The 144,179-nt window shown below is 36.3% G+C and overlaps 3 protein-coding genes across 5 annotated transcripts in view; 1 reads left to right on the forward strand and 2 right to left on the reverse strand.

The window, feature by feature from the left end:
* Window positions 1-28,798: 28,798 nt before the first annotated feature.
* On the forward strand, window positions 28,799-91,808 carry Metap1 (methionyl aminopeptidase 1). 3 transcript variants are annotated; one of them, XM_026402005.2, is made up of 11 exons: window positions 28,799-28,990; window positions 58,344-58,395; window positions 64,886-64,995; window positions 66,224-66,284; window positions 70,191-70,282; window positions 71,122-71,205; window positions 73,610-73,748; window positions 82,305-82,436; window positions 85,472-85,615; window positions 89,209-89,274; window positions 91,486-91,808. In XM_026402005.2, exons 1-11 carry the CDS (start codon window positions 28,877-28,879, stop codon window positions 91,647-91,649), a joined length of 1,158 nt encoding a protein of 385 aa, XP_026257790.1. In that variant the 5' UTR covers window positions 28,799-28,876; the 3' UTR covers window positions 91,650-91,808. The 3 variants fall into 3 exon arrangements, with proteins under 3 accessions (XP_026257790.1, XP_026257789.1, XP_077659715.1); XM_026402004.2 differs by having other exon boundaries at window positions 28,800-28,990; window positions 64,883-64,995; XM_077803589.1 differs by having other exon boundaries at window positions 28,800-28,990; window positions 64,883-64,995; window positions 73,667-73,748.
* A 650-nt stretch (window positions 91,809-92,458) lies between these two features.
* Window positions 92,459-113,332, reverse strand: Adh5 (alcohol dehydrogenase 5 (class III), chi polypeptide). The gene is made up of 9 exons (XM_026402014.2): window positions 113,290-113,332; window positions 110,239-110,340; window positions 108,395-108,536; window positions 107,737-107,824; window positions 103,225-103,444; window positions 102,824-103,084; window positions 100,757-100,892; window positions 98,596-98,734; window positions 92,459-98,467 (listed from the first exon to the last, which is right to left on the reverse strand). Exons 1-9 carry the CDS (start codon window positions 113,299-113,301, stop codon window positions 98,443-98,445), a joined length of 1,125 nt encoding a protein of 374 aa, XP_026257799.2. The 5' UTR covers window positions 113,302-113,332; the 3' UTR covers window positions 92,459-98,442.
* Window positions 113,333-133,584: 20,252 nt separating this feature from the next.
* LOC144257243 (all-trans-retinol dehydrogenase [NAD(+)] ADH4-like) overlaps window positions 133,585-144,179 on the reverse strand; it is a gene marked incomplete at its 5' end in the record, with an annotated part of 13,888 nt that continues 3,293 nt past the window's right edge. The window contains 5 exons of the mRNA XM_077803369.1: window positions 133,585-133,891; window positions 136,033-136,171; window positions 136,673-136,808; window positions 139,271-139,531; window positions 143,713-143,944. Of these exons, the coding sequence (XP_077659495.1) occupies window positions 133,867-133,891; window positions 136,033-136,171; window positions 136,673-136,808; window positions 139,271-139,531; window positions 143,713-143,944 (793 nt within the window). The remainder of the gene's footprint in view (window positions 133,892-136,032; window positions 136,172-136,672; window positions 136,809-139,270; window positions 139,532-143,712; window positions 143,945-144,179) is intronic.

Genomic DNA, 144,179 nt, shown 5'->3' on the forward strand with positions numbered 1-144,179 from the left:
GTTGAAGGAACCCCCATTTATAGCCTGTTGGTCAGAAGCACAGGTCAAACAGCCTGAGGCTTGTGGTTGGTATCCGAAGATGCCAAATAGAAATGGGTATTTTCTCATCTTTGCCATGTTTTTTTTGTCACCATATTATCACTTACTAATGTCCATAGGGATGCTTTGTTTCTGTTTTAGTGATGGAAAGAGCACATGTTTTGTGTATCATTTCTTTCTAATTTTTATGTTTACTTTTATTAACGCAACATTTTTTATAGTTCTCCTAATCTGCCAGATAGAACTAGGAAAGAACCATATGCCAAATAATATCTAAGCATGGCAGGGAATCCCAATTTAAGCCAGCTGAATTTGAGATGTGAGCAGGAATGCCTGGCAAACTACTCGGGTGAGCATCAGGAACCATTTGTCTGAGGACTAAATTGCCACTTGGAAGAAATCACCTTTAAAAGAAACCAAGTCAGAAACAATGAACTTGAATTGGTAAGAGAGTCTATGTAAGTGGAGAATAGACTTTATAAGCAACCTGGTGGCTACCCTTCAGCTCATCTCATTTACAAGTCCCCTGAGTGGGTGTCTGAGACCTAGGAGGGAGTAGACTATAAGTTAAAATTAAAACTGTTTTGTTTCATTGAAGGTGTTTGGATTCCTCCCGTCTAAACTGAATCCAAGAAGGAGAGAAGCATCCTCATCAGGACCTTTGAACTGATGCTTAGATGGTGGGGAAGGCACTGCTGAAAGAAAAACCAGACAAAGCAGCAACTGAGGTTACCAGCATCTGTCATGTCTGGTGGAGCAGAAGCAGAAGCTGATGCCCAGTCCCTGCAACAGCTGTAGGGAGCTTTGTATCTGCAATGCCTGTCAGTAATCCAGAGGCCTCCCTCAACATCAGTGAAATCCAGCATATATTGCCATGTAAACAAAGCAGGACCAGATACTCTAGGGAAGCATGGTGCTGGTGAAAGAGCTATATATATTTCTAGAGAATGAGGTGGTACCTAATAAGTGGTTGAGAAATGAGAGAGTGGGAACATATGTAAAATACCCACTGAAATGCCTAAAACACTCAAGAAACTATGAAGTTGCCAAAGGGTTCTAGAGTCCTATATTATGTGAGTGAAGCCATCAGCTGATGACTAATGAATTATTCCACTTAATGAGACCTTATTTGTATCCATGAGCTACAAGAAGCTGGGGAAATAGATATATAAAATAATCTGGAGAACATCTTCAAAATAGTTGGGAGAATTTAGGGGGGCACTTGGGAACTTGTGTCATAATAATTTAGATATAAATAGAAAGTATGATTTCATTTTGTAGTCATAGTTTACAATGCTGTATAAATTCTTATGTAAGACTAAATCAACTGGATTTTAATAATGTACCAATTTAGACTTCAAGACTTGTCTCATAGAGGTCATAGGACCAAACCATGTCTTTATTAGTCTGGGTGGAATTTTGTTTCTAAAGGGAAAAGATATATTAACATTCTAAGATAAATATTTACCCTATTTATCTTACTTTAAAAAGCAATACTGAGCCTGGTATGGTGGAGCATAGCTGTAATCCCAGCTGCTCAGGAGGCTGAGGCAGGAGGATTGCAAGTCCAAGGTCAGGCTGGGCAACTTAGTGAGATCCTGTTTCAAAATAAAATTTAAAAAGAGGCTGGGAATGTAGCTCAATGGTAGAGCAGTATCACATATATGAACAAACAAACAAAAGATAGCTGAACAAGCTGAGCCTTACGATATCTGTCTGCTCACAGACCTTTCTAACAACAGTTCATCCCCCATGGTCCTCTTCTAGAGCGTTACTTTGTATAATTTTCTTCTTGCATAAAGTGACCCAATCATCTTAACTAAAATTGACATGAACAAGAACAGTTATCTGATCCAACCCATTGCTTAATCAGTAACCTTCAAAGCTATCATGAAACTCTATGGGGATAATTGAACCTAATTAGATCAAGGTAACTTCTTTGGAAGGTGTTTGCTGGTAGCACAGATGAAAATGGAAAGATGAAGATAGAAAAGAGAGAAGTTAAAATAGCAGATGCCAGTATGTTGAGTGAAAAAAGAGTCAGTTTTTCAGTGGCATCTAGAGCAGAATAATCAGAGAATAGTCAAGTCTCCATTAAGGTAGAGCATACAATAGAGTCAGGGGAAGCTTATTCAACTGCAAGAACTGTTGGACATTATGAAACTTCCAGTTCTCTAGTCATGATCTATTCCCTTGATTTCTGACAGTATGTGTAATCTCCAGTTTTGTAGCATATAGATTCCCTCCATACTGTTGCAATGAGTTGCTACACCTCCAGCCCTACTTTATCTTTATTTGTCTCTTTCCTTTCCTCTGATATGAGTAGGTAAGTGTTTGCTTTCTTCTTCAAGGTGAAGTCTGTAGTAAGGATGGATATTGAAGTTGTCTGGAGAACTTCCTGGCTTTTATTCCAAAAGATATGCCTCAACAAATATGAGAGTATGCAGGTAGTGACAAATGCCAAACAGAAAGTTGAAGTGAAAGGAGTTCACTCAGTTTAGGGGGAAAAAAAAAGAAGATTCTATAGGCTCAATGAAGGCCAGAGGAACTTGGGTTTGGACATGGGGAATTGAATCATGCTTTCTCACAGTTAACAAGACTGACCCCAGGGGCTGAGGGTGGTGAAGCTCAGTGGTAAAGTGCTTGCCTAGCATGTGTAAGGTCCCTGGTTTGATCCCTGGCACTGGGAAAAAAAAATAGAAAAGAAGGAAAGAAAGGCTGATCACAGAAATGAATGGCTACAGGTTACATGAGATTCTAAGCACAGAATTCTCAGCCTTGACAATATCTGTGCAGAAAATCTCATAAAGAAACAACTAAAAGCCACTGAAAGGATAATGCAAACAGAGCATGTTCCAGGCTCTGAAGAGATGACCAAGGACCAGTAGGGCTGCCTCTTCTCTGTATCCTTGATGCCCTGGTAGCCCATAGGATTTCAGAACCATGAAGAACCCTTGTTGAAGCTCCAAGAATAAACAAGTTCTGACTTCCATATACCTGGTAGAATTGCTGGATGGTACCAAGAATCAGGATATAGAACATTTTTTTCTGCATCTATATGAGATTCACATCCATTATTATATTTGCATTATCAGAAAAGAGAAAAGAATCAACCTTGCTTCTGAGTTTCAAATGAATCACAGTGGCTGCAATGACAGGCTCTTTTAAGTCACAAACAAAAATGATATGTTAGGACAATCTTACCCAATGGAGTCTAAAGTAAAGAAAAGTAGACAAATATGTGGATTATAGCCTGTCCCACTCTCCACTAAAATGAATCTGGAAGACCATTTGGGAAATTAACAGTTCTTACCATTGTCATCTCTTGCTGCTGTGGATCCCTATTGCCATCCTATACCTTTCTGGTGACTCAGCCACTCTCTACTCTCTGCAGCTGTTGTTCCTGCTACTGAGCAATGAACTGACTTCTCTCCATTGTCTTCCTTAGCTTTTGCCATTCATAGTTTCTGACTACTCTTGACTTTTATTGTCTCATAGCTTCTGATCATTCCCTATTCTCTGGGTATTGGATGGCTTTGTTCTTTTCATTTTTAGAATTCTACCCCCACAACAAACTGCTGACTTAATCTGTGTGTGATACACTCAGCTTTGCAAGAGGGAATATTGGTCTATTCATTCAATTATGGCCACCTCTATAGTACAGAGCTGTCACCCCAGATCATTCACTTATCCCTGGACCAAGCTACATCCAGGGCCAGGGGCTCCCCTACCTTTCTTAGCCTACCTTACAAGAAGATGAGGTTGTGCAGATTCAGGGGGATGATAATGATAATAATAGTAACCACAGCAGCTAACACTTATAGGATGTTAACCCGGACAGACATTTTTCCAGGTGCTTTATCATCAGTCTCTTCAAATTTCCAAATAATATTCCTATTTTATAGATGACAAAACTAAGGTAGTTAGTGAGGAGCAATATTTCTAGGGTAACACAGCCAGTTGTTAGCAGCACTAGAATTCTAGCCAGGCAGTATGGCTTTTAATCACTGCCTTTCCAATGGGACTGAACTTCAAAAAACTGCTGTTGGAGTTTTTGTGTGTAGCAGAATTCTGTGGGCTAACTAACCACCAAAGACTTCAATTCTTTGTTCACCATTTGAAGGTGTTACTAGGAAGAATCTACCCGAGCAAGGACTTAGAATGTAAGTAGGAACATATGACTGGGCCTAGCCCCCATGAGCAGCAGAGCTGATATGTTCACCTCCAAATCAAGGCTGTGCCTTCCTCATGGTCCATTCCCTTTCCATGGAAAATTTAGAACCCACCTATTTAATGGCAGTTTTTTGAAGTGGAAAGTACTTGTTTTTTTGTTAATAAATTGAAGTCCTAATCTTCAGAGCCTAGGATGGGGATGTATTTGGAGGGCCTTAATGAGGTAAGTAAGGTATAACAAAGTAATTTGAATGGACCTAATCCAATATGACTGATGTCCTTATGAGAACAGATTAAGACTCAGCACATATGGATGCATGATTGTGAAAGGATACAGCAAGAAAGTGACCATCCACAAGCCAAGGAGAGAGGCTCAGGAGAAACCAAACCTGCCAACACCTCAATCTTAGACTTTTAGCTTCCAGAATTGTAAGAAAATAAACTTCTATTGTTTAAGCCACACAGCCTCTGGCATTTTGTTATGGCAAACATAGCAAACTAATAAACCTTAAAAGGCCCTTTGTCCCTCAGAATATCCTGAATCTTTAAATCTTCTAACTCACCACAGATCTAATCTCGTAGAGCATTGGCAGGATTCTTTATATCTTAGCCAACATCTAAATGTCTGAACACAAACTTTTTGTTTTGTTTTGTTTTACTAATTCCATGAGCAAGAGCACTCTGCTTGTATCCTATGAAATACCTTTATATTAGGAGCTGTTCCTTTATTTTCTGAGATAGATAATCCAACTCTTCAATTAAGTCAGGAATATCCCTACTAAGCTGTTGATGACATTTCAGTCTTTGCAAATCACTAACAGTGTTAGAAAGGAAGATTCTTGTAATCCCACAAATTCATCAAATGCTTTCTTTCTAAGTAGAATGGAAAAGGATGGTTTTAATATTTTCTTGTAAAAGTGTTCAGTATTCCAAACTATAAAGAGCATAACAAGGTCTGTTTGGAATGGTAGCCTTAGAAGGGCAGTCTCACTAATATCAAACCTTTCAGAGTCCTCCAAAAGTATGTCATCATCACATCCTATTCAGCTTTTAGAAATTATAGGATTAAGGGGCACTCGACTAGCACGTGTGAGACACTGGGTTTGATCCTCAGCACCACATAAAAGTAAATAAAATAAAGGTATTGTGCCCGACTACAACTAAAAATACTTTAAAAAAAAAGAAATTATAGGATTAAGTATTTATAGATACACTGATGCTTCAAATAAGATGAAATGATGTTAACACTTGGAAGACCACCCTGTTCATCTTTATAAAACCTGCCAGAATACATGGAATAAACAGTAATGCACATGAAATTATTTGAGAATCCCTAGAGATACATTGCTAATATTCTTGTAGTACGGAGTATTATTGAAAAAAATTGCCTAACCGTAGCAAGTGCTTCGAGAAGAGATATAATTTCACTCTAAAGTAAGAGGCTAAATTGCATTATTCAGTTGCATTTTTCATTTTGATGTTCATGAGACTGGAATAAAGCAAAGTAGATGGCTTATGTAATCCCCTTTGCACATTTCCACATTTTGAGTTACCAAGATGCTAGATTAAAGAGCATCACAGTTGTGGTGGCCATGTTCACAACAGCAGCAGCACTCATAACTGCAGGGAGCAGAATTCTCACAAAGGCATTTTGACCTTAGTAGTGTGTCTGACCTCTCCTTTGAGCCTTCTCTGCCAGCCTCTATTGATCTTACCTCTTGTACCACCTTCAAACATGCCCAGAGTAGAGCTGAAATGGAGTCTTGCCATAAATCAATGGCTATGAATGGATACTATAAAATTCCTAATTTATATGCTACATGGTGTGTGTTCCTTTAAGAGATATAAAGCTATGCAAATAGAATAACCAGAAAGCACTGACATAAAAGGACTTTTTTTTTTTTTTTTGCTAAGAAAGAAAGCAAGAGAAATCAGTAAGCTCACTTCATGTGAGTGCACCACCATGCAGTGTAAAGAGGATGCTGGAGAGAGGTTCTTAGGAAGGTGATCAATTTATAGAGCCAATGGATGCTTGTTTCTGAACTGATTGGTATAATGTAGTTATCTATTCTGCTATCCACTTGGAAGAACATGAAAAATCATTTTGTGTAATTTGAGCCCAAACTGGAAGCTATGAAAAAATTAAACTTCCCCTTACATCTTTCCTGGACCTCTCTTTGCTGAAAGGGTTGCTGTGAACATAAGCAGAATATAAACTGCTATTTCCTCACATATAAATGTTATGTTCTCAGATAATCAAGTATGCATCTTGTATTTCCTGCTAGCCTGGACATGGTGCAGTACTTTCACAGTTCAAATGAGAAAGTTCAAAATTTGTAATAAGGCTGTGGTGTTAAGGCATATTATTTATGCCTTAACATTTATGAATATCCATAAATTGTCAAGTATTCCACAATTTATGGATATCATCTAACTCTAATTACTTAAGTTTCCACTTCTTTTAAATTTATCAGAAGCACTCAAGACAAAAATCCTAAACAATGCTTATTTTATACCACATTTTCAAACCCACTTTTTACAAAATTACTTTTAGTCCAATTTGCCTGTGCAAGAACAGTTTTGTAATACATTGTGGGATATGTCAGCACAAATAAATTCAAGCAGCTCTTTGGTATCTCTTGCTAACCTCACAGGGATAGCAGATGATGCTACTTGCCATTTTAATTTGTTAAATGGTAATCAGAAAAACCAGATGTGGAACACATATTTCCAATTAAATTTTGTAATGCTTGGTTGATATTTATCGGAAGCATTGCATTTTAGACGACAGAGTGCATTAACACAAAATTTGAGTCAATTAATTTTGAGGCTGAATTGTAGAATGAAACATGTTTTCTATGAAAAAGATGAGAAGATGGTCCCAGGAGTTTTTAGGATTGTGAATCTAGAACTCTTCTTTAGGAAAAAAATAAATAAATAAATAAATTTTAAAAATATATATTATTCAATGTAAAATCCCCTATCTTTATAATTGAACTGAAACCTGTATTGTAATAAATTGAAAGGAAATAGAAACTTTTGGACAAATAATGTGGATTTTAGATTGTTATAAATAATGTATTCTTTTTTGTGAAATAATGTTTCTCCTTCTATGAAGAGCTTTCTCCCTTCATTTTAAGAAAACACATATTCTTTAAAAGATACTGGAAAATAGAGAAAAATATAAAGAAAAAATTTTGTCATCATCCCCCAAATATAGATATTACCTATAGGGGGGTATATTTCCTCTATACTTTTTACATGCTTCTATTTTGAGTTATTTTTGTTTTAATAAAAGTTACTTATTCTTATCTTTTCAGTTAACAGTATATAAAAATATTTTCTCTATGCTAATATTTACCTTTACACAAAACTTTAAAGGATAGCAATATTTTTCTTTACACATAGACTCATAGTTCACTTGTTTAGTCCTAGATAATTAGAAATTTAGGCTGATCTAAATTTACTTTCTCATAAAGGATGTTACTGTATCTTTTATGCATGGAAAATATTCCTAATTGAATTTAGGAATGATTTATTTAGGCTTTTTTTTTTCTCAGAAGGAAATCAGGTTTAAAGGCCTTTTTATATTTATTTTTTAGTTTCAGGTGAACATAATATCTTTATTTTACATTTATGTGGTGCTGAGGATCAATCCCAGTGCTCAAGCATGCTAGGCGAGTATTCTGCCACTGAGCCAAACCCCAACCTCAGATTTAAAGACTTTTAAAGTAGTATACTACTGTCAGGGTTGGGAGCATAGCTCAGGGTAGAGCACTTGCCTGGCAACACAAGGCCCCGAGTTCCATGGGCAGCATGGGGTGGGGGAAGACTATTGTCAGAAACCTGTAACAGTGTTTTGTGGCACTCCTCTTAGTATTGGACAGTATCATATATGTCTATATGTGATTTCCTATTTCTCTTATTCTCAAAGCTTTACCAAAGAGGCAGAAAAAGAATAAAACATATGTACAGACTCATTAAGTCAAAGAAAATGGGAATGACCCTCATCATTATACCAAATACATGTATGAAGATGTAAATTTGGTGTCAACATACCTTGTATACAAACAGAGATATGATAAATTGTGGCATAAAGGTGTGTTAAGAATTGTAATGCAATAATAATAATAATAATAATAATAATGCTCATGTATCATGGCATAATTTGGTGTGAACATACTTTATATACAGAGTTACACAAATTGTGCTGTGAATGGATAATTATGATTGTAATGCATTCCACTATTGTCACGTATTTAAGAAATAAAAATAAAAATTAAAAAATTAAATAAAAGAAAAGAAAATGGGAATGAAACCATAAGATATGGTGCAGAGAAAGCTGTGAAACTAGGAGCTTATTAGGAGAATTCAGTGAAAATAAAAAAGACTCCTGCCAGGACTCCCAACCCTCCTTTATAAGAATACAAGTCATCAGACATATTCCTTCTTGACAGGAGTCAGCAGAATTATTTTCTTGAATTATAATATTAGAAGAAAGGACCACCACATAATAATATTTCAGCATTCCAACAAAAGAACTGGCTTTTTGTCTGAAATATTCAAATGGAAACTTTGAAGAGATGATAAAAAAATATGGAAAAGGACATAGAGAACCATATGGGGCCTAGAGAAAATTGAATATAGGTATAATAGGAATTTATTCATTTAAAGTTTGTATTTTATTGTAAATTGACAATTTACAATTGCAGATATATGTATGGAGTGCAAAGTGATATTTGTTTTATTTATTTATTTATTTTGTTTGTTTTTAAATTTTATTTTATTGGTTGTTCAAAACATTACAAAGATTGCAGAATCACATTGGCTACACATCCACATTTTTACATAATGCCATATTAGTGACTGTTGTATTCTGCTACCTTTCCTATCCTCTGCTATCCCCCCTCCCCTCCCCTCCCATCTTCTCTCTCTACCCATCTACTGTAATTCATTTCTCTCCTTGTTTTTTTTCCCATTCCCCTCACAACCTCTTATATGTAATTCTATATAACATTGAGGATCTCCTTCCATTTCCATGCAATTTCCCTTTTCTCTCCCTTTCCCTCCCACCTCATGTCTCTGTTTAATGTTAATCTCTTCCTCCTGCTCTTCCTCCCTGCTCTGTTCTTAGTTGCTCTCATTATATCAAAGAAGACATTTGGCATTTGTTTTTTAGGGATTGGCTAGCTTCACTTAGCATAATCTGCTCTAGTGCCATCCATTTCCCTGCAAATTCCATGATTTTGTCATTTTTTAGTGCTGCATAGTACTCCATTGTGTATAAATGCCACATTTTTTTTTATCCATTCATATATTGAAGGGCATCTGGGTTGCTTCCACAGTCTAGCTATTGTGAATTGTGCTGCTATGAACATCGATGTGGCAGTATCCCTATAGTGTGCTCTTTTAAGGTCCTCAGGGAATAGTCCGAGAAGGGCAATAGCTGGGTCAAATGGTGGTTCCATTCCCAGCTTTCCCAGGAATCTCCATACTGCTTTCCAAATTGGCCGCACCAGTTTTGCAGTCCCACCAGCAATGTACAAGAGTACCCTTTTCCCCACATCCTCTCCAGCACTTGTTGTTGTTTGACTTCAGAATGGCTGCCAATCTTACTGGAGTGAGATGGTATCTTAGGGTGGTTTTGATTGGAATTTCTCTGACTGCTAGAGATGGTGAGCATTTTTTCATGTACTTGTTGATTGATTGTATGTCCTCCTCTGAGAAGTGTCTGTTCAGATCTTTGGCCCATTTGTTGATTGGGTTATTTGTTTTCTTATTGTTTAGTTTTTTGAGTTCTTTGTATACTCTGGATATTAGGGCTCTATCTGAAGTGTGAGGAGTAAAAATTTGTTCCCAGGATGTAGGCTCCCTATTTACCTCTCTTATTGTTTCTCTTGCTGATAAAAAACTTTTTAGTATAAGTAAGTCCCATTTGTTGATTCTTATTATTAACTCTTGTGCTATGGGTGTCCTATTAAGGAATTTGGAGCCCGACCCCACAATATGTAGATTGGAGCCAACTTTTTCTTCTATCAGACGCATAGTCTCTGATTTGATATCAAGGTCCTTGATCCATTTTGAGTTAACTTTCATGCATGGCGAGAGAAGGGGATTCAGATTCATTTTGTTGCATATGGATTTACAGTTTTCCCAGCACCATTTGTTGAAGATGCTATCCTTCCTCCATTGCATGCTTTTAGTCCCTTTATCGAATATAAGATAGTTGTAATTTTGTGGATTGGTTTCTGTGTCCTCTATTCTATACCATTGGTCCACCCGCCTGTTTTGGTACCAGTACCATGCTGTTTTTGTTACTATTGCTCTGTAGTATACTTTGAAATCTGGTGTCACTACACCTCCTGATTCACACTTCCTGCTTAGAATTGCTTTTGCTAGCTATTCTGGGTCTTTTATTTTTCCATTTGAATTTCATGATTGCTTTATCTATTTCTATAAGAAATGCCGTTGGGATTTTGATTGGCATTGCATTGAACCTATAGAGAACTTTTGGTAATATCGCCATTTTGATGATGTTAGTTCTGCCTATCCATGAACAGGGTATATTTTTCCATCTTCTAAGATCTTCTTCTATTTCTCTCTTTAGGATTCTGTAGTTTTCATTGTATAAATCTTTCACCTCTTTTGTTAGGTTGATTCCCAAGTATTTTATTTTTGGGGGGGATATTGTGAACGGAGTAGTTTTCCTCATTTCCGCTTCAGAGGATTTGTCGCTGATATACAGGAATGCCTTTGATTTATGCGTGTTGATCTTATATCCGGCCACTTTGCTGAATTCATTTATTAGCTCTAGTAGTTTCTTTGTAGACCCTTTTTTTTTTTTTTTAATGTATTTTCTTTTTCTTTTTTTTTGAGAGAGAGAGAGAGAGAGAAAGAAAGAATTTTAATATTTATTTTTCAGTTTTCGGCAAACACAACATCTTTGTTTGTATGTGGTGCTGAGGATCGAACCCGGGCCGCACGCATGCCAGGCGAGCGCGCTACAGCTTGAGCCACATCCCCAGCCCCTCTTTGTAGACCCTTTTGTGTCTTCTAGGTATAGGATCATGTCATCCACAAGAGTGATAATTTAAGTTCTTCTTTTCCTATCTTAATGCCTTTAATATCTTTTGTCTGTCTAATTGCTCTGGCCAGTATTTCGAGAACTATATTGAATAGAAGTGGTGAGAGAGGGCATCCCTGTCTTGTTCCATGATATTTGTTTTATGAGTACAACATGAAATAATTAAATCAAGCTAATTGACTTACCACCTCAAATACTTATTTTTTTTGTGGTAAGAACATTTGAAATTTTCACTTAGCAATTTTAAAATGTACAATACAATATTATTAACTATATTCACCATGCTGTGCAATAGATCTAAAAAGAAATTCCTCCTAAGAGTTTATACACTTTGACCATTATCTTCCTATTTGCCCCCAATGCCCAGGTCTCTGTAACCACTATTTTCTTCTCTGTGTCTAAGAGTATGATTGATTGTTTAAGATTCTACTTATATAAGTGAGAGCAGATGGGTTTCTCTTTCTGTGCCTGATATATTCACTTATATTCTCCAGTTCCATCCATGTTGTTGCAAATGACAATAATTTTTTTATAAGGCTGAGTAGTATTCCACTGAGTATATGTACATTGTTTTTATTCATCTGTTGATGGTCATTTATGTTGATTCTATAATCAGGTTATTGTGAATAGTGCTGCAATGAGCACTGCAATGCAGACATTTCTTTCTTTCTTTCTTTCTTTTTGAGAGAGAGAGAGAGAGAGAGAGAGAGAGAGAGAGAGAATTTTTTTAATATTTATTTTTTAGTTTTCAGTGGACACAACATCTTTGTATGTGGTGCTGAGGATGGAACCCAGGCCACACCCATGCCAGGCGAGCGCGCTACTGCTTGAGCCACATCCCCAGCCCCAGACATTTCTTTAACACACTGATTCCAAATCTCTTGGATAAAGATGCACTAATGGACTATTTGAGCATATGATGATTCAATATTTAGATTTTTTGAAGTTTTCCTTAATGGCTGTACTAATTCACACTACAACCCAACAGTGTAAAGGGTTCCCTTTTCTCTACATCCTTACCAACAGTTGTTACTTGTATCTTTTTGATGAAATAACAGCATTCTGACAGGTTTGAGATGAGATATCATTGTGATTTTAATTTGCATTTCCTTAAAGATTAGTGATGTTGATCATTTTGTCATATATATTGTGGGTCATTTGTATGCCTTTTGAGAAATGTGTTTCAGATCCTTTGCCGCCTACTACTACAACACTACAACTATTATTATTATTATTATTACTATTGATACCAGTGTCTTTCTTTCTCTTTCTTCCTTTCTCTCTCTTTCCTTCTCAAAGTAAATTTTTAAAAAATTGAGATATAACTAATCTAGTATAAAATCCAGCATTTAAAAATGTACAGTTCAGTGGTTTTTAGTATATTTACAAGGCTGTACAACCATCACTACTGTCTAATTGTAGAACTTTTCGATTTTATTTTATTTTTTAGCATCCCAAAATTTTTTAAAGACAGGAAATGATCTCGTGTTAGTTTTTGTAGCTGAGGTTGGCCCTGAAACTTCCTGCCTTTGGTGCAGACACAGGGTTTGGTCTGGCTGTGTGGGTCTCCCAAGGGCCTTGCTGAAATGCCTGGTAAACCTCTGTGTCCTTTTGCGGACCATAGGGCAGTATCGTGCCACAGCCCTTGGGGGGGTCCAGAGGCAGCTGCTCTAAGGTAAATATCTTGTCCTCTGCATTGATGATGTGGCTGCCGCTGGGTTACTCACTTGCAGAGTACACACTTTTGTTTGGACACTTCCTGAACCCACACATCATTCCTGCATTCCCCACAATCACAGCCATTTTTGTCTGTTTGTTTGTTTTTCCCCAACCAGGAAGCTTCATTTTATGGATCAATGTGGGAAAGGGACAGAGATGCCTTGTTGATGTATCTCATAGGCAATCTCTTCCACACAGCTTGGTTAAAAATGAAATTGTTTTGCCTGGTGAGAAACCTGTGCACTTTATCAGCAGCTTAGGTAGATGTCTTGGCTTTTGGGCTCCTTGCACTTCAACATTTGGTCCTTGTTATGGTAGATGTCAACTTCCATGGTGGCAAGATTCAGAAAGAGAGAATCCAATTCTAGGACATTTTATCCTAGAATTTATTACCCAAAAAGAAACCCTTAGCAAGTCCCCACTTTCTCCTGGAAACCACTATTTTACTTTTTGTATCTATGGATTTGCCTATTCTGGACATTTTATATAAATGGAATCATATCATATGTAGCTTTTTATATTTTACTTCTCTCACTAAGTATAATGTTTTTGAGGACCATCCATATTTTAGCATGTACTTGTTCCTTTTTATAGCTGAATTATGAGTTATTGGGATTTTTAATCCTTTTTTTAATTTTTAAATTTGTTGTGCTGGGGATCAAATCCAGGGCTTTGCTCATACTAAGCATACATTCTACCACTGAACAATACCCCCAGCTCAATATATTTTCAAATATATGCACTTGACAGTTGATGGACATTTAGGTTGTGTTTTACTCTTTTTGGACTGCTCTAACAAAATACTTTACACTAGTAATTTATAAATACAAATTTATTGCTCACAGCTGGGAAGCCCATGATGGAAAGTCCATGATCAAGGTGCCAACAGAGTTGATGTCTGGGAAGGGCCTCTTCTTCATATGTGGTGCTTTTATGTGTCCTCAGATGGTAGAAGTTGTGAATAAGCTCCCTCCCACCTCTAAGGGCACCCATGAGATCTAAGCCTTTGAGACTTAATCACTTCCTACAGGAATATTAAGAGTATTCTTAATACTCTTGCATTGAAGATTAAGTTTCAACATTTGAATTTTGTGAAGACACAAACACTTATTTCATAGATACTCATTTCCATCTTTTTGGAAAGTAAATGTTTAGGTCTATTTCCCGATTCTAGATTCTATTACATTGATTTATATCTACCCGTCTATAAGTCAGTATAATTTTTTTCCTTTTTATTGATAATGTTATCTACACCTTTATATTTGTTAATTGTCAGATCTCTCCAGACTACAAAGTCTATTTTGTTTTTTTTGGTTCACCTATGTATCCTGAGAACCTAACAGTGCTTTAGAACATGGTAGGTGTTTACAAATATATATAAGGTTGAATTTTGGACATATAAAACATATTGTTTTTAATAATTTTTAAAAATAGAATTTTAGAAAAACCTCTAAAAGTTTTCTAAATATCCAATTTTATTTCATTGGATCGTAATTTCTCTATCTTTATGTCCTTTAGTTCTTTAGTTTGCATTTTAGTTTATTATTAAAAAAAAATTTCCCCCAAATTGCTACTGAATTTTCCTAAGGATATTTATTTAATCATTCTTCTGTTTTGCATTAATTTGTAATATTTTAAAGATCTTAATTCTCTTTATTTTTCATTCTAGGTTGGACAATATTTCATTCCATAAAATAGAATATGTGTCGCCTGAAAATGTTTTCAATATATCTATTTTTTAGTTGTAGGTGGACAGAACCTTTATTTCATTTATTTATTTTTATGTGGTGCTGAGGATTGAACCCAGTGTCTCACATGTGCTAGGCAAGTGCTCTACCACTGAGCTATGACTTCAGCCTTGCCTGTAATATTTTTATCATACATAATTGCCACGATTTGAATATGGTTTGTCCCCTCAATTGTATTTAATAACATTGTGAAGTCCTGAAAAGGTGGAAACTTAATCCAGCTGTCGTGTTTAGAGGTGGGGTCTTTGGGAGATGTCAGGATTAGAAGAGGTCATCAGGCTGGATCACCAACGCTTAATATTGGTGGCTTAATAAGGAGGAAGGGAGAGATAAAATATGGTTTTCCTGTCTCTTGCATCTATTGCCTCAGGATTCTGCAGTGAAGAAGACCATCACCAGGGCTGGGGATGTGGCTCGGGGCTGTTCTAGCATGCACAAAGCTATGTGTTCAGTCTCCAGCATTGGAAAAAAAATCTTTTTTAAAAGATCATAACCAGATGTAGCCCCTTGACCTTGGACCAAACTGTGAGCCAAATAAACCTCTTTACAACTTCCTTTTTGATATTGTGTTATTAGTAACAGAAATTGAATTAAGACAAGAGTATATGAGTAAATTCTCATATATGGGAAAGGGATGAGGAGAAACTAGGTGCAAAGGAGATGAATCAGAATTTGAACTCAGATATACCCACTTTTTTTTTTCCACTTTATTATTCTGCTTTCTAGATTATGTTGTCCCATGGTACTATATTATTATTATGGTGGCATCTATATTTTTACACATGACAGAATTAGGCTTTTGTTTTGTTTTATTATTTCTCTTCCATAATTTTGTGGTTATCTTTGCCTGAAATTTTTATTTATTTATTTTTGCAGTGCCAGGGATTGAACCCCAAACCTCACGTATACTAGACAAGTGCTCTGCCACTAAGTTATACCACTACCCTTTCATTGCTTGTTTAAAAAAAATAAATAAAATTTAAAATTAGATACATAACAGTCAACAAAACAATAATAATGGCTGGGCGTCATGGCACATGCCTCTTATCCCAGTGGCTCAGGAGGCTGAGGTAGGAGGATCGAGAGTTCAAAACCAGCCTCAGCAACTTGGCAAGGCCCACAGTAACTTCATAAGACCCTGTCTCTAATAAAATATTTTTAAAAAGGGATGGGGATGTGATTCAGTGGTTAAGCACCTCTGGGTTCAATCCCCAGTACCAAGGAAAAAAAAGAAAGAAAAAAGAAAACCCCCCCAAACAATAATAATGTATCTCACTAACATTTTAATTATAACTATATATTAACTTGGAACAAACTAACATTTTTTAATTCTCCTTTTATATATAAATATGTGTCTTTCTCCTTATTTAAGTCTCTCAAATTTTTCTAAATTTCTTCATTAACACAGTTCTTGTTGCTTTTTTAAAACTTATTATTACAAATATTTTTGTTATATTTTTTAGGTCATTATATGTAGTAGATATTATTGGTAAAATAATCCTCTTAAGAGTGCTAAAAGGTGTTGCTATGATTTGGATATGATGTGTCCCCTGCAAAGCTCATGTTAGGCAATGCAGAAATGTTCATAGGTAAAATAGATAATGAGAACTATAACCTCATCGTTTTATTGGTAAAATAATCCTCTTAAGAGTGCTAAAAGGTGTTGCTATGATTTGGATATGATGTGTCCCCTGCAAAGCTCATGTTAGGCAATGCAGAAATGTTCATAGGTAAAATAGATTATGAGAACTATAACCTCATCGTTTGTGGGCACCTTGATCTTGAACTTCCTCATCTCCAGAACTGTGAGAAATAAATATTTCTTATTCAAGCTGCCTCGTGTGAACTAAGACAAGACTGGAGGATACTAAAGAGACATGCCAACTAAAATAACCCATGATTCTGAAATGGATTCTTTTGCTGCAAAAAGGGCATTCATTATTCAAACATTTGGCCAAACCTGAGTGGGGTCAATATATTGGAATTATACTATATGGCAGTACAATAAAAGAAATACTCTAAGAGTATTTTAGCAAAATATGCTAATTCTATTGCATTGCATGGGTGAAAACCATTATTGAGAATATGATTTACCATATCCATTGTCTTATGAACCCATAGATATTGAATCTAGATACACAGGGGGTATTTTTCATGTAGTTCATGGTTAAAGTGTGCATTTACATGATTCCATTGTTGTGTTTTTTGTTAATCAGTACACATATAATATTAATTGTAATTAATAATTTTGAATGGATGCCTGGGTGGTAACTCTAAGCAGATAGGACAGGACTGGAAGAAGTAGGTCACTGGGATGTGCTCTTGGGGATTACATCTTGTCCCTGGTTCCTTGTGCTCTATCTCTCTCTCTTCTTCCTGGTTGCCAAGAATTGAGCAGCTTTCCTCCACCATGACCCTCTGCCATGATGTCTCACCTCAGGCCCAGAGCAATGGAGCTGGCTGACTATGGACTGAAACTTCCAAAATCATGAGCCAAAATAAACTTTTCTTCCTCTAAGTTTTTATTGTCAGGTATTTTGGTCACAGTGATGAAAAGCTGACTAACATAGATGCATATCAGCTAATATTTACTGAGTATCCACTTTGGATATGATTTTAAATAAAAATGCCATTATTTACTTACTTATTCATTTATTTTTGCAGTGCTGGGAATCAAACTCAAGGCTTCACATATGCTAGGCAAGTGCTCTACCACTGATCTATACAGCCCTTTGGAATTAGTTTATTGTTTTCAAATGCCATCTTTTAAATATTTTACAAGCATTTGGGAATTTTTACCCCTGTGATGTTTCCTTATAAACAGTGGTAAATTGAGACCAACAGAAATTTTGTTATTCATAGAATTTGATCAAAGTTGCTATTACAATGGATTCAGTTCTTTACAATGTAATAAAAAGAACAAAATGTCATTGCTCAGAATTGTAAATAGTCTATGATAAACTGTTTTTTTAAGAAAATTTAAAGTATATTGCAATTGTATTTTATGGAAATACAGTAAAGGAAATAACTGCCTTTTGGTAAGGTTTTAGCAAACATGCTGATTCTTTTGAATTGCATGGGTAAAAATCATTATTGGAGATACAATTGACCATATCCATTGTCTAATAAATCCATGGATATTGGATGTACATACATAAAGGTATGTTTTATGTAGTTCATAGCTAAAATATCCAGTCATGTGAATTCATTTTTGAATTTTTTGTTACTCTGTACACATATAATATTAATGTTAAAAAAACATATTTGCCTGGAAATATGGCTCAGTGATAGAGTATTTACCTAGTATGTGTGAGGCCCTATGTTTGATCGCCAGCACTGCAAAAGAGCACACCAACAATAAAAAGAATCCCAACAAATCAGTAAACCAACAAACATTTTCTGGTAGAATGAAAATATGTGCAAAATAAAAGAAAGGTATTTCAATCAAGCTCAAGAAATCTCTTCAAAGTAGGTCATGCAATTTTCACACTGTGTGTGAGTCAAGCACTAGCTTGGCCCATAATTTTAAAAATATTTATTGTACTATGCACTAAAAAAATGCATTAATGATGCTTGGGAGGCTAAGGCAAGAGGGTAGCAAGTTCGAAGCCAGCCTTAGCAACTTAGGGAGACCCTCAGCAACTTAGTGAGAGCCTGTCTCAAAATAAAAAGGGCTGAGGTGGTTAAATACCCTGCAGTACCAAGGGGAAAAAGAAAGAAAGAAAGAAAGAAAGAAAGAAAGAAAGAAAGAAAGAAAGAAAGAAAGAAAGAAAGAAAGAAAGAGAGAAAGAAAGAAAGAAAATAATACATGAGTACATTAACTAATATACTAATATACATAAAATATTATTTTATAAATTTCTTGTATAGTTGTATGGGATGAGGCTGATTCTTGAAACAATCTCAAACTTATAGAAACGTTGTACATATGGTACAAAAATTATTTTCTTAAACTATCTGAGAGCAAATTGTCAACCTTGTCCCATTACCCACTAAAATTTGAGAATGTACTTTCTACAACTGGAATATTCTCCTACATAACCCGTGCACTATCATAAAAGTCCAGAAATTACCATTTGATACATTTCTACCATTGAATCTTCAGATCCCATTCAAATTTGGCTAAATGTTAGTATAAAGTCCTTTTGAGCAAAAAGACCCATTTTGGAATCATGAGTTAACTTTTAGTTGCCACGTCTCTTTGTTTCCTTCAGTCTTAGTTCAGACTAAGCTGCTTGAACAATAAACATTTATTTCTCATAGTTCTAGAGACATGGTGGGAAAAGAGACAGATGGGAAGCAAGTCTTGTCTCTTAGGAAGGCACTAATACCACTTTGCAAACCCTCCCCCAGTATGATCACATTGAAAGTTAGGATTTCTACATACAAATTTTGGACACAATATTTGGTTCATAACGAGTCCAAAACATTTCCTTGTCTTTCCTTTATTTTCATGACATTAGTTGTTGACAATTACAGGGCAGTTATTTATATAATGTTCCTCAATTTTAGTTTTTCTGATGTGTTTTCATAATTCGGGTTATGCATTTGGAAGGGACACTACAGAAGTGATGTCACAGTCATGTCACTGCGTCCTGTCAGGTGGAGAGCACAGTTTACATTTGGCCCCTTGCTGATGTTGTTTACTTTGATTACTTGGTGAAGGTGATATCTGCTTTACTTGTCAACTCTGAAGTTAATTTTCCCTTTTATAATCAATAAACATTTTGTGGGGAAATACTTTGAAATCATGTAAACAATCTGTTTCTCATTAAATTGTCAATTTATTCACTTATTTTATATCAGTATGACTCACCATTTTCCATCAGTATGAAATCATAGCCTATTTTGATGGGCTAAAATTTATTGTTGTCATTATTTATTTTGATGTTAATATTATCTCTGATTTGGCCAGTCAGTCAGAACCTCTTCAAGCAGACTTTTCTGTTTCGTTTTTGTTTGTTTCTTTATTGTACACATCTCCACCATTCTTTGAGAGCTCCCTTGATTTCTGGCATAAGATATTTTCAGATTTTGTATTTTCCTCATCCCAGCTACCCCTACTTCATCCCAGTCATTTCTTCAATGCATCCTGGATCCTTTAAGCAGAGCCTGATATTAAGAAGGTCAGATTTGGGCCCTAGGATATTCCTCACTATTGGGATATCAGACTTGCTCAGTGGACAGAGCTAGGGAACATATATATATATGTTCATGTACACACTATACTTACACATTCATATCTATATTTATCTCTATCCATTTATATATTGAAAACTATTGCTTGCAATTCCAGTTCATCATTACAGGGGTTGTTTTCATTTTCTTCCTTTCCATATTTGCAACTCCCTTCTCTGAATAAAACAAAATAGACTTCAATAATCCTTGACATTTATTTGTCAATCCTCCTGTACAAAACCATTCTCCATGCTGCTGCTGCCCTCTCTGTGCACATTTTCTTTTTACCATCCTTGGGCTCCAACACTACACTTTGGTATCCCCTTTCTATATGATGACTTCTTCACCTGGCTAGACTCCAACATCTCACAGCATTCAGGTTCTGACTCCCCATGCCGGTTCACCCCTGGGAGACATCCTGCTGACCCCCATTAGGATTTGCTTTTCCATGCTGAGCTGCCTTCCCTTGTACACACTGTCCTCCTCACATTCAGGGGCTAACTCCTCTCACCAGGCTGCCTCTCTGTGGGGATGCCTTTCTCACCCTGTTCATCCTATGATACCTCAGCCTGGGCCGTCACTCTGCAGAGGTATCCTCATGACTGTGCTAGGGCTCTGACATTGTACTCTAGGCTATTTCCTTTAGGGACATCCTTTTCACACTAAATGTTAAAGCCTGACCATGATGGAAAGGGACTCCCCAAAAGAAGGCAGGGTAGTGTGGGTGTCAGAGACTGAGTGGGATGTGTGTGTCAGGCTCTGATGTTTGGCTTCAGTGCTGAACTGCCTCCTTGCATGGACCCCCTCCACAACTTGTGTAGGATTTGATGCTCTATTCTGACCTCATGGATGCCACCCCTGAATGAGCCTTTTCCTCCTGACTCTTGTGCTCTTATATCTTCAGCCTGCTTGGCATTAAGGACTGAGACTCTCTTGAAAAAAAAAAAAACAAAACTAAATGGGAAGACTTGCTCTTTTTTAAAAATATTTTTATTTTTTTTAGTTGTAGTTGGACACAAAACCTTCATTTTACTTATTTATTTTTATGTGGTGCTGAGAATTGAACCCAGAGTCTCGCCCGTGCTAGGCAAGCGCTCTACTGCTGAGCCACGACCCCAGGCCCAAGACTTGCTCTTTTAGATATCAAAACTTATTATAAAGCCACAGTAAAGGATGTACAGGGGACTGGGGATATAGCTCAGTTGGTAAAGTGCTCACCTTGCATGCACAAGACCCTGGGTTCAATCCCCAGCAGCAGCACCACCGGAAAAAAAAAAAAAAAAGGATATACAGTATCAAGGCATTTGATACAAGACTAAGATGGCATGCAGAGCAAAGGGATAGAGTAGATTGCAATAAATGAAAAATTTCTGTTCTCTTTAAGAAGTCATTGTCTTCCACAAGGTCATAAAGGTATTTTACAATGTTACCATCCAGGAGCCACATTTTGCCTTTAATATTTAGAGCCACTATCCCTCCAAAATCAATTTTTATGTAATTCCCCACATAGGAAAAGAAAGAAAGAAAGAAATGTGTCTCCTATGAAAGTCTCAAAATAGCTAATAATATGGTAATTGGGGCAAATGGAAGATAATCCAGAATAATGTGGCATCCCCATCCAGTTTAAGAAATGCAATATGGCCAATACAGTTGACATCGCCAGTGTACTCTTCCCAATTGCACCCCCTTCTTCCTCTACAGAAAAAGGAGCCATTATCCTAAGTGTATTAGTCAGGGTTCTCTAGAGGAACAGAACCAACAGGAAGTATAATTATAAAAAGGGCATTTATTAGTTTGCCTTATGCGACCAGAAGCTCAATACTCCACAATGGCCATCTGCAGGCTGGAGAGCTGGGAGAACCGGTAGATGGGCAGTCCAAGAGGTTGAAGCTCCAGAACAAGAGGGATCCACTGTGTTGCCCTTGTCTGAAACGGAAGAATCATTGGCAGAGTCCAGCTTTGGAAGAATGAAGTGATAATCTAATAGCCTTAGAAGATCGCAGCAGCAATCAAGAACCCTTTCAAAAAGAATGGAGCTTGCATCTGCTGAGGCTTTTTTTTCCTTCCAAGTTTTATTCCATCCAAGCCATCAGCCTATTGGCTGATGCTGCCCACATTTAGGGAGGATTTCCATTTTAGTTGGCTATCCTACACGCCAATCATTCCTAGATGCACCCTCATGGACACACCCATAAATTTCTTAATCCTTAGTTTCTCTTAATCAAATCAAGTCCACTATTCAATTAGCCATTACACTAAGTTTGGTGTTTATCATTCCTATAAATATCTTAGAACTTTATGGCGCTGAAAGGAGTGTTCAAAAAGTTGAAGCTACAGTTCCATCAAGGATTGACTGCAGCAGTGTTGACTTTCACCTGATGCAGGGGCACCCATCTGAGAAGACCGAGATGGAGAAGAAACAAATCTTCAACTATAGCCATGTTTGCTCTGGAATGGAATAGAAACTTAGTTAGTTTCTTGGTTAGCAGGTCCATATTACAAATCATTCAAGTGAGATTTTGGAAACAAGATTTCAGGGAAAAGGGCTTTTGGCTCTGTTTTGTAAAGAAGGCAGATGTTACCACAATGGTATTAAATGTTATTATGGGTCTAATAATGGGACAACAACAGCATTTTGTGGTTAATCTCTCCAAACCTTTCATGAAAATGGAACTCTTGAGAAATTATGAGGTTCTCAAGGGGCCTTTACAGGAAGCACAATGAAATTATTTAGACATTTTAATTGACATTATTAATTAAACATTTTAATTGACATAAATTCAACCTTAAGGTATTATTGAGAAGTTAAAATGATAAATGGGAATTAAGATGCATTTGGATATGTACATTTCATTCATTTATTGATATATTTATACATTTTTTTTTTATTGCTATAGCAAAGACTGTCTAGGTGAGTATCAAACGAATTTTTTTCATTCTTGTTTTTTGGGGGGGCAGGTACCAGGGATTGATCTCATGGGCATTCAACCACTAAGTCACATCCCCAGTCCTATTTTGTATTTTATTTAGAGATAGGGTCTCACAGACTTGCTTAGCGACTTGCTTTTGCTGAGGCTGCCTTTGAACTCATCATCCTCCCGCCTCAGCCTCACAAGCTTCTGGGATTTAAGTTGTGCACCACTGCGCCTGGCCAATTTTCTTTCATTCTTTATATATATAGTTGTAGATGGACACAATACCTTTATTTTGTTTGTTTATTTTTAGGTAGTGTTGAAAATCGAACCCAGTGCCTCACACGTGCAAGACAAGTGCTCTACTGCTGAGCCATAGGCCCAGCCCCCTCTTTCATTCTTGAGACCACAGATGAACCAATTTGTTTAGCATCCCTTGGCATAAGATGTGAACAATGAATGAGCTCTGGCCAATGAGACTGAGTGGAATACCCCATTCCCAAATCTGACCTATTAAATCTCATGTATGATCTTCCACTCTCATGTGCCAGGCTATCAAATGAGGATTCCAAGAACTTTGGAGGTGAAGGGGCTTAAGGATGGAGCTCAGATCTTTGATAGACTGATACAGCAGGGCTTTCCTGGCTGGCCTCAGCTTGACTCTGCCATAAGAGAATCAAACTTTCATTTGCTTAAGCTCCCTTTTTGCAGTTTATTATTTAATAAAACAAAACAAAACAGCAGTTAGTCTTTCCTGATCAATACAAATGCAATGCCTGTTCTGTGCCAACTCCCATTTTGAATACTAGGGATACAATAGCAAACAAGAAAGACTTGTATAGGAGTTCTATTCCAGGAGGTCATACTTTATACCAGGCGAGGGTGATGATAAGTAGTAAGAACTTATATTTTTATGGTGTTTTACAGTTTATAAAGTACTCTCATAGGCCCAATTCATTTGGCTTTTATAACAATATTTCACAGATGAGGAAACAAAAGTTCAAAGAGCCTAAGCATCTTTCATGAAATAGGAAAGAGACACATGACTCCGTTTTCTTCACTCACAACCCATTGTTCATACCCCTGAACCAGGATGATTCTCAAATATGAAGACAAGACAAGAGCAATGAAAACTATAGAACTTGTCAGAAGATTTCATTAATTTTTTTTTTAATTTTTATGATACTGGGGATTGAACCCAGGAGTGCTCTGCCACAGGGCCATATCCCCAGTCCTTTTTCTTTTTTGAGATAGGGACTCACTAAATTTCCCAGGCTGATCTTGAATTCAATATCTTCCAGGCTCAGCCTCCACAGTTGCTGTGATTACAGGTGTGCACCACTTCAATTATGCCCAGTTCAATTTTATTTTTTAAAATAACATATTATGCAGAGGTATGAGGATCCCTGTGGCAACACTAACTGTAAGAGCAAAATATGAAACCCAAAGTAGATGTCCATCAACAGGAGAATGGGAATATATACATTGTGGTATATTCAGAGAATACAATGTTATATGGTAGGGAAAATAAAAACAATTAGAGCTATAAGTGTCAGTAAGGATGAATCCTCTGGACCAGAGTTGTGACTCAGTGTCTGGCACGAAGCACTGAGTTCGATCCTCAGTACCACACAAAAATAAATAAATAAAATAAAAGTATTTAGTGTCCATGTACAACTAAAAAAATTAAAAAAAAGGTGAATCTTCTGATCATGATCAAGAATGATGAAGGCAAGACTGCATAGAGTTATAATGTCACTTGTGAAGTTTAAGATATTTATGGGAATGTTAAATACAAAATTTAGGAAAATAACTTCCATTTCTGGGGAAGGAAAGAGGGTACAATTGGGGTGAGTATGCTGGGGACTTCAACTCTTATTGCCCATATTGCATTTCTTAAACTGGATGGGGGTGCCACATTATTCTGGATTTTCTGGCATTTGCCTGTCTGAATTCATTTCCCGCCCTTCTGAATTCTGCTTTATGCCCAGGGAGGCTATCTTGTGTGGTCTACTATAGATGAATGGGCTCCTTGTTCTAGTTTTCAGAAGACTGGAAATAGGGGGAAGAATGAGGTCCTAACATTATGGCGGCCTTGGACTGGTAAGGTTTTTTAACCAAAGGTCATAACTCCTGTTAGGAGGCCTCTACCTAGCTCTCTGAAGATCTTGGTAATTGCCCAGTTCCCTCATTCTTTCAGATCTAAGAATGGAGATGTTACCCTATTGTTAACGTTCATTTATTGGATCATTCCCTATGTTTTGTGTGTGTGTATGTGTGTTGCTGGGGATTGAATCCAGGGCCTTGTGCATGCAAGGCAAGCACTCTACCAACTGAGCTATATCCCCAGCCCTTCTTATGGGGGATATATATCTAATGCTTTTTTAAAAATATATTTTTAGTTGTAGATGGACATAATATCTTTATTTATTTATGTGGTGCTGAAGATCGAACCTAGTACCTCACATGTGTGAGGGAAGTGCTCTGCCACTGAGCTACAACCCCAGCCCTCCTTATGCTTTTTAAAGACTCTGCCCATGCCTTAATTTATTGTCGCTTTATTAAACTCTTTACTCCCTAAGTAATCGAGCTCAATAGTTCATCTCTTTCTTTCTGGGTTCTGATTAATAGAATAAATACTCTCTCCCTTTCTCTTTTTCTCTCTAAAAACAAATCTTTTTTCTCTTCACATTTTGAAATAATTCATAATTTGAAAATCAAGAGGGAAAACTTAATAAAAGTTTGAGTACCTATTTTATTTCAAGCACCATAGTTTGGTTAAAGGTTAGGGATAGAGTGGAAAACAAATTAAGTCTGTCATTACATGAAGTTACAGTATTGTAGGATAGAAAGGTTAAAAAGAAATAAAAAGGAATGAACTACAGTGGTTAAGAACACGGGGTGTGAGCAGGGCACGGTGATGTGCACCTACATTCTCAGCTACTGGGGAGGTTGAGGGAGGAGGGCCCAGCCTGGGCAACTTAGTGGGACTCCATGTCATAATAAAAAAGAAACCAAACCCATGGAATTTTTAGCCAGACAGAGCTGAGCTCAAGTTCAGCCTGTCCCGTCCTAGCTAATTGACCCTGAGTTACAAAAGTTAAAAATGGGATTAATACTGCTACCTTTCTCATAGTGTAGTTGTAAGGGTTAAAAATAAAACCACTGCCAGGTGTGGTGGCTATGCCTGTAATACTTGTAATCCTAGCGGCTGGGGAGGCTGAGGCAGGAGGATTGTGAGTCCAAAGTCAACCTAACAACTTAGTGAGACTCTGTCCCGTCTCAAAATAAAACATAATAGTTTTTCATCTTACTATATCCTGGGATATCCTTTTTTTTTTTTTTTTTGAGAGAGAGAGAGACAGAAGTTTTTAAATATTTATTTTCTAGTTTTTGGTGGACACAACATCTATATTTTATTTTTTATGTGGTGCTGAGGATTGAACCCAGCACCCCGCGCATGGCAGGCAAGCGTGCTACCACTTGAGCCACATCCCCAGCCCAATCCTGCGATATCTTAAATCCTTAATAAATTAACAAATGTTAGCAAAAATTGTTGTTAATTAGCACTTTGTACTGAGTTTAGAGGTAGCACAGAGGCGACACTGATTAACTAGAGTTGAGGTCAGCAAAAGTTTAATGGGTAAAGTGGTGTTGGAGCTGGATTGTAAAGGAACAGTAATTTTATCCAAAGATCAAATGGGAAAAGGCAGTCCAGGTAAAGGGAATAGCATGTGCAAGTACATGAAAGAATGAAACAGCACTATGAGTTCTGTTAGGAAACCAGGAGCAGTTAGCTATTGCTAGGGGGTTAGACATAAGGCCTAGATGTAAAGAATAGCGAGAGCAGAGGCTGCCAGGGTTAGACACAATTTGGTTTGGATTTACAGGTGATGAACATCTAGGAAGTACCCCATCTCTATCACATTCATTTTATTCATTTTCTCTCTCCCATTATAAGCACACACAATGTATACTTAACTACACCATAATGTACAAGTCAGAAGATGATAAGGATACACTACAAACTAATTTTCTTTCTAGCAGAAACAGTTATTTTTTCCTCCTGGTATAAATTCCAACCCATGATCACAGGTTGCATCTAGTCATGTCTCTTTAGTCTCCTTGGATCTGGAACAGCTTTTAGAATACTAGCATTTTGAAGAGCCCAGGTCAATTATACTGTAGACTCTTCAGTTTGGTCTTTCAGATATATCCTCATGATTAGAATCCATTATGCATTTTTGGTAGAAATGCCACAAAAGACATACTGCATTCTTCTGTGATTTATATAAACAGGGGGTATGAAATAAATTTGCTCTTCATTGGTGATTTTCACTTTGATAACATTGTTACAAGAGTACCTGGTAGGTTTCTCCACCGTAAACTTATCTTTCCTTATTAATTGATAAATGTTCTTTAGGGAATTACAATGAGTTATGGAAAAAAAAGGCAAACCATATAAAGAACAATAGACAGTAAAAATCCTTTGATGCGGCAATTCCACTTTTTAAGAATGTATCTTAAATAAGGATGTATGCAGAGATCTAGCTAAAATGATATTCATTGAAGCCTTATGGTAAATAATTATTAAAAATAATGCCAAGTTTCTATTATTAGTGGATTTGGTTCAGTAATATCCAATATTATGCAGCCATTAAAATTATGTGATAAAAGAGTATTTAGGGGGCTGGGATTGTGGCTCAGTGGTGAAGTGCTTGCCTCACATGCGTGAGGCCCTGGGATCGATCCTCAGCACCACATAAAACTAAAATATATTGTGTACACCTATAATAAAATTTAAATATTAAAAAAAGAGTATTTGGGAATAATACTCATTCATGGCATGGTTCAATTTTTAAGAAAAAATATTTTATATGTACATATGTTATTTACCTACATGTGTATACACAGTTATTGAGTTTTTGCTTATGTGTATATGAATATTTTTATTGTTTGATTTTATTCTTATATATAATGCTTATAGAGCAAAACAAAGTTATTAAAAAGTAATATGAGCTTTTCTGGTGTATTAAAAAAATAACAAAGTTCACGGCATTAGTTGGTGATCAATAAATACCAGTTTATCTTCCCGAGTGACAGAGATATTCAAGCACAACTTAGAAAATGGCAGATCTGGAATGTAGTTGACGTTTTAAGGCAACAGGTTTGCAGCTTATAACCCTTAAAACTTTTTTCATAATTAACACAATTTTTCCCTCTTACTTCTTACGAGTCAACTAAGATAATATAAGAATTGAGTGTATTAATATGTGGTATTTGTGCTACCAGCATTATACATTTTGAACGGCGTGCGGTGGTGTAAAAGTAAAAAAAAAAAAAAAAAAATAGGGAGGACAGATGCAAACCCCAGCTCGCCGCCCCATTGACAGCTCAGTGATCCTCCTTTCTGTGGCAAGCGGTGGTCCTTAGGCCTCAGAACAAACACTACCGGTGAGAAACAGAAAAGGAAATTACTTTCCACGGAGCGGCGGCCGGTGGAACCAAAGCAGAAGAGCGGAGCGCCCTTTTCATCTGCCTCTGGGTTTGGAGACGTGCAGGGCTCTAGAGCCTTGGTGTGGAAGGACGTCCGAGTATGGGTCTCCAGGGCACGGAGAAAGGGCGCGGCGCGACCGCCTCTCTTCGCGGACCCCACATGGCCTACACCGCCCCGAGCCGCGAGGGTGGGATAGCTGCGTGCAACGCAGAACTGCGCAGACCCGGCGAAAACCGAGGCTGGACTCTCCTGCCTCCCCCACGTGCGCACAGCCCCGGAGGCGGGGGAAGGCGGGGGAGGGGTGGGGAGGAGAGGGCGGGGCGCCAGCTGCGCGCGCGGGGCGAGGGCGGGGCGCGCAGCGTGATCCGGGCCGGGCCTGCGCTCCTCCCCCTTCCGCGCCCAGGCCCGCAGCGGGCCGAGCTCCTCCCCCGGCTCGGTCGCTCTCTCCTCCCCTTTGCCCTGCAGTTCCTCCCTCCCTCCCTCCCTCCTCTTCCTCGGTGAGGCGCTCCTCCGGCAGGCAGGCAGCATGGCGGCCGTGGAGACGCGGGTGTGCGAGACGGACGGCTGCAGCAGCGAGGCCAAGCTCCAGTGTCCCACCTGCATCAAGCTGGGCATCCAGGGCTCGTACTTCTGCTCGCAGGTAGACCCCGCTCCCCCAGAGCGCTGCCGGCTCTGCGGACCCCTTTCCTCCTCTGCCTTCGTTTCCCCTCGCGCCCTCGCGGTGGTTCGGGTCGCGCTCCTCCTCTTCCCGCGGCTGCGTTTCCTCTTACCCCACCCCCCGCCCCGCCGCCGCCGCCGCCGCCCCCTCCTCTGGGTTCTCAGGGTCCGGGGCCCTGGGGACTCGGGACGCAGGCGGGGGCGGGGACGCGGTCAGCCGCGGCCATGCGAGCTGAGGGCGGAAGCCGACTTGCCCCGGGTGGCCCGGCAGCCCCAGGGCGACGCGTTTAGGGGCCGGTTCCGGCCGCGCATCCTCCGCGGGGGCGGGGACGCCAGGTGTGGGCAGCTCGGCCGCCCCGCGCAGGTAGGGGGAAAAGGGGCAGCCCGAAGTGGGTAAGCCGCATTCCCGCTGGGCTCGGGTCAGGGGCGTGGGGGCTTCGGGCCGGCAGTGTCGGGTGTCGTCCGGGTGAAGGGGCGGGAGCGACCCGCTGGGCTTGGGGGAGTGGGTTGCTCAGGACAGCTGGAGCCGTGGAGAGGGGCCGAGCTAGACCCAGCCCCACTTCTTTGTGTGTTACTACCGCGTTTTGACACTCAAGCAACTTCGGGGTGGGGGTAGAAAGGGGTTTGTGTAATTCATTCTCTAGGCACCCAAAATTATTAATTTAGAAAACCTTAACGGGATGAGTCACTTCTCTCCATGACAATTTCCCACAGAGTGAGGGGGATAGCTCAGGTGAGGGTTTTGCTTTCAGGCCGTAGTGTATTTTACTAAGTTTTGTGCAGCGGAGCACACCCAGCATCGCATGGGGGTACCGACTGAAGCGTGTGTTCCAGTGTTTGTGTTTACAGAGGAATGCTAGGGTTTCTGCTGTATTTTGAGACTCAGGGCGGCAGTAGTTTTGGTTCTAAGTTAGAGTCTAGGTTTGTTGAAGAGAGGCACATGAATATTCAAATATTAAATTGGTAGTTTCCTGGGTGGAGAAGAGTGGGTCAGAGTTCAGAGGCCTGATGTTGGCGCTGTCCTTGCCAATTTCTGTGAGATCTTGAATTAGTGAACTTAATTTTAATTAATCTTTCTGAGTTCCAGCGTTTGTCTATATAGAGTGGATGATAGTTTTCCTTATATATTTCACTATCTTGTCCGGAGACCTAGATTATCCCTTTGAACGTGAAGTGCTGGTACAAAGTAAGGCTTTTCGTTTTTAAAAGGATGATAAGTAGAATTTAACACTGCCATATATAAAGTGTAAATAAGAATGAAAACAATGTATTAATATAAGTTAAGTATTTTCAAATATAAAATATATAAAAACCAAAGATATATGTAAAAATAAAAATACAAATAAAATCCTTAATGTCATAACACTTGTTAGATAAGCCATTCTGAGAGATCTTAGCTGTTATGTAGGTCTTGTTTTTAGATAGGATATGATCCTTGACCTTGTTGGTATCATTTGGAAAAACTTGCACATGGAGAAGTGTTGCTTGAGCTAAAAATAGCATTAGGGCTACTCAACTTGCTAAACCTGCCACAGGTCCTTTTGATTCTTTAAGGTTCTCTAATTAGTTGAGGCTTGTGTGGGATCTGGACTTAAAACAAAACAATAGTTTGCTTTGGACAATTTGTGTACTATGTGTGTAGAATAATCTGGTTTACAACATGATTAAATTTGGTGACATGTTTGTGATGATAAATTAATTAATATGTACTGACACTTCTCTGTTAGAAATTTTAAAAGATACTAGGAAGCCATATTTATCAAGTGTAACTAACTGTCAGAAAGAACATTGAATCATTTGTGGAAAAATGCCAGACACATTGGTGAAAGCAGGAAGGACTTATTTGTATTGTAGGATTGGGGGAACTCCATATTGGATTCTGCATGTGTATTTCTGGTACCACTGTTCTATCTATAGTCAAACATATCCAGAGTGGCTCTCAGCTTTTTTCATTCTTATTACCACCTCCAGTTTTTAAAATTTGTCACAAAGTCAGTTGTTGTAGCCTCTTCATTAATTTTTCTGCTGTAATTCCTCACCTTGCAAACACACTCCAAAGAAAACAAACAACAACAAAAACAACCAACCCAAACAAGACTTTTGTTTATTTATTTTTATTTTTTATTTTTTGAGAGAGACAGAATTTTAATATTTATTTTTTAGTTATCGGCGGATACAACATCTTTGTTTGTATGTGGTGCTGAGGATGGAACCCGGGCCGCACGCATGACAGGCGAGCGCACTACCCCTTGAGCCACATCCCCAGCCCTAAACAAGACTTTTGTATAGAAGTTATTTTCCCCACAGTCTGATTATGCTTAACCTCATAATAGAGTTCCCATTGCTTTCAGGATTTTGTCCCCACAGTTAAGGTACCTCCTGTGTCTAGCCTTATTTCCTTGTGCCAGTCAGGGGATATCTTTGTGGTCTTATCTTATCCAAAATATCATTTGTCACCTGATACTGTAGTTAATTCCCTCCTAGCTTGAGACCTTGATCAATCAAGTCACTGTAACTTTTCTTAAGCTTATTTCCACATCTGTGATGAAACCAAGACTTTCCCTTGCCACTTCTCTGATCATTTTCACTAGGAGTGGCCTGTCTTCTCTTTGTCCCTATCCTGCCTGGCCCATCTTTGGCAGCAAATAGAAAACAACTATAAGATGCCTTTAGCACCATAAGATATGTAAACCTTTTCCAGTTACTTTGTCAAATCACCTTTTTATTTCCTTTGTAACATTTTATAGTCTGTAATTATCTTATTAGAAAACAGATATGAAGGTCTTTCAATCAAAAGGTGAACTTCATGAATAAGCTATCTTGTTTATTTTATTTTATTTTTTAAAGAGAGAGTGAGAGAGAATTTTTTTTTAATATTTATTTTTTAGTTTTCGGTGGGCACAACATCTTTGTATGTGGTGCTGAGGATCGAACCTGGGCCGCATGCATGGCTACCACTTGAGCCACATCCCCAGCCCTCTTGTTTATTATCCTATGCTCATTTCCTAATGATACTCTGTGTGTAACAAGTGGTCAACATATGTTTGATTTAATCAATGAATAAAAGTGTTAGGCAGAATAGAATAGAGGGTAGACTGCTGCATTTGAGTTACAGCTCCACCCTTTACTAGCTAGATGACTTTGGGCAAATAAAATTTGTTTTTATATTTTCTTTTTAAAATGGAACCATCAGTAGTACTTAGGGTTTTGGTGAAGACTAAATGCTAAGCATGTAAAGCACTTAACACACAAACTTGATAAATATTAGCATTTTATTGTTACACTGGGTTTTATGTTTAAGAAGATAGAGATATATAAGGGCTTAATTTTAAGAAAAACTTATATGAGTAAAGCACGTTTCACTTGAAATTGAACTTTCCAAAAGTTCCTTATGTTTGATTGTGTTTCTTGAAATGTTCACTCTTATTAAATTAATAGTAGATATATATTTTCAGTTATATATAAGGTTTTTTGGAGATAAAGGCTGTGCTTTGCTCATTTTTGTATTTTCTGAAGCATCTTGAGCACAGTAGGTTCACAGTTCATTAATAAAAAACAAAAAACAAAAAAACAATTGACTTGCATGGAAAGCAAAGAATTCTGCATTTACATTATCCATTTTACAGACAATAAAATACTGGGTTAAGGATGTACTGTCAATTATTTACTTGTGATTGAATTTAATTTCTTTTAAATTTTTTAGCTGCTGCTTAATTTAGCAACTGTCCTGCGATGCTTGCTGTCTTGTCCTGAGTTAAAGGATCAGTTGGAAAGGACCTGAGTGATATGCAACTATTTATGCTTAATAGAAAAGAGATAGTAAAGGTGGGCACACACCAGTAGTACCAGCTGCTTGGGAGGCTTGGGTGGAAGGGGTTGTTTGAGCCCAGGAATTGGAGACCTGAGTAGCATAGTGAGAGGAGACCCCCCCCCCCCAAAAAAAAAAAGGGAAGAAAGAAAGAAGATAGTAAATATAATGTAATTTTGGAATCTTTACTCTCATGTCCTTGGTTGAGATATCTCCTGATTTATAAGAGAGGTTTAATGGAGTGTCCTATTCTTGGAGTTGAGGCGAGGGGTGAGTAAGAGGGAGCATGCTAAGTGCCTAGCACAGTGTTCCATAAATGATTTTATTATACCTACAGCCTCATACACTATTAAATCAGTTAATTTTATACCTAAAGAAGGTATATCAAAGATGTTTGAAGGGAAGTATTATTTATTTATGAACATTTGGACAAATTCTTGTTTCAAGTTCTTTGAAAGAAGCAGTGGTAAAGTAATGTGATTAATTAACTCTCAAGGAAGCCAACATGCAGCAGCTTTGAAATGTAGCCCAGCCCTCTGAAACTGTTTCTTTTTCAGCAACAAAGTTCCTGACAATGCAGAGTATTTCTGGAACTTGTCTTTATCAATATTACATATTGTGCTTTTTAAATTTCTAGGCATTTTCTTTAAATTCCTCACGTTCCTAGACAATGCTGCAAGTTAGGCGAATTTGGGTACAACTGTCAAGAGTTTAAGTAAAAGCACAGGACAAGGTATAGAAGGATTGTTTTATTTTTAAACAAATAATGTTACTAATTGTTTATTGCATAAAAATAGAAAATGTAGGTTAACAATTATGCAGAGATAATTTCTGGGAACTTTTTAGTTTTTATCCTTATGAACATGTTTGTATATTGTTACACACGTTTATATGCGTATGTTTATATATGTTTTTACAGGAATGATGCCCTGATGTACATAATTGTAGGGGATTTTTTCACCCTTATATCTTAACCAGTATATTGGGAGTATCATGTTGTGGTTAAATTTATGTTATCTTCTGTAAAGGATGAGGTAGATTGTTATTCATAAACTGTCATTTATTCACTGATTATTGACTTGAGTTTTTTCCACTTTTTTGAAATGCTATTTACTCTTCAATAAGTTCTTGTAAAATTTAAGTAATATTTATTTATTGAGTGTAGAATAATAGAACTGATGCATGAACCCAGATGGAACAACTCCAAAGTGAGTCTATGTCCTTATCAAGCACACAGTTCTCACAGAATAGTTGGTTCAAGAACTTTCTTGTAGTCAGTGGGGTTTTGGCATCTCATACTTATCATAGAACTTGTAAATAATGAACATTATTTTTGTTGGTAGGAATCAGACAAGTCTTAACTTTTTAAAAAATGTTTTATTAGTTGTTGGTAGACCTTTATTTATTTGTATGTGGTGCTGAGACTCCAACCCAGTGCCTCACACATGCTAGGCAAGTGCTTTACCACTGAGCCACAACCCCAGCCCCATAAGCGATAACTTTTGAGTTACCTTTTTGGAAATTGGAAGGCTATTAGAAATGGAAACAATCTTCTATTGTTCACTTAGATTGTGGATTGAAAAGGTTTTAGTCACAGGTTTTTTTAGGTGAGTGTTTTTCGGGTTTGGCATGTTTGCAAAATTTTAAGCTTGGTAGAATGACAAATGTAAGTGCATGGATGAGTTTGAAGTGTTACCAACTTTAGACATTTAAGAAGGAGAAGCACTGGCATGGTGACTGCTTCTGTATTGATGAGGGATTTTCTTTAGTGTTGATAATAAACTTGTAACAGGTGGGAGTACTTTATAGAACAACCACTGGGCTTCTCTTCAGAATGATCCTTTAATAGGATTTAAATTGTGACTTTTTCTGCTTGATCCTGAACCACTTCTGTCCTCACAGTTTTAATTTGAAGCATTCTTTTCATGCTTGGGTATGTAGTGCTCACAGTCCAACAGTTATGTCATTTTATTTTGATTGCTTATTTTGCTTATTTTGATTGACTAGTACCAGTCTTACCTCTGGGTTTGAATAAACAACAATTCAGAATACTCTATGAGCCAGGCATGCTTTCCTATGTTTGGTAGCTGTAGTTAAATCTGTGCAAGAGACTCTGAAATATCCACTGCATTATATATTGTAGTAAGTTTTCTCCTAGTTTTGTCTCCAGGAATCTGTTTCATTGCAAGGCTTAGTAGAAACTTTCATCCTGCTATGCCAGAGCTGGTACAAATATCTTGGAAAGCATTCTCCAAAACCTAATCAGCTGGGGTCTGCTGTCAGCTAGTGTGCATTTATCTGGATCATATGCTCAATCCTCTAGAGAGGTTCAGTATAAATAGTAAATAAATTTATGACTGTAAGCTGGGTGTGGTGGCATGCCTGTAATTCTAGTGGCTTGGGAGGCTGAAGCAGGGAGGATGACAGGTTCAGAACTAGCCTCAGAACTTATAGAGACCCTGTCTCAAAATTAAAAATAAAAAGGGCTAGGGATGTGTCTTGGTGGTTAAGTGCCCCTGGGTTCAATCCTGATTACCCCTACTCACCCCCCCCACCAAAAAAAAAAAAAGAATTTAGCAATTTCCTTTGCCATCATAAAATGGTAGGTAACAAAGACGACTTCTTCAAATTGTAATGCTGTATTTGATTATTCTGACGTAAATGCCAAAGGCAGCCCTTTGTATCAGATTATGAAGGTAACCAAGTCTTTTCCATCAAAGTTTCGAACTTAAATCAGTCAGTAAGATAGGTAAATATTCGGGTCATACATTTTAGAAATGACATGACTTTTTTCCTCTGATTTTGTTAACTGGTTTGGCCATTTGAATACTGAAAACTTTGTACTGTTTGTGACTAAACAAATGTAGAAAAAATACATATTAAGTTATTACACAAGTCATTTAGTATTGCTTTTGAATTGAGGTCTTAAGTACTAAAAGTCAGGATCTATGTATATTCTAAAATTTTTGGTGTTGAGAAGAATTTAAAAAATTAGTAATTCATTCTAGCCTGTAAAGAAACATGCTGTAGTAAATGCCTGTGTTCCTACAATAACTTATTTAAAAAAAAAAAAGTCATCAGGAAAACAAGAAAAAATAGAAGGCTCCTATATGTTCCTTACCTATTGTCCCTTTCTTCCTATGTGTTGGGTACTCCATATCCTGAATTTTGTGTTTATCTTTCATTTGCATTTCCATGTTTGAGTCCTTATTAATGTGTTAGTACAGTTTTTATGTTTTAAAAATTTTATCAATGAAATCACTGCATTGCCACTTGGTATTCCAATGAATTAATGTGTTATACTTTAGTTGTTCTTCTGTTAATATGGATTTTTGCTGTTCCAAGTTTTGCTATTATTAACAGTGCTGCCTTAAATATGATTGCAGCTAATTCTTGATAGCTTGTGTGCAAGTTTCTCTTAGGTATACATGTAGGAAAAAAATTCTTGGGCCACAGGATATATTTTCAGTTTTACTTTGATGATGACATATTGTTTTCCAAGTGGTTATATATATATTCCCATCATCTGTAAGTTTATATTATATATTCTGTAATGTATAATATTTATATTAATATATTATTATAGTTTCCTATCCTGGGTTTTTGATTAATACAGAATTTGTGTTACTTAGGAATAGCAGCATTTATTGGGCTATTTTCATATTCATTATCTTGGAAACACTTAAGTTTTTGTATCCTTTTTTTTTTTTAGATTTTTTTTATTGTTGGTTGTTCAAAACATTAGATAGTTCTTGATATATCATATTTCACACTTTGATTCAAGTGGGTAAGTTTTTGTATCCTTAAGGAGCTATACTTGTATGGATAGGAAGTACTTAAATAAATGCCAACAAAGTGCTAGTCAAAGTTATAAATATGGAGTTTTTTCCTGAATTAAAAAAAATGTACTATTAAGTTTAATGGCTTGTGAAAAATTTCACACAAATTGGAAAGATTGAAGAATAATACAAGTTGAGCATCCTTAATTCAAATCTGAAATCTGAAGCTTAGTGTCAGCATGATGCTCAAAAATTTTCAGAGTTTAGAGCCTTTCACATTTTGGATTTCTGGATTAGGGATGTTCATCTGGTAAAGTCTGAGCAAATGTTACCACACTGTTCCCAGCCTGTTTGAATAAGGGGGTACTCAACTTGTGTAACTAATTGCTTTATACAGTTAGTATGCATTGCCTAAAAGTACCACTTTGCTTTGTTTGTTTAATTTGTGTGTACTTGTATGTGGGTATTTGTTGAGATACATTGGAGAATTCCACAGATTGCATGACATTGCATTCATTAAATATTTAGCATGCATCTTCTCAAGGCAAGGGCATTCTTTCCAGACTATATTAATATTATTACACCTAAGAAAATTAACAATAGTAATTCCCTAATACTGTCTAACAGCCAGTCCTATTCAAGTATCCAAGCATCTTTTATAAAAGCATTATTATTTAAAAAAATCAGAATCTTATCAGTTCTCATAGAACTTGGTTGTCATGTTGCTTATTAGTCTTTTAAAATTGAGAACAGTCTTATCTGTATTTCATGATGCTAACTTTTTCAAGACAGTAGTCATTTGTTTGTAGAACGGTGCACATTAGTGTTCCCCCCCCCCACCACCTTCCCCCACTACTGGGGATTGAACCCAGTTAGATAAGCACTGAGTTACATTGCCAGTCTGTTTTATTTTGAGACGGGGGCTATTGTTTTAAAAATTATTTTTCTTTAGTTGTAGATGAACACAAGGAGTTTATTTTATTTGTTTATTTTTATGTGGTTCTGAGGACTGAACCCAGTGCCTCACACATGGTAGGTGAGCACTCTACCATTGAGCCACAGCCACAGCCGGAGACAGGGGCCTTTTTAAATTTTTTAAAAATTCTTTTTAGTTATACATGACAGTAGGATGTATTTTGACATATCATAATACATGGAGTATAACTTCCCATTCGTATGGTTGTACATGATGTGGAGTTATACTGGTCATGTATCATATAAACAAAAGTTGTGTCTGGTTCATTCTATTGTTTCCCATTCTCTTCCTTCCCCCATTCCCTCCTTCCTTCTCCCATTACTCCCTTCCTTCCCCCATTCCCCCCATCCCTCTCCAGTTCCATGAACCTCCACTCCTCCCTCCCCCCTGCCTATTATGAGTCAGCATCCACATATCAGAGAAACCATTTCGCCTTTGGTTTTTTGGGTTTGACTTATTTTACTTAGCATGATAGTCTCAAGTTCCATCTACTTACCAGCAAATGCCATAATTTCATTCTTCTTTATGGCTGAGTAATATTCCATTGTGTATATGTATCACATTTTCCTTACCCATTTTTGTTGAAGGGCACCTAGATTGGTTCCATAGCTTAGCTGTTGTGAATTGAGCTACCATGAACATTGATGTGGCTGCATCACTATAATATGCTGGTTTTAAGTCCTTTGGGTATATGCTGAGGAGTGGGATAACTGGGTCACATGGTGGTTCCATTCCAGGTTTTCTGAGAAATCTCCATACTGCTTTACAGAGTGGTCGCACCAGTTTGCAGTCCCATCAGCATTACATGACTGTGTTTTTCCCCCCACATCTTCACTAGCATTTATTGTTACTTGTATTCTTGATCATTACCATTTTGACCAGAATGAGGTGAAATCTCAGTGTAGTTTTAATTTGCATTTCTCTAATTGCTGGTGATGTTGAACATTTTTCATATATTTGTTGATCGATTGTATTTCTTCTGTGAAGTGTCTTTTTATTTCTTTTGCCCATTTATTAATTGGGTTATTTGTTTTTTTTTTTGGTGTTAAGTTTTTTATATATCCTGGGGAGTAATGCTTTATATGAGGTGCAGGTGGCAAAGATTTTTCTCCCATCCTGTACGCTCTCTTTTCACATTTTTGATTGTTTCCTTTGCTGTGAAGGAGCTTTTTAGTTTGATAAAATCCTGTTTATTAATACTTGATTTTATTTCTTTATTCTGGGAGTCTTGTTAAGGAATTTGGTTCCTAAGCCAACATGATGGAGATTTGGGCCTACATTTTTCTTCTAGTAGGCACAGAGAATCTTCTTTACCAAAGTTACAAGCTTACAAATAGTCTTTACCAAAGATAGCTTTGAATTGTAATCCTCCTGCCTTAACCTTTAGAGTAGATGTGGGATTACAGGTGTGTACTGCTGTGTCCAAATGAATGTTATGCATTTTGGGTTATCTGATTATTTTTTCATAATGTTTTGTTCTTTTAGCCTTCCCCGCCTTTTGTGGTACTGAGGATTGAACTGAGGTGGCCTACTACTGAGCTGGATCCCCAGCCCTTTTTATATTTTATTTTGAGATGATGTCACTAAGTTGCCACGGCTGGCCTCAAATTTGCAATCTTCCTGCCTCCTGTATCCGTAGTCCCTGGGTACATGATTGTGCAATGCCATATATGGCTGTCTCTCTTGCGTTTTCTGTAAACTAGGAATTAAGTCCACATGTCCAGTTAGATTCTAGTGAAACACTGATGAGATCCATAGGTGATATTGTGTATTTCATATTGTGTCGTGTCAGCAGGCATAGAATGCCTGGTTTATTCCAGTCCTAATCGTTCTAAATTTGATCACTTGGCTAAAAGGTTGCTGGCAAATCATTGTAAGTGTACATTTTTTACTTTGTACATAATCTATGGAAGGATACTCTGGCACTATGGAAATATGTGTTTCTTCAGTAATCTTTCTTTTTTTTAAACCTTTATTTTATTTATGTATATGTGGTGCTGAGAATCAAACCCAGTGCCTCACACATGTGAGACAAGAGCTACAACCCCAGCCCTAGTAATCTTTCTTAAAGTGGTGTTAGCATCTTTGATGTTCCTTGCCTGATAATTATTTCATGAGGGCTGCAAGAGGTGATTTCCCTCCAGTTCTGTCATTTAATAACTGATTTTTTCCCCCTGCAGTAAGGTAGAATTTTCTAATCAATTGATAAAAGCAGTGTGCTAAAATGGTATTGTTAATATTACCACTAGAAAGACAGGTAATGGTAGTTTCCTAGTTACTTCAGTGATTACAATTTTTTTAAAAAAATTTTTCAGGTTAGTGAAATTTTTCTTTTTGATATTCAAATTGTCTCATTTGTTCAGTGATACTACCTTAAATTGGCTTCTTCTTAGCCTTCTCCATTAGTTTCTGATTGCTTCTCTTTTTGGCACAAGACAAATCTGATTTATCTTATACTTTTCCTACCCCAGATCTGTAATAAATCTATTTCTAAAAAGTCCCTGGTTTCTGGTAGTAATGTTTATTAGAAGTATATATATTTTGTTGTTGTTTTGTGAAAGTGATGGATAAAACTGTTGGTTTCTTAGCATAAATCAAGCAGTAGCTACATACTGTGCCAGTGTTGTATTCTCTATTGCTATGTAGTAATGAAGCCAGTTTCACTTAAGTATGTCCTTTGTGTAGCAATAAAAATTATTAATTTTATTTAAAAAATGAATATATTGCTATTGGAATATCCTTGCCTCTAGGAGAAGGGAAGTGACATTCTAAGGAACTTTTCAGATGTGGAGAACACAAGACAGGCCAAAAGGATAGTTGTTCAAGTACCACAGTAAATAGTCAAAAAATGGGATAGGTAATGATAGACTCTTAAAGACCTCCAGAAGGAGATGAGTTAAGAACTGGATTTTGAGAGTAAAGTAGGTATGTGAATAAAATAAATAGGTAGATAAATAAAAAGGCATGTATTGAGGTGGAGGAGAGAACATTCTCTCCAGGGGATGGATGTGTTTATGGAAGTAGGAAGGAGTAAGTTGAGTCTTATGTGTGGCAAGTAGAAAATCGTGACTTGAGTGAAGAGCACAAGTATAGAAATGTAGAAACATAAGGAATTGAAAGGATTGTTAGTGGGAATAGAGGCCTTGTTGTTCCATTGAAAACTTTATTTTTTTCCAAAATGTAAATATTTTATTATTTTTCATTATAAGATACAGTACATTATCTTTGCAAAATTTAATATAGTAGTATATAAAGTTGAAAACTGTCATAATCTCAACATCTTAAAAGCATCTTAGTTTGGTTTATTATTTGTCCAGACTTTTGAATATGTGTTGTATGGAGCTTAAAAACATTGGTACTGTGTCAAAAGGGTCTGCATAGCTTTGTCATTAATTAGCTGTGTGTTTTCTGGACGTGATAATTAACCTGTACTGCAGGTTTCTTATCTTTAAAATGGAATATATGTAATAATAGTACTACCTCTTAGATTTATTGTGAGGATTAACAGTTAATAAATGGTAAATCCTTAAGTTAGTATTTGGTATATGGTAAACACATGTTAGCTTTTGTTTTCATTCTTTCCAAATAAAAATAGAATCACTGCTCTAAATTATATACAGTCATTTTTTGATATCTTCTTTAAAAAGTGTAACTATTATCATTTAACCATTTTTAAGTATTCAGTACAGTAGTGTTTAGGGCATTTCCATTAAAAATATGTTTATGTATTTTTATTTTTTTCTAATTAGTTATACATGATAGCAGAATGCATTTCGTTTCATTGTACACAGTGGAGCACAGTTTTTCATTTCTCTAGTTTTTCATGGTGCAGAGTCCCACCATTTGTGCAATCATACATGTCCCTAGGGTAATGATATCCATCTCATTCCATCTTCTTATCTACCCCATGTCCCCTCCTCTTCACCCCCTTTGCCCAACCCAAAGTTCCTTCATTCTTCCCACGCCCCCCCTCCGTTGTTGTGAAACAGATTTCCAGAACTTTTTCATCTTGCATAACTGAAATTCTGTATCATTAAATACCTCCTCTTTGCCCCTCTCCCCCAATCCCCTGGTAACCACCATTCTATTTTTTATGTCTGTGAATTTGACTACTGCACCTACCTTAAAATGGAATGATACCATATTTCCTTTTGTTATTTGCTTGACAAGGTTAATTCATTTTTGTGGCATCTGACAGGATAACTTTCCTTTTTAAGGCTACATACTATTTCATTGTTTATATGTATCATGCTTTATTTGTTTATCTTGTTCTTTCTTTAATGGGAATTTGGATTGTTTCAACCTCTTGATTATTATGAATAGTGCTTATAAACATGGATATGCAAAAATCTCTGAGCATCTGCTTTCAGTTCTTGTAGATACATACTCAGAAGTGGGATGCTGGATCATATGATAGCTCGATTTTTATTATTTGAGGAACTACTGCACTGTTTTCTATAGTGACTGAATTATCTTACAGTTCCCATAGCGTACCCGGGTTTTGGTTGCACCACATCCCGGTGAACACTTGCTATTTTCTTTTCTTTTTGTAGTAATCACCCTAATGGCTATGAAGTGATATCTCATTATAGTTTTGATTTGTATTTCCCTGATGATTAGTTATATTAGCACCTTTTCATATAGTTGTTGGCTATTTGTATATCATCTTTGGGAAAATGTCTCATGTACTTTACCTAGTTTTTAATTGGATTATTTGTTTTTTTATGTTAATTTGTAAGAGTTTTAAAAAACATTGTAAATATGAACCCTGTGTCATCTTATGAGATTTGTAAATCCTTGCCTTCCTTTTGTAGGTTGTCTTTTCTTTATATAGCCTATGTCCTTTGATGAACAAGTTAGCATTTGATGAATTCCCACTGGTTCAGTTTTGCTTTTGTTGCCTGTGCTTTTGGTGTTAATTCCAAGAAATCATTGTCAAATCAGTGTCAGATCTTTATGTTTATTTGAGAGTTTTATAGTTTTGATTCTGACATTTAGATCTTTAATCCGTTCTAAGTTAATTTTGCATGTTTTCCAGTACCATTTGTTGAAGAGACTGACTTTTAGTTATCTGGGCATCCTTATCAAAGATCAGTCAGCTATTTGCAGAGGTTTGTTTGTGACCACTATTCTGTTCCATGGTCCATGTATGTGTTCTTATGTCAGGACCATATTGTTTTGATGACTGTGGCTGCATAATTTTTTTTTAAGAGAGAGAGAGAATTTTAATATTTATTTTTTAGTTTTCGGCGGACACAACATCTTTGTTTGTATGTGGTGCTGAGGATCAAACTCAGGCCACACGCATGCCAGGCGAGCGCGATACCGCTTGAGCCACATCCCCAGCCCCTGCATAATGGTTTTTGAAATCAGGATATGTGAGTCTTCAACTTTGTTTTTTTTTTGAAAAATGTTGTTTGAGAATATTTTCAGTTTCTACAGAACATGCCCTTTTTGGGGGGCGGGGTACCAGGGATTAAACTCAGGGGTGCTTAACCACTGAGCCACATCCCCAGCCCTTTTAAATATTTTATTTAGAGACAGAGTCTTGATGAGTTGCTTAGGGCCTTGCTAAGTTGCTGAGGTTGGCTCTGAACTTGAGATCCTGCCTCAGCCTCCTGAGCCGCTGGGATTACAGGCGTGTGCCTCTGTGCCTGGCATTATTTTATTCTTCTTAATGCTATTGTGAATTGAATTGTCTTCTTAATTTACTTTTCTATTTGTTACTTATTAGTGTGTAAAATGTATGATTTTTGCTCGTTGATTTTGTATCTGCAACTTTGCTGCATTGGTTTGTTAGCTCTAACAGGTGTCTATTTTTTTTTTTGTGTGTGTGTATGTGGAATCTTTAGAGCTTTTAAAATACAAGATCAAGTTACTTCCTTTTTGGACGCTTTTTATTTCATTTTCATGCCTGACTGTCCTGGCTAGGACTTTGAAAACAATGTTGAATAGAAGTGGTAAGAGCTGGTATGCTTGTTTTATTCCTAGTCACAGAGGAAAAGCTTTTTAGTTTTTTATCATTGAATTTTGATGTTAGCTGTGGCTGTTAATGTATGACCTTTATTATGCTGAAGTAGTTTACTTTTTTTTAAAATACTTTTTTTGTTATAGTTAAACGTAATACCTTTATTTGTTTTATGTGGTTCTGAGGATCAAATCCAGTGCCTCATACGTGCGAGGCAGCGAGGCAAGTGCTCCACCACTGAGCCACATCCCCAGCCCAGTTTACTTTTATTCCTATATCAATAATCTTTCTTTTTTCCCCTCAATTGAGATGATTAAGTGATTTTGTTCTTCATTCAGTTAATGACTATGTATTTATATATTTAATACACATAATACTATGTTACATTGAATATATAATCTATTATGTGTGTATATGTGTGTGTGTGTATATATATATATATATATATATATATATATATATGTGTGTGTGTGTGTATATTACATGTTTGTACGTTGAACTATTTACCCCTGAATTCAGGAGTGAATTTCACTTAGTCATGGAATATAATCCTTTTTAATCTGTTTTGTTAGTATTTGTTGGGGTAGTTTGCTTACTTGTTCATAAGGAATGTTGGTGTGTGTGTGTGTGTGTGTGTGTGTGTGTGTTTATTAGTGTCTTCAGTTGGCTTTGGTCACAGGGTAATGTTGACTTCATAGAATGATCTTGGAAGTTTCCCCTCATCTTTGTTGTTGAGTCTTCTCTCTTTTTACTGGTAACGTACGTGTGTGTGTGTGTGTGTGTGTGTGTGTGTGTGTGTGTGTAATGTACAAAAAAAGATTAATATAGTTAAAAAAATTTTGATACATAATGTACATTTTTGAGGTGTACAGTATAGTATTTCGTTTGTGATATTGTGTAATGATCAATTAGCATATTCATTACCTCAAACATTTATCATTTCTTTGTTGGTAACATTTAAAATCCTATCTTCTAGATGTTTTGAAACAGGATAAATTATTAACTGTAATCTCCCTACCCTGCTATAGAACGTAAGAACATATTCCTTGTACCAAATTATAATTTTGTAGCTGTTAATGAATCTCTGTCTGTCCTCTCCTCCCCCCGCTTCCCAACTTATAGTAAACATTAGTTCATTCTTAATATCTGTGAGATCACAGATCTCACGTGAGTAAGAACACAGTATTTGCCTTTCTGTGCCTTGCTTAATATCATGTTCTCTAGGCTTATCTGTGTTGTCACAAACGAGAGGATTTTATTATATTTATGGCTTAATAATGTTCCACTGTGTGTTTATACTACATTTTCTTCCTTCCTTCATCTGTTGACACTTAGGTTGATTCTATAGCTTTGCTATTACAGGGAGTGCTGCTGTAAGCATGAGAGTGCAGCTATCTCTTCCTTTCTTTTGGTAATATATCCAGTAGTAGTATTGCTTGATCATACGTTAATTTTATTTTTATTTTTTGCAGAATCTCCCTATTGACTGTACTAATTCACATTTTCACCTACAACCTTTCTGTGCATCTTCTCCAGTATTAGTTACTTTTTTTGTCTTTCTAGTCTCAGTGGGGTGAGATGATGTAGGGGTTTGTTGTTGTGGTCTTGATTTGCATTTCCCTGATGAGTAGTGATGTTGAGCATTTTTTCATATATTTGTTGGATATTTTCATATCTTTTGAGAAGTTTTATTCAGGTCATTTCCTGTTTTTAAATTGGATTACTTGTTTTTTGCTATTGATTTGAGTTTTTTATGTATTCTGGATATGAATCTCTTGTTGGATGAAGTTTATATTGTTTCTCCCATTCTGCGTGCCATCTTTTCACTTTCTTGTTTGCTTTGCTGATTCAGATTTTTTTTAATTTGATATAGTCCTGTTTTTCTATTTTTGCTTTTTGTTTCCTGTGTTTTTGAGAAAGTCTTATTCAAGAAAGTCTGTCATACCAATATTCTGAAGTATTTCTACTGCTTCCTTTTGATAGTTTCATGTCTTTCTTACATTTAAGTCTTTAAGCGATTTTGAGATGATTTTTGCATATGGTGACTGATGGGGGGGGTCTAATCTAAGTTTCGTTGTGCATATGAATGTGCAGGTTTTCCAGCACCATTTTTTGAAGAGACTATCTTTTCTCCAGTGTGAGTTTTTGGTGTCTTTGTCAATAGGCAGTTGCCTGTAGATATGGATTTATTTCTGAGTTCTCCATTCTGTCCATTGGTTTGTGTGTCTTTTTTTTTTTTTTTTTTTAAATATTGGGAATTGAACTCAGAGGCACTTTACCACTGAACCAGCCTTTTTATTTTTTATTTTAAGACAGGATTTCATTAAATTGCTTAGGGCATTTTTAAGTTGCTGAAGCTGGACTCAAACTTGTGATCCTTTTGCTTCAGCCTCTCGAGTTGCTGGGATTACGGGTATACACCATGAGGCCCTGCCTAAGTGTCAGAATGCCAGTAACATGCTGTTTTGGTTGCTGTGGCTTATAGTATGTTTTGAAGTCAGGTATTATGACATCTTTTGCTTTTTTCTTTTTACTCACTGTTGGTTTGGTCTATTCTGGATCTTTTGTGGTACTATATAAATTTTAGGATTATTTATTTCTTTGAAAAATATCATTGGTATTTTGATAGGGATTGCTTTTCTCTTTTTTCTTAGTTAATGGAAAGTTCGTCACTTATGCTGATCTTAAAAAAAATTAGTTTCATTGAAATTTTTGTTTGTTGTTCTCCAGTATGTATTATTATCTTCCTTCTGCTAGCTTTTTAAAAAAATAATTAATTTTTAGTTATAGATGGATACAATATCTTTATTATTTTTTTATGTGGTGCTGAGGTTTGAACTCGGTGCCTCACGTGTACTAGGTATGTGCTCTACCACTGAGCTCCAGCTCCAGCCCTTGCTAGCTTTTTGTTTTTATTTCTGCTTCTGGTTCCTTGAGGTGTAAAGTTTGGCTGTGAATTTGATTGAGATCTTTGTTTTGTAACGTGTTTATAGTGATCAACTTTCCTCTTAACATTGTTTTTGCTGCATCCCACAAACCTGGATGTTTGGTGGTTTTGTTATTGTCTCAAGGTGTTTTAGCTTTCTGTCACTATAATCAGGAACTAATCACCCTATAAAGAGTAAAGGTTTTTTTTTGGCTCATAGTTTTAGAGGTTTTAGTACCTTGCTTTGGTCCTGTGATAGCACGTGGTGGTGGCATTTAGTAAACCTTCTTTTGTAGTCTGGGGCTTCTTAGATGATGGGTTTACTTGTAGGTATTTCATAAAGCTGTATCATCCTTTCCTGAATTTGTCAAATTTAAGTGCCTACCATATTATATTCCAGGCACTATACTAAGTGCTGGGGATAAAACAGTAAGAGAAAAATGGGTTTTGTCCCAGAGGGTCTGCAGTCTTCAAGAAGAGCTACATTAAATAATCACAGATAGTATGAATGTTAAGTACAACAAAGGAAAAGCAGTGTCTGGTACTTGTGAGAAACTGCAGGTAAAAAAGGCACGTAATTCATTGAAGAGGTGGTTGGATGCTGGTCAGAGAAGGCCTCATAGAGTAAGTGATATCTGAGCTGAGATTTGACAGGTTACTGGGATGAACACGTGAGGAGCCAGAGAGAAGCACTGGGAATGGACAGAGAAAAGGGGGAGTGTGGGTGGTGCTACATAGATGGGGAAATAAACCTGTGGTCAGGTTGCCCAGAGCCTTGTTGGCTATAGAAATGTTGCTGCTGTATGCTAGTGAAGGGACTGGGCTGATTCATACAAAGATGGTAAGGATGGATGATTTGAGAGCTGCTCAGTAAGTAAAATTAACAGAAACTGGAAGTCTGTTTGCTTTGTTGGTAAGGAGTCACTTTTGGACAGGTCTACTGCATCTTTATTAAAATAGGTCCATGGCATTCTCAAAGACCTTTGCTGTAATAAGCTGAGAGAGAGGGAGACTGAGTGATGGTGTAGGTGTATTAATGGGTATATGTAAATGAACAGTCCCTTTGAAAATATTGGCTCTGTTTTCTCTCCTCACAGAAATGGAAAGGAACTTGTGTGTGTTCAGCACCTCTACTGTGTGCCAGATTCTTCACATCCAGAGTCTTGTTGGTTAAATTCTCTGAGCAATCCTATGAGGGTGGTATTATTAAATACTTATTAGTGCAGCAAAAAAATTTACCCAAGGACAAGTATTGCTCTTAAGTCAAAACCCAAGTCTCTCCTTTTCAAGCCCTTGGATTCTGGTGATGTACTGTTACTGACTTCACTTAACGGGGACTGGTTTTATGGAAATCTTGCAAAATTACCGAAGCAGGATTGGCTCCATCTGAGGTTGTGCAAGTCCAAGTTAGAGGAAAAAGATTTCCAATGATTTTGGCTTATATAGTATCTAGGAGCAGAGCTTGCAGGCAAAGTTGTCAAGTGTTAGGCAAAGTTCTGTTTCTGAATGCATCTCTCCTTGCTTTGTGAAGTAATAGCCTCATTTATACAGAATTTGCCTTTCCTTGAAAGTTGCAGCTCAAATAAATCAGTCTTCCTTCTGATTCTGATTCCTTCTGATTCTGTGTCAGAATCTGATCTTGGTCTTCTGAGCCTTTATAACATTGTGTCCTATTCTTCTAGTGCTTATTACAGTTTGTAAATAGTGATTTTTCTATGAATCTTCTCCTTTTTAGCTGTAGTTGGACACAATACCTTTTTTTAAAAAAATATTTATTTTTTAGTTTGTAGTTGGACACAGTACCTTTATTTCACTTATTTATTTTTTTTGTGGTGCTGAGGATTGAACCCACAGTCTCACATGTGTGAGGCGAGTGCTCTACCATTGAGCCACAACCCCAGACCAGCACAATACCTTTATTTTAGTGTGGTGATGAGGATCGAACCCAGGTCCTTGCACTTTAAGAGTGACTATCATTATTTGGTAGGAACTGGCCACATTTTCAACACTTACTTTTAATAGAGTATATATATTTATTATGGCACTGGTTGGAATATGTAATTCATCAATTGTAATTGCCAAACTATTAATTTTGCTAATACGAGGTATGTGTTAGTCAGAACCTCTTTCTGGTATGCATAGGTGTGCTGAGAATGGATGAAAGGTGTATATTTGAGATGTACTGAGCCCTTGAAAGCAGCTAGGTGCTGCCTGGTATAACTTGTGATACCTCTATATTCCACAGGTTCTACATCCACAGATTCATCCAGCTGACGATATTTGAGGGGAAAATTCCAGAGAGTTCCCAAAAGTCAATCTGGAATTTGTACTATGTGGAATTTATGCTATGTGGAATCTACCTACATGAAGTGACATGTAGGCATACTGTGTTGTAGTCTCTCACCATTTCACAAGTCATCTTGCTCCACCACTCATTGCTTAAGCATTGTTTGCCTTGAGTCTTCTTATGTACTATGCAGTTGGACCTATAATGATTATTTCTGTATTGAACACGTATAGACTTTTTTCTTGTTATTCCCTGAAAAATACAGTACAACATCTATTTACATGGCATTTGCTTTATGCAACATGTTTTTTTTTAATTTATTTTTAATTTTTTTAGTTCTTGGCGGACACAACATCTTTGTTGGTATGTGGTGCTGAGGATTGAACCTGGGCCGCACGCATGCCAGGCGAGCGCGCTACCGCTTGAGCCACATCCCCAGCCCGGCATTTACTTTAAATTTGGGGTTATAAGTAATCTGGAGATGATTTAAAGTAAAAAGGAGGTTGTGTGTAGGTTATATGCAAATATTATGCCTTTTTATAAAGGGATGTGGGCATCTACATATTTGGTGTCTGCGGAAGGGTCCTGGAATCATCCCCGGATACTGCAGGACAAGTAACTGTATTGTGAGATCTTGGGTCTTTATAAATTCTTTGAATATTGTTGATATTTTTGTTTAGCAGGCTACTAATCTGGTTGGATTTAGGTTGTAAGTTCTGTGGACTGTGGTTCACATGTAAGTTCATTTTTCAAGGCTTTTGCAGTACTTCCACATCTGTCCCAGAGCTCAACCTGAAATGGAGATGATAGGCTATTTGTTAGCTCTGTTCTCACAAGCATCAGAACAACTTCATGAGGTATTTCTAGGCTCCTTGGGGATCCTTGTTTTGGTTCTCTGTCCAGAAAACTGGGGTTTTAGTTACCTGTATTGTTGTGCCCTTTCATGACTGTGCCCATGTCTGGGGCTAAGTGGCAGGAGGTGGAGAGTGGAAAAAGCAATTAGTTTTTGCTTCACCTTCCTTGGACCACAGCATCACTGTGGAAAATGCCCATCCCTCAGAATTTTGGTTCATACAAGCTTTTGTGGGCAGCACCTTAGGATTGTGCGGGGACTGAGATGTGAGAGAACAGAAAGGAAGATAAATTTCTGTACTCTCTCTGAGCATGGAAATTTCTCTTTCCTTGAGAAAGAATTGTAGGGTTTCTTCTGAGCATTTTGTATTTCAGTGGTCATTTAATGCTGCCCACAGGGTTTCAAAGCCAGGGACATACTAAACTCATTACCAGTTCAGTGGTACTTTGATTTTTGCATTTCCCTAATCTGCCTGCCACTATTTATTTTTCTGAGCTTTCAAAAGTTGATCCTCGCATTCTCTTTGGATTTTATAGTTGAACTAAATCTGTGATGTCTGTCTCCTTTGTCGTGTGTGTCCACTGGTATCTCTGCTCACTGAGTTTATTTATTTTTAATTTTTAGAACAGTTTTTTAAAGTATATACATCACATCAAGTCATGTGCCAAACTTTTTTTTTAATCTTTATTTATTTATTTTTTTATGTGATGCTGAGGATTGAATCCATGGCCTCACGCATGCAAAGCAAGTGCTCTACCACTGAGCTATGACCCCGCCCCATAGAGCAATTTTCTTAAGGATTGTGTTTGTATCTGCAAACCTTGGTTATAGGCAGTGCTCAAATACTTCTATCCAGTAGGCTTTTCTTTTCTGTCATGGTATAAGCTAGGTAGACATATTTATTTTTGTAACATTTTGTGGTTTGTTTGCTTGCTTGTTTTGGCTGTACTAGGGATTGAACCCAGGGTTTTGTGCCTGGAAGGCAAGTGCTGTGCCCCTGAGCTGCATCCCCAGCCTTTGTAACATTTTAAATGTATCTTTTTCCATTTCTCCCTGATGGTTCCTACATTCTCCTTTTAAAATTTAAATTGGTATGTAAAACTCCTGTGTTCTCTAAATGAGTCATCTGGGATAGAATTGTGCTTTATTTAAGGAAAGGTATATTAGTTCTGTGAGAATAAAACAATGCTGGGTTATGAAAAAATATTATGTTCACATAACCTATTTAGAAAAGTTTCATAAATGATTGTGTCAAGTTACTAACTGTATAAAAGCAGTTCTCATTTTATGTAGTTTTGATATGCCTGAACTTAATTTTCATGATTTACTTAAAACCAGTCCTCTAACAGTAATACAGAAGGCAGTTACCATAGCACATTAATGTGAAGTAATTATTACATAAAATAGACTTTGCTGTTAGCTTTTCTATCTGTAAATCACTATGTAAACTAATAGATGTTCATCTTAGTCATTGATTAGTCCCTTCACTTCTTTGAAAGCCTGTGAGTGACTGGTCATTGTGTATTTACCACTCAGTTCACATGCAGGCAGAAAAGCTTGTAGTCGTGTTGCTGCCTTGTTTCCCAATCATAAGCTTACTATTGGATAATCAATCACAAGGAAGAACTGACCAACAAAGATGAAAGTGCAGCAAAGAAATGTTAAGTGACAATGCTGGAAGTGAAATTTAAATCAAACATAAGTGGGGAATGTAGAAGAAATACATGTGAATGACCTCGGGAATGCTGACATTGCAGCCATTCTAGAGACCCTGGATATGCAGCCAGAAGAACTAGGGAGGCATAAATGAAGAAGCGGTTGTGATCAAAATGTGATGATGTTACAGGGAAAGGGACACCAGCAAAATCTTGATGTTATGGAAACTTTCAGAGGTTTTGAAAGTACAAAGGATAAAATTTGGAAGCTACTTCACACCTTAGAAAGGAGTGTTATAGGGGCTGGGGCTGTAACTCAGTGGTAGAGCACTTGCCTTGCATGAATGAGACCCTGGATTCGATCCCCAGCACCACATAAAAATAAACAACTAAAAATAAAGATATTGTGTCCATCTACAACTTAAAATATATATAAAAAGAAAGGAGTGTTATAGTTTGCCAAGCATAAAAATACATGTCTGTTTTATAAGTTATAAAATGAGAAGGCGGCAAATACTGTTCAAACTAGTCTATCAGTTTTTAAATATAACACTTGTTCTTAAATTAATTCTAATATTTCAAGTTATAGTACACTAAACAAATACTAATTTTAATTTTTTTATTGCCTTGTACACTTTTAACTAATAGAGTTTTTAATGTTTTGACAAGAAATTTAAAGGTCATGGAACAGTTGTAATGTCTCATTGATTATAAACTTGTTTTGTGTGCAGCTTGTAGAGTCTTTTAATGGTTCCACACTAACATTTAAAGCAAGGACTGCCTGTATTAAAAACTAGTTCTGTGGAATTCTTTAAGACTGTTATGTGTACTATGTATTACTATTAGAAAAAAGAGTTTAACTTTGGATTCATGGATGGAGATAGAGATGCTATGAACTCAAGTCTGTGTAGGATTTAGATTGGTTTAAAATATTTTGGTGGCATTCTATTGTGGCTAGAATAGACCAGTCCTTCCTTAACATGATTTAACCCTTGCCTGTGTCTTTAGCTTTTCTATCTCTTCTAATAATACTGTGTACTTTTTCTTTTTAGTCTTTCTATATTATATAGTTAGCCATGTAATGTTTGTCTAGAATGGGCAGGAACCTGTCCATAGTCACTGGTGAATGCCTGTCACGTAGTCTAATAATTTGCTTATAATATGCATTCAGTATTTGTGTGAATGATAAGTCAGTAGGATTATATGCAAATGTAACATGTGTATGGATTGTGTGTGTGTGTGTGTGTGTGTGTGTGTGTGTGTGTATGTGCACTTGCGAGCAAAGGAATTGCTTTGATATGGTGCTCAAAGGATTCAATGATCTAAAAACATTAACAATGTGTTATAGGAATAGGAAAAGGACTCAAAGTGTCCCTATTTGCAGACAATATTATTCTATATTCAGAAGACCAAAAAACTCCACCAGAAAACTTCTAGAACTCATAAGTGAATTCAGCAAAGTAGCAGCACATAAGTCAATTGCATTCCTGTACATCAGTGATGAATCAACTAAAAGAGAAATTGGGAAAATTATCCCATTCACAATATTCTTAAAAAAAAAAAGAAAAAAGAAAAGAAAAAGTATTTGGGAATCAGTCTAACAAAAGAGGTGAAAGATCTCTACAGTGGGAACTACAGAACACCAAGAAAGAAATTGAAACAGACCTTAGAGATGGAAAGATCTTCCATGTTCTTGGATAGGTAGTATTAACATTGTCAAATGACCATACTACCAAAAGCGTTATACAGATTTAATGCGATTTCTATTAAAATTTTTAATGACATTCTCCATAAAAATAGAGCAGTTATGAAATTCATTTGGAAAAATAAAAGGCCCAGAATAGCCATAACCATCCTCAGTTAGAAGAGTGAAGCAGGTGGAATCATTACACCAGACCTTAAATTATACTACAAAGTTATAGTAACAAAAATGGGCATGGTATTGGCACCAAAAACCGACAAATAGGGGCTAGGGTTGTGCTTAGTGGTAGAACGCTTGCTAAGCATGTGTGAGGCACTGGTTCAATTCTTAGCACCACATATACGCAAGTAAATAAATAAAGGTCCATCCATAACTGATAAAAAACAAACAAAAAATGCAGACCAGTGGTACAAAATAGAAGACACAGAGACAAACCCATATAAATACAGTTATCTCATACTAAAGGTGCCAAAAAAACACACACTGGAGAAAAGATAGACTCTTTGACAAATGGTGCTGAGAAAACTGGAAATCCATACATAGCAAAAGTGAAATTAAACCCCTGTCTCTCGCTCTGAACAAAACTCAAAGTGGATCTAGGACAAAGACATTAGACCAGAGACCCTGCTCCTAACAGAAGAAAAAGTAGGTCCAAATCTCTGTTACATTGGCTTAGGAACTGACTTCCTCAATAAGACTCCTAAAGCCCAAGAAGTAAAATCAAGAATCAATATATTGGGTGGTATCAAACTAAAAAAGCTTCTTAAAACCAAAGGAAACCATCAAGAATGTGAAGAGAGCTTACAGAATGGGAGAATATCTTTACCACACACACCTCAGATAGAGCACCAATCTCCAGGACATATAAAGAACTCAAAAAACTTAACATCAAAAAACCAAATGGTCCAATCAATAAGTGGGCAAAGGAACTGAACAGACACTTCACAGAAGAAAAAATACAAATGGTCAAAAAATATATGAAAAAATGTTCAACATCTCTAGCAATTAGAGAAATGCAAATCAAAACTACACTGAGGGGCAGGGGTTGTGGCTCAGTAGTAGAGCGCTCGTCTAGCACGTGTGAGGCATTGGGTCGATCCTCAGCACCACATAAAAATAAATAAAATTAAAGGCATTGTTGTCCAACTACAACTAAAAGTACATACATACATACATACCACTGATACCAGTCAGAATGATAGTTATCAAGAATGCAAGGAGGGGCTGGGGTTGTGGCTCAGTGGTAGAGCGCTGTCCTAGCATGTGCAAGGCACTAGGTTCGATCCTCAGCACCACATAAAAATTAAAAAAAAAAAAAAAGGTATTGTGTCCAACTACAACTAAAAAAAATTTTTTTAAATAGAAAGCTGAGATTGTGGCTCAGTGGTAGAGCACTTGCCTAGCATGTGCAAGGCACTGGGTTTCATCCTCAGTTCCACATAAAAATAAAGAAATGAAATAAAGGTATTGTGTCCGTCTACGAATAAAAAATATTAAAAAATTAAAAAAGGAATGCAAGGAACAATAAATGTTGGCAAGGAAGTCTAGTATTCAGGGATACACTCATCATACATTGCTGGTGGGACTGCAAATTTGTGCAACCACTCTGGAAAGCAGTCTGGAGATTCCTCAGAAAATTTGGAATCTGCAAAACTTGCAATGGAACCACCATTTGACCCAGTTATCCCACTCCTTGGTTTTTATAAAAATTAGCGTACAATTGTAACACGGCTACATCAATGTATAGCAGCTCAATTCACAATAGCTAAAATTATGGAACCAACCTAGGTACTTTCCAACAGATGAATGGACAAAGAAATTGTGGCAAGATAAACAATGGAATATTACTCAGCCATAAATAAGAATGAAATTATGGCATTTGCCAGTAACTGGATGGAACTAGAGATTATCATGCTAAGCAAAATAAGTCAATCCCAAAAGACCAAAGGCTGAATGTTTTCTCTGATAATGTAGATGCTAACACACAGTTCATTGAATTAGACAAAAGGGAATCAAGGGAAGGGAGGGGTTGAGAATAGGAAAGACAGTAGAATGAATCATACATAACTTTTATATGTTCACATATGAGTATACAACCTGCGTAACTCTACATCACAACCAGAAGAATGAGAAGTTATATTCCATTTATGTATGATGTGTCAAAATGCATTATACTGTCATGTGTAACTAATTAGAACAAATTAAAAAAAAAAAGGGAAGGCAAAATTAGACATGGTATTAGAGAACTAAGCCAAGTATCATCTAAACAATAAAGGTTTCAGAAAGAAAGGGAAAAATCAAAGAAAAGCCTGAAGTTTCCCATAACTGAAAAAGACAGGAGTTTCCATGGTGAAAGGGTCCACAAAGGATAAAAATCAACTAATCCAAGGCTTCTAACATGAATTTTATAACGATGGGAAAGAGAATATTCAATATGCTTCCAGAGAGAAGGGAGGAAAATTACACTGTACAAAAGATTATGAATCCCAGTGGCATCAGAATTGTTAACACTAGAGACTAAAAGGTTAAGGAGCAATAGCATTAAAATTTGAGGAAATAATTTCCAATCTAGAATTCTATATCTGGCTAAACTTCAAGTGTCAAGACTATCACAAGACATTTTCATTTATGCAGAATCTCAAAAATCTTTCTCAGGAAGCTACTGGAGGAAACATTACACAAAAACAAGAGAATTAACAAAGAGGGAGATCAATTTAAATAAGACATGACAAGAAAAATAAATGGACTCTCAAAGGTGATGCTTAAAGAAGACTTTAAGGATGACTTCCAGGAATTCAAGAAATTCTGACTAGAGGAAGTCAGAGAGCTCTCAGAGAAAGTTCTAAGATGAAATTGACAAAATGCCCAATGTACATAAAACTATTGACAGGAGTTTTGTACAACTGTGAGAGTGTTGAAATATATGAGTAAATAATCAAAGAAAATTGTTAGTATTTGGAAATAAAAAAGGGGAAAAAGGATTTCTAAGCTAGAAGCAATTGATCAGGTATGTGAAATAACTTGATTTAGTGTTAGAGTTACAAAAACATTATTAACTAACAACAGACGTTTTGCATCTATGATATTAGAATAGCAAACAAATCAAGAAACATTTAAACTCTTATTGTGAATTAAGATTCAATACAACATAAAATAGATTTTAAAATGTATGTAGATGTCCAACTAGAAGTACTTAAGCTTAAAATATGAATTAGTATCTAATAAAAATCAATACAGAATCTTAAAAGGAAAACAAAGATTTTTAAAACTAGAAGAAATGTACAACTTTATAAAAGGCGAAGTTTGCCAGGCTGCCAGTGTCCCATACCGCAGCAGCTCTACTCTACTACCACACTATATAAATCATATACTAAAACTAAATCACTTAAACACTATATTAATAAAATTTACACACTCATTTGTAACTTTAATTTCATGTTCTAGAATGTAACAATTTATAGTACATGTACATAATAGCAAGTGATAACTTATATGTCCAGATATCCAATTGCAATTTGAAACTAGAAAATAAACATCTTTAATATTGGATAATACCATCCATGTTGAGTATCCACTTCACTCTGTATAAACCTTAGTTAGATACATAAAGTCCTATAGCATTCTTATTTGTTATTTTAGATATACATGACAGTAGAGTGTATTTTGACATAGAGTATAACTTCCCATTCTTGTGGTTGTACATGATGTGGAGTTATACTGGTCGTGCACACATACGTGAACATATGAAAGTTATCTACTGCCTTTCCTATTCCCATCTCCCCTCCCCTCCCTTAATTCCCCTTTTAAATTCAATGAACTCTTATTCTTCCCCTTCCTACCCTCCTTTGTTGTGAGCATCTGCATATCAGAGAAAATATTTGGCCTTTGGTCTTTTGGATTGGCTTAGCATGATAATCTCTAGTTCCATCCAGTTACCAGCAAATGCTATGATTTCATTCTTATTTATGGCTGAATAATATTCCATTGTGTATTTATGCCACAATTTCTTTGTCCATTCATCTGTTGGGGAGTACCTAGGTTGGTTTCATAATTTTAGCTATTGTGAATTGAGCTGCTATACATTGATGCAGCCATGTTACTATAGTATGCTAATTTTTATAAAAACTGGGTCAAATGGTGGTTCCATTTTATAAAAACTGGGTCAAATGGTGGTTCCATTGCAAGTTTTGCAGGAGAGAGAAATTGACCTACAGAGGACCTCCATCAGTGTTTTAGAAAGGACAGCCTTAGTGTCACTGCTGTAATGTTTTTTGATTACTACATATTGTAAGGAGTCTTTCTTGGCTTTTCTCTTGTTCATGTCTTCAAAGATAAAACATTTGTTGGAATTTGTGAATTTTCTTAGTGTTTTTAATGATTTAAGTAACTTTACAAAGTTAGACAATAAAAATTAAAGAATAAATAAGGTCCATGTCTTGTTGAATTATTTTTTAATTACTTAAGTTCTTTACTTGAATTCAATTTATTACTCCATTTTCACAATGTGTTACTTCTTACTGGTATCTGAAACATGTACCATTTTCCTAAATGAGAAGTTTTGTCTTTCTGTTTCATTCATCCTTTCTGATCAGTTAGTCAACTAGTGCTTACTGAAACCTACAAGTACTGGTGAACTTTAGTACAGTCCCTTCCTTTGCAAAGCTTATTGTCTGATGGCTGATGTCATATAGTGAACACAACTGCTCAGTTGGATTACTTAATGTGTATAATGACTGATTTGGCTTTTGCTGTAAATAGTGGAAGAATCTGGAAATTATCCTTGTTATTTTTTTCTAGTTTGATTAATTGGCTAGGGGGTCTTTTCACATACTTCAAAATAACTTGGCAAAAGCTAGGTATGGTGGCACATATCTGAAGTTCCAGCTACTCATGAAAATGAGGTAGGAGGAATACTTTCCTAGCATGCCTGATGCCCTGGGTTCAATCCCCAGTACTGCAAACAAAATAAAAATTAAAATAATTTTGTGAGATGAAGTTGAAATACAACTATGTATTTCAGTTTATATATAGGTTAGTTTTGCTTATTTGAAGTAAAGTTTAGATTGCTTTTTGAAGTGAAATTTTGAGTAGGTGTCATTTCTCAAGCTTTTCCCATAATTTTTATTTCTTACAAGAATTTTTCAGTAACTATTTCTTTTTTTAATATTTATTTTTTAGTTGTAGGTGGACACAATACCTTATTTCACTTATTTATTTTTATGTGGTGCTGAGGATTGAACTCAGGGTCTCACACGTGTGAGGCGAGCGCTGTACCACTGAGCCCCAGCCCCAGCCCAGTAACTATTTCTTATAAATAACGCTGTGTAAAGATGTTTCTAATTAAGGAAGGCTTGACACTAATTTCCCTGTTTGTTGTTTTAGGAATGTTTTAAAGGAAGTTGGGCTACGCACAAGTTACTACATAAGAAAGCAAGTAAGTAAAATTACTTATTCTTATTTGGCTTAGAAGTGGCTTTTGTGCCAGAAGACAGGGATTCTTCTAGTTATGAAAACGTGTATTTAAATGTTCTGAGAGTAATCCTGATAGCTAGAATTATAACATGCTTTTTTATTCTTTGTAATAGATGTGCTCAAGATAAAAAAAACATGGCTGAATAATATCTTTGTTAATCTTGTTTCATGTTTTTAACATGAAAACATGAGATCTTAGCTGGGATTGATGGGATCTTGCTTGACTGATACTGGTAGTACCCTAATCTTTTGTTACTCTCTTATATTTGCTAGAAGTGTTTGCACATTGTAGGCAGAGAGGATACATGAGCCAGACACCTTTTACTTTTGTTTAATTTTAGTTCATATTGCTTTTCTACTCAAGAGTGTTATAGTACAGTCAGCCTTCATTATCTTTGAGGTTCCAGTCTGTGTATGTTCCATATCCACAGATTCAACCAACTGCATATTGAAAGTATTAAAAAAATGTATCTATTGAGCATGTACTTTTTTTGTCATTTTCTAAATGATACAGTATAACTGTTTTTACACCATTTACATAGTATTAGATATTGTAAGTAATCTACAAATAGTATAAAGTATATGAGAAGAGGTACAGAAGCTATATGTAAATACTACATCATTTCATAGTAGAGAATGGAGCATCTGGGTGAGGGGTGTCCTTGAACCAACCCCCTGGGGATACTGAGGGATGACTATGCTTTTTTTACTTTACTTCTTTTTACTGCTATTATTCATAGCCTGATATTTAATTTTACTTTTGAAGTTACTTCATGTGACACCACAAAATAAAACTATTGCCTGCTTTTCAGCTCTTGCTGTTAGCTATACTGATATTCCTGCTATTCAGATAGGCTTTCTGCTTCATCTACTCATAGATTTATGTGATTGGTGTGGCTGGTTTAAGACGGCCCCATCATAATTAACTTGGGAACACACAAGGGCTTTTACATCATTGTGTCCTGATGGATGAAGGCTTGGCAGGTGGCACATAATTCTTGGTATAGGTTTTTGTTTTAATTACTGATCTTGTGTTCGTTTCCATGTGTTTTTTTTAGGAGTGAGTTAGTTATTGGAGTTTGATAGATTATTTTTACCAAAATCTGAGGTCAGCCAAATCATCTCTGAAGGAAAAGGAAATAAAAATTAAAAAAAGGTAGATATTTTTTTGGTTGTATAAAGTGACTATGTTTAATGGAAATCCTAGGCTGTTTAGGGAGGAAATGTGGTTAGAGTGACGGAAAATTATATGAATACATGAAAGTTTGTCAAAGTACAAAAGGCAGGGTTTGTTGATTTGGATGTGTTACCTCAAAGTATAGAGAAAGTTTAAATAAGGTCATTTAATGGTTTTCATTCTTACATACTGAATTATAATGTAATAGAAATCTTGAAGAGTTCTTTGAGCCAGTTATTGAAATTTTATGCTTAGGAAGTTAAAGCACAGGGAAGTATAAAGTGCTGAAGTTAAATAGTATGTAGTAAAAAAGCTTAGAATGGTTCTCTACCCTGAGGTTTGCTAAATGATTGAAGTATACCCATTTCATCAGTACTGGATTTCTAAGAGTGGAGTTATTTTGCCCTTAAACACAGGGGATTAAACAGCAGGTGTTCCCTACGTAAAAAAGAACATAATTATTACAGCATTGGACATAAGCTGTTGAGAGTTTACTTACACTTCTGGTATTTAATATGGTGCCATCATTTAGGTAACGCCTTTCAGGGTAGTTTTCTAGTTTTCTTCAGTGGATGTGCCCATTGTTCTTAATCCGCTTTGGCTGTGTTGGTTGGAGATAGCTCTCAGCTGGCCAGACCTGTATCTTTCACATCTTAACAAATTGACCTCCGGTATGCAGTTGTGGTTGACTCTCCTGGAGGAGGGAACGGTGGGAAACTGTGATCTCTAGAGCTCAGGAGGCATTGAGAAAAGAATCAGTGAAAAAGTGTTGGGATTATAAGCGTGCACAATCATGCTACGCTGTATGTTGGTTTCTGAATAAAGATACCTGTTTTATATCTAAGTTCATGTTGAATTTTAGTCCACAATTTGCTTTTAATATCTTTAACTGATTTTGGTATTTGAGCAATTCTGGTCTCACAAAATGGAAAATATTTCCTCCTTTTTTCTGAAAGAGATTATGTCGACTTGGCATTATTTCTTCTTAAATGTTTGATGGAATTCACCAGTATCTGGACCCAGGGTTGTATTAATTGTGGAAGCTCAGTTCTTTTCAATGGGCTTAGCAAACTTTCAAGTGTGAGTTAAGTAAGTGACTCAGGCACAGAATATATTTTTTTGTGTATCAGAGAGGACCAGTCAGATTGTAAAGCCAAGCCCTTAGTTCAAAGATATATTGCTGATGTTTGCTTGTGCATTTTCTATAATGTTATCTTCTACTAGAGTAAACTTTTTAAGAAAATATTTATTTTTTAGTTACAGGTGGACACAATATCTTTATTTTTTATTTTATGTGGTGCTTAGGATCTAACCCAGTGCCTCACGCATGCTAGACAAGCGCTCTACCTCTGAGCCACAACCTCAGCCCTACCAGAGTGAACTTAAGAGAAGTTACTTTTAATCTAATCTATAAAAGTTGTAGAACTTCACATCTCTAAACTGTACTTTAGCCAGGTACATTGGCACACATGTGTACTCCCAGTGACTTGAGAGGCTGAGGCAGAAAGTTTACAAGTTTGAGGCCAGCCTCAACAACCTTAGCAAAACTATGTCTCAAAATGAAAAGGACTGGCGATTTAGCTCAACTGTAAAACACCTCTGGTTCAATCCTCAGTATTAAAAACAAACAAACAAACAAACAAAAAAACTGTTCAGTATGTTTGCCTCTCATTTTTCTGAATTAAAAGGTGGAAGAATTTGACCACCCAAAATATGATACTAGAAACCCTATTTAAAAAAATAACTCAATAATACTTTTTTCTTCTATCCTAACCTTCCACACTAGCATGCTTGAGTTTTGGGCTTGTAGAGAGAAAGTTATATAATGTTTCAGAACTGGTTTCACCAATCTTTGTGACCATGGATTACTGTGAGCCTCATCTCCAGAATGCTGGAATCAGGTTTGTTGTGAGGCCTAGATACAAGCAAGTCCATGCCATATCTGTGAAGAACTGAGTCAGAATTTTGATCAAAATCCCATCCTAAAGAAAGCTTATACATGTATGGTTATTTTATGTCAACTAACTGGATGAGGCATCCTGATGGAACTTTTTACAGAACAAAGCCTGGATGTGATATACTTTGGGTCAGACCTTGCATGAATCAGATAATTCATTGGCACTACTTTGTGTTCCCTGGGCCTATTGCCTTGAGATGTTTGAAAGAAAGCTTATAGGTTTTGTTAATAGCATCCTGTGCTTTCACAGTCATTAAACAAACAAACAAACAAACAAATTATCATACAGTTTTGCTACCAGTCTCAGCTCAGTTCAGATTTAATGAGTATCTGCTATGTGTCTAGCTAGCATCAGGGCTCAGATCAGATTGACTCCAAAATATAAACTTAACTTTTCAAGTGTAAAAACCTTAAGTAAGTTATGCTTCGAGATTAAAAAAGAAATTGCCATATTTCAGCCTGATTTGTGTAGATGTTTTTCGAAGTCTGCTTTCAGTTCTTTTTTGAAAATAGAATGTGGAAGGGGGAGAAATTCAGATCAGCAGGAAGCTTTGAAAAATTTTACATATTTCCCTTCTTTCTGCTTCCTCCCCAGAAGTATGTTAAAGAAAGCCTGAATCTTGATTGATATTCTGTCCTAGGATTTAGGAGAAAATTATTCTTGAGGTGCATGTTTCAGACAAAAATCACTTGATAAGACAGCTGATGCAGTCATTAGTTGACCTGCATTTTGAACAATTATCTATAATGTTTAATCCAAGTGACAATGAATTGAGTTCATTTTTATTCTGGGATGATAAATATTTTTTGTTCTGTTATTAATATTTACATTGGTTTCTTGAATTCTGGAGAGGAGAATGGTATTTAAAATTAGTTGCATAAGGGGCTGGGATTGTGGCTCAGTGGTAGAGCGCTCGCCTAGCATGTGTGAAGCCCTGGGTTCAATCCTCAGCACCACGTAAAAATAAAAGATATTGTGTCCAACTACAACTAAAAATAATAAATATTAAAAAAAAATTAGTTGCATAATAAAACCTTCTTCTGCTTCTTATGTGATTAGTATAAATGTATTCTCTTTCAAAGTAATATGGATGGATTGGCTGTGTTTTTAAAGAAAATTTTATTTATTTTTTAAAATGACTGTGTTTTTGCATTCTTGTCAGTTGTGCCTCAAAGGGCTTTCATCCCACAGGTAACCCCTTGCTCTCTGGAGAATTATTGGATTGAGCACCTGTATTCTTGCCTCACTGCCCATATGAAATACATCTTAGTTTCCTGGTTTGCAAAAGGAGGAAATTAGATCCTTTAAGATCTTCTTTAGCTTAACATCATGATTCCTTCTACTCTCCTTTTTTTTTTTTTTGGGCACTGGGGATTGAACCCAGGGCCTCATGCATGCTAGGTGAACACTTTACCACTGATCCACATCCCCAGACCCTGCTCTCCCTCTTTTCATGTTTATTTATTTATTTATCTGTTTATTCAGGGAATTGAACCTAGGGCCTCATGCATCATTTTATATTTTGAATATATTTTTTAAGGAGGGAAATTTATTTTTCTCATCTATTACTACTAATATTTCTTCTTATTATTATTCTTTTTTTCACAAAATAGCTACTGTTATTGATATGCACTAAAAACACATTATATACATTTTTGCTTCATTAAAAAACAAAAATAATTTTGATGATGCCATTATACACATGAGTTCTTATAAAAATGCAAGCTATAATTTTTTATTAGGTAAAATGCACACAATGTAAATTACCATTTTATTTATTTATCTATATTTATTTATTTATTCGAATCAGTTATGCATGACAGCAGAATGCTCTTCGATTCATTGTACAAGATGGAGCACCATTGTTTTTACTTCTGTGGTTGTACAGAAAGTAGGATCACACCATTTGTGCAAGCACACATGTACCTAGGGTAATGATGTCCATCTTTGGCCCATCCAAAGTTCCTCCACTCATCCTATGGTCCTCCCATTATGGATTAGCCTCCACTTGTCAGAGAAAACATTCAGCCTTTGGTTTTTTGGGGAGCTTACTTCCCTTAGCATGATATTCTCTAACTCCATCCATTTACCTGCAGATGCCATAATTTTATTCTCTTTTAATGCCGAGTAATATTTCATTGTGAAACAACACAATCAATAAATATGCTGAGGAGCTGAACAGACACTTCTCAGAAGAAGATACACAGTCGATCAACAAATATATGAAAAAATGTTCAACATCTCTAGTAATTAGAGAAATGCAAATCAGAATTACTCTTAAGATTTCATCTTACTTCAGTCAGAATGGCAGTTATCAAGAATACAAGCAACAGTAAATGTTGGCAAGGATATGGGGAAAAGGCACACTCATACATTGCTGGTGGGACTGCAAATCGGTACAGCCAATATGGAAAGCAGTATGGTGATTCCTTAGAAAACTTGGAATGGAACCACCATTTGATCCAGCTATTCCACTCCTTTATCTATACCCCAAGGACTTAAAAACAGCATACTAGAGTGACACAGCCACATCAATATTTATAACAGCACAATTCGCAATAGTCAAACTGGGGAACCAACTTAGATATCCTTCAATTTCTTATATACTTCTAATGAAACCTGAATTTCAAAGCCTGTGATACATGACAGTAATCAGGGAAAGATCTGTGTGTTTCGGGAGGTGTATGGGTCAATTCTTGGTCTAGGAATGACTTGAATTCCTGGTATTTCAAGTCCTAGGGTTAGCGTCTTCATTTTGCTTAATGGATAGGAGGTGCTGCTGGTCTGCTGAAATGAGATACTATAGAGGATCTCTCTACTCTGTTTGAAAAGGATTCTTAGGTGCATTTCATTTTACACAGCATTATATATTAACAAGTCACATTATTAGGTGTGTGTATGATTCTTAAGTTTTCTACTAAAATTTGGTAACTTCAAACAGATTATTCCCTTCCCTTTGTCTGTTTCCTGCCTCCTTTAGAAACCCTTCTAAAAAGAGGCAAATGATGGTCATAATTTTTTTTTTTTTGGTATCAGGGATTGAACCCAGAGGTGCTTAACCACTGAGCCACATATCCAGCCCTTTTTTATTTTTTATTTTGAGACAGGTTCTCACTGAGTTCCTTAGGCCCTCTCTTGGTTGCTGTTGCTGGCTTTGAACTTGTGATCCTTTGCCTCAGCCTCCTGAGTTGCTCTGGCTTGTTTTTTAAACAAGAGAGAATTGAAATATGTGCTTCTCATGAACTTGGTCTCTAAGCTTTCCTTTCTTTCTCCTTCCTGTACCTTTCATGTCTTTCCATCTGTCTGTCTCCCAGAAGATGAAAAGGCAAAGCGGGAAGTGTCTTCCTGGACTGTAGAAGGTGATATAAACACTGACCCCTGGGCAGGTTATCGATATACTGGTAAACTCAGACCACATTATCCACTGGTGAGTAACAAAGGTAATAAGAATTCACATTGTTTTAAACCAATTTCAGTGTCCTAGAAATAGTAGTTATAATTTTGTATTACAACAGTTAACCATGTAGACAGAATTAAGTTTACAAGGGACTTGTTTTCTAACTGTTTAGCTCTTATGGTGCATTATTTGGGAGCTAGTTGGGATAATTGGAGGAAGTGGAGAAAAATTAGATGAAAAGACTAAAGATATTAATTTTAAAAAAAGAGTAGGGTAAGGTAGACTTGATATTTTCTGGCTGGCACTATAAGTAGTATATATTTATACTTTTCTAAAATATTTTAAAATATAATATATTTCTACCTTAATAGCCTTAGCTTTTCTGCCATTTATATCCTGTCTGTGGAAGTTTTTTATTTTTTATTTTTTTAATAGTAGATGGACACAATATTTTATTTTTATGTGGTGCTGAGGATCAAACCCAGTGCCTTACACTTGATAGATCAAAGGATACATACATTTTTATTTGGAGGGATCTTAAAAATTTCAGAGCTTTTTGCCAATTGGGCCATAACTCCAGCCCCCTTCTGTGGAGTTTTAATATAGGAATTCACTTAAGTTGAAATCGGTTTGCTATCTTCAGATATTTAAATTATTTTTATTGATGATTTTCTATTTGTTTTTTAGAGAGAGAGAGAGAATTTTTTTAATATTTTTAGTTTTTGGCGGACACAATATCTTTATTTGTATGTGGTGCTGAGGATCGAATCCAGGCCACACGCATGCCAGGCGAGCGCGCTACCGCTTGAGCCACATCCCCAGCCCTGATGATTTTCTATTAATAAGAGATTTTATTAATTTTTTTTAAATCTGAAAAAATATTAAATATATAAGAAAGTCTTTAATCCTACTTCCCAGAGCTAATAACTAGGAACATATCAGCATATGTTTACTTTGAGACATTATTTTATTGTCACTGTCAGCTTATGAGTTTGTTTGGAACAACATGGCAACTTGTGGTCTGTTTCTAATCTTAAATCATTGGTAGCCTTGGCCACTTTCCCCATTCTTAAATATCTGTGAAAGGGGGTAGCATTAACACTAAGCAAATGAACCTTAGTCTTAACAAAGTAGATATGATATTTAAGATGTCACTTGAAGCTATTTTCATTTAAAAACTTTTGCTTGAACTTAATAATGTTTTTCCAGTTTTATTTTCTAGGTAATATGCTTTAACTAACTTCTTTGATGTTTTTAGATGCCAACAAGGCCAGTGCCAAGTTATATTCAAAGACCAGATTATGCTGATCATCCCTTAGGTAAGTTCTGTGCTGGTTTTTCATTTTTCAGGTTGTGGGGTTGATGACTACTGCAAAGGAAGGAGTGCTTTTCTTATAGAGAGTTTTTAATGCTGTATTTCTAATAAGTGTAAACATTATTGTTAAATTTTTTTTCTGTGTGTGTGTGGTGTGCTGGGGATCAAACCCAGGGCCTTTCACAAGCACTCTACCATTGAACTACATCCCCAGGCCCTAAACATTGCTTTTTCAATATGATAGTAGATCATTTAAGAGAATTAAAAATTCTTTGCCACCACTAGAAATCTATGCAGTTCAGAAAACATTGTTTATGTAACTGCTAAAGACTACACACAGAATAATACTGTATTTTGTGGTATTATACCAGTTTCTAGATGGAAGAAAAGAATAGTGTAGATTTTATTTAATATGTCCTTCTACCCAAGTTAAGGCAGAAACAGATTGTGGAGACCTCAGGTTGACTAAAGACTGTAACAATAAGAAATAGTAATCATGGTGATAATGGTGATGGTGTTGTTGCTGATTCTGTAATAGTAACTTATATTTATTTTTGCTTAACTGTATGTCAGGCACTGTGCTAAGTTCTTTGCACGTGTTACTCCATTTAATACTTTCAACATTCCTGAGGTAGGTTCTGTTGTCTTCTCTATTTTATAGATACTGATAGACATCCAGAGTAATTTGCAGCACAGGTCAATGGAGCAGTCTCTGACCTTAAGGCTTGTACAATATAACTAAAATTGGACTATGTGAAATTATTGAAGTTTTTATGTGTGTCAAAAATAGTTCCATATCAGCAATTTCACATGGTTTAATATAAGCCAAGCTGCCTTTGCTTTGTTCTTTAAGATGTAGGGAACTATATTAAGTTCTTCTCTATATAATTCTAAAATTCAGTTAAACCCATTGAAGGAAAAGACAGTCTGAATTATAGAATTCTACTGAGGATGTGTGACTTAATTATTCTCTGTTTAATATTGTGAATATAATACTGGTTTATGTTTTTAAAAATATGTGTAGAAGATAAATTCTAACAGAATAAAATGTTATGCAGTAAAAAGTAAGTTTTACTCTTTAAAGGTAGCCACTGTTTACCGTTTTCTTGTAGAACTATCCAAGATAATCTGTGTATGTATACATTAACCTTTTTACCCACTGATAAACAAAAAAGAAATACATCATGTACATCCTTTTAACTTTTTATGCTTTCTAATATGTTAAGGTATCTTGAAAATATTTCATGTGAGTCCATATAAAGCCACTGCTTTCATTTTAGTGTGTAAGGATTTCAGTGTGTGGATATGTTATAATTTATTAAAGCAGGCCCCTACTAATCAATGTTTAGATTATTTCCAAGTTTTTGCTTCTACCCGTTTGACTGTAGTAACTATTTTTGTGCTTACATCTTTGTCCACATGTGATAGTATTTCTGTAGGTTAATTGCCTAAAGTAAAATAGTTTTAGATCAAAGGATACATACATTTTTTATTTGGAGGGATCTTAAAAATTTCAGAGCTTTTTGCCAATTAGTATTCCCATTTAAAAAACACCGGAGTCTCTTTTCTCTTACATTGGGTAATCAAGCATGATGATCTTTGCTAATCTGAAAGATGAAATTGATAATTTGCTATTATTTTAATTTGCATTTTTAAATTATGAGGAAGATTCTTTTCATATGTTCAGTTATTTGTATTTTTTCCTTTTGAACTGTGTATTCATATCTTTATCCCTTTTCCCCTGTTTCATTACTTTTATTTTTTTAACCTCATTTATAATTGTTAAGGAAAATACTCCTTTGATGTGTTAATTTTTTCGCCAATTGACTACATTTGTGATAAACAAAACATTCTTAAATACTAAAATAAATGTAACCTATATTATATTTGAAATGCATCCTTTAATTCTCACATGTTTGGGGGTTTGTTTTTGATTCTGTTATGCTTCATTGACCCATTTGTCTAATTACATACCATTGACAAACTCTAAGTGTTGTAGCTACATAACGTATTCATGTTTGGTAGGCCTTGTTGCCCCTACCTTTCTTCTTTTTGAGCATTTTTCTGGCCATTCTTGTATGTTTGTTTTTCTATGTAAAATTTATAATCAGTTTGATTTCTAAAAATATCTTGTAATTTTTAATGGGGTAGTATTAAAATTGGTACATTAATTTTAGAAGAATTTATACCTTGACAATATAGAGTCTTCTATCTAAGAACAGGGTATTTTTTTTTCCTGTATTACTTGTTACGTCTTATGTTTTTTGATGATATTTTCATATTTTCTTCCTGTAGGTCTTTTATTGAAAATTCTGAGTACTTTAGTTATTTGTTTATTTTTGTGATACTGGGAATTGAACACAGAGGTGCTGTATTATTGAGCTATATACTTGGCCCTTTTTATTTTTGATTTTGACACAAGGTCTTGGGAAATGGCTAAGATTGGACTTGAATTTGTGATCTCATGCCTCAGCCTCCAGAGTTGCTGAGATTACAGGTGTGCACACCTATAAGCAAGCTCAACATTTTAAAGAGGTTTTTAATTAATTAATTAATTTTTATTTTTTGGGTGAATAGTATGTTTTGTATTTTTTAGCTTTTGTTTGTATATGGGAAAGTTCCTGATTTTGATATATTTGCTATACAGTCTGCCAACTTGCTGAATTTTTATTATTAGTCATTTTTTAGATGATTCATTTGTTCTAGGGATATGTAATCATGTCTGAAATTGTTAAAAGATTTTGTCCTTTCTTTTTCATTTAATATGTCTTATTTCTTTCTCTCAAATCTGCTAGTATCACCAGAACAGTCTTAAATAATAGTGTTGATAGTGGGCATTCTGTAAGAATGGTTCTTGGCCAGAGATTTATTTGTCACAATAAGATGGTAGCTGGCCATGTTATCAGAATTATCTTCTTAGATGGTCATTTATTTTTCTTTCCTTAATCTGTCTTAATCTGTCTCAGCCTTTTTGGTATGAATCTCCCTTAAGTTGGGCGGGCTGGCCTGCCTGCCTGCCTTCCTTCCTTCCTGCCTGCCTTCCTGCCTGCCTGCCTTCCTGCCTGCCTGCCTTCCTTCCTCCCTTCCTCCCTTCCTCCCTTCCTCCCTTCCTCCCTTCCTCCCTCCCAGTATTTCGAGTTTTTCTCACTAGTGCTTATAAACAAGATTGGCTGGTAATTCATTCATTACATTATTTTTTCAGAATTTTGAAATAATTGCTATAATGTCTGTTTATTTTAAATATATGTGAAACTTGAATTAGACAAATTTTATTAGTGAAGTCTACTAGGGCGATAATTTTTCAGACTTTTTGATTGTGACCCAGAGTGAGAAATGAATTTTATATCATGATTGGTCCAGGTATGTATACATAAATTAGCAGTCAAACATTTCACAGTAGCACTTATCTTATCTTAGTCTGTATAATAGAACCTAGTAATTTTTATTCCCTTTTTCACTTTCAAAAAAGTACTTATAGCCCACTGAAAGATCAAAAACTACAGTTTAAAAAACATTGACTTGGGTTTTTGTTTCAGAAAAATAGTGTAATTGATTCATCAATTGTTTGTATATAGTTGCTTCATGAGACAATGATCATAAAAGCAATTTGTAAATTGTATGTTATTATCCAAATGTGAATTGTTTACTGAGCTTATTAGCACACTGCCTGGCATATAATAAGTACTCTATAAATATTGACTGATTTCTAATATATCTGAAAATTTATTCTATAGAATTCATCAATTTGTTTAGCAAATTGCTTTTACATATTAAAAAATGTCTTTTAAATAAATTAACCTGTACCTCTCAAAATGAAATATTGTGTGATTTAGGAAGACTTGACTATTATTATGCTAATGAATTCTACATCTTTCTATTCATTTTAATTTTACTTATTTTTTTGTTACAGGAATGTCTGAATCTGAACAGGCTCTTAAAGGTACTTCTCAAATTAAATTACTCTCATCTGAAGACATAGAAGGGATGCGACTTGTATGTAGGGTAAGAATTATTTTTTCCCTTTAGGGTAAGATATGTTTGAGCAGTGCTTGGACATGAAGTCAGCGATTTGCTGGATTTATAAAGGTCTCCAATATTATTACTTTGTTAAGACTGACTTAGCCATACTTTTCATTAAACTATTGCTACTGTATCATTTAATACAACAGTTAATCTCCATTTAAATAGTATGAAAATTAGTATGGCAAGTAATCTATATTTGCTTGTAAGTTTGTTTTTTTCTCTATATTCTGTGTGTGTGTGTGTGTGTGTTTTAAGAACTAGGTTTTTGTCATTTTATTTTCATTAATGTCCTAAGACAAGATAAACTAAAGGTCCTGTTGTGAAATACCTATGATGTATGATAGTCGTTGATGTTAACAAGGTAAAATCACATATTTATATTTTTCTAAAGAAAAATAATTGATACATTGATAGTGTTTATTTAGATTTTTATGCAGCACTTTAAAAGTCGTTTGATACTACTTTGTTTTGATAATCTGGAGAAATTCATATTCCTTTTACTTAGTTACCAAGATTCTTAGAGAAAATTCATTTGTCTATTTTATTTCCCTCCACTATTCTTCATTATAGAAGTGTGAGAAGACCCAACCTCTGTCAGTTGATTATTGTTCAGATAAACCTAGAATGTACATTTTTATGTAGAAATGTTTGCATATTTATATTAAATATTTTTATATTTTATATAAAATTATATTGAATGGAAAATTCATTTCATCAGTTTTCCCCAAAACATCTAAGATAGTACAAAGGATACAGATTTCTATTTTTTTTTTTTTTTTAATTTCTCTTTGAATGTACCAAGTGTTCCTCTTTTACAGCTTGCTAGAGAAGTGCTGGATATTGCTGCTGGGATGATTAAACCAGGTGTAACTACTGAAGAAATAGATCATGCTGTACACTTAGTAAGAACTTTACTTTTTTTTTATTTTGGAAAACTTTTAGAATTTGGGATGTAGCTCAATAGTAAAGCACATGCTAGTATGTGTGAAGCCCAGGATTTGATTCCCAGCATGGGGTGGGGGTGGGGGGAATGACATTATTAGGTGTTTTTGACTTATGATCAGAATGTCTACAATAACCTTATTAAGCTGAGTTGAAAGCTAATTTTTGCTTTGTTTCAAATATAGAAAGCATTCAGCAATCATTATGCCAGTGTTTAAGTCTGCCTTCTGGATCATGGGCATCCATAGTTTCAACTAACTGTGGATTGAAAATATTTGGGGAAAAAATGGCATCTGTATTGAACATGTATGGATCTTTTTCTTTGTCATTATTTCCTGAACAGTGCAGTATAATAACTATTCACGTAACACTTACATTGTATTAGTATCATAAGTAATGTAGAGATGATTTAAAGTGGGAGGATTTTTGTAAGTTATATGCAAACTCTACACTGTTTATATAAACAACTTGAGCATCTACAGATTTTGGTAACCATTAGGTGGGGGCTTATCTTAGAATTAGTCCCCCATTGATGCAAATGAATGACTGTATTTGTTGTACTGAGGTCTGTGATGAGCTTGAAATATAGTATTTTAGAAGCCTCAGCATTTCAATTGTGCTTTTACAAAATGATAAATTTATCAATGTTTTTAAATGTCTTACACCCAATATTCTGACATGAACAATATGACTTCTGAAGCTAGATTGGTTGAAATCAATATTGCCTTTTATATCTCGCAAAAAAAGGCAATAAACAGACAAGTATTTGTAGTAAATATGATACAGGGATATCTTTTTTTTTCTTTTAAATAAAAATTGCCTGTCAGAGAGACCTTAAACTAGTAGGTATGTGCATGCATTATATGATTAAATTGTTCATAAAAGAAGTGTTGTCCATTTAAAACATGGAATGTGTATTAAAATTATTTCAGTAATCAGATTAATGTGAATTATAAAGACATAGTAAATTTATGGTAAGTATTTTAAAGATGCTAATATTTATTATAGTGTGGTGAGGATGAAATTGGTACTCTGGTAATCTTTTTACTTGGTGATGATATTGTAAATGGAGACAACCTTTGTGAAATAATTTGATAATATGTCTTGAACTGTAAAGATATTTATAAATATTTTTATTCAGATTTTTATAATCTTGATTTTGGGCTCTTGTTACATATGTTAGCATAAAATGTCTAGTATGCATTAAGCATTTTGAGGGCTTCTTGTGAGCCAGGAACCCCTAGAAAGTATTTTCTTTCAAATAAACTCATTTAATCTCCCCAGTAGCCCTTTGAGGTAAATGCTGTTATCATCTCTATTTTATAGAAAAGTAAACTGAGGAGAGAGGTTAATTACGTTGTCCAAGGTTATACAACTTGTAAATGATGATGGAGTTGGCATTTTCAGTCAAAATGTTCTGAATTCATTATTCTCTAAACTGCTATTTAAAATGCTCTGTGAAATATAGAAGCATGTTTTAAATAAGGGAAAAGCCAAAGGGATGTAGTTATTAGTTGTAAGCTTTTTTTTTAATAATTCAGAAAATTTTAAGTTTATTTAGATTTCCAATAATGGTAGAATTTCTGGTAAAATTATGATATATTCCACAAATGATATTTTATGCAAGTATTAGAAAATTATTAGCATGAAGACTTGTGTGTCAGTATGGAAACAAATGATGTATGCTGTGATTACGATTGTGTAAAAACATCCAAGGTAAAATTTGTTTTGGAAACCAGACCATTTTCTAAGATTTCTTGTTCTTCACTGGTATGAAGTAAACAATGAAAATGAAATGAGTGTAGTGAATGGTGAAAATGTCTCAGGGAATTGTTTATCATTTCTTAATTACACTATTATTCATTTTTTGGTCATAGGGATAGAGGCTTATTTCTATATAAGAAATTGTAATCATAAAAATACTTATTACTTATTTTAAATATTTTTTTCACAAGGAGTAAATTCTAAAGTAGAGTCTTCACATAGTAGCAATTGTATATATTTGTAGAATGTGAATTTGGTTTTTCTTTACACAAGTACCAGTAAAACTGGTTTGCATACAGCATATCTGACTGTTGTATGCTCTTTAAAATTATATCCACCGGCCAGGCATGGTGGGGCATAGTCACAGCTTCTCGAGAGGCTGAGACAGGAAGATCACTTGAGCCTGTGAATTCAGGACAACCTGGGCAACATGTGTGATCTCATTTAAAAGGAAGACATAATATCCACTACTGTTTTAAAGATAAAATATTAAATAAGTTATTTATATTAGCATTTGTCCAACTTCAGATTTTAAAATCTTATGCATGCAGATTTTTCCTCTTTGCACATTCCAAATTATTTTATTTTAATGTATTATAGGCATGCATTGCAAGAAATTGCTATCCTTCTCCCCTGAATTACTATAATTTCCCAAAGTCTTGTTGTACTTCAGTGAATGAAGTCATATGCCATGGAATTCCAGACAGACGACCTTTGCAAGAAGGTGATATTGTTAATGGTAAGAAATATGTTAGTGTGAGTTTTGTTTTCTTGACTTGCTTTCTATATTTATGATTTTTCCTGTTTAAAACTTAGTATTATTTGAAAGTCTGTGGAAGCCTCTTTTTTCTTTCTTTCTTTCTTTTTTTACAATTTTGTGCATGTTCTTTTAAAACACATCATATTAGATGTGTCTTAAATATTTATACTATGCATTTGTTTGGTGCTTAATTCATACGTGACTGGTAAATAAGTGACAGCTGTCAGTGTAATATGGAAGCAGTGTTGAGTATAGTGCAGTTTTTAAATTTAAGTCCCTAGTGGTTGGTTTTTTTTTTTTTTTTTTTTGCAAAAGTGTTTTTTTTTTTAATTTTATTTTTTTTTATTGGTTGTTCACAACATTACAAAGCTATTGACATATCATATTTCATACATTAGATTGAAGTGGGTTATGAACTCCCAATTTTACCCCAAATGCAGATTGCAGAATCAGGTCGGTTACACATCCACAATTTTACATAATGCCCTATTAGTAATTGTTGTACTCTGCTACCTTTCCTATCCCCTACTATCCCCCCTCCCCTCCCCTCCCATCTTCTCTCTCTACCCCATCTACTGTAATTCATTTGTCTCCTTGTTTATTTTCCCATTCCCCTCACAACCTCTTATATGTAATTTTGTGTAGCAATGAGGGTCTCCCTTCATTTCCATGCAATTTCCCTTTTCTCTCCCTTTCCCTCCCATCTCATGTCTCTGTTTAATGTTAATCTTTTCTTCCTGCTCTTCCTCCCTGCTCTGTTCATAGTTGCTCTCATTATATCAAAGAAGACATTTGGTATTTGTTTTTTAGGGATTAACTAGCTTCACTAAGCATAATCTGCTCTAGTGCCATCTACTTCCCTGCAAATTCTATGATTTTGTCATTTTTTATTGCTGCATAGTACTCCATTGTGTATAGATGCCACATTTTTTTTATCCATTCATCTATTGAAGGGCATCTGGGTTGGTTCCACAGTCTAGCTATTGTGAATTGTGCTGCTATGAACATCGATGTGGCAGCATCCCTGTAGCATGCTCTTTTAAGGTCTTCAGGGAATAGTCCGAGAAGGGCAATAGCAGGGTCAAATGGTGGTTCCATTCCCAGCTTTCCCAGGAATCTCCAAACTGCTTTCCAAATTGGCCACACCAATTTGCAGTCCCACCAGCAATGTACAAGAGTACCCTTTTCTCCACATCCTCGCCAGCACTTGTTGTTGTTTGACTTCATAGTGGCTGCCAATCTTACTGGAGTGAGATGGTATCTTAGGGTGGTTTTGATTTGCATTTCTCTGACTGCTAGAGATGGTGAGCATTTTTTCATGTACTTGTTGATTGATTGTATATCCTCCTCTCAGAAGTGTCTGTTCAGGTCCTTGGCCCATTTGTTGATTGGGTTATTTGTTTTCTTATTGTTTAGTTTTTTGAGTTCTTTGTATACTCTGGATATTAGGGCTCTATCTGAAGTGTGAGGAGTAAAAATTTGTTCCCAGGATGTAGGCTCCCTATTTACCTCTCTTATTGTTTCTCTTGCTGAGAAAAAACTTTTTAGTTTAAGTAAGTCCCATTTGTTGATTCTTGTTATTAACTCTTGTGCTATGGGTGTCCTATTAAGGAATTTGGAGCCCGACCCCACAATATGTAGATCGGAGCCAACTTTTTCTTCTATCAGACGCAGAGTCTCTGATTTGATATCAAGGTCCTTGATCCATTTTGAGTTAACTTTTGTGCATGGCGAGAGAAAGGGATTCAGTTTCATTTTGTTGCATATGGATTTCCAATTTTCCCAGCACCATTTGTTGAAGATGCTATCCTTCCTCCATTGCATGCTTTTAGCCCCTTTATCAAATATAAGATAGTTGTAACTTTGTGGATTAGTCTCTGTGTCCTCTATTCTATACCATTGGTCCACCCGCCTGTTTTGGTACCAGTACCATGCTGTTTTTGTCACTATTGCTCTGTAATATAGTTTGAAATCTGGTATCGCTATACCGCCTGATTCACACTTCCTGCTTAGAATTGCTTTTGCTATTCTGGGTCTTTTATTTTTCCATATGAATTTCATGATTGCTTTATCTATTTCAACAAGAAATGCTGTTGGGATTTTTTTTTTTTTAAGAGAGAGTGAGAGAGGAGAGAGAGAGAGAATTTTTAATATTTATTTTTTAGTTCTCGGCGGACACAACATCTTCGTTGGTATGTGGTGCTGAGGATCGAACCCGGGCCGCACGCACGCCAGGCCATCGCGCTACCGCTTGAGCCACATCCTCAGCCCGCTGTTGGGATTTTGATTGGCATTGCATTAAACCTATAGAGAACTTTTGGTAATATCGCCATTTTGATAATGTTAGTTCTGCCTATCCATGAACAGGGTATATTTTTCCATCTTCTAAGATCTTCTACTTCTCTCTTTAGGGTTCTGTAGTTTTCATTGTACAAGTCTTTCACCTCTTTTGTTAGGTTGATTCCCAAGTATTTTATTTTTTTTGAGGATATTGTGAATGGAGTGTTTTTCCTCATTTCCCTTTCAGAAGTTTTGTCGCTGATATACAGAAATGCCTTTGATTTATGCATGTTGATTTTATATCCTGCCACTTTGCTGAATTTATTTATTAGTTCTAGTAGTTTCTTTGTAGACCCTTTTGGGTCTTCTAGGTATAGAATCATGTCATCTGCAAGTAGTGATAATTTAAGTTCTTCTTTTCCTATTTTTATGCCTTTAATTTCTTTTGTCTGTCTAATTGCTCTGGCCAGTGTTTCGAGAACTATATTGAATAGAAGTGGTGATAGAGGGCATCCCTGTCTTGTTCCAGATTTTAGAGGGAATACCTTTAACTTTTGTTCATTCAGAATGATGCTAGCCTGAGGCTTAGCATAGATAGCTTTTACAATGTCAAGGTAAGTTCCTGTTATCCCTAGTTTTTCTAATGTTTTGAACATAAAGGGATGCTGTACTTTGTCGAATGCTTTCTCTGCGTCTATCGAGATGATCATATGGTTCTTATCTTTAAGTCTATTGATGTGGTGAATAACATTTATTGATTTCCGTATATTGAACCATCCTTGCATCCCAGGGATGAATCCTAGCTGATCATGGTGCACAATTTTTTTGATGTGTTTTTGTATTCGATTCGCCAGAATTTTATTGAGGATTTTTGCATCTAGGTTCATTAGAGATATTGGTCTGTAGTTTTCTTTCTTTGAGGTGTCTTTGTCTGGTTTCGGAATCAGGATGATTTTGGCCACATAGAATGAATTTGGAAGAGCTCCCTCTTTTTCTATTTCCTGAAATAACTTGAAAAGTATTGGTATTAATTCTTCTTTAAAGGTTTTGTAAAACTCTGCTGTATACCCATCCAGTCCTGGGCTTTTCATGGTTGGTAGTCTTTTGATGGCTTCTTCAATTTCATCCATTGATATTGATCTGTTCAAATTGTGTGTATCCTCCTGACTCAGTCTGGGAAAATCATATGAGTTAAGAAATTTATGGATGTCTTCACTATCTTCTATTTTATTGGAATATAGGTTTTCAAAATAATTTCTAATTGTCTTTTGTATTTCCGTAGCATCTGTTGTGATATTGCCTTTTTCATCCCGTATGTTAGTAATTTGAGTTCTCTCTCTTCTTCTCTTCGTTAGCATGGCTAAAGGTCTGTCGATCTTATTTATTTTTTTGAAGAACCAACTTTTAGTTTTGTTAATTTTTTCAATAGTTTCTTTTGTTTCAATTTCATTGATTTCCGCTCTGATTTTAATTATTTCTTGCCTTCTGCTACATTTGCTGTTGTTTTGCTCTTCCTTTTCTAGGGCTTTGAGATGAAGCGTGAGTTCATTTATTTGTTGGTTTTTTCTTTTTTTGAGGAATGACCACCAGGCAATGAATTTTCCTCTTAAAACTGCTTTCATTGTGTCCCATAGATTCCGATATGTTGTGTCTGTATTTTCATTTATCTCTATGAATTTTTTGATTTCCTCCTTAATGTCTTCTGTAACCCATTGATCATTCAGTAACATATTGTTCATTTCCCATGTGATGAAGGATTTTTCCTTCCTTCTTTTATCATTGATTTCCAGTTTCATTCCATTATGATCAGATAAAATGCATGGTATTATCTCCACCCCTTTATATTTACTGAGGGTTGCCCTATGGCATAATATATGGTCTATTTTTGAGAAGGATCCATGTGCTGCTGAGAAAAAAGTATATCCATTTGATGATGGTTGATATATTCTATATATGTCAGTTAAGTCTAGGTTATTGATTGTGGTATTGAGTTCTATAATTTCTTTATTCAACTTTTGTTTGGAGGATCTGTCCAATGGTGAGAGAGGTGTGTTGAAGTCACCCATAATTTTTGTGTTGTGGTCTATTTGATTCTTGAACTTGAGGAGAATTTGTTTTATGAATGTCGCACCACCATTATTTGGTGCATAAATATTGATAATTGTTATGTCTTGTTGGTGAATGGTTCCTTTTAACAGTACATAATGTCCTTCTTTATCCCTTTTGATTAACTTAGTCTTGAAGTCGATTTTATTCGATATGAGGATGGCCACCCCTGCTTGCTTACGAGGACCGTGTGCGTGGTATATTTTTTCCCATCCTTTCACCTTCAGCCTGTGTATGTCTTTTCCAGTCAGATGTGTCTCCTGGAGGCAGCATATTGTTGGATTTGTTTTTTTAATCCATGATACCAGCCTATGTCACTTTATTGGAGAGTTGAAGCCTTTAACATTCAGAGTTACTATTGATATATGGTTTGTACTTCCATCCATGTTTGATTATTTATCGTTTTTTTTTTTAAATTTAGTTTGTTTCTCCATGATTATCTTTCCCCTCGCCCTCTGTCTTTACCGAGGCACTTCCCTCTGATGGTTTTGGTTATTGTTTTTCATTTCTTCCTCGTGTAGTGTTTTGCTCAAAATGCTTTGCAATGCTGGTTTTCTGGCTGCAAATTCTTTTAACTTTTGTTTATCATGAAAGATTTTTATTTCGTTGTCATACCTGAAGCTTAATTTTGCTGGATACAGAATTCTTGGTTGGCATCCATTGTCTTTCAGTGTTTGAAATACATTGTTCCATGACCTTCTTGCTTTCAGTGTCTGTGATGAAAAATCCGTTGTTAACCTTATTGGTTTACCCCTGAATGTAATCTGTCTCCTTTCTCTTGTAGCTTTTAATATTTTCTCTTTGTTCTGTATATTGGATATCTTCATAACAATGAGTTTTGGCGTTGGTCTACTGTGATTTTGTGTGCTCGGTGTCCTGTATGCATCTTCAATTTGTATATCTTTTTCCTTTTTTATTTCTGGAAAGTTTTCTGTAATTATTTCATTCAGCAGGTTACTCATTCCCTTGGTTTGAATCTCTGTACCTTCTATCCCGATGACTTGTACGTTTGTTTTTTTTATGTTATCCCATAACTCTTGGATGTTTTTCTCGTGATTTTTTACCAGCCTTTCTGAGTTGGCTAGACTCTTTTCAAGATGATATATTTTGTCTTCATTATCTGACGTTCTGGCTTCTACTTGCTCCACTCTGTTAGTGATACTTTCAATTGAGTTTTTAATTTGGTTTATCGTTTCCTTCATTTCTAGAATTATTGTTTGATTATTTTTTATAATCTCTATCTCCTGATAAAGATGCTTAACTTCTTCTTTTATCTGTTTATGTAATTCATTCTCAATGTGTTCTTTCGCTGCTTGAATTTGCTGTCTCGTATCCTCTTTAAGGTTCCATTCCATCTGTCTAAGGTGTTCCATGAGTTCTTTATATGACCATTTTTCTGATGACTCTAGGTCCTCCTGAATATTTAGGCTGTCCTGCATTGTTTGTACTCCTTTTTTTTCCTTGCTTTTTGAAGCTGCTCATGTTACTTCTTGTTCTGTTTGACTGCTGAGTTACTGTTTATTCCTATAAATTTATTTGATGCTTGGGAGGAAAGGTATTAGAAGGGAAGGGAAGAAGTCACTAAAGAGAATGAGAGTAAGCAGGTAGAATTCAAGGAAGGGGGGATAAGATAATTGAAAAGAAATGAAAAGACAAAAGAAGAAAAAAATAGGAAATAAAAAAAGAACAATTTTTTAAAAAAATAATAAAAAAAATTAAAATTAAAATTGGAAGAAAAAAAATTTTAAAAAATTGTAAAAAAAATTTAAAAAACAAGAAAGAAAAATGAAAATGAAAGAATAATCCAAATCAAAAATAAAAAAGAGAAAAGAAAAAAGAAAAAAAACCTAATAAATGCAGTCTTAGAGTTTGATTAACTTCTCTTCCAGTAGGTGGCGCTGTGCCCACCAGGCCAAGTTTCTCCTGTCAGTACGCGGGAACCAATCCCTGTGCAGCAGCTCCTCCTCCCAGATTGGGCGAGTCTCCAGTCCTGAGTGCCTAGGGCCTCCTCTTGTGTCTAGTCACTTCCCCACTTTTCCTCTAGCCAGGCCCCTCTCACAGATGCCGCTCACCACAATACTGGGTACACGCCAGGTCTGCTGCTCCCGGGAGCCCTGTTGTCATGAATGACTGGGCACACTCTCCTTGTTTGCCATTCCCTCAGACCCTAAGTTTGTAGAGCTTGGGGCTGAGAATCCTCTGCGAATTTTACTTGCCCTCCGGTAGCCACGCCCCCGGTAGCTGGTGCAAGAGACCTCAGCTGTCAGCACTGGTGGGAGTGGTAGTTCCACACCGCGGGTCCCGCGCCACCTCTAATTCCCTGGGTCTGGCTACCACGCTCACGGGAGAGCTGGGAGGGGCCCTTAAGGTTTCCCCGCTGTGTGGAGAGGGAAGGCTAGGGGATTACACACCTGTAGCTGCAGGTTTCAATGAAGTTATCTCCTCCGTCGCAGTCTGATGACGTCAGTTCTCTGCCATGGTGGTATCTCTTGCAAATGGCGACAGTTTGTTTCCCTTTGCCGGGTGACCAATGCAACGGGTGGGTCCTTACTGTCTCTCCCAAGCCCCGTTTCAAACCTGTGGCCACTGCCTATGAAGGCTCGGTTGGCATTACCTCCGTAGGATCAGAAGGGCCGACCAGTTGTTTCAGCCGGATGGATTAGTGCTGAGTCACAGCTGTTTGTCTGCGGGAAGCCGGTCCGGGCTCAGTGTGTGTTCTGAGAGGCCCAGACTGTTCGCCCCAGATCCTCGTCAGCTCAGCATTGCCTAGTGATCCTGAGCAAACAGATTTAGGCTGTTTACGACTCCCTATGCCTGCACAGCTGAAGAGGTCAGAGACTTGATCTCTCCGCGCCCGCCGCCATGTTGGAATCCCCTAGTGGTTTTTAAGAGATCAGAATAGGCTTTCTTAACAGGTAAGAAAAATCCTTAGTAATAAATGAAGACTTAAAAAAAAAAAAACTAAAAATTTCACAGAAGTGCCTTACTTGAATGGAGTGCCTTTAAGGACCTCTGTGTTGTGTTATCTTAGGAAGCTGCAGGTGTAGAGAAGAAGCTCCAAAGGCATTTTCCTCTGGGATTAAATAAGTGTTAACGAAGAAGCATCTCCTTGATGGTACTTTAGTATTAATGAAATTATTCTGTTTAGGATATTAAAGGAATCCAAGGAAACATGATTCCCAGGGTTGAAGACTGCATAGAATAGACCAACTGTGATGCTGGTCAAGAATGAGAATAGAGATTTAATTGTGATAGTATTTTTATTATGGTTGTTATTGCTTTAGTTAGATGATGTGTTTATAAAGTTCCACAGATTTTGCATCTGTTTTTATGTAAACCTTGCTATTTTTATTATGTGTAAAATGTGTGAGATTTTTTTATACATGTGTACATTGTGCTGGAGTTGAAACACCTGTACTTCGATGTTGGAGATTGGTTGAAATCCACAGTAAAAATGTACATTCAATATGTTCTCTAGATAGTCATTTATGTTATGATAGTGACATATTAGTAATCTGTGTTCTTACAGCATGGAAATGAAGAGAGGATGAGTATTCAGAAATAAATGAAAGATTAATTAATTAAAAAGGTTGGGAGTTTAGCTCAGTGGTAGAGCATTTGCGTAGGACACCCAAGGCCCTGGCTTCTATCCTCAGTCCTGTGGTGGGGTGGTGGTCAAGAGAGTATTGAGGTGTAGAGATTATCTTAAGTTTTGCTGTTTACATATTTTTTTTTTTTAGGAGAAGGAAGAAACTCATTAAAGATGTCAAGTGAAAATAGCATTTTTTATTTAATGGAAAAATTTACCAGAGTCCTCAGTTTAATGTTACTAACCTTGGATGTTTATCTTGCATGATTGTATCCCATATAACTTTTTCCTCTGCCACAAATTATCTAATTACTATATGAATATAAAAACTCACCATCTGGCTTGTGCTGTAAGCCGTATATCTGTTTTCCACAGTGAGTTTAGTTAATTACCCTCAAGGAATTTTTGTTAGGGAGTAACTACACATTCACTGGTGTCTAATTTGACAATGCAAAAGTCATCTTTTCCATTAAGTTACTTGATGTTGTCATATTGGAAAAACTAAGTTCTATTGTGGAATGAAAATAAATATATCTTAATATTTACACATTCTTTTGCAGTGGACATCACTCTTTATCGCAATGGTTATCATGGGGACCTGAATGAGACCTTTTTTGTTGGAGACGTGGATGAGGGAGCACGGAAATTAGTTCAGACCACATACGAGTGCCTTATGCAAGCCATCGATGCAGGTCAGCTTCAGTGCTGGGCCCCCATTGGCAGTGCTTTGCCAGTGATGCATTTTATCACTGTATTGTTGTGTGTTTCTTGTACCTAACAGCTTTTCCATTGCCCTACCTGAGTTAGCTTAGTGTTTAATGGTTAATGTGTTTAAAGATGATGTGGGAATGTCTTGATGCAAATGGACAGGTGATTACTTATGATCCTCTGTCTCTTCTGATATTTTTTTCTTTTAAATGAGGAGTGTGTGGGTGGTTCTTTTGTGTAGTTTTTATTTCTACTTTTTTTTCTTTCAACTACATTAGTATTAGTTTCTATTACAGAAAATTGAAACAAGCCTGACGATTTTGTGAGGAAAGTGAATGATCCTTCTTTGCATTTGCCTCCCCACTTCACTTTTCTTCTCTTTAGTATCTAGAGGTATCCATTGTTAACATTTAGGTTTTTTCCCCCTCTCTTCTGTGTCTTGACATATATAGATATGTGTATGGGTTTAATTAGGTTAAATGGAATCATAATATTTGTAATTTTCTATAATTTGACAGTTGTTCAATTAAATCTTAGGGATCTTTTAAAGTAGCAGATCTGCCCCATTTTTTTTTTTTTTGGCATTGGGGATTGAACTCGGGGGGCCTCAATCGCTGAACCCCATCCCCAGCCCTGTTTTCTATTTTATTTAGAGACAGGGCCTCAGTGAGTTGCTTAGCATCTCACCATTGCTAAGGCTGGCTTTGAACCCTTGTGATTCTCCTGACTCAGTCTCCCGAGCCTCTGGGATTACAGGCATGTGCCACTGCACCTGCTGCCCCTTTCTTTTAATAGATACATATTATGTTTCACAGTATCTAAATTTCTGTAACTATTCTCCTACGGGATTTTGGTGGTCTCTAGATATCATTCTGTTGTAGTACTGAGTGGAAATATGTGCATTTCTGTAGGATCTTTTCCATGGTGTCTTCATGACAGCAGCTTATCCTAATTTTTTTGGTTTACTCAATACTTTCTGGGAATGGGAGAAGAAAAGGAAAGTCTTATTGAAGTTGTTAACACATTGCTAATAAAAGGATAGTTTGAGGACAAACTGCTTTCTGTTAAAATCCATAGTGTTTGAACTGTATTATTCAGTGTATTATTGCTACCACTCCCCCACTTCTCCAGAGTATTGAACAGGACATAGTTATTTAACACATAGTTATCTGTAATAACATTGGTTTGTTATTTTTATCGTTTTTAGTTACTCTTTAACAGGCATGGAAGATGGTGAAGTTTTTACTAATTATATAATGTTGGATGTGTGAAAATGAAAGACAATATTTTCATGTATCAATATCTGAAGGTTTTAGAAATTTATAATTCACTGTTGATTATTTTAAAACTTTTAATATTGTAGGTGGAATTGTGAAATGAGAATTTCTGTGCTTATCATTTGTAGAAGCTTCAGTTTTAAATAATTTTTAGGATTTCTGTCAGATAATATATTCAGTGTTGATATCCCTTTTCTTCTCTGTGAGGTAATTGAAATAATCAGAAAGCTGCAGTGTTGTTTCAAAAAGACATATGACTAGAACTTAAGAAACTGCGAGAAACTAGTCTTGATAGCAATAGTCAAGAAAGAACAAAAGTTTCTTGAACTCTGGAAAGTGCTATTAACAATATTATATATGTCGTTCTTGTTCCCATAGTTTAAAAATACTAATTGTTTTTCACCCTAGTGTAGAGTACTATCGAGTTTGTGAAGTTGTTAAATTAACTTTTCTAGAGTAGTATGTTTAAATGTATGAATTAAAGACATTTTTGGGTCTGATAATGCTTTGTGACAGGGGGCTTGTCCTGTGCATTGTAAGATGCTTAACTGCATCTCTGGTGTCTATCTGCACACTAGATATCAGTTGTACCACCATCTCCTGTGTGATGTTCAAATATGTTTCCAGATAACACGCTCTGAACCAAAATTGCTCAAGTTTGACAATTATGGAAGACTCTTTCACCTTCTTTCATTACTGCTGAATGGGGATTTTCTTTATTATGTACTGCACAATTTGTTGCATGAGCCCCCAGCTTTCCAACCCAGGGCTGATAGGAGAACCTGGATAGGAATGAAAGAAAAACTTTGTGAAAGTCAGCATGTTTTCTCAAAATCAGAAATTACCTTCCTTCTGCCGAAAACATCAAGTTGGAATGGTTAAGAGCAAGTAAAATTATTAAATTTTGATTCCTTAAGTTGTTAAATTAATTATATGGGGGCAGGTAGATTGCATCTGAATGTTTCTTTGGAAATCAGGTAGGCTAAGAGTTAGAGGACCCTTGGAATTTGACTCATTGTTCCAGAAATTTGGCAGTGCCCCACTCCTGGGGTTTTAGTGCCAGAATGGCCTTATTAACATGAAAACCACTTATTATTTTTTTTTCTTTTCCCCTTAAGGCACTACTAAATTTATAAAGATTAAACAGGGCAGTATGTATATAGTGAAAGGTATACCCTAGGACCTGTACCCTGGGACCTTTTCTAGATTCAATTATGAATAGTTTGAGAAGCACGTTAGAGAATGAAACAGCCCAGGGGAGAAGTACTTCTTTCAGAAGTTGACCTGAATGAAACTTGGGACAAGTTTGGACACTCTTGGACACTTCTTTTTCTTCTGGTACACTTGCCTTCCTTATTTCCTCTGCTTTTTAGAATGGAATAGAGTGGAATAGAATAGTATGGTTCTTGACCTTAGGGAAGCCTATACAGGGAAATGTATTTTCCATTCTGTTGTTCCGTATCTGTTTAATTAGAGAGAATAAAAGGTGCTGTCCTTACCCCTTTAGCACCCAAGGTGTTCTGTTTGTCTGGCGTTAGAGGAGGAACTTCAGGTGCTCTTGGTTTGAATCAGAGCTTTGCTATTTACTGTATGGCCTCTGTGTGGCTTAATTTCCTCATTTGTAAATTTAGGCATGAAGACACATAAAGTATTTACAAAGGTCCCTGGCACATAGATACAAATTGCTTAGAAAATGTTGGTTATTACTACTCTTTGTCATGAATCTTCTATTTTTCTTTCAGTGAAACCTGGTGTTCGATACAGAGAATTGGGAAATATTATTCAGAAGCATGCTCAAGCAAATGGATTTTCAGTTGTTCGAAGCTACTGTGGGCATGGAATACATAAGCTTTTTCATACAGCTCCCAATGTACCCCACTATGCCAGTAAGTACTGTCTAAAGATTTGTGCTAACAACTTACTCAAGAAATATTTATTCAAACCTATAATAGGGCCTACTATTTTGTATTCATTAGAGTAATCTATTTGCTGTAACAAATAGACCCCTGGAATGTGTATTTGTTTAAACATAGATCAGGTTTAGGTCATGGTTATACAACAGTCTAAGACAGTCACTATGAACAGATAGTGAACAGATAGTGTGGAAGGGACAAAGCTTTGGAGGGGTATATTTGGGAGTTTTAATGAACCAGCCTGGAAGTGACATAAATCATGCACATTTGTTTTTCATTGGCAGGAATTTTTCACATAATTGTAACTTAACAGCATGGGAAGTTGGGAAATGTAATCCGAGTACCCTGAAAGTAATCTGTTCCGGGAAATGTTCAACAATCTGCCATATGTGTAGTCATCTCTCTTCTGATTCCTTAGGTGAAATCAGTTCATCTTGCTTGGTTTGGTGTGAGTGGTTAGATTGTGTCAGACGCTATAGTATATCGGCATAAATAGAAGGGAATAAACAAAGTACTTTTCCTCAAGTGACAACTGTATGGAAGAATAAAAAAGGAACTGATAGACAATGTCTTTCACAAACCTTTTCTCTGAAAGAGATTAGATATGTGTAGCAACAAGTCTGATATTTACTGCCAGAAGTGAAAGCTATCCACCATAAGTGACCTAGAAAGAAATTCAACAGACACACACACACATGCACTTATTGAGCCATTATTATATAAATACTCACACAGATTTCCTCATGCTTAAGTATTCTCATCTGTGTAATTGGGAATGATACCTATCTTAGAATTGTTATGAGGATTAAGGGACATAATACTCGTGGAAAGCAGTCTGTTTGTTCAAAGTCACACAATCCAGTAAACAAATGCCAGAGCGAGCATTGGTACTGATCTTGACCCAAGTGAAGGAGGAACCAGAAATTGTTGAATAACTTCTCTCCACCCCTTCTAATGTGAGAAAAATCCTCATTAGGTGAGTTTTCTTCTTGAAGTCATTAGTGGTTGGAAAGTAACGATGACAATACCCAACATTTACAGTGTACTTTAAATAATTCTTTGATACAGATGATAGAACAGGTTCAGGTTTTTAAAAAACTACCTGACATCTGTCTGCAATAGTACAGTTACACAGATAATGTGTATTTGTTTCGTGAGCTATGTTGAGAAATGGAAACTTTAAGATTCTAAGAAATGAGTAAGGGTTGTAACTTCTAGAATAATAATAAATCAGTGGCAGAAATAGGAATGGAATATGGAAGGAAGATATATTTCTCTCGGACAGCGCTAACACAGAGAATCTATTATGAAGCACATAAATGATATAAGTTTCTAGTAGTCACATTAAAAAAGTAAAACATTGTAGGTATGTGTTTTAAAATAATTATGCCATTACATCCTATATATCATTTAAAATTTTAATTGGAACAAAAATTATTGAGATGTTGTTATCTCCTTAAAAAAGGGGAGATCTCCAAAGCAGGGTCTTTTTCATTTGGGTGTTGTGAAAGCTAAAAACGAGGGCCAAATGCTGAGTACCAACAGCACAACTTTATTCAATGATCAGAGAATGGAGAAGCACATTCGCAAATCAAATTCCTCAACTTGTTGGTGTGGGAAAGTCATAGATACAGGGTAAAAGAAATGGGGGAGGGTAAAGTAATAAAGGGGAGGAATATTCATATCCTTCCCTGGAATAGGCAAGAAATTTCCCAGAACTCAGGCATTATCTTATCTGCATTTACTCCTTGTATGGTCTTGTGCTTCCTGGCATTGCAGTTGGCATGGATATCTCTTAGTATGGAAGCTGCCTGGATGTCACTTGGGTAGCCTTAGAAATCCAACCTGTTTTTGGCTAGCCTACCTGAGAGGTACATCTGGCCTTCAGGAGCCCTGTCATTAAAGATAAGATTAGGTCGGGTAGAAACTTAGCTAGGTGATACAGGCACTACACTGGGTAACAATATATAATTATATGCTGCTTTAGTTTTCAAAATTTGCAATATTTTTACACTATCCCAACTCAGTTCTGATTAGCTACTTTTCAGGTGCCTGGTAGCAGCTACACGTGGCCAGCTCTGCCACTGGACAGCACAGATCTGGATTCCTTTATCCTTATTTTTTTTTCTTTTTTGTGATACCATATGGACACTCTGACATCTTCTTTGGATTCTCCAAGGGACTATAGACTGACTCTGTATATGTAGTAAAGTACATATCATTTTGAGAGAAAGTTTGTGAGATTAGAAGTGAAATTAATTGCTTTTAAGTTTTTATATGAGTTTAAAAACTAGATTTGGAGCCTTTGGTGAGTGTATTTTGACAAAATCCGAGATAATAAAAAGCAGCTCTGCTGGCTGTTCACCAGGAAAGGTGCAGGAATGTAAACCTGTAGGTGAGGTTAGATCACACCTAGAAGGAGTTGCATTTAGTTGTTGAGCTTTGGTGCATACCTTCACCATTCATTAAGTAATGATCCTGGTGGCGCAGCTTCTTTACAGAGGAAAAGGAACCCAAAAAGCTGGTGTTTGCCACCTGGTGGTCAGGCTGAGTAAGTGCAGTCACTTATTTAACTGACACCTTTCAGGTATTTTAGTTTGAAATTTAGATTAGTTAGTTGTCTATTGTTGTCAAAGATTGTCTAAAAAGGCATGTCTAAACTTTTATTTATTTTTTTGCATTTTTTGAGGAATATCAGGTCTGGACACATTTTAATTTATAATAATCTTTCTCATGAAGGTCCTGAAAAATACTCTCATATTAGGGAGTTTGGATAAAAAAGGTTAAAAAAAAAGTATTTGGAGGGAGAAATGGAGTTTTTTTTTTTTTGTTTTTAAATAGAAAGGAAGGACTCTTCAGCATTTTAAAAAATAGGCTAATGTGCAAAGGGTTTCTTCCTATTTGAAGATGAGAAAAAAAGACAACTTATAAAAAACTTTTCAGGAAATTCATGTGATTGTTTTTGTGGGCTGTGCTCCCACACACTTCACTCTTCCCAGAGAGTTGGGAGACGTTAGGCATGATCTTAAATACTATTGTTCAAATTTTAAAAAAAAATTTTTTTAATATTTATTTTTCAGTTCTCAGCGGACACAACATCTTTGTTTGTATGTGGTGCTGGGGATCGAACCCGGGCTGCACACATGCCAGGCGAGCGTGCTACCGCTTGAGCCACTTCCCCAGCCCCTGTTCAAATTTTTTACATGGATGAGTGATGGCATTCTACTTGGTTCTGTGATTGCATTTCTAATCTGTAGTAATATAAGTGGTATCACTTTCCACTTACAGAAGTGATAATGATACCTGAAATCTAGCCTGTGGACATCTCTATATTTTAATGTAGAAAGCATAAGCAAATGAGCTGTGTGTAGAACAATATGTCTCCCAAAGTAGGTGGTTATTAGTGTACTTCCTGTTTGATGAATGACTTATTTTAAGGAAGAGAACCAGGAGAAAATAATTAAGATACACAATGAGAATATTAACTGTATACTCTTTCTTATGAGATTTTCAACAGTACAATGTTGATTGTTGCTTAACTTTGGATATTTTTCCTTAATTTTCAGAAAACAAAGCAGTTGGAGTGATGAAATCGGGTCATGTATTTACAATTGAGCCAATGATTTGTGAAGGTGAGAAAAAATGATACTGTAACATTTTTTAATTGAGTTTTTATTACTTTTGTTACTTCTTAGATTAGTAGTCTGTTATACTTTCTGTCTTTGAGCTTCATTCCCTTTTTCATTTTGAATTTGATTATCACAAAGAGAATTAACATAGTAAGGTTAGCAAGAAGGTGTACTTCCTACATGGTAATTCTCTAGCCATCAGAAGGCACTGAGGTACATGAATCTTGGTCCCTTTTCATTAAGATCTTGTCACAATGTGTATTGTAATATTAGAAGCTTGCATCAAACCTGTGTAAAAGTGTTTGTTTGATGGAGGAAGGGGAAAAGGAGAAACCAAGGAGGAGAGGGTTTGTTGAGCCACTTACTTTGAGGCAGACAGTTATGGATTTATTTTCCCACAATTTACGAGGAAGGTATTTTCCTCTTCACACAGAGAATCAGACTTATCCTTGAAGAGGGTAACTTGCCTAGGTTTCTTAGCTGCTTACATGGCAGAATTTGTCGGAGTCTCAACTCATTAACAGTCCGGCTCTTCAGGGTCTGCACACTGTCTTGTGGTATCATATAGCAATGTGAAGAAAACACAGGACAACTACACTTTGCTCTGGCAGCTGTTTTGTCACCATGTTACTCTCTGTGATAGGCAAATGGTGGTGATGGTAGGCTCAGTTTTATGAGAGTGTCAGAGCAGTTGTCATTTAATAACAGGAGCATGCTTTCTGCTAGTTCCTTGTTGGGCTTAGGGGATGCATAGTGAGGCAGTAACAGTAGGGCTAGTGAGCTCTGAACCCTGTATTAAAGGATACTTCTTCTCTGGGTCCTTATAATTGTTTTGAAACCTAATCTTGGGAGTGGCTTCCATCTTCTCTTCCTTTAAAGTTAGTCACTAAATCTAGCCCACACTCAAGGGATCACTAGGACTCAACCAAGAGGTGGGGGTCACTTTAAAAGAACATTATAACCCTTATCTTACCCCAGGGCTGCTGTAAGAATTAAGTGAGCTGGTTTATGTTAATGAAAGTACTTTATTACATTAAAGACCACACAAATGTAGTGTTTTTTGTCATTCTTGTAGAATAAGGTGTTGATCATGAGCAGTCAGTTGTAAAGTATATTTCCTTAGAATAGTAGCCAAGTATATTTTACTTGACTGTACAACAGAACCTGTTTCATCAGATCACAGTATAATCAGAGTAATTTGCTTTAAATCCAGTTCTGTAGTGGTCATTATATTGGAAATTCCTGTTTACTCATCTTTTGTTTTTTGATGCAGCATGGGTTAACTTTTTTAAAGCCTTCTCTTATATTTTCTTTTTATCCTAGAATTTAATATTGAAAAGGTTACACTTCACTACAGTTTTTGTTCTAAAGTTTTTCTGTTTGAGTCAGTGAGGCCTAGAAATAATATTTTACCTAAATGAAGAATGTGTTGATTTTTTTTGACATCTAATTTTGAAATGAGAATGTCTCTGTAGATGCATATTTTTATAATAGTGCCTAGAATTGCCTGACTTTCTCATTCCACCTCTGATTCTCTGGGGCTTTACCTTTCTGCCTTTCCTTCATCACATCCTTGAGTTTTCTGTCATTGTTTTTCAGCTTTTTTCTCTGAACCTTCATTCTCCCTTTCATAGTTCCCTCTCCTCTCTAACATTTCTAGTATTTTCTTATTCTCTTGATAATCCTTATTTCTTTTTCTTTGCCCCTCTTTATGGTTACACTTGTATGGTCTACAAAAATTTTATAGAATGATCAGTTGGCACCATTTGATTTTGTGCCTGCCATTTAAAAATTATATCAGGAAATAAATACTGTAATGGAAATTTAAATGTTTACATTATTTCCTTCACAATATACACTGGCCATAGTTTAGTCAGAAGCCAAAGCTATATCAGGAAAGAACTAAATTTATTAGTTCAAGTCTTCACTCATAGTTATGTGATGAGTATTATCAATGTGTTTTCTAAATTGAAGTCCATTGTCTTAGTTCGGAAATATTTGATATGGGGAAATATACAAAATGTGACATTGCAGCCCACCTGAAGAAGTTTCAGCATCATCATTACTTCATGGGTATTAAAGATCAAAATGAAGTTGGAAAGGCTTTAGCTAAAACCATGTATAAATAGGGATCATAGTAGTTTTCTATGTATTTACCTAGAATATTTATTTAGACGACTGAGCAATCAAATTAAGAAATTGCTTTTGTTTTAGGTGGATGGCAGGATGAAACCTGGCCAGATGGTTGGACTGCAGTGACAAGAGACGGGAAACGGTCTGCTCAGTTTGAGCACACGCTGCTGGTAACGGACACTGGCTGTGAAATCCTAACCCGGCGACTTGATAGTGCGCGGCCTCACTTCATGTCCCAATTTTAATTTCTCCTAAGATGGCACATCTCAGTAATGCCTTCTTACTGTACTATGCATTTTATTGAGAGTACAGAAAGGATGAGGCAATTTTTTATCACTTGTTTTGTTTTGACTATAGATAAGGAAGGACACAGCATTTGATACGTGTCTTCAAGAGCTTGTCTTGGGTCTGAAAAAGCTGAGAAGAATAAAGGAAACCTTGTTCAACTCCTTTCAGTACCCCCTCCCCATCCCGGCCCCCGTCTCATTCTCTGCACACCTGTTTTCTTATTTGCCCCTTGAGCACTTTTTCTTAGACCTGCTTCTATAGTTGCTTTAATCACTGCCACAAACTGGCTATCAGGAGCCAGCTGCTTTCCAGGCGAATGTTGAAGATGAGAATCCTTGAAACTTTAGCAACACATGTTGCTCTAGATTTTTTAAATTATATATATATATATATATGGAAATATATATGCATACATTTTAAATTCCATGTATGTAATTACCGAACACTATGTGACCTTGGTTTGGGTTGATTCTGCTCTGACAGGGTTTTTTGCTGTCATAAGTGGATCTATAGTTTGTAGAGATTTAATTCCTAGTTGGGAATTGGCCTCCTCCCTTCCTAATGCTAATTATTTATCCTGGTAATTGTGTGTAGGGAAGCACTCACTCAGTGAGACTTTCTTTCCAATGTGGACTCTGTGTCAGTGAATGAATGTGGTAAAATTCACTTTAGAAGAAGGTTATCAGGTTTTTTAAAGTCTAGTTTATGACAAAAATAGCTATGCTCCATGTGGTGGCTGGCTGTTGCGGGGCACAGGAATTTGTAATACACTATTTCAGACCTTTATTTGGTCAGAAATGGGAGGTAGAAAACCTCCTTTTTTCCCCTCTCTTTTATTTCAAGGGCATACCTTGAAGATACTCAGAGAAGGGTGGAGGTTGCACTGTAGAGGGTGATGGGTAAAGAGTTCTGAGATGTCTCTAGCTGTGAGCACAGTAAGTCAGGTGGGCTGTGAGAGTAATCCTGACAGTGAAGAGAAAGGAAATTTGAGTACTGTAACCTGCAGTAGGGATGCAGCTGTCCTTGGTTTGCTGGGAATTAAAAAATAAAAATAAAAAAACCGCCTCACCTATGCTTAGTTGACTCATTAGCAGTGACCTCAGCTGCCCAGTGTCTGTGTTCCTTTCAGCAACTGTCCAAATAGAAGTTTATCCAGTAAAGACGAATCAGATCATCAAGTCCTTATTAGCATGTACTTGATTACTGGGTATCTGATAACTTTCTGGTAATACAATTTGATGCCACTGACACATATACTTGTAAGAGAACATCTTTCCCAGAGTGCCTCAGACCTTATTGCTTTAAGAGAATTATGATATGTTTTCATTACTTTTATTATTTTAATGATTTACTAAAGTGACTGAATCTGGTATAGACTTTTTGGGGGTATGTGTGAAGTTTTTATCAATCTGTAATATTTGTGAATGGAATGCCTTGTAATATGGATGTTAATATAATGTGTAAAGGGAGATTAAAAAGTTTGATTATCCCACCATGTAGTCATTAACTTTGTTCCAATTGTTTGGTATTTCACAGGGAATTGGTGTGAATGGGGAGGCTGATTTTATAATCTAAAATAAAACTCACGACCATCTGGTACAAATACTTCTTTCAGGTTTAATGGCTATACCATAATTGTATTATTGTGCTTAATCCAGGTGAGTGTGCAAGCAGCATTTGAGATGGCAGTCATATTTTTGGGAGCTTTTAAGACTGAGCACATGGAATATTTAAGGGAGCATTTTACATTCTGATAGTGGAATTAACAGTGGGCTTATTTGTTGTATAGCATTTAAAAATAAGCTTAAGGAAGGAAATTTTTGTGGGATAATTTTGTGGTGAAAAGATAAAATAATGCTTTCCTTGGTTTGGGAGTTTTTTTTAGAACAGTGTGTGCTCTAGTCTAATTACATATATCAAATTATGTATTAGATTTAGGTCAACAAAACATCTATTCATCATCTACCAACTTTTTAATAAATCAGTTTATTTACTTGTTTTAGGTTAAATTTTAGGGTAATCCTTGTTTCTTGCTAGTCTTCAACTCTCTTGAAATTATAATTTAAAAGGGAAACGTGTTTGCCCTTTATCTTCTTTTTGTGGCTTATGCTGATAAAATAGGTTGTTGGAATTAGAACCCCTTCAGCAACATTTATACTACTTGCCACCCACGTGTATAAATTAATAGGCAAGAGGAGGTTTAGCAATTTGTTTGCCATCTTAGTTTGATTTGTCAGTCTGTCTTTGAGGTTTTCATTGGATTTGTTTAAAGTTGATAGTAGGGTAGTCTGTCAGGCTTTTTTAAATTGTAAAAGTATATTCTTTTTTATTCTTGGGAGAGAGATTTGGAAAATACTGCATATCCTCTTCACTTGGTGGTTTTAGCTTTCACTGACAGTTTTCACCTGAATCCAATATTTTATTATAGTCATGACTGCAAGTTGGCATTTTCTAAGGCTGGCATCCCATCTACATTTATTAACTAGCATTCTACAAAGAAACACTTTCCTCCCTCTAGTCCCTGTCTCCCCTCCCCTTTTTCAGTATTGTGGAATCGCAACATTTTGAAAATTCTGTTTAATTACTATAATTGTCCCAGATTTGACCAGTGGGTCATTTTGAACCATCAGTCTGAGTGTGTTTTTGCTTTGTACCATAGCAAGATATTATAGGCTTACTATGTATTTTTCCTGACACAGACTAAGAATTGGCTTTCTTCAAGACTCCTGGTTTCTTTTCACAGGGAATGGTGTTTGGAAATCAGGATTTGTGTTTTACTGGGATCTCATTGCTTCTAGGCCCTTTTAGGAACAAATACATTTTTAAAAAGTCATAAATTCATTTTGATGCTTCTTAAGTATCAAAATGAAAACACTGATCTTCCTCTCCTTTCCCTATTCTACATTTATGATCTTATTTTCCCTTGATGAGAACTTGCTTCCAAACAACACCAATATTTACTTGCTTGATCCTGTAAGATGTAAATTTCAAAACTACCTCATCACCAACAATAAACTACTAAGTATAAAATATGTGCATTTCCTTATTAGAACATAATTTGATTTTATTTGGATTCTAAATTTTATAAATTCTGAGCTACTTTTTAAACAAGGCAGTAAATCTTGGGGGCAAAACATAGTAGGAATAGAAAGGATATCTTAGTCATCTGGGAATTAGAAACACCAGGAAGATATGAGATGATATAAGATGGTCTTCTACCAAGCTCTAACTACAAGAGGAGCAAATTATACCATTTTGTAATGTGGGGATGTGGCCCATTGTCTAACTCATTAAAAAAAAATGTTTTAGGTTTATTTCAAGATATAGGTTGCATTAGGCTAACTTTTGTCTCATTTTAAAAATGAGTATCTATGGAAAGTTTAGCTTGGTAGCACATCATCTATTCTTGGAAGTTCTCACTCGGGCCATGCTGTTTGACTCCTTGAGGGTCAAGTTGCCTTCAGTGGCTGCTCTCAAAACTTTTTGGCAGCCTCCATTCTTTCCCTTTTGCCTTTTTGGAGCTAAGTAAGAAAAATGCATTTGAATGTTTTGTAAGAGAAAGCAAAAATGCCCTTGGCTGCATTCTCTCTGCTGCTTTTCATTTTGGGTATTGAGTAACAATAGAACTGCCTCAATATGGCAATTCTGTGGTTATTTTTAAAATGTGTCAATACTGGTATGGTATTTTTACTAAAATGTGTCAAAAAAAATCAGTATGTGGTGCATTCAAGGACTTCCTATGAAGATTTTCAGTTACCATTGATGTGTTTAATAGTTCAGTGTTTTAGTTAGTAATTTTATGGAAATTCCTATGATGTCTAACCTTTTTTACTGTTGTAAAGCTTTTAGTTACAAAATTGATTTTTTAAAAAATAAATGAACACAATATCTTTATTTTGTTTATTTTTATGTGGTGCTGAGGATCGAACCCAGTGCCTCACACATGCGAGGCAAGCGCTCTGCCACTGAGCCACAACCCCAGCCCCAAAATTGATTTCTCGAGTAATAAAATTCTCAGCTTTATTATTATTCTGTTTTTGTCATCCCAGTCTGAACAACAAACTCATGACACTTATTTTCCCAAACTTGTAAGCACATATGCACTGTGGTTTCTTAAGAGGAGCACACAACAACATATTTTTAATTGATTGCATGGTTAGAACAAATCACCACACTTCTCTGTGCAGAGATTCTGTTTGTGTGGTGATAACACAAATTAGCAACAGTTTAAATGTAATGTGACTGTATAACAGATTTACTTTATTTCAGTAATTGGGTCAGGTCACCAGATAATTTAGGGTATAATTGTTTAAACTTAGTGTATTTGAGCCCTGGGAAAATCTGAGAAAACTTTAAAGCCAAGGATGAGAACCTTAGTATTATAACGTAGAACAGGGGAAGGGAATCAAAATATTGTAAAACAACATTTCTACTCTTTTTAAAAAAATATTTCTTTAGCTGTAGATGGATAAAATACCTTTATTTTATTTTTATGTGGTGCTGAGCATCAAACCCAGTGCCTTCCACATTTGAGGTGAGCACTCTACCACTGAGCTACAACTCCAGTCCTTCTGCTCTTTTTTTGTTGTTATACTTTTTATTTATTTTTATGTGGTGCTGAGGATCGAACCCAGGGCCTTGTAAGAGCTAGACAAGTGCTCTACCGCTGAGCCATAACCCCAGCTCCCTTCTGCTCTTCTTAATATTGATATTTCCACAAGGCAAGAATGTTTCTGTACACATTTAAACCATGCTTTCTTAAAAGGAGCATGCTCATATTTAGCTTATATACATGGAATTCTGCTAGTGACCATTTGGATAAAAATCTGCTGAAGAGCCCATTCTGCTGCTGTTACCATAAAGTTCCACTAAAAGAAATAAGGTAGGAGGATTGTGTCCAGTCCTCCTAGTAAAGGCACAATTTCCTTGGTGTAGTTCTGTGCATATATTATCAAAATAATGTTTTTAAAATGTATTTGTGGGATACTTTCAAGGGTTATAGGTTGACAATCTGATACTGCATGTTAATTAAAACCAGGGCTGGGGTTGTAGTTCAGTGGTTGAGCACTTGTTTTGCATGCGTGAGGCACTGGGTCCAATCCTCAGCACCATGTGAAAAAATAAATAACTTAAAAATATATGTATTGTGTCCATTTACAACTAAAAAAAAAAGGTAAAAATAAATAAATAAAAAGCAGAACAACAACAACAACAAAAAACCTAGTGAATCGACTTTTTCTAGCTGTGTCTCTAGGCCTCCAAAGAATTGTCAGTTATTTAAGACTTTGATCATCAGCCTACTGGGCAGATTGGTAGCTAACAGAAAACTTCTGTAGCATTCTGTACATGTAAAAATGTTTCTTTTTACCCAAACCAGCAAAACATTTTGAGAATTATCAGCTAAGTGTTATCTTGCATTCAGATGAGATAAATGGAAGTAACTATTTTGGGGGATACATTTCCAGTGTTGATTGTACATATTAACTGGCTCCACTCTTGTGTTTTGGATGTAATGTAATTTTTTCCTTATTTCCATTCCAAATGACCTCCTCATCATCCCATACATTCTACTTTGTTAGTTTCCTGTGCATGTAATAAAGAGCTTGTTTCTTTCTCCAGCAAATATTACTAGGTAGGTTAAAACTGAATACAGAATAGCCTAACATGGCTAAAAATGGAAATGCCGGTAAGATTTGAAAAATGCTAGGCATGTGAAAGTATTCCAGTTAATAAACCTGATAAACTTGCTTAAAGTTAGTTTCTAGTGATGCAAGATTTTAGATTCCTAAATTTAAGAGGTATCTATTTTACTGGCTTTCATGAAGTATACAGAGGCTATTAATATCCATTTGTATCGAAATTATAGACATTCATCTATTTTCAAAAATTTTCCTCAACCCTTTCACACTGGTAGAATCCTAATTGAGGACAATCAAGATAGATTTATGCCTGTGCTTTATCTGTATTTTGTTCCCAAAACGATTTGGTTCAGCAACATACACAGCATCCAAAATTCAATCCAGGAGAATATGTTAAAAGAATCTTACCAGAAAACAAAAAACAAACAACAATAACAAAAAAAACCCCAAAACTTTTTATACATATGGTTGAGTCCCATGATGCAGGAATTCTTATGGTAAGCATCTTACAAAACTGGTTTCTTACACTGAATCTGAAAGAGAACTGCTTTCATTCAAGAAATGTTAAGCCATAATGGACTGGCTTAGGACTGTGTACTTAGTTATGACAAATAAAAAGCTCAATAAATTATCCAGTTATAAGAACTGGAATAATAATATATTAAAACTGCTCTGTCATTTATTATTGAACATGAAAATGTTTGCCATCAGTATTCACATATATCTTGAATATAAGACAAAAAGAAAAAAAGCAGCACTGCCCAGTTTCTTTTAACTTTCCTTTATAGAATGAAGATATTATGCAGAGGAACCATGAAGAAAGTAGTATAAAGAAATGACAACTTATAATTGCTAGAAATTACTTTTATTATGTTGTAATATTTGTTAGTGAGCTATGATTATTTATGTGAAGGAGAGTTTAGAAAATAGATCTGTGACTGTATTGGCCTTGTCCTTGATTGCAGACTTATGAATTATACTTAGTAATACTATTCCCTCAAATAGTTAACTGAAGGCCCAAGAAGCTATGAGCTTGGAAGACGCTGGTCTGGCTGTTTCCATCAGATCACAAGACTTAGGAATGGGTGGATACATTTTTCTGTTTTGGAATTTAAAACTTAACAACAGTTCGAATGCTGTAAGAGAAGGAAGCAATAAACAGATTGTAAATGGTGACCTTTTAAAATTGTATCATTTTTGGTTCTCCCCTAGAACCCCCAGATCATTACATTCTGTATAATAAAGAGCTAAAGAGGAAGCTTACCTCTTTCCTGAATGCAGAAGTTCAAAAGCTTCATTAATTTGGTCAAAGGACACGTTGCCAGTCACAAATTCATCAACTTTTATCTTTTTGGACATATATTCAGACACCAACTTTGGGACACTTTCTACACTTTTCCAACCTAAAAGAAATCATACATTTATTCATTAATTCATGCAACAAGTTTCTACAGTATGCTTATTGGTTACACAAAAGATATTTAAGAGGATAATTCTGTGTGTGTGGGAGGGGATAAGGTGGGGGCAGTGCTGGGGCCTTATACATGCCAGGTTAGCAGTCTACCATAGAGCCAAGAGGATTTTTTTTTTTTTTGGGGGGGGTACTGGAGATTGAATCTCAGGGGTACTTATCACTGAGCTACATCCCCACCCCTTTTTATTTTGAGATAGGGTCTTAATAAGTTACTTAAGGAGGGCCTTGCTAAATTGCTGAGGCTGGCTTTGAACTTATGATCCTCTTATCTGCTCCTGTAGTTGCCAAGATTACAGGTGTGTGCCACCATGCCCAGCCAAGAGAATGATTTTTTTGATGAGTTCAAGAGGAATGATAAATTCCAAAATTAGCCTGAAGCAGAGAATTTGACACAGCATCTTTTGTTATGAAAGAGTTAAATACTTGTTATTTTTTCCTGCTTTTGTATTAGAATTTACTAAAATCTCTCAAGTTTGGCCAATGAAGACTTAAACTATGTGAGACAAAAGCTCTCTATATTTCTTAATAACAAATTTATTTAGATCCATTCCACAATAGCAAAGATTATGTAATCACAATATTCAAGGTAGAAAAAACTGATGCAATATAGTACTTTTGTTCCCTGAGTTTTGACTTCAACAATGAAGTAAGAATAGCATCTCAGAAAAGTATTAAGAACAAAGTAGCTAACAAAATTTTAAATTAGTGGCCTTGATGTTTCACTTATATCAAAATAAGTAATAAATCAACAAAAATATCTTCCCCCAAAATTTTAAGAGCATATTTCAGACCTCTTTGTGGAAATCTGTTATTTTTCCTTTTAATCTCCTAGTAACTGAGACAAACATAGCTACCCCTATTGTCTAGACCAAAACTTCTATTTATATCTTTGGGTAGTCATATTTAGCAACACAAAGAGCTGCATCCCTCTAGTGAATTTCCCAGCTGGCAAGTGCTAGGGGGAGGCTTCAGTTAGAGGTCGCTACCAAGACCCCTTGGCCCAGTCAACCAGGCTTAGAATGAATGTCCTTCCAAATTCAGCTGTGAATGATGCCCCCAAGAAGCACGTGTGCCTTACAGAGCCTGTTCTAGAAAGCTCTGTTGAGACACAATACACATCTAGGGCTCTGGAAAGGAGGGCTGATCAGTGACATTTTCTAAGGTGAGTACCATGGTATTTGCTGCTGGCCTTCAAAAAAGATGGCATAATATGAGGTATGAGAATGGCAGGCATTTTGTTAAACACACATCATTCAAAAGGTTTTGCCTAACAAGATGGTAAGATATGTTTTTTAAAAAGCCTATAAAAACATTAGATTTCATTTATTCACAACAGTTAATAGTTGTGATATGTAAACATAAATTAATGCCTGTTCCCTAACTGAGCAATCATGAAAGGATGGAAATTATTTGAGCTTTCCACTGGTAGTTAGGCAACCCAAATAACCATACTTTTTAGGATCACAAAGGGAAAAATTATCAGTCTGGGAGCTTTTCAATTTTGTTATGAGGATTTATCAAATATTTTCAGTTTAAGACTCAGTTACTGATGAAAATCAGTACCATTCAGAAATAAGTATGATCACAACCAGTGATCACTGCACTCTGGAAAATTTAAGTAAAAACAGCAGGTCTGACAATGTTGCCTGCTTACTCTGCAGTCAACTTCTCACCTATGTTCTACCCCAACTTCTTTCTCATTAGCAGAATATTGAATTTTTTTTAAGTGGGTAATAAGTGGCTAGTGCTTAAGGAGTTGAGCAACTTCCCAGCCCCAGGGGTAAACACTGATTAAATTTGAAATCCTCCTTTAAAAGGAACCTTGTACGAATCAATTTATGATAATGTAGCTCATGACATGAAGATTCTTATTAATACAGGAAAACTAGTCTGGGATTAAAACTCTGTCAATGAAAGTAACGAGAGAAAAGGGACTCATTTACTGAATTACCTCCAAAGGCAGTGCCTTTCCATGTGCGACCTGTCACCAGCTGGAATGGACGGGTGGAGATTTCTTCACCTGAAGCAGCTACTCCAACCACCACGCTGACACCCCAGCCTTTGTGGCATGCCTCAAGTGCTGCTCTCTGCAAGCACAGAGTAAGATCAAATCACACAAGTCAGTACGTTTTGTTCAGAATAACTTTCCCGGAAACTTATGTGGGTGGGCCTGGTGTGTGCGACACGGGGCTTTTAAAAAAAAAAATGCCGACTAAGGTCCAAACTTCATGTAATTTTATTGAACAATTACATTCTAACAGGTATTTTAAAAATTATTAACCTGGATAAATATTAACATAAATTGAACAAATGTAAAGCTTTCATTTGCTTTGTACTCTAAAAGTAAATTGTATGTCACATGTAGAAGAATGAGGTAGACTCCTTATCTCTTACCAGTTAAAATTTCAAAACAGGTAAGAGTTGAAACTATGAAAATCCTGGGGGCGGGGGGAAGAACAAATGCTTTGAATTTTGGATCCCCAAAGCACAGGAAACAAAAGCAAAAAGAGACCAATGGGATTACATTAAACTGAAATGCTTCTGCACAGAAAAGGAAACAAATAGGAGTGTGGAGAAAACTTAGAGAATGGGAGAAAGTATGTGACAGGGGTTGATATCCAGAATTTATAAAGAACTCCAAAAACAACAGCAAAAACAAAAATAACCCAATTAAAAAATTGGCAATAGACATAAACACACGTTTCTCAAAAGACACAAATTTTCAACAGGTACTTGAAAAAATGCTTAACATTATTAATCATTAGGGTAATGCAAATCAGATATAATCTCACCCTGTAAGAACGTCCATTACCAAAAAGATAAATGATTAAATGCAGTGAAGATGTGCAGAAAAGGGGAACCTTGTCATTCTGGAAAACAGTATGAAGATTCCTCAAAAAATTAAAAATAGAAAAAAAAATTAAAAATAGAACTACTGCATGACCTAGCAATCCCACTCCTGGGTATATGTCCAAAGGAATAATGAAATCATTTTACTGAAGAGTCATCTACACTCCTATGTTCACTGTGGCACTATTCACAACAGCCAGAAAATAGACAACTGAAGTGTCCATCAATTGATGAATGGATAAAGAAATTGGTACATATATACCATCGAATATTATTCAGCCATAAAAAAGAATAAAATCTTGTCATTTGTGGCAACATGGACGGAACTGCAGATGATTATGTTAAGTGAAATAAGGCACAGAAAGACGAGTATCACATGATCTTTTTACTTGTGTGGAATCTAAAAAAGATCTCACAGAAGTTGAGAGTAGAATAGTGATTATCTATCTAGAGTAGGGTGGGAGGAGGGATGAGGAGAGGTTGATCAATGGACATTAAGTCAGATTTAGATAGGAGCAAGAGGCTTTGGTATACTGTTGTATAAATAACAATAATGTACTATACATTTCAAAAAGCTAGAACAATGGATTTTGGAAGTGTTCACCATAAAGAAATGATAAGTGTTTGAGAGATAATGTTTAACCTGATTAACATAGTACTCCATTAATATGTACAATTTTTATGTATTGGTTTAAACAAAAAGTAAATCCTAGCTCAAAGTTCTAAGGAATTTAGTATAAGAAGTAGGCAGGAGAAGTAACAGTATTTTTCACTCAATATCTACTTGTGTCAAGTAGGTGTTGTTACTATCTGCATTTGACAGATAATGAAACCTAGGTTTAGAGAACTAGTCCATGGCTCAAGGTCACTGAGCTGGTAAGTATATGAATACGTAACTCCAAAGCCCACACTCTCTATTCTGCTTTCTCATTTAATGAGACATATATTTAGGTTGCACTGAAAGGCAAAGAAACAACTTTTCATCTTTCCATAAGACATTCTTGTGTCATTTTCTACTTGTAGTCCAGTTATTTTTCCCTTCTTTCATTAGAACTGTTATCAAAAGACTTCCTTTGTAAAAACCAAATCCATCAATTTTAAATCCTAATGGGACTGCATTAAAAAGAAAGTTCTACAAACAAAAAAGGAATGAAACAAGCATACTCACCATGACCTTCACATTACCAATACACTCAAAGGAGTAGTCCACTCCTCCATCAGTTATCTCAATGAGCACTTCCTGGATGGGTTTACTGAAGTCTTGGGGATTAATACATTCGGAGGCTCCAAATTCTATGGCCCTTGCAAATTTATCTTTATTGATGTCCACACCAATGATCCGGGATGCACCAGCAACTTTGCAGCCCATGATAGTTGCCAATCCAACTCCTCCGAGGCCGAAGACTGCACAAGTAGAGCCAGGTTCTACCTAACAGGAAAGACAGTCTGTAAGGAACTCATTCAGCAAGGGTCAAAGACATCAGTAGGTTTCAGGCCAGTTTCACTATTCTAGCAAAGCTTTGCTGAAGTGAATTAGAAGGCAGAAGCTAAAACCCAGGCTGATCTCACCTTGGCAGTGTTCACCGCAGCACCATACCCAGTTGAAATGCCGCAACCAAGAAGGCAGACTTTATCCAAAGGTGCTGAATGGTCTATTTTAGCAACTGAGATATCAGCCACAACTGTGTATTCAGAAAATGTGCTGGTTCCCATGTAATGTAAAATTGTCTTTCCTTTGCAAGTAAATCTGCTAGTACCATCTGGCATTAATCCTTTCCCTTGAGTGACTCTAAAAAAAAATAGGAAAAGACAGAATGGAATGTGGTTTCTTGGTTTTTAAAAATAATGACCAGTAAATACTCAGAAAAGTGTACTAAGATAAAAAGTCTAGTTTTTATTGTATTCATTAATAATCTAGCACATTTCAGCAATGCTTTACTAGTGAACTTGTAAGAAATTTATACTCTTCAGTATCTTTCCAGAACTTATTGTCAAAGCACGAAACTAATTTTTTTTTTTTGGGGGGGGGATTGGAACTGGTTTATCCTCAGAGCTCAATGGGATGGTCTTGTAGTAAGGTTTACAAGGTAATACAGTATTTCTTAGTAATGCAAAGGGACACATGGACACAGGGCACAAAAGCCATATACAGAAAATAGAATTGGTTATCTCTGCCATTTTGTGATATACCATCCTGAACTCTGGGTCCGTATAAAGCTGTTTTTCTTGTGACCATTCTGAATTTAAAATAGATGTACTTTAACTTCAGACTGTTGGTTGGCCTTCCTTGGCCAAATCAAAAATCTCTTATAATCTTTAGGATAATCGACCTTAATCAGTCAGAAAATATAAAATACAGAATGTTTTGAAATGACATTAAGGCTGATCAGAGTAATATCAAGGAGTAACTGGTAGAGAGGAGATAAGAGAATTGAGGTCTTCTGTAAATCAACTTTCATACTATCTTTGGGCATACAATAATTAAACCAAATTCTTCAAGACAGATAGTTGTGGGGATTAAATACGACATTCTAGATTTTGTAAGTGCCCATCTGATCCTGACTTTCTTTTAAAATTTATTTTGAAAACACATTTATGGGGGCTAGGGTTGTGGCTCAGTGGCAGAGTACTTGCCTAGCACGTGTGAGGCACTGGGTTCGATCCTCAGCACCATATAAAATAAAGTTACTGTGTCATCTATAATTAAAAAAAAATTTAAAACAAGAATACATTTGTGTAGACTGCTTATGAAAATAAATTTTAGAAACCAGGGAGATTTCTAATTGCTATCCCATACTATCTAACTAGACAAATCTTTAGTTTCTCTTTTTCTTTTGGTACTGGGGATTTATGCAGGGCCTCACACATGCTAGGGAAGTGCTCTACCACAGATCTATATCTTTACCCTTTTTAACAAGATCTTGCTAAATTGCCCAGGCTGGACTTCAATTCTCCTGCCTCAGCTCCTAAGTAGCTGGGATCCTAGGTATTTGCCACTTTGCCCAGCTAATCTTCACTTTTTTCACCCTTAAATTATAAAGCATAAATCTCTGCTCAGTGCATATATAAAATTACATCCAGTAATAGGGCAATAGGTATTCCATAAAGTTCGATGAGTTCCAGAGGCAAATAACGACAAAAACTATGACAATTTATTCTGTCTTCCTGGTTACAGTCATTATGGGGCAGGGTTGGCAAACAAGGCAAATAAAGTGAGTACCTTTCCTCTCTAAACCAGATGCAGCCTTTTGGCTTTTTATGGTATGCAGGTTGACTTAATTCATTAATTTGGATTCAAAGCTGGCTTCTTCCATAGGCTCCAAGTATTGTAATTCCTGCACTTCACTGTGAGCTCTGCAATGGTGTTCATGTCAATGCTCTTGAACCTTCCACATTTTAACTGGACACTTCTCGTTAAGGCAGGGAACCATTAAAAGCTGTCTCAGCACCAGCATCTTAACTATTAGTCACTGTGTAATACTAAAACTACTCCCAAGTATTGATTAAAACTCGATCCACACCCCCCTTTTTTTGTGTACAAGGAATTAAATCCAGGGGCGCTTAAACACTGAACCCCTGCCCTTTTTATATTTTATTTTGAGGCAGGGTCTCACTAAGTTGCTTTAGGGTTTCACTAAGTTGAAGTTGGCTTAAAACTAGCGATCCTCCTGCCTCAGTCTCCCTCATCAAATGCCATGACTATCCTCACAGCCTTAGTTGACAAAATTCAGAGTCCTCAATTTCCTGATAATAAGAAATCTATTTTCAAGGTGACAGTCATTGTTAAGAGAGTTTTCAGGCTTTTTTCTGCCATGTCCATAAACCACCAAACCAGTGATGGAAGCACTGGTGGGTGCTTGTGCTTGTGCTTCACACTGTGCTTGCCTCCTTAAACTGTTCATGGCTACAGCAGCAGGGACAAAGGAGCACTGTGATGTCCTGAATTCAACATGCACAACTTAAGAATCAGAGAAAATTGATTTAAAAATCTATCATAAGGGATGGGGCTATAGCTCAGTAGAGAGTGCTTGCCTACCATGCTTGAGGCCCTGGGGTTGATCCTCAGCACCCACCTCCCCGCAAAAAAACATCCATCGTAAACTCTGAGAACAAATGATAACTTCATAAATGAGGAAGCCCAAATCCTATTTATATAAGTAGAGCACACAAGCAATTATCCAGATCCACAGATGAAAACCAATGGCCAAACTGACTAATTTAGATCTGTCTGGAGGCTTTTCAAAAGTCTCACTGTCTTCAAGGATTCATGTTATATTTCCTCTTCCCTTTCTGCCTGTGTAGTTGGTTACACTGATAGAGGAAAAAACTCAAAAAACCTCACACAGGCAACCAACACAATAAATGTCAAGAAAAAAATCACTGTGTTATTCTAAAACAGAAGAGGTACTACATCTTGATTAGGAGAGCAGGCCCTAAAGTCAGATTGCTTGGTTCAAATCCTGTGTGATCTTGGGTAGCTTAACCTTTGTGCCTTAAGTTTCCTCACTAGAAAGCATGGAAAACCTTGTAAATTCCTAAAAAAATCTAATGAGACATGATGTAGCTAATATATTAGTGTTATGTCTGGCAGAGTATGGTTAGTAAATATTTGTTATTTTTTATAAACACTAATTTGATGTATACCCTTAAGTAAACCCTCTGGAATACATATATGAATAAATATGCAGATGAGAAATGGTTTGCTTGTAGATTCAAGAGTATGTTTCTTTTGAGAGAAAAACAAAAAATATACTCAGAAACAAAAAACAAGTATCAAAGCTCGACATAAAATAATTGTTGTATATCTTCAAAGAATGGTTTAAGCTTGTTAAGTCACTCTTACCAGAGGAGTTTCATGAACCAAATGTGACACGGGACATATCACCTTTCACAGAATTTTTTTCTCTGAAAGGCTGGTTAGTTTTAACGTGCCTATCACCATTTTATACTTGATGTGTTATAAACTAATTTTTTCAGTGCCATAAGAAAACAAACGTATGATCAAACGTATCTCCCATTCTATGGTGGAGGGAGCATAAACTCCTCCGTTCACACCTGAAAGCTGCAGATGTGTAGCCCAAAACTTAGCAATACCAATCTCAGGAAAACACCCCAAAGCAGGTTGTGCATGTGTGTGTAAAAATGTCACTGGCCATATTAATCCTACAGCTACAAGCTGGAAGATACTTAAGTGTCCACCAACAGGAAAATGGATAAATGGTGGTATCTGGAATGGAGTAAGACAGAACAAAAAATAGAGATGCACAGCAACGTGGACGTATCCCACAGGTATTACAAATGGAAAAAATCTGACAAAAGAGCACACTCTACATGATTCTATTTATACAAAGTTCTACAGTTGAAGACACCAGAATAATGATTACTTCTGAAGGAGGCAAATGCTGACTTGTAAGGGACATGAGGGACTTTGTGGGGTGCTGTCAGAGATCTTTCCTCTTGATCAGAGAAAAGACTCTAATCATCCGGGGTGTGTGTGTATAATATTCACTGGACTAAACTTAAGATTTGTACACTGCAAATATATTATTATAGGTATGTTCTACTTCCATAAAAAAGAAAAAAAAGAACAAACAAAAGGGGATCTTACATTGCTTCTAAGAAATAGTTTTTTAAGTGCTATTAACATATAATAAAATAACTTACCTTTTCTGTGTCAAGGGGTTATGTTATCTCTTCTAGGCTTCTCAACAATCTTATGAGGTAAGTTTTATTACTTTTTTATGACATTTTTATGACAATAAAATGGCTCATAAAAATGATTTCACTTAATCTCACAAACATGTCCTTCCTTGCAAATCTAGCGTAGGATTATGGAAAGAGAATGGGTTCATAAAATTCTGTTCTATATCGTAATGACCTATGATACTGTGCAAATCCTTAATTTCTTGCGTCTTCATTTTTTCATCTTTGAAAATAAGGTTATTAATAACAGTGACAGTAAGACTGCTTTAAAGATGAAATTAGTTCATGTAAAATGCACTGCTTAATTGCCACATAATTAAGTGATTATTACCATTAATATGACCTCTTGTTTTAAGAATACAATAAAAAGCCACTAACCTTATCTTCTGGCAAAGGTTTGTTTTTGGATTTAGACAAAATTTGCATTCTCCACACTGTGGGATGTAAAGCGGGATGACAGTATCACCTAGGAAACAAATACAAAGACATCCTGAATGGGTGGTACCTATTTCTAAATGAATAAAGCAGCCTTTGCAAATTCTATTCCTTTCTGCTGTAGTCTACAAAGTTAACTTCAAGGTTTAAAACTTTACCCATGTAATGTCACCTAGACATTGCCTGACCATGCAAAAAGTATGTTTCAAAGTTTTCATCTAAATGAAACTCTTAAAACAATAACTGCAGAACAAAGTCATGTTGTGCTTCAAAATACTGACTTATTGACATCATTCTAAGAATTCTTGCTGACTTTTCCAAAATTGACTTTGGAAATGTACTTAAACAGTTTCAGATGAAGAGCCGTCTGCAAAATTGAGAGAGAGAGAGAGAGAGAGAGAGAGAGAGAGAGAGAGAGAGAGAGAGAGAGATATCCAAACATTTGTGCTCCCCAGATGAATGAAATCAATCTTGATATTTTTTTTTAGGTGACAACCTGTTTATAAACAGTTTATAAACAGTGTGTAGTTTATCAGAAAAGGAACTTCCCTACAGATATAAGCCTAAATCATCAAGTAAGTAATCCAAATATTCTCCTTACCTGCCTTAAACTTAGTAACTCCTTCACCAACACTTTCCACAATTCCAGCACCTTCATGTCCCAAGATCACTGGAAAACACCCCTCAGGATCAGCTCCACTCAAAGTATAGGCATCAGTGTGGCAAAGTGCAGTGGCAATGATCTGTCAGGGTGTTAGAATAAAAAGCACTGAAGTGTGTGTGTGCATGCAGGTCAGAGTGAGGTACAAGTCAAATAAAAGACATTTTACTTTAATATTATACTTTGTAGATTCTAAGATAGAATAAGATAGAAGTCTTTTCTATTTTAACTTGTTTAAATCAGCAAGGGTTCATAATCCATAGCATTGCTAACGATTAGAATTGGCAGCATTTTTTAAGTGGTACATAAAAATAATGGTGTATTTATATGTAATAAAATGTGGCATGGTTTTTCTCTTTTTCAATGAATGTTAGCAGAAGGTAAATAGGGTAATTTTATGTGCACTGTGCCTGCAGGTGTGGAGAGGAACATTACATATTGCAAAACAAGTGTATCCCATCTCACTTTTGACTTCCTTGTGGATTCTGGAAATGTCTAAAAAAATACTATTTCTGAATTATGCCAGTCTGCTTGAGTCTGGACCCAAACTATGAGATTTTACTGGAATCAATCTTTTGCCACCACACATTATTTCCACTTAAATAAACCTTTTATTCCTGTTTCTCTGGTTTTCAAATATCTTATCTTTCCAAAGCACAAAAAAGTACAGAAAGTAAGACTCTTGGAGTATTTGTATTTATGCTGCTCTGCTTCTGGCCTACATACTCACTTCTAGTGTAATACTCTTTGCTATCTGTCAGCAGTTTCTCAGGGATGAAAGCTGAACTCATTGTGCTTCGCAAATATACAAAGTTCATCTTTGTATATTTAGGACAAATACTCTTCTTCAGTGGCACAATCAGTTTAATTTCTGAATTTGAAGAAGAAAAATACTATACTATTATAAGATTTCAGATTTCTGAGTCTCAGTTGAAAAGGGCCTCCAAAAGTTATTTGGTTGTGGGCTCTCCCCACCTGATCTTTATGATCCTTGGGAGCATGAGCCAGTATGTGCAGTATATATTTGGAAGTAGGATGGTGGTGGTGGAAGTATACTTAAAGTAATGGCAAAAGAGAGCCAAGTCTTTTCCTAAAATGTAACATTTTTTTAGAAAGGAAAAAAAAATTATTTAATGGCCATTACTTTAAAACATTAATTTTATATATAAAAAACAAGTAGAGAGTTAAATGTCAAGATTGCTCGAGCTGGTTGTCTTGTGTAATATACCCCTCTCCAGGTGTAACTCTCCTTCTCTGCTGCAGTGGAGGTTGAGAGGAACTGGATTAATGAACCTGCTGAACCTTGGCCTGGTCCATCAGGGACAGTACATTTTGAAGCTCTCTAAGCAAGCAAGGAGACTTTATTTGCTTATTGCTTTAGTTAATCAGGAACCTCTTTCCAAATCTTATTGGAAGTCTCTTCTAACATAATCTAGTTTATTTATCGTTTCCAATGTTACACCATAGATTATGGGATCAGCAGAAAAGGGAGGATCTTACAAGGTCACATTAAACTATAAAAGTTATATTGCAGGAATCTAGTAATCCACAGGAAAGGTGCTATGCCAGCCAAAGCCAAAATTGAGAGAGAGGTATATTTAAACTACAAAAATGAGAGAGGTAAAAGGATGTTGATGCTAAGGTTGGATGACTTTCAGTTTCGTCTCCTTGAATTGTCCTTTGGGGTTTATTATAGACCTCAGAGCTACTCATTCACTCACAGACCTAACTGTAAGTCTTTTTTTTTTTTTTTCATTCTTCCAATGCTGAAGGTGTATCATTACCTTAATTCGAACTTCATGAGCCTTTGGGGGTGCTACTTCTACCTCCTCAATAGAGAGAGGCTTTCCAGCCTCCCAGGCAACTGCGGCCTTGCACTTGATAACCTAAAATGGGGGGAAAGAGAGTGAGTGGTTTATCTTCCTAAACTAATTATTTAGAGGCCAATTTCGATACCAAGAATGCTAATCTTAGAAAGTTTACCACAGATTCACAGAGAAATATACACCCTTAAGTGATATGTAGAATTGTTTTTAGATTTCATAGAATTAGTATACAGTAAAAAGACTTGAGATGATTACTCAATCCAATACAACAGTCTCTTTTGCCTAAGAAGTCTTATTCATCAAACATTTAATGACCCTCTGATTCATTAAAAAAGATCAGAATAAGAATATAGGTCCCAAGAGAATCTGATACAGTAGATCTGTTATGAGGCTATGGTTAATATATGTCATATTAAACTTTTGCTCAGAATGGTTAAATAAACTGTTTGCACCAGTTTAGTGCAAAACTATAGGATAGGAAGGAGGATAAGAAGTATCAGAATGGGCGAACTTAAAACTTTTAACTGTGCTAATACAGGAGCCCCTTTGACACATAATATGTGTAAATGCAATACACAAGCATTTTGCCACATATAGTTACTCAGTACTAACAAAACAGTCTGATCTCAGATATGGTATAGGTGTAAAATACACCTGAATTTTGAAGACTTAGTACAAAAAAGAGTAAAAATATCTCATATATGTACATATATATTATATATTTATACACACACATATTGTCTGTTTGATGATACTGGGAATTGAACTCTGTCACTGAGCTACCTCCCCAGACCTTTTTTTTTTTTTTTTTAACATTCTGAGACAAGGTCTCAATAAGTTTCCCAGGCTACCCTTGAATTTGTAATCTTTCCATTTCAGCTTCTGGAGTAGTTGGTATTACAGGCGTGTAAAACTGCACCCAGCTGTATAATATTTTTAAAAATATTATGTTGAATAATATTTTGAATATGTTGGATCATATAAATATACTATTAAAAACAATTTCATTTGTTCCTTTCTTTAATGTGGCTACTAGAAAATTTTAAATTACATATGTGACTTGTATTATGTATATATAGGAAGTTAAGAGATTATAGTCAGTACACATGCTTCCCCATTACCATGAAATCAAGCATAATGAGGAAGGTTTTGAACAGTTCACAAAATGCTTATGAAGTGTATTTATAGCAGACAGATGTGTACATCAATAATTTTTAAATATGATTTAAAGAAACAGGAACAAAGGGCTATAGAAAGCAAAAAATGAAGAAAGAATGTAACCTTGGTGGTTTTGGGAAAGCATCACTTTTAATGAAGAATGAGAAAGAAGTAATTACAAATAAAACACCTACAGATTGGATGATTACGAGTAAATGGAAGTCAGTATGAAGTTCCTAATACAGTTCTTGGTATAGTGATGCTTTGCAAAAATAGGTAGTTATTGGTGGCAGCAGAACAGAGTTGAGGAAAAGGAGAGGTGAACTAAAGATATAAGGAATGGCTACTGTAACTAGTGAAGCTGCAAATTATTGCTTTTAAATTTGAAATGTAAGGCTGGGGGGTGATGGTGCACACCTGTAGTCCTAGCAGCTCAGGAGGCTGAAGCAGGAGGATAGAGAGTTCAAAACCAGCCTCAGTAAAAGCAAGGTGCTAAGCAACACAGTGAGACCTTCTCTAAATAAAATACAAAATAGGGCTGGGGATGTGGTGGAGTGCCCCTGAGTTCAATCCCTAGTATCCACCCCTTCGCCCCCTCAAATTGAAATGTAGGTATTAAATATGAGAGTAAAGAATTTAGACACTGCTATTAGCACCTTTTTCCACCTTAATGTACCATAGATCTCAACACAAAATCCCAAAGGATCAAATTAGAATGCTAACAATTTAGTCACACAACCCAGACATCCAAGGCAACAGATAAATAATTATACAGAACCAAAGTTTGATCCCTCTCCCATTAAAAAATGCTGAAAGCAGCTTAATCTTTTCCTTTCACTGAGAAAGCAAAACAAAGCCCCACTCTAAATCCAGGGAAAATTGCCCTATGTCAACATTTAAACTATGTAGGAGTTACAATATTTCATCGTCTCTGAAGATATTTGGTAATAAGGAAAAACAACTGTATATTAAGCCTGAAAGATCATTAAGAGTTTATAGTTTTAAACTTCACCATTTACGGTCATATATCTTTCTAGAAAAATGTCTAAAGTTTGTAAAGCATTAAAACAATCAAAACAATCAGCGACTTTAAATTGATAATTCATCTTTTTCATGTACTTCTGCCTATATAGTTTAATATGCATTTCAGAATCTTTTCACTCATGGACAGATCTGAGTTGGACTTCTGATTCACTACCTTTGGTGTAATCACGAAGCACAACCAACTTTTTAAGCTTCATTTTTTGGTCTCCGAGAAGGGAAAAAAATGCCTCGCAGTCGTGTACATAATACAAGGATTATGAGAGGGCATAAATCTCTTGGTGCCTAAGTGCTCAAAAAAATGTTAAAAAGAAAGGAACCTAAGAGTCTTCCCAAAATACACTCTCAAGTGGCACAGTAATTGAGCATTTTCCGAGTCGTGAATTGCAACCATAACGCACTAGCACGTAGGAGTAGGGCTCTGGCTGCAGCTGTGTCTGCCTGCAAGCGTGACACCACGAAAGTTATTTAATTCCGCATAAAGAGCAATGACTTGTAAAGAGCAATGGCTTCTCCAAGGCCATTTGTATTAGGACACGCACTCGACCAGCCCCTGCCCCCACTCTTCGGTCCTCCCCACCCCCATCCAGCTCCGGCGGTTCCAGAAGCAGAAAGCAAAACTACTGCCCCAGTGAGGAGCCAAAACAAAGCTTCCTTCTTCTCTTTTTGGCTGAGGCGGCAGCAGGCTCCGATTCAGCTTTGGTGGCGGGATCCCGTCCCGGGCCGAGCCACGCGCCTCTGCTAGCGGCCTGATGCCACCCCACGTTCTTCCTTCCTCTAGCACAAGGCCCGCGGCAAGCACGCAGTTACCTGGTTCGCCATGTCCACGGGTCTGTCGGCGCCGGAGATGGGCGGTGCCAGGGCCGGGTGGGGGCGTGGCTTGCGGGGCGTGGCCAGAACCGGAAGGGCGTGCCTGAGTCTTGGCGCGGGCTTGCTCTCGGGGTTGCGGGTGACGTCGTACTAGAGGGTTTGGTTCGTGGGTTTCCTCTTGGTTGCGTGCGCTGCCTTCAGGGGTCCTGCCACAGACTCCTTTGCGAAACATCTTGGTTGGGGTGGGATGTGGGCCAGTCATGGTAGATGAGGCTTAACAGAGCGAAGGAGAAACAATGACAGGCCTGCTGCGTGTTTGTGCCCCGTACGCAAATGCTGCTTTTCCTTGAAGGCACGTTGTGTGCCCTGGGGAACACTGGATGAATAAGATACCACGTCTCAGGGGATTCTCCACGAAGAGAGGAAACTAAGTTGGTGAGACTAATGGTGAAGGGTGCACAAAAGAGAGAGGGGCCCATTCTGGGAGCTTCTCGAGTTTTTTTTTTTTTTTTTTCCAGCAGCACCTGATAGGTTTGTAGGTTTTGGGGACTTTGCAAGGAGGGTCGAGGGCAACAAAAAGTTTCCAGAATATGGATGCATTTTAAACGTGGGCCATATTGTAGAGAAGGTTGGAGTATTTGCTGGTTTACATATTATTTTAGTTGTAAATGGACGCAATAACTTTATTTATTTTTACATGGTGCTGAAGATCAAAGCGAGTGCCTCACACGTGCTAGGCAAGCTCTCTGCCGTTGAGCTACAATCCCAGCCCTGTTGGTTTACTCTACAACTGTGTTTTGTTAAAATGGCTCTACCAGACACCCTATCAGACCCTTTTCCTATTTGCTTTTCAGTCTCTTTCAAGGTTCATTTCTTGAATATATACCTTAAAGGTTGATGAGCTCAAAGATTCTCTCCAAAGTCCTTTGCTCCCTTCACTCCACCCTCCCACCTATACCATGGCTTTTAACTTCTTTGTATTTAAGGATGATTACCAGATTATTATCTATAATCAGGATGGCTCCCCTAAACTTCAGGCTTGAGTGGACAGCTATGTACTAGATGTCTGTCTCAATTAGGATTCTTATGTCTTTAAAACACAACTCATCTTGTATTTTTTCTCCTTAAAGGGACTTTTCTTTATATATCTGTGTGTCCATACTAACCACAGAAAGCCTGGGAATCACAACTCTCTTTCTCCCTCAGTCCCTGCATATCTCCAAGCCCTAAGTATCTCTCACATCATGATGTCCCCCACCACCCCCTGTTGTTGCCTCAGTTCAGTCTCATTATTTCTTACAGGGTTACTGAAAAAGCATCCCATCTATTTCATTGATACCAGACCTCTGAATCCCTGAATCTAATGAACTTCTAAATTAATGCCTGCTTGGTGATCTTTATGAAATATAAATTGATCAGTGCCATTTCCTTTCTGACCCTAAATATTTTTTATTTAAGTTGGGTTTTAAATGAATGTCCTTATTCTATTTAAAAATCTTCAAGGCTAAGATATAGATAAAATCTAAATTCTACTGCTAGACCATTCAGGCTCAGATTAACCTCCTTACCTCTGCATCCTTATTTCCCATGACTCTGCCATGCAAGTCTCACACCAACCTATGGAACATTTGTAATTCTTTAACCTCTTGAGTCCTAAGTTTTCAGTTCTATGAATATTGCAACAAAATCAACACATGTTCATTAAAATGCATTGGAAATCATAATTTAGAATTCAAATAGCCTTTATATATTTTTTCATATATATGATGTATATATATATTTTCAAATACTCTAATCATTTATGTTTCTTTTCTCAAAAGAGTAGACCTTTAAAAACATAATAATTATTTCAAAATTACCATAGATGTATATACATAGATATAGTTATTGCTCAATTTACATTTTTATAGGTGTTCCATATCTGGGATATTGGGAAAAAATGGTTCAAAAGTTTTTTTTTTTTTTTTTTTGGTTCTAGGCCTTGTGTGGGTCAGTGCTTCTGCTTGGAATGCAGTAAGCAATTCTAGTGAAAAAAATGAGCTTGTAGTAGAGTTAATTTTCTTTTCCCTATGGAAGATATATTTATCTTCTAGGAAGAGACATTTGTAATTTTGTTGTAGCTTGTTTAACAATAATAGGATTTCTGATTTTTGGTCTGACATGTAAAGCGTTTAGAAGTCCAGTGAAAAACTGAACAAATCGAGAAAATAACGTCTTTGTAGTTAGATGGAAAGTGAGGTCACAAGGAAAACTGCTGCCCCCAAATCAGAGAGACAGATAGGAGAACATAGAGAATCAGAATCAGTTTTCCAGAGTAGAAACTCATGTCTGCAGGCACCGTTACTGGGACAAGAAAACCTGATCTGTAATTGATGAATTGCTAGCATCTCATAATTTAGTTTGAGAGTTAATGAACTCTAGGGATACCCAGTAATGGGTAAGGGGTGCACTCATACTTCTGAGTTTTCCCTCTACAGTTCCTGTCACTGGAGAAGTTCTCAGAGAGGGGAACCTTGGCTCAGGACAAGTGGGGTCCTTGGTGTTAGACCAGGACGCAAGAAAAGACCACTGACTCCAATTAAAATTAAATTAAAGCAAGCTTATTATTTCGACCAGCCAGGCTGCCTCTCCCTCCCAAAATGGTGGGAATAAGACAGCACCCCAGCTTTCCTGCAGCCCGGCTTTATAGCCCAGAATGTTACACAAAGGGGGGTTACAGATAACAGAACTTTGACAAGCATCACACTATTGGTAGTTTACATTTTTTGCTGGGTCCAACATCAGAATTTATGAGGACCATTAGAGCCTCAGAGAGGGTTGTTGTCTGGCCAGGGAAGGCCAATATTTATGAGGTGTCACTAAAGTTTCAGAGAGGGCTGCTATCTGGTCAGAGAGCCAGGCATGAGTGAGTTCAAGGCATGGGCAGGCATTCCAAGCAGGTTCAGAATTTGCAGTAATTTATAGTAAAGCCAAAATTATCTTTTCATGGCTTTGTGGCTAGATGACTCCCAATTTTAAGAAAATATCAGGTTGGGTCTATCACTTGGCACATGTGATGGAGAAGAATTTTAGCACATGACAGAGATGTAGCCAGATTTATTCAGGAAAGCAGTCATACACATAAGGAAGAACATGGAGTATCTCTAGAGAGATATCTTTGGGGATACAGGAAGATATATGCATGGAATACAGGAATACAGGAAGAGCGTGGTCTATAAAGAGAGAGAGACCTATCTTTCGAGGTAAAACAAGAAATACACATTGAAGGTAGATATTGAGAGTGAGAGATAGCAACCCCTTGTCTAGGGTGTTAAATATTTATAGTGGGACAGTAGCTAGAGGCTGGACTAGAGGTGGCGGCAGGGCAGAGTTATGCAGTTTCATGCCAGTTTTCCTAGTGCTTGTGAATAGCCCTTGTATCATGTTACTGTTTGAGGATAAGGACACAGTCTGGGCTGAGTTGCACTGAGTTGCTTGTTTTGTAATTCAAAAGTTTATGGGTATTTCTTGTATTCCGATGGTTTATAGGCTCTTATCTTTTAAATTCAATATATCTTTCTTTTTTGTACCCTTAAATTTCTATTTTAATGTCACAGTGAAGAAGGGAGAAAAACTCCCTGCTTTTCCCTGAAAGGCAAGTAGAAAGGTAACCATTTTTAAAAATGACAGGACATTCTGTTCTTAACAGGGTTTGCCCTCAAGGCCCAACTTATGGTGATTTTTGCCAGTGCTTCATCATTGCTGGGAGAAATCATCCTGTACCACCTAAGGGAAATGAAAAAGAATGAAAATCAACTGGGAAGCACTTTGAAGTTCACAACCTGGGGGCACAGGCTCATTAAAACACTGAGAACAAATCTTAAAACTGAATAATGCTTGCTTCCTTTATATACCTTACCACTATTTCTACTAAAGACCTATTTATTGCAGTTCCTTTTACCTAGTACATTATGTCTGCTTTTCAGTTAAAAATTGCAGTCACTCTAGAAAGTTAAACACAGTTCAAATGGAAAGAATCAAAACTAGTCCCAGTGTGGAAGTAGGTAGCTTTGATAGACTTGAGCAAGGGAGGTGGGGGAAAGGAAATTCAGTCTCTGCCCCTGAGCTGCACCCAACTGGCTATTACACCACCTAAGGATCACCTTCTTGTGGTCAGACAGTTCCCTATCAATCTGGAGAAAAGGGATATGATCTATTGTGAAAAAAATTCTGGCATGGTGGGAAACCACAATAATTGTCCCAAATATATATAATATATGAGGAAGGAGGTTCCAGGATTTCTTCTTTTGAAGGAAGGCCATTTCACATTATTTTCATTTCACTAAATAAACCCTTTATGCTTTTTCTAACTCTGTTTCTCAACTGAAATCTTTCAGGAAGACAAGAACTGAGGAAACCCTTCACCTGATAACTCCAGAAGCTGGAAGGGATGTTGGAATTATCAGATTATGCATTTCTAACACTTGTGATTAATATGCTGAGTGTTTTAATGGGAAAAGTAGACATATTGTGTGGATAGATGAATAATGTAAATTAAAAATTTCTGTTTTGTGAAAGACAATGTCAAGAGAAAAGAAGAAAAGCCACAGACTGGGAGAAAGTACTTGAAAAAGACATCTGATAAAGTACTATTCCTGAAAACACACAAAGAACCCTTAAAAATAAAAACAAAAAAAATCCTAACAACTTGATTTATTAATGAGCAAAAGACTTGAACACACTCCTTACCAAAGAAGAAATAGAGATGTCAAATAATCATGTGAAAAGATGTTCAACATCATATGTCATTAGCAAATCAAAACAATGAGATGTCACTACACACATATTAGAATAGCCCAAATCCAAAACCCTGACAACACTAAATGCCTGTGAGGATGTAGAGCAATAGGAAATCATTCATTGCTGGAGGGAATGCAAAATAATTCAACCACCTTGGAAGACAGTTTGGCAGTTTCTTAAAAACTGATGATCATACTTGTGCTATAGGACCCAGCAATTGTGCTTCCTAGTATTTGCCTAAGTGAGCTGAAAAAGTGTCCACACAACCTACACCAATGTTTGTAGCAACTTTATTCATAATTGCCAAAACTTAGAAGGAACCAAGATGCCCTTCAGTAGATGAGTAGATGGATAAACTATGGTAAATCCAGACAACGGAGTGTTATGCAGTGGTAGAGAAATGAACTATCAAGCTGTGAAACAACATGAAGGAAGTATTAAGTGTAAATTACTAAGTGAAAGAAGCCAATCTGAAAAGGCTACATATTGTATAATTCCAACTATATGAAATTCTGGCAAAGGAAAAGCTAGAAAATAAAAACATTAGTGGTTGCCAGAGTTTGCTAGTGGGATGAAAAGTCAGAGCACAGAAATATTTAGGATACTGAAACTGTTTTGTGAGATACTATAATGGTAAATACATGTCATTAGCATTTTTTTCAAAACTCATTGGATATATAATACCAAGAATGAAGAATTCTGAACTATGGACTTCAGGTGCCAATGATACATTAATGTAGGCTCTTTGCTGGTAACAAATGTATCATTCTGGTATGGGATATTGATTGTGGAGGAGTTTATACATGTGTTGGGGGCAGGGGGCACACAGGAGCTCTGAACTTTATGCTCAATTTTCCCAAAACTCCTCCAAAAAAGTAAAATTTATTAAAAGAAATAGGAGTCGTGGGGCTGGGTTTGTGGCTCAGTGGTAAAGCATTTGTCTAGTATGTACGAGGCCCTTGGTTCGATCCTCAGCACCACATAAAAATAAATAAAATAAAGGTATTGTGTCCAAGTACAACTAAAAAATATATATTTTTAAAAAATAGGAGTTGCAAGTAAATGGGTTAGCCACATCTACTTTCTATTAGAAGGAAAAATTGACACAAGGTGAAATCAGAGGCTACAAATCTAATTATAAAATTTTCCTGAAGTTGTTCTATAACTTTTAGATACAAGAATAGGCTTCTTTGAATCAGTGCTAGTGTAGACAATAGTAGAAATAACCTGAGCTGGTGGATGATAGAGATTATATTTTCCATATAGAGATCACAAAATTGGCATAGCAACAAAAGGTAGAAGTGTTGGGGAACTTCAACTTCCTGACACCACTTGATAGTGACCATTTATTAAATACTTGACTGATCTCTTTCCATTTCATCCAGCAGAAGCGAGAGGAAACAAGAAAATCTGCTAATTTGTACTTAATTCTGATCCTTAAGCAAAGATTATTTTGAACTGAAGGACCAGGTGAAAGCGATTCATCACTATGTCAAGTAGTGTACACTAGACATACAGTCAACAGATTTCAAAAAGTTGAAGCATATTTCATAAAGTTCACAAAAAGGAAAGTACTGAATGAGTTAAAAAACTTATGAGACAATTATGTACATCATCTTGAGGGGAACTGGTTGGTTTCATTCTCTCTAGCTCTAGATGACTTTACTTGCATACATGCTCTTTCAGAGAGAGAAGAGATAGCCATTGCCATAGCTTATATAAATTGAAACCGGAAACTATACTGAAGGCAGCCACAGATTGGTTGAACATGATGGAACCAAAAATGGTTGCTTCTAGTTCAACTAACTACTGAGACTCTACACAGAGAGGCTCCAAAGCAACACATCAAACTCTTTCCTAGGAAATACATCAGATGGAATAGAGAGAAGATGTAATCTAGTTGCAGCTGTAAATCTCAATAGTGTTGTAAAATTTTTTTCTGTCACTTTTTGAGACTAACACTCAGAATAAGAAGGTGAGAGGCTCTATTATTCAGAAGAAGTTAATTTCTCTTATTTATTTGTAGACAATAATTTATTATAAGGTATCCATTATTATAAGTAACCTAAACATATCTTTTCCTTGATACTATGAAGATTGAGAATCTAGAGTTGTACAAGGAATAATTTTATGGTTAAACATAACAGGAACTCAAAATGAGATGTTTTATATTGTTTTAGTTTTGGTTAAGAACTCAAGGCTAAGCAATGTAGGTGCCTAATTACTTCCATATTGTAAAGAAAGGTGCTAGACCACCTGATGTAGGACATGCAAAGAGATAAATTTACATAAGGGAAATTACAAGTTAAATAAGGGAAGGCAAAGAATTCACAGGGAGGGGTGGAAATATTTGGAAGTGAGGATTTCTTTGCAGAGTCGTCAGTGTGCTATATGTCTTTTATACTTCCATGGTGATCATGGTAGAAGCACTTCCTCTTCCTCTGAAACCAAGAGAAGAAAATCACTCAGAAAGCCTGAAATATTTTCTCTGGAATTAGAAGACCCAAGGCCTGATATCTGAGCAAAAAAAAAAAAAAAAAAAAAAAAAAAAAAAAAAAAAAAAGGAAAGATGCTAGCTAAGAACAATATGTCTGTATGCTGGCAGAATAAAGTGGATTGAAGTTTAGTGGGGACAAGGATAAGTGTGTTTTCCATGGATCAGATGTGGATTCTGGAAAGGTACAGTTATAGATTATCTTGAAAGAAACTTCACCAAAGAGAATAATTTGGACAAGTAAGGTGGCCCTTGTGGAAGCCAAGGGCTGAAGGCAGAGTCTTGAATGGCTGATTATGGAAAGAATTATTCCTGTGAAGGAATCATGAGTTACAAATGCCATATGGGGCAGGGGTTCTTTGTAAAACTCACAGAAAATCCCATTCAAAAAGGAATATAGTACCTATAAGGTGCTACACTAGAAGGGCACTAATATTAGGTTGCAACTGTAATCTAATATTAGATTGCTGTCCCTGTAAAATGTAATCTCTTCAAGTTACCGATCCATTGCAGGTTACACAATGGAGGAAGCTTGAAGCAATGGCTGGCAAGTGATGGAAGAGATGGAGCAGAAAAACCAGAAGTGAACCCCTTACACTTGCTCTATTTCAGAGCTTTCAATTTGAGATAGACCTGGATTGGGAGAGGGAGAAGTTTTAAATTGGATGAAATATTGCTTTAGACTTATTTACACTTTTTCTTATATATGAAATTCACTGGAAGAGTTATGAAATCTGTCCAAGATTTCATTGATGTCAGGAAAAACACAACCAAGACCAAATGAGTCCACAAGCAATTTTGTGATGGATATATTTCATTATTTTGATACCTGACATTAGAATGCCCTTTCTATGTTTGGAAAGTTCTCCATAAATCTGAAATATTTCGTTACAACTAAGGAATGAACACATGCAACTCACATGTCTAAAACTGCAAAATGAAAGCTGTGAACCTCAGATGGAAGATCTTTGGTGAAATCCGTGGTTGCAAATATGACTAACTTCATGGGGCAGTGATGATAGCTAGTGGTAGCATCCTGTGTCAAGGGTGATATTGATGATTCAGTCTGCAGCCTCTGGCCCAAGGGCAAGGGAAATGGTGACCAGATCAGTTATACTGTCAAAGTTTAGACATAATTTCAAGATGTATATCACTAGTTCTGCTAATTCTGATACCTATCTAATATCCTTTAAATAAATGCCTTCTATTTTATATAAGCCAGAATTTATTTTTGTGACTTACAATGAAATCAATTAAAAAACAATATCAGGAGTGTTACAAGAAAATAGAAAATCAATGAAATGGGTCACTATGTGATTAGTTACCTGACCTGGTGGAGGCTGAAGAAATAGAAGATTCAGGATGAGTAGCTTTAGGTATGCAGGAGTGGAGCTTTAATAAAAAAAATTCAGCACTTATTTCCTGGAAATAAGTATTGAAGGTAAGGCCCTAGGGACTATAGATTTGTTGCCACAATGGAACATTAAAGTGGATGGGTCATTCAAATTCTGTGGAGGTGGTGGTTTTCTCTAAAAGTTCTGGATAGTTTAATGAAAGAATGGCTAGCTCAAAATTTCATATTCTTGGCTCAGGGTATGTACTGAAACCTAAGGGTATTCTCTGACAATAATAGAAGATTAATCCAATTCTTGAAGCCATAAGGCTACACTAGCTAAAAAACAAATTTTATAAGAGTTTGATACTGTAGGTTTCTGATTATAATGTTGTCAGATTCACAGGAATATTGGATCTCTTATGTGAAAATTAGGGCACTGACTGAAAGATGATAGGAAACCAAATAGTGGAATGAGGATATATTAAATAATTTAAATAAATCAGATAACCATGAATGTGTGTGTGTGTGTGTGTGTGTGTGTGTGTGTACTGGGGATTAAACTCAGGGGCACTAGACCACTGAGTCATATTTCCAACCCTATTTTGTATTTTATTTAGAGACAGGGTCTCACTGAGTTGCTTAATGCCTCACTTTTGCTGAGGCTGGCTTTGAATTCATGATCCTCCTGTTTCTGCCTCCTGAGCCGCTGGAATTATAGGCATATGCTTCCATGCTCAGAGATAACCATGAATTCTTGATCTCCACTTATCTTTCCTTGCCCACTGTAACATTTTCTCTTGCTTATCTGATTTGAGGACTATATAAGGACTTTGCCCATGCAGTAATTCTGTAAGAAGCCAATTTCTTAGTGTTCCATCTACCACAATCCCCCATAATTTTCAGATCTGTAATTATAGATTAAAAAGTGAGGGGCAATTACCAAGTTAACTGTGGAAGGTGGAAGGTTAAACACCAAAATAATCAATATTATATTTTGATAAATGCATATCGATTAATATCTGGCTGATTCTTGTTAGAATAAATTCTGTGAATTCTAGGTCAAAAAGAGAACATTATTTTAGATCAGGCTGAATTTATCACTATAGGTGCCCTTACTAGAAATTCTTTATTCATGGTACTAGCTCTAACAGGAATGGTTAAGATTGTTTGTTCTATTTATAGGTTGAAACTCAAGCTCAAAAATAATCTGTGTTAAATGAAGTTGAGATGCCAGATATTTCTTTCTAATGTAGAGGAAGAAATACAAAGGAATGTTGGGAACAACTTGTCATGTGCTACCTGCTTACCTAATTTACTGTGTTTCTTGAGAGGGCCCCAGAATTACACTTTTCACTAAGGTGTTGGGAAATCCACTTTTTTTTTTTTTTTTTGGTACTAGGGATTGAACCCAGGGGTATTTTACCACTGAGTTATATCCTCAGCCCCCCACCCCCATTTTTTTCTGTAAGTTTGCTTAGGGCCTCACTAAGTTGCTGAGGCTGGCCTTGAACTTGTGATACTCCTGTCTCAGCCTCCGAGTGGCTGGGATTATAGGCATCTGCCACTGTACCGAGCAGGAAAATCCACTGTTGAGGGGGAGTGATGTGTCTCATTTCCCTCTAGGTTGGTGGGGGATGCTATAGTTGAGAAGAGCTTCCCGATTTCAACCAGGGTACCCAGTACCCAGTGATAGAGATGTACTAGTGAGGCAAGAGAAGCATAATCCCTATGATAGACAGCAGGATAAGTTTGGCAACTAACGTCTGATCCACCATGATTTTTGTAGGTGGCAAAGGAGATTATATATATATAAATTAGATTGTTTTGCCTGGAAATAATAGAATACTTGAGTAAATGAAGGTTTATTATCTCTCATAGCCAAAAGTCTGGAGGGGGTTGGTAACTTCTGTTGCCTGATAATGCCAGCTACTTTGCCACTTGCTTGTCTTTTCCAGCATGGTCATAAGGTGATTGTTGGGAGTTACCCCGGCTCCAAAGCTAACTTCCCCATTCCCCAAGAAGAGCTGTCCAATGGTGAGCCCTGCTGGCTCACATGATCCTGCTGTCCAATGGTGAGCCCTGCTGGCCCACATGATCATTACCCACCAATCAGACTAGCCTTGCTGGCACACATGATCCTTACTCACCAATCAAAAAGCACCCCATGCCAACTGTCAAACCCTTCAACCATTAAGCTGTCATAACTGTCAAACCACCCCTGGCTCTATAAATATGCAGAGCTGTTCCTCAATAAATGGGCATTTTCTCTGATGGCAAGCCTTGATCGTTCTTTCAGTGATTGCTGCAGGTCTAGCCTATTGTCATTTTACATGATCATATCCAAAGGTAGAAGGAAAGGGTCTTCTCTTCACCCTTTCTTTTTTGTTTTTATCAAGAGGGAAATTAGTCCTCAAAGTCCCCTTGCTGACTTCTTATATCTCATTTATCAGAAGTAAGTCACATATTCACTCCAGATCAGTCACCAGCAAAGGGGAATTGGGAATGAGAACAATCCTGAATTATCTCCTGGAGTGGAGCTTGTTATTGCTTCTTGCTGAAATGGAATTGGGCTGTTTCTAAGAAGCCGTATCCATCATGACTGATGGACAGGTAGTCAGTGTATGCATCATCATCTTTGGGAAGCTTTACCTATTTATAGTGACATATACATGTATGTATATATATTTATGCGATATATACATCTCTCTCTCTCTCTCTCTCTCTCTCTCTCTCTCTCTATATATATATATATATATATATATATATATATATATATATATATATATATATATCTCCATCTCAGCAGGAAGCAGCCAGAATGAGTCGATGCCCACTCTCATTTAATAATAAAGAGGGGGGAATGTTGGGAGTCGCCCTGGCTCCAAAGACTAACTTCCTCATCCCCCCAGAAGAGCTGTCCAGTGGTGAGCCCTGCTGGCTCACATGATCCTTACCTACCAATCAAACTAGCCCTGCTGGCTCACATGATCCTTACCCACCAATCAGAAAGCACCCTGTGCCAACTGTCAAACCATTTAACCGTTAAACTGTCATAACTGTCAAACCACCCCTGGCTCTAAAAATATGCAGAGCTGTTCCCCAGTAAATGGGCACTTCTCCGATGACGAGCCTTGTCCTGTCGTTCTTTCCCTGCTTGTAGAAGGTTAACAATTTTTATGTCATATTCATCATACTAAGAAGTTGAACTTAGGACATGGTATGATTTAAAGGACTGCTAGCTTTGAGCAAAATAATTCTCTCCAGTTTGTCTAGACTGCCGTGAGAACAACTCTGATGCTTTCCTTTTACAGAGTGAGTGTTTTTAAAGTATCTGTGGTGGAATGTATGATGCCTGTGGCATCCTCTAAGAGTAGAATCATGCAGTTTTACTTCAAAGTCATGGTCTTTGGCCCTGGCTATGATTAAATGCCTAACTGTGAGACATTCTGGGTAATTGCAATATCTGAGTTTCTTACCATGTATGCAGTATTATTTACCCATGGATTTGTAAGGGTGGACATTCCCAAGAAGATTGCTTTATCAAGTGGAAGTGGTATATCCATAACTGACACATGCAGAACCTAAAGGCATAAACTGTTGTCTCATCAATTAGCTCACCATCCTACTTCACTTCCTCCTCTTGGAGAGATTTCTTATGAGCAGTTCATAGAGGAGGAAGAGAATTTCAGTTTGGTTTACAAATGCTTTGCACAATATTTTGGCAGATTATTTTGTAAAAAAAAAATCTTGTCAGCCTTTAGAACTTCAGCAGTATGTCTCTCTGTGAGTCCTCTTTGACAGGAATGAAGGATCCCAAAATAGGAATCTATACTGATTAATGGATAGCAATTAATGATTTGGTCAGATGACCTAGGATTTTGAAGAAACACTATTGTAAGAGTGGCAATAAGGACATTTGGAGAAGGGATAGATCTTTCCTAATGGACACTAGATTTGAGGAAATTTATGCCCCTTGTGATTCTCACCAAGAGGTCTGATTTGGGAGGATGTTGCCAATAATCAGGTAAACAAGAGAACTCACCTTGGGGATATTGTGTTGAGTAAGCACAGGCCATTCAAGTACTTACTCAGTGGGCTTATAAGTGTTAATAGCTATGCAGAGAAGCCTGGTCCCAGCAGCATAGACCTAGTTCCTTTACCAGGGCTGTCTAGCTCTGCCACTGCCAAAGGTCCTGATTGCAACACCAGCAAACCTGTGTCCCCAGTATGGTACAATGTCACAAGGAGACTTGATAGCTGCTATGTGACAAGTTGCTTACACTTTCTTTTTTATTATTTATTTCTTACATACATGACAATAGTGGAGTGGATTACATTCATAATTATCCATTTGCAGCACAATTTTTTGTAACTCTGTAATATAGAGTATGTTCACGCCAACTTATGCCGTTATACATGAGCTCTCTTATCTTTTTTTGCATTACAATTCTTAATACACCTCTATACCAGAATTTATCATATCTCTGTATGTTGACACCAAATTCACATTCATACATGTATTTTGTATAATGATGACCATCTCCTTCCACCATCCTAGCTATTCCCCTTCTCCCTCCCTTGCCCTCCCACCCCTATTCCCTATCTAGAGGCAATTTTCCACCCACGCTCTCCCTCCCTACCCCACTTTGAGTCACCCCCCTTATATCAGAGAAAACATTTGGCATTTGTTTTTTTGGGATTGTCTAACTTCACTTAGCACAATCTTCTTTAATGCCATCCATTTCCCTGCAAATGCTATGATCTTATTCTTTTTTAGTGCTGAGTAATATGCCATTGTGTATAAATGCCACATTTTTTTTATCCATTTATCTACTGAAGGGGACTACTCTTTTATCATAGAGGAGGCAGAAATTTGTTCTCACTGGAATCAACACTTGTTCTGGATATAGAATTGTTTCCTGCTTTGTCATGCTTCTGTTTGTGGATGTATTAATATAAATGGATGGATGGATTAATATAAATTTTATATTCTCAGATTTGTGGGAGACCAACCTTACACATGACTGGGTCACACTTCCCAGTTGGGTGCTGAGGCGCTCAGTCACAGAAATGTGGCAGAGCTTTCCCCACCCTTCTTGGGTTCCAGGGTCGGTGTCTCCTGCATGGGTGTGTCTTGCTACAGCCCCATGAGTGAAGCTGTGCTCACCTGTTCCTTTGTAATATAACCCCTGGTCCTGTTTAGGATAGAATCTTCCATGGAAGTGCCTTGTGTGTGTCCCCTTCTCTTACTGTGCCCTTGGGTGTGGCCTACCCAGGTATCAGTCAACCTGCTGACAGTGGACATCATGAAGATAGACTCATCTCCCTGAAACCTGACCCCTTGCCTCTTTTGAATAGCTTCTCCTCAATAAAAGGGGTCAGTGCGTGCTCTTGCTCTCTCTCTTCCTCTGACTTTAAGGTCAGAGGAGCCGTCACAGTGACCCCAAAGAAAAAGGTATTTGTGTCTCTTGTGTGGTTATGTTGCATAGCCCAGTCAGCCCAGTTTAACTGGAGTGACCCCTGAGCCTTTTAGTCACGAGAACAGAAACCCAGCACAGATTCAGAAAAATAAATTTCACAAAAGCATAAGCTTTTAATTATTCCATTATGTATGTGGGAGAAAAGGATGGTGCTAATGTTTTTCTTATAATTTGGCAGAAAAATACAGAGATGTCAATTGCAATATTCTTAACATGTCAAAACCTAATCAGTAAGACAATCGGAGTTATAGATTCCTTTTAGAGGTTAATTTTAAAGGACAGGTTACCGCTTTCCAAAGCCTTTGGAGTCTTACAAGACCCTTTGGTTCAAATAACATTTATATTAGCAGGTAATGAAGATGACTTTCCAGTAACAGTTATGTGTATTCACATGCCTCCACACTGCTGAGAACAGCTTGATATTCATGGTAACTCTCTTAATTTAATACCTTATCAAATTAGGCTTTTTGAAGTAGCTTATAATGTGGAATTATATTTCTTTTTTCATAGCTGCTGGGTGAAGGGACATCTCTTCCTCAGACTCCTTTTGCTTAATTACAGAAAGGCTCATCTTTAAGACTAGGTTCTGAAATTTTATTAGCTACTTTATAAGCAGGTCTTACAAACCAGAATTCTATTGCCAGTGTAGGAAGGGATATAAAGTTACTTAATAACAATAAAATAAGACATTGTTTTGCTTCTTTATTATTAAATGCTTTGTTTATTTATAATTTCCTTCCCCCCAAATCTTGAGATCTCAGAGATGATAAATGTTCTATTCTTGGGTTCATGTTATATAATAAGAACAATCTGGTTTAATTGAATTTCAGAGAGGAAAATATTTAGAGCTTTTATAAAGCTCAATATTTATCCATAATGAAAGAAAACTACAAAATGATTCAAAAAATATAGACAGCATTTACTAGCATATTATTCTGACTAGGTAAATTATTTGTACTGCACATGGCATATTGAGTTATACTAAGGAGATGTTTAATTAGGACTGAAGATATGATGGGGGAGAAGCCTCATGTCCACTGACTTCACTAGCAAAGGGATTGAGTTTCCTTTTGATGCTTCAGAGAACAGGTCTTAACTTTAAACATATGGAAGAAATTGGCCTTAAGATATTTAACCCAAGGTTACCTGAACAGGCATATTTAAAAAGTGATTATTGTATTTTGATCTTCATCCAAACTTTTATTTATTTATTTAAAATTTTTTGCAGTGTTGGAGGTCTAACCCAAAGCCTCTAGGCAAAGACACTTTACTGCACCCCATCCTCTACCTTTTATGTTAAAATGTTCTTCACCATATCTTTAATTTTGAAAGGTTTCAAAATTTCAAATGTTGAAAAACAGGACAAGGAGCATCTCTATGTCCGTCATCTAGATGTACCAATTAATATATTTTTCTGTATTTACTTTCTGTTTACCTCACTCTCATTTTGAGGAACCATTTGAAAGGCATTTGCAAATCTCATGAAATTCACTTCTAACTTCTTCAGCAAGTATCTCCTGAGAATAAGAACATTTCCCAACTTGTTCACATTCATCCATAAGATAATGTTCAGCTTTCAAATACTATGGTTCTCTTAAGCCAAATGGAAAAATAGTATGTTGGTTCTATAACACAGGGAACATTCTTTCAATTAAATTAATAAATTCTGTCTTTCCTACTTCACAGGTGCATGGCCATCTGTAATGCACTCGAAGAATAGAACAATGGCTATGCCCTTAAGAAGCTTATGGTATAGTGCATGGGCTCTCTCTCATCCAGCCAGAGTCCACAGAACAGGCTAGAGAAGTGTGGCTGCGAAGTTGCTCTTCAAGACCTCCGGAGACTAAGCAGGAAGCAGGTCTGATTTTATTGTGCAGTTTTACCATGTATATATACTCAGGCTGTAGTTAGGCAGATTACAGGCAGCCACCAATGCAATTTCTTTCTTTCTTTCTTTCTTTCTTTCTTTCTTTCTTTCTTTCTTTCTTTCTTTCTTTCTTTCTTTCTTTCTTTCTTTCTTTCTTTCTTTCTTTCTTTCTTTCTTTCTTTCTTTCTTTCTTTCTTTCTTTCTCTCTTTCGAGAGAGAGAGAGAGAGAGAGAGAGAGAGAGAGAGAGAGAGAATTTTTTAATATTTATTTTTTAGTTTTCAGCGGACACAACATCTTTGTTTGTATGTGGTGCTGAGGATCGAACCTGGGCTGCACGCATGCCAGGCGAGCACACTACCGCTAGAGCCACATCCCCAGCCCAATGCAATTTCTTGCTAACTGTCCTTGCAGTGACCAATCGAGGAGCTGGCTTTTGGAGCAAGTGCTGGTACTGCAACACGTGGCCTCACACCCAGGGCTGGGCCTACAGGGTAAGAGGTGTGCTGCTCACCTGTCTAGCACTCAGACATCCTTAATGTATGCCATGTTTGCAGCACTCCATTTATATGTCCCCACAATATAGTGGGAAGTGTTGAAGAAATCAGATGAAATAATGCACATGAAAGTACGCTTTAAGGGCTGGGATGTGGCTCAAATGGTAGCGCGCTCGCCTGGCATGTGTGTGGCCCGGGTTCGATCCTCAGCACCACATATCAACAAAGATGTTGTGTCCGCCGAGAACTAAAAAATAAATGTTAAAATTCTCTCTCTCTCTTAAAAAAATACGCTTTAAAAGGTCAACTATGGCTGGGTACAGTGGTCTACAACTGATATTCAAGCTATTTGGAAGCTGAGGCAAAAAGATTGCAAATTCAAGGTCAGCCTGGGCAACTTGGTGAGATCTCTATTTTAAAATAAAAAAGGCTGGGGATGTAGTTCAGTGGTAGAGCACCCCTGAGTTCAATTCTGAATACCAAAAAAAAAAAAAGAAAAAAAAAACAAAACCCCAAACTAAACCAAACAAAAAACAACAAACCCCACTATGGTATAAATGAAAGTTGTTGTTTTCTGTTCCTAATTATTTGTCCTGAAGAAAACAGCATCTAGGAAGCTGGATATGGTGGTGCACACCTGTAATCCCAGAGACTCAGGAGGCTGAGGCAGGAAGATCCCAAGTTCAAGACTAGCCTCAGCAACTTAGTGAGCCCTAAGTACCTTAGTGAGACCCTTTCTCAAAATTAAACAAAAACAAAAACAAAACAGGAGTGGAGTATCTGGGTTAAACCCTTGTACCAAAACAAAGGGGAAAAAATATTGAGAGAGAGAGAGAGAGAGAGAGAGAGAGAGAAAGAGGGAGAGATAGATATGGAGAGGTGGAAAAACATAAAACAACACCAGAGGGCACCCTAGTAGCATTTTGAGAACTACCAGAGTCTAAGGTGTTTGAAGAAATAGTGCATACATCTTAAAATTTTATTTCTTCTTGGAAGTATAAACAGTGCTGTGATCACACTCCCTCCTAAATTCAAATATTGAACGCCCTGTTAACTGGCATTCTTAGAGATTTTAAAAATTTCATACCCACAAAAATATTTTTTTTCTTTTTTAAAGACCCATGTATCTTATTATATTGGAGAATATGTTTTTTTCCTGAGAATTTAATAATCTTTAATAACCTGAAGTTCCATGACATGTGTGCCTTAAACAGATTTTCATGTTTGGACCAGAGTTTTTCGGAAGAGATAGAGGTAATTCTGGAGAAATTCTTTAGGGAGTGTTTTTTTTTTTTTTTTCTTTTTTTCAGTGCTTGGGACTGAAGCCAGGACCTCATGTGTGCCAGGCAAGTGCTACACCCCCATCCGTGGAGAAAGTTTTTAGAACAAGAGAAAGTAGATTGCCCTTTTAATGTATTTTTTCTTTTCTGTTCTTTGTTTCAGTGGCTTGACACTCTAGAAATGTTGTAAATTCTATTGCCCCTAGTCTTTCAAAAAAGCAACCTTGTTTAAGTGAAGAATGAATATGAAAGCAATCAGGAAAGGGGTCAATTGTTAGTAGTTTGCATATTTTTTGATGCCTTTGAAGTATGATTCTTACGTTTTCTACATATTGCCAATTGTGTTATTGGTATCTGATTTTTTTTCTCTATGTGTCATATAAAGATTCAACATTAATTCTTATTTTTGGGAAAGATATATTTGGGTAACTTGGGCATTAGGTATCCATTTTGGAGAATTGTACACTCCTTACATCAACTAGGAGTTTCATCTGGGTGCATGTACTGAAGAATGACTAAGGTTGAGCCTTAAACTCTATGCACCTTACTCTAGGGTTTCACTGACTATATAAATAATTTTAACAGCATTTTTTTTTTAACTCAGAGGTGCTTTACCACTGAGCTACCTCTTCAGTCCTTTTTATATTTTGTTTTAAAACAGGATCTCACTAAATTGCTGAGGCTGGCCTTGAACTTGCAATCCTCCTGCCTCAGCTTCCTGAATTGCTGGGATTATAAACAGGGTCACTATATCCAACTTCTAACTGCTTTTATTATTGAAAAATAAGATGTTTTTCAAATCACAGAAGTAGATATGGAAATTAGAAGATTGATGAACACTTACTACAGGAGTGTTAGGGAGAGGTCACTGGTTCACAATTCAGCATAAAAATTAATGATCATAATAAATATGAGTTTTTAGGATTAGATTTGGGATTCTTTATTTGGAAAACAAGATGAATATAAAAAATGTTTTAGGAAAATTTCACTTAAAAGAGTACATGTGGGCTGGGATTGTAGCTCAGTAGTAGAGAGATTACCTAGCATGTGCAAGGCCCTAGGTTCAATCTCCTACAATACCCGCCTGAACAAAAAAGGAGTAAATATAAACTATTTGGATACTCCTGAGGTTAAGCTTTTGTTATCAAGCAGCACAAATTTATTTAGCAAAGGACAGAGGATGGATTCAAGGTTTGTTCTGCCTTCAGGGAGTATTAAAAGCCTGTTTGAAACAAAAACAAAAACAAACCAGAAGCAGTGAGTGTTAAGATTTCAGTAAAGACACTAAATACCCAAGGAGATCAGGGGACAAAAACAGCTTTGCAGCAGCAAAGATCTGAGTAGGAGCTGGGTCTCAAACTGAACCTATGAAGGATTCAAGGAAGCAAAAAAGAGGAGGAGGAGAGAGATGATAACTGATAAAGGGAATTGCACCAGAAAAGCAACCACTCAAGCAGTGTGTCCTAGTCCCCACATTGCCAACCAAGGAATTGTTTACAGATAAATCAACCAGCATCTATTTCTAATTAGAAAAATAAGCAGGAATATATTTCTGCTTTGAGATCTTGCTACCCTCTTCAGCCAAAATTTCAGAGATGTTTTTCCCTCAGTTCATTGACCAAGTGGTAGATAATTTTTAAAGAAAATGAGATTTCAGAAATTATTCCAGATTAGAATCTTGTCTTTCTTATTTGATATTATGTATCTTATCCTTTGTAACTGCCCATTGTAGTATCTATAAGTATGATAGCTTGAAAACTCCCATTTTGCTACTTTTTATATAAATCTTACTGTTAAATTTATGAATATTTTTACTTCTTATATTATTTTATTAGTAAGCAATGTAAGTAACTGCTCATATTACCTTTAGCTGACTATAGAAAATAACATTAGTTAGTCCAAATTACAGATCATTGAACTGTAAAGCATTAAACATTATGTGTCATGATAATTATTAAAGATTAAATGGCAGTTATTTCGGGTAGAACTTTGAGATGGTAGATGTATTTTTTCCTTTTTAAAAATCTTTATATGCAGGGTGTGCTGGCACATGCCTTTAATCCCCCCAGCTAGTGAGGCCAAGATGGGAAGATTGTGAGTTCAAAGCCAGCCTCAGCAAAAGTGAGGTGCTAAGCAACTCAGTGAGACCCCGTCTCTAAATAAAATACAAAATTGGGCTGGGGATGTGGATTAGTGATTGAGTACCCCTGAGTTCAATTCCCAGTACCCCCCTAAAAAAACCTTCATTATGTAGATTCTTATATCCTATAGTGTGATTATAGTACATAATGATAAAGTAGGGCTAAGAGAAAAGAAATTAACAGATATTGAAAAGAAAAACTATTTAGCAGCTTATTTAAAAGAGTAGTTTATAGTTTATTCAAACACAAAAACTATTTGATAGTATTTTTTATATATGTATATAATATATAGTGATTTTTTCCAGTAAAAATTGGTGGATTGTAGAAAATTCTTAACATAGACAAAAGTAGAGAGAACAGTATAGTGGAATTCCTTGCAGTTTGTCTATCAACTTCAAAAATTACAAATGTATGATTTTTCTTTCATCGCCCACTCTCACCTCCCCAGAACTAATTTTAAACAATTTCTAAACATCACATGGTTCTATTCATGAATACTTCAGTAATCATATTATTTAACATAGGAAATTTGAATACATTTTATGAGTGTAGATGCCATACCATTTATAGCTATTTTATGTTGAGACATTAACAGAAATGTGCATTTAAGGCTCATAATTTTCTTTGGTCCATCCTATCAGGTAATATATTAATCAGAGAGTTTCAGATTCAATTGAATAGTATTCCAAATTGTTCCTGGCATCTTCAAAAGGTCAGGACTGTTCGGATGCTGTTAATAACAATAAAACAATAATAAGTACAATTTACATGAAACATTTAGCCAAAGCCCACAAATAATTTTTGTCTTTTCATTTCAGGATTTGGTCTAATTTTTATAAACATTCACGTTGTATAGTCTTATTTCTTCTATTTTGTCATTTCTCCCATTCATTGCATTAATAATGTTTTATAGATGGTATTAGAAAGTGGGGAGGCTTGGAAGAGTCACTGCTCTTGGTTCTCCTATTGCCAAGGGCAAGTTGGGCATCAAAGAAGGGGGAACTTGGTGTATTGAGAGGCTACTTTCTGAGAATCTGAATGTTTTCAATCCTTAATAATTCCAACATTTGGAAACAAAGTAGGGAGATAAACCTCAAGGACAGAAAATTCTTTCTCTCAGACATTACTCTGGAGCTGTGTAGCCCTGGCAATCATTAGGGTACCATGCCTAAATATTTTCTTCACCCAGGAACTGGAGGCTACATCTACCTGTGGAGGGAGAACCTCTGTGTCCTTTCCTCACTCTGAGGCAGCTTCACTGCATCTTAGCAGGCTAGTCAGTTATCGTGCCCCATCCCCTTCTATCCATTCCCTTGTTTTTGTACAGTTGGTTTGTTGGGAAAATCTGTCCTCTTGGGTGCTTCCTGTTCCCATATGGTAAGTATGTATGGCAAGGCCCATCTTCTGCTTTTCCTGTTGCTATCTTTTCATCTGTGTGTGTGGTCAGGTGGTTTCCTCAGGGAGTCAGTGAGGGAGTAGAAAGGCCCACTCACACATGTATCCCTAGGCTTCTACTCTGCCACTAATTACTAGACTATGGAAGGCTTGCCCATCTAATAAAGCAATGCAGCATTTTCATTTAGTTTGTGGGTATATCGGTGACCAAGAACTCCAGGGTCAAAGGGTTGTAGCAGAGGAGCTGACCACCAGATTCTAAGGCTCTAAACTCCAACCCAACTCCTAACCTGAGGAATATTCCTATGGACATATTGAGATTGTGTAAGCTATTTAGGGCTTATATACTAAATTTATGTGGTGTTTTAAAAAATAATATTTATAGGGTAGTGCGTGCCTGTAATCTCAGTGTCTTGGGAGGCAGAGGCAGGAGGATCTAAAGTTCCAGGCCAATCTGATCAACTTAGTAAGATTCTGTCTCAAAATTAAAAAGACTAGGGATGGATCTCAGAGGTAGAATGTCCCTGGGTTCAATTCCCAAGACTGAAAAAACAACAAAACAAAACAAAACAAAACCCCAAAAAACTCCCTAAACACAAACCCCAACATTTTATATTTTCTTATTTTTAATTGAACTTCTTTTTGATATTTTGTGGATAACATTTATAAATTGGGGAGTTATGTCAGTGGGAATATTTTCTCAGGTTTCTTTCCCATGAAGTAGTCTGGGTACTGATACCAAAGACCTATGCCTCCCAGCCCTTTGCTGTTTTTTCTTTTCATTTCTTCTTTATCCTGCATCTCCTCTATTTCATTGCTCTTAGTGTTTTTCTCTTTGAATCTGTAGATCAAGACTGCTTGGATATTTTAACTAAAATCATTGATACTAATCTTACCCCAACCCCTAGGAACTCATCAATTGGGACATTGTTATAAATCAATCCTTAGGCTCCAAGAAAAGGCAACACAATAGAGCTAAAATTGTCAGTATCCTATAGGAGCCTCATGACAATGCAAGAGAATGAGAGAATTGAAGCATTTATTATGTATCTGTACTGTCACTCTTCTCCCATCTCCATGGCTTCACAGATCATGAAGGGTGTGGAATAAGCACTTTGTATAAAATTGCCAAACATAATGTTTCCAGATTTAGGAATATATTGTATCATAGGGACCTAACATTAAACTATAGAAACCTCTCCTTCCAGGGATCAACCCAACTGAGTTAACATTTTTTTGTGAAAGAGAAAAAAATATGTCAATTTATAACAGTACTCTATGTGGTAGCAGTGTATATTATGGAAATAGAAGCCTTTATCTTTTTTTAATGACCATTATTTAATATATTTGCTAAAAGTACTGGCAAATCTAGTATTTATGACATAGAAAATCAGAAAAGACAAACCAATTATTTAAAAAAAAATAGAATCATCATAAAGTTTTTCTAAACACTCAATCATTTGTTTGGTAATTTACCTTTTTCCTTGGTGCATCAGGTCAAATGCCTCATTGATTTTGTCAAAAGGCAGGGTATGAGTCACCAATGCATCCAGATCAAATTTCTTATTCTTGTAGTCATTAACCAGCTTTGGGACAGAATCTACACTTTTCCAACCTATAATTTGGCCAAAATGCAAATAAATAAATACATGTACTTGACATGAAGAAAGTGTTTTCATCAGTGTGTTTGCTGAATGAATGAAATTATTAGGTCAGATCCATGTTGCTTCAAATGACTAAACTCTTCCCCTCCATCTTTAACTTTCTGTTCTTTTACAAAAATTTTCTTAATAAGCAAAATTCAAGACTATTTTCTATTCTAGATAAGGAACTTCCTCAATGAAATCAAAGTTTACCTTTTATTCATCTGTGTTCATTTCAATATAACGTGAATTAAATTTCAATTTGCCAATTGTAGTTTTCATATAAACTCCACTTACTTTCAGTTAATAAATAGAATAGTTTTTGTGTACTCTTTACATATATTCTAAGTACTCATTATTTAAATAATTTATTTTTATTTTCTTTCAATAATCTTTATTCTAAGAATTTTTGTACTACTATGAAGAAAATTAAGAGCTATGAAGACAGAAAAGAAAAAAAACCCAAAACTAACCACCAAAGAATGTTCCATTTAACTTGCGGCCCAATAGTAGCTCTATTGGGGAAACTTCCAATCCTTTGTCACCAAACTTTAATCCAACCACAGTACATGATCCCCAAGCTACTACTGTGCTGTCCAGGGCTGCTCTCTGAAAGTGAAACAAAGATTACCTGAGTAAGTAGAAAAGTAATACATAAATTCCAGTGTTGAAAGCAATATACAATATTTAGGGAAAATGTATCGAACTCTGCATACTAGATACTGGGATTCAAGTTAATGAGGTTATACTATCATTGTAGATTGATCCTTGAAGCTGTAGTGTTGTGTTATAGATAGAACATTCAATACAATTCTTAGCTTATCCAAAAAGAAACGAAACAATTATTTTACTCTGTACAATACAGTAGTTAGACTGACTCTGCAATACAAATCATTGGGTATCAAGGGAAGCATACATACACAGAGCTAGGAAAGATCTAAAAATGATGTTATAAACTTTAATCAACAAGGTTTTGATAATCCACCATGGGCATTTACTAAAATATCTGCAATTCCAGGGACCTGGGATCAAAATCTTTAAAAGTCATGAAAAATCAGTTATTTCCTGGAACCTAAGAAATGAGGTGTACACTATGTACTTAGAAGATCTAAAGATAGGATAAATAGGGGCTTCAGTTGTAGCTCAGTGGTAGATGGCTTGCCTAGCATGTGTGAGGCACTGGGTTGATCCTCAGCACCACATAAAAATAAATAAATAAAATAAAGCTATTCTATCCATCTGCAACTTAAAAAACAAACAAAAAGGATAGGATAAATAAAAAATGCTATTTAAAACATAGGGCAAAAGTCTTAATAGAATATAACACTGTTCTGTTCATTAAACATTTCATCTGCTTTCCCACATTTTTACAGCCCTCTCACAGGTAGATTTCATCCTGCCAACCATATTTTCTCTTGTTCTAACAACCAAGATGGCCTCAAGTTGAGATTGAAGCCAGGAGTTTACATTTCCTTGATTGCTGAGTTATCACATGGAAGACGGTGGCTCAGTTCAGGAGAGTTGCTTGGACATACATTGATCTTTGCATGAGGGAAAGAGAGAACATTATTATGTTAACCTACTGCAAATTTGCAGTTAATATTAAAATGCCCAAAACCGAACATGTAAATAAGCTTCAAAGGAATATATACTTATGAATGACCATTTCATATAGAAATCCTAAGGTAAATAGATACACAATTTTAATCTTTTGAGATTGATCCTATAGAAGAAAAGTGTAAACTTTGTACCTCATGGCTTGTGGTCAACTTGATTCTGACCTTTTGGGTCAATTTTAACTTTTATAGATGTTGTAATAGGCTTCTTCACATCACTGATCACTGTATGAAAGAAGCAATCAATCTCTCTCTCCCTTCTTCCTCTCATACCAGTGATGGAAGATGCAATGATGTAGAGCTTTTGGGAAGTGTTTTGAATTTTTTATTTGAATATGCGTTTATTTATTGTTTTGAGAATTGTAAACACTTCTAAAGATTAATACTTCTACTCTCTGCACTTATTGTATGGCAGAAACATTTTTGTTTACATATACTGTATCAAAAGACGCATGGAGAGAGGAAAGACCACAGGCACTACTTGTCACCTTAAAGTAATTGTTTATTCTTTACAAGTTGACTCTTGTTTTGTTTTTGTTTTTAATGCTTTTCCTATTTCCTTTCCTACATTTTGGAGCAGTGCTCCAAATAAGGAATTATCCTCCATAATGATGACTTGGTTGAAATGGCACTATATGCAAATACAGGGTTTCATTGGGTAGACAGTGATATCTTTTGGTAAGAATTATTTTTGGTTGAATTGGCAAAACTTTCTTGAACTGTAAACTGTTATAACTTTATAATTGTTCTATTGGGTTCTGTAGGCTAAACTAGAGGATTAGAGATTATTAAGATCAAATTCATGATCACACAGAGGACCAAACTCTCAACACTTCAACCTTGAGCAGCACATTCAAACCTCAGCACTTCCCAAATGCCAATATTGTCTGTCTTTGTGAGTTCACTTTTCTCTTGTGATAAGCAGCCACACTAGCATTATTTGTTGATTATTTGTAGATGTTGATTTTTCTTTTGAGTTTCCTTTTAAATGTTCAACATATTAGGCTAGAAATAATATTTACCAATTTCATTCTCATTCCAGTTTTTTATTCCTAAAAGATAATTTGGGGGATTTCTTAATTTTTAATTAGCTAAAGAAATGCCCTTTACCCCAGCCAGTCAGCCACAGTGGCACATGCCTGTAATCCCAGTGACTTGGAAGGCTGAGGCAAGAGGATCTCTGGTTCAAGGCTAGCCTGGGAAATGAATGAGAACTTGTTCCAAAATAAAAAGTTTTTAAGAAGGGCTGGATATGTAGCCGAGTGGTAGAGAGCCCCTGGATTCAATCACCAATACTGCCAAAAAAGGAAAAAAGAAAAAGGAAAAGAAAAATGCCCTCTTTGATTATTAAGTCAAATAAAATGAGGTAAACAGCCAACCAGAACATACAGGCAATATATGAAGAATTTCAGTGTCTATAAATTTGAATATATCTGAGGAAAAAGATATATATACCATAGTTTGAGATCCTCCTGCACAATCAATGGCAAAATCCACACCTCCATTGGTCAATTCAGTGATGACCTCCTGAATGGGTTTATCCAGGTCTCTAGGATTGAGGCAGTCAGTGGCTCCTAGGGCTTTGGCCTTTGCAAACTTTTCACTATTGATGTCAATAGCTATGATTCTGGAAGCTCCTGCTATTTTACAACCAATTACAGCAGAAAGACCTACACCTCCTAGGCCAAAAACAGCACAAGTAGAACCAGGTGTGACCTGTAGGTAGAGACACTGTTAAAGAAGCTAGTCCTGCAACGTGTGGTGCTTGTAATCGCAGTGACTTGGATAGTTGAGGCAGGAGGATCACAAGTATGAGGCAAGCCCCAGCAACTTAGCAAGACCCCATCTCAAAAAATTAGAATGGCTGGGGATGTAGCTAAGTGGTAAAGCACCCCTGGTTTAATCCCCAGTAAATAATAATAATAATAATAATAATAATAATAATAAAAATAAAAATAAAGCAGCTGTCCTATGTTTTTTTTCTTTTGAAGGAGAGGGTGAGATGAATGTTCAGACATATAAATAAAAGACTGCCTGTTGTAAAGTATATATGTTGCCAACAGAAAAAAAATTGGCAATGTGAAAATGATGCATTTCTACTTAAATTTGGAGAATTATTTAAAATCTGTTAAGGTTATCAGTGTATGAGAGACTAACCCAAGTGGAAATAATTCCCTTGTTTTACTTTTCCTTTAATGTTGTCAGAACAAAATTCAAAACCCCAGACATTCTAAACTGTTTATTTTTTTCTTCTTAAATTGGATTACAGGTCATTTGACATCTATATTTCTAATAAATCTAATTTAGCTTTATTAACACTATGGTTTTCAAGGATCACTAATACTTTTTAAAATGTGAATTGACTCACTTGATCATTCTAAATTGTTAATTCATTTAAATGGAATTGAAGTCCAAATATCTTTGCATGGCATTGAAGGATCTTTGCTCTCTGACCTCTGTTTACACTCCATCTCCATCTCCATGATATTCCCATTACAACACCCACAGCAAATCATTGCACTTTCCTCTCCTCATGCCTTATTTCCTGCTGTTCCTTCAGCCTGATGTACTTTTGATCTTAATTTCCTCTAATTAAAACCTATTCCTAGGCTGGGGATATAGCTCAGTTAGTAGAGTGCTTTCCTCACATGCATAAGGCCCTGGGTTCAATCCCCAGCATCACACACACATACCAAAACAATAACAAAAACTTAACCTGTACTTCTATTTCTGATATAAGCATATTTCTTCATGAAAATTTTCTTAATTCTTCAGCTAGAAATAGTGTCTATCCTTTTGCTTTTCCCTTCACAAAAATCTTATATTGAATATGCCACGAATAATTATGTGTATATGTGTTTCTTTAAAGACTAAGTTTTTTTAAAAGGCAGAAACTTTTGTATCTTCTCCATTATTTTCTAAGAGTGTCTTCTCTGTGTTGAGTCTTGAATAAATGCTTGTTAAATTGAATTAAATGAGCAATACACAAAATGGTAAGAAAAGATGCTATAACTGGTATATTTATTCTACTTACTAGATTGAATACAGAGAGATGCTTAATTAATATTTCACAAAGAGGATGGCAAGCTGTTAGGATTAAATCATAGCCCCCCCTTCCAAAAAAAAAAAAAGAAAAGAAATAGAGAGAGAGAGAAAGAGAAAATATGTCCCAGAGAAATTTTTAACACCTTTTAAGTTGGAAACAAAATAAGTAACAGAGAGGACAAACATCACTTGCTTTAATTTATGCAATGAGGAAATGACAGTCTATTTAATAAATGGTGCTGGGAAAACTTATATCCATATATAGAAAATGAGAGTAGATCCTTATTTTATACCATATACAAATATCAATTCAAAATGAATTAAAGATTAAAACGTTAAGACCTGAAAATGTAACACTACGAGAAAAAAAAATACAGGGAAAAATCTTCATGTCAGTGGTCGAGGCAATGATTTCTTGCGTGTAACTCTAAAAAGCACAGGAAATAAGACAACTGAGATCACATCAAACTTAAACACTTCTGTGCATCCTCAGATACAACCAACAGAGTGAAGAGACAAGCTATGAAATGGGAGAGTATTTCTGCAAGTCATACATCTGATTAGGTGTTAATCCCAAAAATTTATAAGGAACTCAAACAATTTACTAGTAAGAAAACAAGAAACCCAATTAAAAAAAAAAGGTAAAGGACAGAGATAATTCTCAAAAGAGAAACATATATTCCAAAAGAAGACATATAGGTATGTTAAAAAATTAGCTTGAAACCTCTATCAGAAAAATGCAAACAACCACAATGTGCTATTTTCTTGCATCTGTTAATATTGTTATTATCAAAAAGACAAAAGAGGCCTGGGGTTGTGGCTCAGCAGTAGAATGCTTGCATTGCATGTGTGAGGCACTGGGTTCCATTCTCAGCACCACATATAAATAAAAAATAAAGGTCCATCAACAACTAAAATAAATAAATTAAATAAATTTAAAAAAGATAAAAGATAACAAATGTTGGCATAAATGTGGAGAAAAAAAAAAACCCTTGCACACTGTTGGTGGAAATGTAAGTTAGTATATCCGTTATAGAAAACAGAATGGAGATTCCTCAAAAAATTAAAGAATAGAACTACCATACGATCTAGTAAAACTACCTCTGAATATATATAAAGGAAATGAAATTAGTATATTGAAGAGGTAGCTGCACTCCTATATCCATTGCTGTGTTATTCACAATAGCCAGGTTATGGAATCCAGCTAAGTGCCCATGAACAAATGAATGAATAAAGAAAATGTGGTCTATATACACAATGGAATACTATTCAGTCTTAAGAAGGCAATCCTGTCCTTTGTGACAACATGGATGAACCTGGAGGACACTATGCTATGCAAAAGAAGTCAGTACAGAAAGACAAGTAACACAATCTTACTAGAGATGGAATCTAAAACAATTGAACTCCTAAAAGTGGAGAGCAGAATGGTGGTTTACCTGAGCCCGGGAGGAGGGGAGATGAGGAACTGGGGAGATGTTGGTCAAAGAACACAATATTTGGTTAGGAGAAATAAATTGTAGGACATGGTATTGATAAATAATAATGTATGTTTGAAAATTGTTTTTTTTTTTTTAAGAGAGAGTGAGAAAGGAGAGAGAGAGAGAGAGAATTTTTAATATTTATTTTTTAGTTCTCGGCGGACACAACATCTTTGTTGGTATGTGGTGCTGAGGATCGAACCCGGGCCGCACGCATGCCAGGCGAGCGCGCTACCGCTGAGCCATATCTCCAGCCCTTTGAAAATTGTTAAGAGAGCACATTTTAATTTTCACCACAAGAAAAAAGAAAGTCATGTGATGGATATGTTAATTAACTTGATTTAATCATATCACTATGTATGAATATATTAGGACATTACATTTTGTCACATATATGATTTTTATTAAATAAAATAATTTAATAAAGTAAACAATTAAGAGAAAGCTGCAGAGTTTATAGCTCTTAAGAAGAACTGATATCTAAAGGGAGACAGCCTGAGTGAGATTGGGGAGTCTACTCTGCTATACTGGTGCAACCCAGGTGGAAAGGCCCAGAGACCTCAGTGAGTAAAACCTGAGGCCTCAGCGTGGGGCCCTGGGAATTGTGAATAGTGCAAAGAGTCACTGTAGCCCACTGAGGAATTTATTTAGGGCGAAAAGAAACAATGCAAGAGGAGGGAAAACAGATTTGTTTGTTGTTTAGAAAGACCACATTGGCTGCATTTTGCAGTTTTGAGTCAAGGGGTGAAGACTGACATGAGGGAGGTTAGAATAAGAAGGCCTTGCTTGAAGTCTCTCTGGTCTGTAGTTTAAATAGCCTTGTAAAATTTTTAAATTCTAACATGTGATTCCAGGGACACATCTTGCCACCCTCAGGACTGCTACCAGAGACACTCTTTTGAAGCCATGAAGGGATAGGATGAGAAGCAGAGATAAGTTATTCTTGATTGGCAGAGAAAAATCTACAGCATCAGGGAGAGGGTACAGGTGGCCAGAGGAAGGTGGTTGAGGGTTTCTAAAGTTTCTGTTGCCCTTTGGGTCAAGTGTCCCAGGATGAGCATTTATATTTATGGAACATATTTAAACAGGATGTATTTAAATCAGGGCTAGTCTTTAATCAAATATTCTGGTATTATATGTAACACGTAGTAGGTGCCAACTATATGCTGGCTATTAGACCAGATGTTGTACATATGTAATATAATTTAATTATCTATATAAGTATTTGTAGTAGATATTATCCTTCGGAATTAAATAACTTGCTTAAAGTCACAGGTAATAAATGACATAGCCAGCATTTGAAGATAATTAATTCTATGTCCTTCCTATCATATTGTAACGTCTGTTTTACACAATCTGTGTTTAACAATTTACCTTGGCATTGTTGATTGCAGCCCCATAGCCAGATGAAAATCCACATCCAATCAGACAAACTCTCTCTAAGTTTGCATCGTCATCTATTTTGGCAAGATTGACGTCTGACACCACCGTGTACTGAGAGAATGAACTGACTCCCATGAAGTGGTAAATTGATTTTCCTTTGCAGGTAAACCTGCTGGTTTTGTCTTCCATTAGTTCTTGATCAGTAATAGGAGATTCAAAATTTCTGAGAGAGAGAGAGAGAGAGAGAGAGAGAGAGAGAGAGAGAGAGAGAGAAAGTAAATGGGACGGACCATTTCCCAACAAAAAATGTTGGGTGTTTTTATTTGTTAATGGCAATTTTATGGAGTTAAGATGGAAAAATTGAGAAAATAACTTGTCACTTTTCACATTAACATGTAGTCTGTTAGAAGCATTTTAAAGGTAAGAACAAACTTTCATTAAATGCAAAGGCTGTATGT

Source organism: Urocitellus parryii, chromosome 10 (genome assembly GCF_045843805.1).
Source record: "Urocitellus parryii isolate mUroPar1 chromosome 10, mUroPar1.hap1, whole genome shotgun sequence".
Lineage (NCBI taxonomy): Eukaryota > Metazoa > Chordata > Mammalia > Rodentia > Sciuridae > Urocitellus > Urocitellus parryii.

Bases quoted from the DNA above. Each gene is read 5' to 3' on its own strand.
- Metap1 (XM_026402004.2), top strand. From the start codon at position 28,877: ATGGCGGCCGTGGAGACGCGGGTGTGCGAGACGGACGGCTGCAGCAGC. The intron at 58,396-64,882 runs GTAAGTAAAATT...TCTGTCTCCCAG, and splicing joins GTTACTACATAAGAAAGCAA to AAGATGAAAAGGCAAAGCGG. The intron at 70,283-71,121 runs GTAAGAATTATT...CCTCTTTTACAG, and splicing joins GGATGCGACTTGTATGTAGG to CTTGCTAGAGAAGTGCTGGA.
- Adh5 (XM_026402014.2), bottom strand. The intron at 108,537-110,238 runs GTAATGATACAC...ACACCCTGACAG, and splicing joins CTCATGAAGTTCGAATTAAG to ATCATTGCCACTGCACTTTG. The intron at 98,735-100,756 runs GTAATTCAGTAA...GATTTCTTTTAG, and splicing joins GAAAGGCACTGCCTTTGGAG to GTTGGAAAAGTGTAGAAAGT.